Source organism: Anomaloglossus baeobatrachus, chromosome 3 (genome assembly GCF_048569485.1).
Source record: "Anomaloglossus baeobatrachus isolate aAnoBae1 chromosome 3, aAnoBae1.hap1, whole genome shotgun sequence".
Taxonomy (NCBI): domain Eukaryota; kingdom Metazoa; phylum Chordata; class Amphibia; order Anura; family Aromobatidae; genus Anomaloglossus; species Anomaloglossus baeobatrachus.
Genome location: NC_134355.1, coordinates 1,777,789 through 1,921,967, shown reverse-complemented (window position 1 = coordinate 1,921,967; position 144,179 = coordinate 1,777,789). Strand labels below are relative to the sequence as shown.

Sequence of the window (144,179 nt, the reverse complement as noted above, 5' to 3'; positions counted from 1 at the left end):
CCGGAGAGCAGCCCCCGAGCTACCGGAGCCGCCTGTCACCCCGGAGAGCAGCCCCCGAGCTACCGGAGCCGCCGGTCACCCCGGAGAGGAGCCCCCGAGCTAGCGGAGCCCCCTGTCACCCCGGAGAGCAGCCCCCGAGCTACCGGAGCCCCCGGTCACCCCGGAGAGGAGCCCCCGAGCTACCGGAGCCGCCTGTCACCCCGGAGAGCAGCCCCCGAGCTACCGGAGCCCCCTGTCACCCCGGAGAGCAGCCCCCGAGCTACCGGAGCCCCCTGTCACCCCGGAGAGCAGCCCCCGAGCTACCGGAGCCCCCTGTCACCCCGGAGAGCAGCCCCCGAGCTACCGGAGCCGCCTGTCACCCCGGAGAGCAGCCCCCGAGCTACCGGAGCCGCCTGTCACCCCGGAGAGGAGCCCCCGAGCTACCGGAGCCCCCTGTCACCCCGGAGAGCAGCCCCCGAGCTACCGGAGCCGCCTGTCACCCCGGAGAGGAGCCCCCGAGCTACCGGAGCCGCCTGTCACCCCGGAGAGGAGCCCCCGAGCTACCGGAGCCGCCGGTCACCCCGGAGAGCAGCCCCCGAGCTACCGGAGCCGCCGGTCACCCCGGAGAGCAGCCCACGAGCTACCGGAGCCGCCTGTCACCCCCGGAGGGGAGCCCCCGAGCTACCGGAGCCGCCGGTCACCCCGGAGAGCAGCCCCCGAGCTACCGGAGCCGCCGGTCACCCCGGAGAGCAGCCCCCGAGCTACCGGAGCCCCCTGTCACCCCTGGAGAGCAGCCCCCGAGCTACCGGAGCCCCCTGTCACCCCCGGAGAGCAGCCCCCGAGCTACCGGAGCCCCCTGTCACCCCCGGAGAGGAGCCCCCGAGCTACCGGAGCCGCCTGTCACCCCGGAGAGGAGCCCCCGAGCTACCGGAGCCGCCTGTCACCCCGGAGAGGAGCCCCCGAGCTACCGGAGCCCCCTGTCACCCCCGGAGAGGAGCCCCCGAGCTACCGGAGCCGCCTGTCACCCCGGAGAGGAGCCCCCGAGCTACCGGAGCCGCCGGTCACCACGGAGAGCAGCCCCCGAGCTACCGGAGCCCCCTGTCACCCCGGAGAGCAGCTCCCGAGCTACCGGAGCCCCCTGTCACCCCGGAGAGCAGCCCCCGAGCTACCGGAGCCCCCTGTCACCCCGGAGAGCAGCCCCCGAGCTACCGGAGCCGCCGGTCACCACGGAGAGGAGCCCCCGAGCTACCGGAGCCGCCTGTCACCCCGGAGAGGAGCCCCCGAGCTACCGGAGCCGCCGGTCACCCCGGAGAGCAGCCCCCGAGCTAGCGGAGTCCCCTGTCACCCCGGAGAGCAGCCCCCGAGCTAGCGGAGTCCCCTGTCACCCCGGAGAGGAGCCCCCGAGCTACCGGAGCCCCCGGTCACCCCGGAGAGGAGCCCCCGAGCTACCGGAGCCCCCTGTCACCCCGGAGAGCAGCCCCCGAGCTACCGGAGCCGCCGGTCACCCCGGAGAGCAGCCCCCGAGCTACCGGAGCCGCCGGTCACCCCGGAGAGCAGCCCCCGAGCTACCGGAGCCGCCTGTCACCCCCGGAGAGGAGCCCCCGAGCTACCGGAGCCGCCTGTCACCCCCGGAGAGGAGCCCCCGAGCTACCGGAGCTGCCTGTCACCCCCGGAGAGCAGCCCCCGAGCTACCGGAGCCGCCTGTCACCCCCGGAGAGCAGCCCCCGAGCTACCGGAGCCGCCGGTCACCTCCGGAGATCTGTCACTGTGGGCTGTGTGTGCTCTGGTGGGCTGTGTGTGCTCTGGTGGGCTGTGTGTGCTCTGGTGGGCTGTGTGTGCTCTGGTGGGCTGTGTGTGCTCTGGTGGGCTGTGTGTGCGTGCGCTCTGGTGGGCTGTGTGTGCGTGCGCTCTGGTGGGCTGTGTGTGCGCGCGCTCTGGTGGGCTGTGTGTGCGCGCGCGCTCTGGTGGGCTGTGTGTGCGCGCGCGCTCTGGTGGGCTGTGTGCGCGCTCGCTCTGGTGGGCTGTGTGTGCGCGCGCGCTCTGGTGGGCTGTGTGTGTGCGCTGTGGTGGGCTGTGTGCGCTAGTAGTGTAGTGTGCACCAGTGACTATGGAAGGGGAATACATGGAATAGCAGAAACTGCTGTGTGAATACTGACATGAAAAATTCAATAGCTATTTGTAAGAATGAAATGTGAAAAATGGAATCTGCATTACTGCCATGAATATATGAATAAAGAGAAATTTAGCTACTGAATTGATCAATGCAGAAGAGCCCCAACACTGCGCCAAAGTATTTCTCTACGTTGGGGTCCCTAGCTTGTGTGTGTCCTCTCATGCAGTTAAAAAACTTACCGTGTATGGGACGCTGAGACCCAGGCTATATATGCATATAATGTGGATTGGCAATAGGTGTGTATGGGGAGGGTTCACAAACGAAAAACTACTAACATTAAGGAATAACGTTTGGAACTCCATTCTATGTCTGAACTGGGTGCAAAAACCTAAAAAACATCACTATGGGGAGATAAGGTATGCACACCAGTGACTATGTAAGGGGAATACATGGAATAGCAGAAACTGCTGTGTGAATACTGACATGTGTGTGCGCGCGCTCTGGTGGGCTGTGTGTGCGCGCGCGCTCTGGTGGGCTGTGTGTGCGCGCGCGCTCTGGTGGGCTGTGTGTGCGCGCGCGCTCTGGTGGGCTGTGTGCGCGCGCGCTCTGGTGGGCTGTGTGTGCGCGCGCGCTCTGGTGGGCTGTGTGTGTGCGCTGTGGTGGGCTGTGTGCGCTAGTAGTGTAGTGTGCACTCCAAAAAATCCCCCCCCCCTTCCCCTTGCCCCCGCACGTGAGTTGTGTATGGCTGGCTGCATGTGGGTGGAGACACAAGCTGCCCAATCAGGAACTTCTATTGCGGTTCAGGTCAAGGCCAGAACAGACCTTTAGATCTAGTCGTGCTGATGCGGCCGTCCCGAACCTCCACGGGCAGCGCCTCCTCTACATATGAGAAGTTCTGTGAGCGGAGTCCTCCTGACCCCGGGAGGAGGAATCGGACGTCGGCTCCATTATTGCAGTCGTGTGTTTTACTCTGAATCTGACGCGTTTCGGATACAACATTTAATGTGTCCTGATGATGAGCCCCGGAGGCCGGTCCCCGGCGGCTTCTCCCTGCTCCGCTGTCCTAGACTGACCGGTGACACCCCTGTGCCCAACATTCTGTACATTGACCGGCCGGATCCCCAGGATGTGTAATATATACTGTTAGGATTTCACTTTCCTTATTCAGTGGTCATGTGATCGCTCACCAGTGATTTGCAGACTTTGGGTCGGCTGCTGAATGACGTCTCCTCCTGCTTCTCTCAGGCTTATATTGTCAGTTGAGAGAAACAGGAGGAGACATCAAGCAGATGACCCCAGTCTGCAAATCACTGGTGAGCGATCACATGACGACCACTCAGATCGGCAAGTGAAATCCTAACAGCGTGCAGATTACACACCTGTAGGATAAGGTAGGTCAATATTCAGAATTACAATCATGGATATTACACCAATGTAATATACACATTACACACTATACATGACAGACGCAGGGCAGCATGTCACCACCAATGTAATATACACATTACACACTATACATGACAGACGCAGGGCAGCATGTCACCACCAATGTAATATACACATTACACACTATACATGACAGACGCAGGGCAGCATGTCACCACCAATGTAATATACACATTACACACTATACATGACAGACGCAGGGCAGCATGTCACCGATGATGTCAGGGGTGACCGCTGCAGAGCAAGTGCGAAACGGAGCCAGTGACCACTCATCAATGGTGTTCAACCATGAATCCAAGGACATAGAGATGACCCCCATCACTCACAGGCTGCTGTGCCCCTGCATATATTACACCCTATACATGACATACATAGATGCTATATAAAGGGATAGATCGAGGGATATTATAGAAAGACATAGCTAGATAATGTACACTATACAGGACACATACAGCTTATACATAGCACATAATACATGATATACAGTACTGGCCAAAAGTATTGGTACCCCTGCAATTCTGTCAGAGAATACTCAGTTTCTTCCTGAAAATGATTGCAATCACAAATTATTTGGGATTATCTTCATTTAATTTGTCTTCAATGAAAAGAAAAAAAAAAATTGTCATAAAGCCAAATTGGATATAATTCCACACCAAACATAAAAAAGGGGGTGGACAGAAGTATTGTCATTGTGTGAATAATCCTGTGCTGCTTCTGTAATTTGTGTAATAACAGCCCCTGTAACTTACCTGTGGCACCTAACAGGTGCTGGCAATAATAAATCACACTTGCAGCAGGTGACATGGAGTAAAGTTGACACTACCTCTGTCCTGTGTCCTTGTGTGCACCACATTGAGCATGGAGAAAAGAAAGAAGACCAAAGAACTGTCTGAGGACTGGAGAATCCAAATTGTGAGGAAGCATGAGCAATCTCAAGCCTACAAGTCCATCTCCAAAGACCTGAAAGCTCCTGTGTCTACGGTGCGCAGTGTCATGAAGAAGTGTAAAGCCCATGGCACTGTGGTAACCTCCCTAGATGTGGAAGGAAAAGAAAAATTGCCGAGAGATTTCAACTCAAGATTGTGCGGATGGTGGATAAAGAACCTCGACTAACATCCAAACAAGTTTAAGCTGCCCTGCAGTCCGAGGGTACGACAGTGTCACCCCGTACTATCCGTCAGCGTCTGAATGAAAAGGGACTGTATGGTAGGATACCCAGGAAGACCCCACTTCTTACCCCGAGACATAAAAAAGCCAGGCTGGAGTTTGCCAAAACTTACCTGAGAAAGCCTAAAAACGTTTTGGAAGAATGTTCTCTGGTCAGATGAGACAAAGGTAGAGCTTTTTGGGAAAAGCCATCAACATAGAGTTTACAGGAAAAAAAAAAGAGGCATTCAAAGAAAAGAACACGGTCCCTATAGTCAATCATGGCGGAGGTTCCCTGATGTTTTGGGGTTGCTTTGCTGCCTATGGCACTGGACTGTTTGACCGTGTGCATGACATTATGAAGTCTGAAAACTACCAACAAATTTTGCAGCATAATGTAGGGCCCAGTGTGAGAAAGCTGGGTCTCCCTCAGAGGTCATGGGTCTTCCAGCAGGACAATGACCCAAAACACACTGCAAAAAGCACTAGAAAATGGTTTGAGAGAAAGCACTGGAGACTACTAAAGTGGCCAGCAATGAGTCCAGACCTGAACCCCATAGAAGACCTGTGGAGAGATCTCAAAATGGCAGTTTGGAGAAGGCACCCTTCAAATCTCAGGGACCTGGAGCAGTTTGCCAAAGGAGAATGGTCTAAAATTCCAGCAGAGCATTGTAAGAAACTCATTGATGGAACCGGAAGCGGTTGTGCGCAGTTATTTTGGCTAAAGGTTGTGCAACCAAGTATTAAGCTAAGGGTGCCAATACTTTTGTCTGGCCCATTTTTGGAGTTTTGTGTGAAATGATCAATGATTTGATTTTTGTTTCATTCTCTTTTGTGTTTTTTCATTGCAAGCAAAATAAATGAAGATAATAATACCAAAGAATTTGTGACTGCAATTATTTTCAGGAAGAAACAGAGTATTATCTGACAGAATTGCAGGGGTGCCAATACTTTTGGCCACCACTATATATGAACGCACATTATACTTGTCTACATAGAAGCCTTCTTCCTTTCTGGCCTCCAGGAGAGCAGTGGATGTTTTCAGCAGCTTCTCCGGCCGGAGCAGTGCAGGTGCCCCCTGTGTGGAGCCTGTGCACCACAGGAGCAGCAAGTGAAAGTGAACTGCTGTCCCTCTGTGGCACCCCCTCTGCATTCTGCCTGCCAGCGCCCTGTGCTACCAGACATCTCGTACATAGCTAAGGCCAGCCATGCATACAGAGCTCCAGATATTCCAGGTCACTCCATACAGATCTTCTCCAGATCTTCCAGGTCACTCCTCCATACAGATCTTCTCCAGATCTTCCAGGTCACTCCTTCATACAGATCTTTCAGGTCACTCCTCCATACTGATCTTCTCCAGATCTTCCAGGTCACTCCTCCATACAGATCTTCTCCAGATCTTCCAGGTCACTCCTCCATACAGATCTTCTCCAGATCTTCCAGGTCACTCCTTCATACAGATCTTTCAGGTCACTCCTCCATACTGATCTTCTCTGGATCTTTCAGGTCACTCCTGCATACAGATCTTTCAGGTCACTCCTCCATACAGATCTCTATATCTTTCAGGTCACTCCTTCATACGGATCTTCTCCAGATCTTCCAGGTCACTCCTCCATACATATCTTCTCCAGATCTTCCAGGTCACTCCTCCATACAGATCTCCAGACCTTTCAGGTCACTCCTCCAAACAGATCTTCTCTGGATTTCCAGGTCACTCCTCCATACAGATCTCCAGACCTTTCAGGTCACTCCTCCATACAGATCTTCTCTGGATCTTCCAGGTCACTCCTCCATACAGATCTTTCAGGTCACTCCTCCATACTGATCTTCTCTGGATCTTTCAGGTCACTCCTGCATACAGATCTTTCAGGTCACTCCTCCATACAGATCTCCAGATCTTTCAGGTCACTCCTCCATACGGATCTTCTCCAGATCTTTCAGGTCACTCCTCCATACATATCTTCTTCAGATCTTCCAGGTCACTCCTCCATACAGATCTCCAGACCTTTCAGGTCACTCCTCCATACTGATCTCCAACTTTTTCAGGTCACTCCTCCATACAGATCTCCAGATCTTTCAGGTCACTCCTCCATACTGTTCTTCTCCAGATCTTTCAGGTCACGCCTCCATACAGAGCTTTCTGGTCACTCCTCCATACTGATCTTCTCCAGATCTTTCAGGTCACTCCTCCATACTGATCTCCAGATCTTTCAAGTCACTCCGCCATACAGATCTTCTCCTGATCTTTCAGGTCACTCCTACATACAGATCTTCTACAGATCTTCCAGGTCACTCCTCCATACAGATCTCCAGATCTTTCAGGTCACTCCTCCATACAGATCTTCTCCAGATCTTTCTGGTCACTCTTTCATACAGATCTTCTCCAGCTCTTCCAGGTCACTCCTCCATACTGATCTCCAGATCTTTCAGGTCACTCCTCCATACAGCAGATGTTTCAGGTCACTCCTCCATACTTATCTTCTCCAGATCTTTAAGGTCACTCCTCCATACAGATCTCCAGATCTTTCAGGTTTTGGGGCTGTCACTGGGTAACATTGAGTTTAAGCTCCCTCCAAAGATTTTCTATTGGGTTTATGTCTGCAGTCTGGCTAGGCCACTCCAGGACCTTCAAATACTTCTTACGGAGCCCCTCAGTTGCCCTGGCTGTGTGTTTTGGGTCATTGTCATGCTGGAAGACCCAGCCACAACCCATCTTCCATGCTCTTACTGAGGAAGGATGTTGTTGGTCAAAATTTCATGATAGATGACCCATCCATTCTCCCTTTAGTACAGTGCAGTTGTCCTGTCTCCAAAGTATGATGTTTCTACCCCCTTGCTTAACGGGTGGGACAGTGATCTTGAGATTGTACTCATCCTTCCTCCAAACACATTGAGTGGAGTTGATGCCAAAAAGTTCTATTTTGGTCTCATCTGAAGACATGACCATGCCTCATCTGGATCATCCAGATGGTGATTAGTGAGCTACAAACAGGCCTGGTCATGTGTTGGCATGAGCAGGGGGGCCTTGCATACGCTGCAGGATTGTAATATATGACGGCATAGTGTGTTACGGTAATCTTAGAGACTGTGGTCCCAGCTCTTCAGGTCAGTGACAAGGTCCTCTCATGTAGTTCTGGGCTGATTACTGACCTTTCTCAGAATCATCCTTAACACACGAGGCGAGATCTTGCATGGAGCCCCAGACTGATTAAGACTGACAGTCCTCTTGTGTTTCTTTCATTTTGTAATAATTGTGCCAACAGTTGTTGCCATTTCACCAAGCTGCTTGCCTATTGTTCTATTGCCCATCCCGTGTGCAGGTCTACAGTTCTTGTGTCCTTAGACAGCTCTTTTGTGTTGTCCATGGTGGAGAAGCTGGAGAGTGATTGAGTGTGTGGACAGGTGTCTAGTATACGTGTAATGAGGTCCCACAGAGGCAAATAATCCAGGTAATGAGTGCAGAGTAGGAGAAAAAATACCAGCTCTGTGAGCGCAGAATTACTGCTGGTTGGTCGGTGATAAAATACTTATTTCATGCAATAAAATGCAAAGTATTTATAAATCAGACAATGGGATTTTCTGGCTGTTTTTTATTTTGTCACAGGTGAAGTTACCTACGATGAAAATTACAGATTTCTCCATTCTGTGTAGGGGAAAACTGCAAAATCCGCAGCGGATCCAATACTTATTTTCCCCTCTGTGTGTGTGTGTATATATATACACACTACAGTTCAAAAGTTTGGGGTCACCCAGACAATTTTGCTTTTCTATGAAAAATCACACTTCTTTTTACAAATGAGCTACATAATGAATAGAGAATCTCGTGCAGACAGTGACGAGGTTAGAAATAAGGATTTTTCCTTGAAATAATAATGTTCTCTTCACACTTGGCTTTCGGCACAGATCGCTCCTTTGCACAATTCCAGCTTTGCAGAGCTTTGGCATTCTAGCTGGTAATTTGCGGGGGTAATCTGGAGATATTTCACCCCATGCTTCCCCCCCACAAGTTGAATTGGTTGATGGACACTTTTTTGCACCATACGGTCAAGCTGCTCCCACAACAGCTCTATAGGGTTGAGATCTATTGACTGGGCCCCTCCATTACAGATAGATACCAGCTGCTGCTTCTTCCCTAAATAGTTCATGCGTAATTTGGAGGTGGCTTTGGGTCATTGTCCTGTTGTAGGATGAAATTGGCTCCAATCAAGCGCTGTATATAGGCCCATTTCCAACAACCACTACTCCAGTGTTCTGGATTGTGTTTGCTAACTGTGTTAGAAGGCTAATGGATGTTTAAAAATCCTTTGAAAACCCTTGTGCAAGTTTGTTAGCACAGCTGAAAACAGTTTTTCTGATTAGAGAAGCTATAAAACTGACCTTTGTTTGAGCTAGTTGAGAATCTGGAGCATTACATTTTGCTGGTTCCATTAAACTCTCAAAATGGACACTCTGCGTTCCACCGCCGCCCAGTTGGAAACCTCATCTCTCCAGAGGTAGGATCATGCAGCGCTACACCCACAGCATAAGGCTATGTGCGCACGTTGCGTACAGTCACTGCAGAAATTTCTGCAGCGATCTGAAGAGCACACGTGCGCTTTAAATCGCTGCAGAAATGTCCGTAGTGAAAAAAAAAAGCCGATTCCATGCGCTCTGCCTGCAGCTCCTCCCATAGACAGAGCAGGAGCTGCCGGCAAAGCGCACGGAAGAAGTGACATGTCACTTCTTAGAACGCAGCGCTTCGGCAGAAGCCGAAGCGCTGCGCTCTAAAACGCCACGTGCGCACGGCCCCTGCACAATCTCCATAGACTGTGCAGGGGACGCAGGACGCATGCAGTTACGCTGCGCTACAAAGCGCAGCGTAACTGCATGTATTTACGTAACGTGCGCACATAGCCTTAGTGTGTCACTGTGACTCCTCCACCCTGATGTCTCAAGAAGAAGCAGGGCGAAACGTGTGTCGGGGTGGAGGGACCTGGAACACTAGCACATATATGGAGGTGTCTATCCGCTTTAGGAGTTGTGCTTGGTTCTGGATGTCTGGCAATTCTGTTATCATTATTGCTATGAAATGTATTTCACTCCTATAACGAGAGCTTTTCTCTCATATATTCAGGTGCTCTCTAGTGGCCACATCTAATATTGCAACCTAGAATTGTGCTGGCACCAATCAGTAACACTGATGTGGACAGCGTCATCTCAATCATATGAGACTAGAACACACTTCATGAACTTTCACTTTCTACAACGTCCATCTCATGTCCGGATATTCACTGAGCGCTTGTCACGTGGACTCCAGTTATCTTATTCTTTATATGCAGCACTAATATATTGATATCTACAAAGTTTTAAGTTTTTATAGTGCAAAAGAATACATACCACAGGAAACTTATATGATGCTAGAATGGTGAAAACAAGTTCACATGTGTTGGCAAATGGACCTTAGTAATCAACCTGAGGTAAAGAACAGAGTCGTCTGAGAAAAATACATATACATATGCATGTGGCGGCAGGGGACCGATAGGTACAAAATGTGAAACGGGATATAAGTTAAAAGGTTTCTAGTGAAATTACCTTTGCTATTGTCTATATGTTACATCTCTTGTGGACACAACGTTCATTTGAATGCTGTAGCGTAAAGCCCACTGAATGGCATAAAATACAAAAAGAGCAGTAGCTGTTAAAATGAAATATCCACCGGGGGAAAGGCGGGCCCTCCCACAGAGATATCTAGCTCTTGTGACTCCATATGGAGTGACATATAGAGAGAGATATAGGTATATGTATGAAATTACCCAAATTACCTTTACTATTGTCTATGGAATGAGTCTCTCATGGACCTAATGTTCATTAGATTGCTTTAGTATGGAAGCCACTAGGTTGCATGAAACATAAAGAAAACAGAACGTATCAGCCTGAGACATCCATAAAGGGGGGGGGAACATAACCTTTGTCACTCACCACAGTACGTGTCAAGATCAATAATATGTAATACAAGAGTCCTTGAAACTATGATATACAGAAAAATGCATCAATATATCTGCAAGCTATGTTCTGACAGTGATCATTTCAACATATTGGGGGATATGTCACTGTCACAAACCACCGGGGGGGTCACTCAGAAATCCCCCGCGCTGGCTACCAGTACGTCACAATCGGGGGGTAACAAGTGGGGGTCACCCCTCCTTTATACCTCCCGACCGACAGACAGAGCACGTGACGCGCTCTCTAGCGCCCCTCTTATAGTCAGGCCAATTATGGAATTGCCCGACAATAAGCAAGGAGGCCGCTATACTACTTATGCCGATTATTGAAGGGTCCCCGGTGAGAGTAGGGTATATATTCCCCCGACCTCCGCGGGCGGAATATATAAAATCTCCCCGAATCTCACTGGCCTCCCCACAATAATCCTTGGCACAATTCGCTGCCACCAACCGATTTACGGTAACTATTAGCCGAACACACAGACGTGGGATTCAAGATCGAGATAACAGAACAGCCCAAGATTAATTATATAATTTAATCAGCCTAAAGCACACTAGAAACTACAATATATACAATAGGGAATCTACAGAATATACATATGTCAGAGTACAGTTACAATCAAAGCATGGGTTACAAACAGGCATACACAGTTCCAGCAGTTACCTTGTTGCGTCTGGCCACAGGGGGGCGCTGTAGACCAGGTTTCCAGGAACTCCCTCACAGGTCTTTCCCAACCAGGCCCCCGAGCAGAAGAACACTGGAAAATGGCCGAAGTAGGGTTATCAACCTGGGCAGATCCAGGTCCCCTCCTACCTTAGTGACCTCACAGGGAAGCACTGCCACTCCCCCTGCATGGATCAGAATTATCCAGCAAAGGGGATATTGGCCATAACTTTGCCTGGGAGCGTCGTAGGCGGACGCCAATGCTCTCATTGTGACAGTTATGAATTTAGCTACAGAACGAGGGGACTCATGACCTGTCTGCCAGTTCCCCATTGGCTGATATCACGCCTGGGGCATTTCCCAATGTCCTGCTCCCATAAAAAGGGGGTGCCGGCATCGTCCACATGCGGAGACACCATTTTTATGGTTGCCATATTTATCGGAAATATGGCTTGCGAGATATGAACCATTTTTTACTGGAGTCGTTCTGTCTGGCTATTTCCATAGCCTTGCTAACTAGCTAGCAGCTCCTACTACAGGGTGACGGCAGGGAGTCATCCTGTGTCCATTGTCCTAAAGCCACCTAACTTCCATATCACAGGACATGGCCATGGGATTTGTTGCTAAACCAGTTGTGTGAAGGAAAGGGGGGGTGACACCAGGAGAGGGCTTCCTGACATACTTGAATATCATGATTTATCGTCATATCTCCGGATTTACCTCACACCTCCCCCCTTTTGAGGGCGCTAGGGGGCAGCACACTCCGGTGTTCCCCCGTGCGCCCGTCCGCGACCTCTCCTTGTCGGGACAGCCCGTCTGCGTTACCGTGGTCACGGCCCCTTTTGTGGCGAATGGTGAAGTTGTATTGCTGGAGCGCAAGGCTCCATCGCAACAATCGCCCATTCGTCCCAGAGACGGTGTGCAACCAGCTGAGGGGATTGTGGTCCGTCTCCACGATGAAGTGGCGCCCGTATAGATAGGGTTGCAGACGCTGCAGGGCCCACACTATGGCCAGGCACTCCTTCTCCATCGTGGAATAGGCAACTTCCCTTGGTAACAGCTTCCTGCTCAGGTACAAGACTGGGTGCTCTTGGCTCGCAGAGTCCACCTGGCTGAGCACCGCACCGAGGCCGAAGTCACTGGCGTCGGTCTGTACTACAAACGGCCGCGTGAAGTCGGCTGCCTGTAGCACGGGCGGGCTGGACAGGGCGTCCTTTAGGGCCCGGAAGGCTGTCTCGCAGTCCATTGTCCAATCGACTGCAGAGTGCAGAGGGCAGCTTCTTCTTGGTGAGGTCCGTCAAGGGCTTTGCCAGGCTACTATAGCATGGAACAAACCTCCTATAGTACCCAGCGGTCCCCAAGAAGGACATCACCTGCTTCTTGGTCCTGGGGGTGGGCCAGGATGCGATGGCTTCCACTTTCTCAGGCTCGGGCTTCAGTGTTCTCCCACCTACCCGGTGACCGAGGTACTGGACCTCGCTCATGGCCAGCTGACACTTGCCCGGCTTGATGGTCAAACCTGCCCGGTGGATCCGCCTGAGCACCTGTGCTAGATGCTCTAGGTGATCTTCCCAGGTGGGACTGAAGACGGCAATGTCATCCAGGTACGCGGCCGCGTACCCTTCAAGTCCCTTGAGCAGGGTGTTGACCATCCGCTGGAAAGTGGCAGGGGCATTCCTCATCCCGAATGGCATCACCGTGGACTCGTACAGTCCAAATGGGGTAATAAAGGCAGAGCGTTCCCTGGCCTTGCGAGTCAGGGGGATCTGCCAATATCCCCGGCTCAGGTCCATGATGGTCAGGTACTGAGCCCCGGCCAACTGATCGAGCAGGTCATCGATGCGTGGCATTGGGTACGCATCGGCGACCGTGACAGCATTGAGCCCCCTGTAGTCCACGCAGAACCGAGTGGTTCGGTCCTTCTTAGGGACGAGGACTACAGGCGAGGCCCAAGCGCTGTTGGATGCCTGGATCACCCCCAGCTTCAGCATCTCGTCAATCTCCTGGCGCATGTGTTGCTGCACCTCCAGGGAGACCCGATATGCTGAACGCCGGATCGGGGGATGATCCCCAGTGTCCACGTGATGGACAGCCAAGTCAGTCCTTCCGGGCTGGTTGGTAAACAACCCCCGGAAGGGGTGTAGGGTGGCCCACAGCTGGGACCGTTGGTCCTCCAAGAGCTGGTGGCCAACCTCCACATCCTCAATGGATCCGCCTGCCCTAACCTGGGCTAGCATATCCAAGAGGGTTTCCGCTTCTCCCTCCTCGGGCAGGTTGCACACGGGGAGCGCACATGCCTCCCGCTCATGATGTGCCTTCATCATGTTCACATGGAAGGGCTTCCGCCTTCCACGGGCAGGGTCCAGGGTGACCAGGTACGTTACAGGGTTGAGCTGCTGGTACACGAGGTATGGGCCTTCCCAGGCTGCCTGAAGCTTGTCCTGTGGTACGGGGACCAGTACCCACACCTTTTGACCCACTTGGTAGGTCCTCTCACAAGCGTTCTGGTCGTACCAACGCTTCTGATCGGCCTGGGCTTGAGCCATATTGTCGTGTACCAGTTGCGTCAAGGCCTGCATTTTGTCCCGGAAGCGCATGACATACTCGATAACCGACACTCCAGGGGTGGCCAAATCCCCTTCCCAAGCCTCTTTCACCAGAGCCAGGGGGCCCCGCACACGTCGCCCGTACAGGAGCTCAAACGGTGAGAATCCTGTTGAGGCCTGTGGAACCTCCCGGTAAGCAAATAACAGGTGTGGGAGATACCGCTCCCAGTCACACCCATGGGAGTCGACCAACATCTTAAGCATCTGCTTTAAGGTGCCATTGAACCGCTCGCACAGGCCATTAGTCTGTGGATGGTACGGGCTGGCCACCAGATGTCGCACCTGGACTTGCTTACAGAGGGCCTCCATCAGCTGGGACATGAATTGGGTCCCCCGGTCAGTGAGCATTTCCTGGGGAAAACCCACTCGGGAGAAAATCTCCAGCAATGCGGTGGCCACCTTGTCAGCCCGAATGGACGACAAGGCCACTGCTTCTGGGTACCGGGTGGCATAGTCCACTACCGTCAGTAGGAAGCGTTTCCCGGAGCTGCTGGGGATGGCCAGCGGGCCGACCAGATCCACAGCCACCCTCCTGAAAGGCTCATCGATGATTGGCAGAGATACTAGTGGGGCTTTGGGGCGTGGCCCCGCCTTCCCCACTCTCTGACAGGTTTCACACGAACGGCAGTAGGCAGCCACATCGGCCCCCATTTTTGGCCAGTAGAAATGCTGGTTTAACCTGGCCTTGGTCTTAGCGATCCCTAGGTGTCCGGCCATCGGAATCTCATGTGCGATCCGCAACAACTCCGTCCGGAACGGATAGGGTACCACCAACTGTCGGTCCCTGGGCCACGCCTCCGGTGAACCCTGCTGGACCGTGGCCCGGTACAGCCGTCCTTGGTCCCAGACCACTCGCTCCGGGTCCGAGTCCGAGGGAGGCTGTGCCGCCTGCTCCTTAAGAGCTTTCAGGCTGTCGTCAGCTTCTAACGCTGCCTGAAACCCCTGACTAGATGTGGCCAGAATCGACGAGACTGTCACATCTTCAGTCAGTACCCCGGGACCTGTGTCCTGGCCTCCACCTGACTCGGCTGCCACTTGGTCAGAAGGGGAAGAGCTATCGGACCTCCGGGAGGCCCCTTGGCTTCCAGCACTCCCACTGCGGGTGACAGCGGCCACAGCCGCTGCGACCGTGGGTCGTGCCTGCTCCTCCTCCGTTCCTGACCAAGTCGCCGGTTCAGGCAGACCTACCTGGCTTCCTGACACCCCGGTTGTGGGGGAACCATGCACCGAGATCTTACCTGGGAGCACTTCCGCTCCTGGACCGGCCCCAATCTCACCTGCCTGTTCCCCTCCTGCAGCAACAGAACCCCGCTGTGAAATCTCTGGGGACCCCACATTTGCTGTGGTAGCCCCCACCCCACACACTGGTCCTCCCCCTGCAGCACCCTGCTCTCTGCTTATCCCTGCCGAGGGCAACAGATCCCAGCTCACAGGCTGATTACTTGTAGAGGCATTGTCACACCTTTCTCTGACCCCCTCCCCTGTCACAGCTGCAGCTGTGTGTGTGTCTATGGTGTCTGTGCAAGCAGAAATATCAGAGTTCACTCCCTCCTCCCTTACATCATTCATAGATAACACATTAACATTGTCCGGAGGCATGTCAGTACGGGCTGAAGGTTCAGCCCTTGGTTGGGGCCCAAACTGGGAGGTTATCTGCCCCAAATCTGTCCCAAGTAGCACGTTTGCAGGGATCCGATCAGTTACCCCCACCTCCCTCACCCCCCGCCCTGCGCCCCAGTCCACATAAATGTCAGCAACAGGCAGCGCCGGGTCAGTGCCTCCAATCCCGGAGACAGCGAGGGTTTTTCCAGGGATCAAGTCTTGGGGGGACACCATCTCAGGCCGCACCAGAGTCACCTCCGAGGCGCTGTCTCGCAGTCCTATGGTCACAGACCGGCCGACGGTGACAGGTTGGAAGCTGTCCAGGGACCTACCACCACCCCCACCCACACAATACACCTTGGGCGGCCCTTGGGACGGGGACGGAGCCGGGGCCTTGGGACGCTGAGGGCACATGGCCTTGAAGTGTCCAGGTAAGTTGCACTGGTGGCACCGTCTTGGTTCTGCCACGGGCCTGGAGAGGGGAGTTGAGGGGGACACCCCCTGCAGTCTAGGGGCAGGTGGGGCAGTCGCAGAATTCATCTTACCCCCTCTCCAGGTGCTGCTGGTGGCTGCTCTCCTGGCCTCAGGGGCCCGGTTGTTGGTGTAGTCATCGGCAAGGGCAGCTGTAGCCGTGGACCCCTTTGGCTTCTGGTCTCGGATGAACTGGCGGAGATCCTCAGGGCAGTTCCACAAGAGTTGCTCCGTGATGAACAAGTCCAGGATCTCCGGTCCGGTGGAAAGCTGCAGGCCTTGGGTCCAGTGGTCGGCAGCTCGGGCAAGTGCCCGCCGGTGGTCAGCCCAGGAGTCCTTTGGTCCCTTCTGTAGGCTCCGGAACTTCTTGCGGTAGGACTCTGGAGTGAGGTTGTACTGTTGGATCAGGGCCCGCTTGATGGTGTCGTAGCCCTGATCTGCCTCAGCAGGCAAGTCCCCAAGGATATCCAGGGCCTTACCCCTTAAACGGGGGGTCAGGTATTTGGCCCACTGGTCCTTGTTCAGATGGTGCTGCAAGCAAGTCCGTTCAAAAGCAGTCAAGAAAGAGTCCAAGTCTCCATCCTTCTCCAGCACTGGGAAGTCCTCAACATGGACCTTTGGAAGTTTGGTGTCTTGAAGGTCACGTGTGGCTGATGAGGGCCGGAGCTGAGCTAGCTGCAGCTGGTAGTCACGCTCTGCCTGGCGCTCTTCACGCGCTGCCTGCCGCTCCGCAGCCTCAGCCTCACGCGCTGCTTGCCGCTCTGCCCTGCGCTCTGCCAGGAGTCCCTTGTAGCCCTCCTGGTCTCCAGCCTGGAGAAGGGCCATAGCCATTTGAAGAAGGCTATCCGAGCCTCCCAGGCTCGGTGGAATGGCACGTGGTGATCTGCGGCCCGCTGCGGAGCCTGGTGGTTCACTGTCCATTGCAGAGCGGAGGGCTGGCATCTGGCTCGTTGAGGACCCTTGGGTGAGCTGCTCCTCATCTTGTCCATAATTGCCAGCTTGTGCGCTGTCCTCTGCAGAACGGTTTTCTGGCGTCGAGCTCCTGGAGGACTCGTGGGCAACCTCCTCATTACTGCCCACAGCACCGTCCTCCCTCTCTTCGGCTCCTGCTTTAGCATTGGCCAGTTGCATAGCTCTGCTCCTGGTGCCATCAGCCATTCTTGCAGACTTTTGGTCACTGACACAGAACTGACACCTGATGCCTCCACACACCTTACAGTATCTGCACTCTGACACTCTAGTGTTGAGCTAGTCTGAAGACCCCAGCAGCCACAGCTGCTGCAGGCAGTCTTTAGTGTCTGGGAGTATGGGTCTCACACTCACACACACTATTATCTCGATCCCACCGCTATGCCACCAATATGTCACAAACCACCGGGGGGGTCACTCAGAAATCCCCCGCGCTGGCTACCAGTACGTCACAATCGGGGGGTAACAAGTGGGGGTCACCCCTCCTTTATACCTCCCGACCGACAGACAGAGCACGTGACGCGCTCTCTAGCGCCCCTCTTATAGTCAGGCCAATTATGGAATTGCCCGACAATAAGCAAGGAGGCCGCTATACTACTTATGCCGATTATTGAAGGGTCCCCGGTGAGAGTAAGGTATATATTCCCCCGACCTCCGCGGGCGGAATATATAAAATCTCCCCGAATCTCACTGGCCTCCCCACAATAATCCTTGGCACAATTCGCTGCCACCAACCGATTTACGGTAACTATTAGCCGAACACACAGACGTGGGATTCAAGATCGAGATAACAGAACAGCCCAAGATTAATTATATAATTTAATCAGCCTAAAGCACACTAGAAACTACAATATATACAATAGGGAATCTACAGAATATACATATGTCAGAGTACAGTTACAATCAAAGCATGGGTTACAAACAGGCATACACAGTTCCAGCAGTTACCTTGTTGCGTCTGGCCACAGGGGGGCGCTGTAGACCAGGTTTCCAGGAACTCCCTCACAGGTCTTTCCCAACCAGGCCCCCGAGCAGAAGAACACTGGAAAATGGCCGAAGTAGGGTTATCAACCTGGGCAGATCCAGGTCCCCTCCTACCTTAGTGACCTCACAGGGAAGCACTGCCACTCCCCCTGCATGGATCAGAATTATCCAGCAAAGGGGATATTGGCCATAACTTTGCCTGGGAGCGTCGTAGGCGGACGCCAATGCTCTCATTGTGACAGTTATGAATTTAGCTACAGAACGAGGGGACTCATGACCTGTCTGCCAGTTCCCCATTGGCTGATATCACGCCTGGGGCATTTCCCAATGTCCTGCTCCCATAAAAAGGGGGTGCCGGCATCGTCCACATGCGGAGACACCATTTTTATGGTTGCCATATTTATCGGAAATATGGCTTGCGAGATATGAACCATTTTTTACTGGAGTCGTTCTGTCTGGCTATTTCCATAGCCTTGCTAACTAGCTAGCAGCTCCTACTACAGGGTGACGGCAGGGAGTCATCCTGTGTCCATTGTCCTAAAGCCACCTAACTTCCATATCACAGGACATGGCCATGGGATTTGTTGCTAAACCAGTTGTGTGAAGGAAAGGGGGGGTGACACCAGGAGAGGGCTTCCTGACATACTTGAATATCATGATTTATCGTCATATCTCCGGATTTACCTCACAGTCACCAACCTTATTCCATGGTCAAAGTTTCCATAAAGTATGAAGGCCCTGTGTCTACAGCCCCCCTGTAGGGATCTGTAAGATTATCAAAATCAGCTGCTGTTTGTATATACCATTAGGCAAAGCTAGGTCAAAGCCCCTATTCGTTACCTGAATGTGCAGAATGCAGTGGTGATTCCCGTGGGGATGAAAGGCTGTGTGTGGGGTGGGAGCCAGTGGAGTCCAAAGGTGCTGGTGCGTGTATGGCAGCTGCTGCATAGGCAGCAGGACATTGCATGATGAGGCGGTTTGTATTGACAATAAAAATTCAGCTTTTGTAACTCCTTGACGTGAGCCTCTTTACTGCGTGGATGAAAGGCCTGGCAATCATTATTATGCCAAGAAAACTTTATGGAGAATAAAGCTAAAGGAATTTGCTATAGTGCTGGAAGATGCCCCTAGGTTGGAAGTCACTCAACAAGCTACTGGGAAAGAGCCAATGGTCGTCCTGAGAATGATCACATCTTATATCGTTCCAGGATCAAAGCCGCAAGAATGTCTTGGTGCTGATATCACTTGGTCGAAAGAGAAGATCAAAAGCTGCAAATATATAATAAAGTTCGGAACAATGAATATACGAACCATAAACCAAGGCAAACTCGACATCGTCAAAGCCAAAATGGACAAAAGAAGACTACTTATTCGGAATTAGCGAACTAAGATGGACTTAAACTGGATATTTACAGGCAGATGTTCATCGGGACTACTATTCTGGCAATGAGACTGTAACTGAAGAAGAAACTGTGTCCCTTTTATTCTCAACTGAAGATTGTCCGGCACTGTCCTCAAGTACAATGCAGTCAGTGATGGAGTCATCTCGACACGACTACAAGGAGCGCCAATCCATGTCACAGTTATACAAGTCTTCGCACCAACAACATGCGGAGGAGGACAATGTTGAACTAATCAAGTTCAAGAAGAAACTGACAAGATGCCAAAACAAGAGTGTAAAAACATTAAAATTAATACATCTAGTTATCAAACATTTTATAGTAGGACATGTATGTTCACAGTTCTGTTTATGTTGGAGGGCATAGTTTATTGATAAAGTTTTTATAAGGAATAAATATTAAAATATCCATATTGAATATACATAAGTGCTGACATGGAAGGATATATATATCTAAAAGCTTCTAGAGATTACACCATGTGACATGCGTCCAGCAGTAATTTCCCTATATGGTTTGAACAGTTGTCATATAACACACGATGGAGGGGGCTATTGCTGCTCCTGCACGTCGCCTACTGCCAGAATGCTTACAGGCTGCAAGATGAACACATGCTGAGAGGCTACGGTATATCACCCCTGCCTTGCCATTCAGAATCCAAGGAGAGATGGATGAAGATTTTCTATTGATCAGTATGGACTAAATGAACTCTTTTCCGTAAGCTAATGAAGTATATTATTTTTCCTTTCTGTAACTGAACCCTGGCAACCATTTTTAAATAGATAAAATACATTTATTTTTTACATTTTTGAAGTTCTTTCTTTCATGCGCTTTTACGTATTTGAAGAAAAATATATTTAAGAGTATATTTTTAACATTTTGGCGAGCTCAGTCATTCGTGTTTTTTTCATTTTTGTACTTCTTCCTTCACTTTGCATAAGGGGGGACAGAGAGACATATGCCTCCTGCAAAGTGACAGGGAATCGACAATTTATAAAAATCACGCAGAACCTAGGAAATACGTATAAGTCAAGTTGCATGAATGTTTTTTTAAATGAACTTTAAAGACTTTATAAAGCCACAGAAGTTAACTTTTGACGTATTTTTGAGCAAGAAAGATAAAGTCAGTCCATAAGAAGTATTGGACGTGCTGAACAAGGTGAATCGAGTCTTAGAGGATCATCCATCAGATCATCTGATCATTTCAGGTAAGAAAATGGATTTTATCTCTTCATATGTTAAGCAAAGTAAAATTCAGTTCACTTATTCAGATATTTCTAATGTGGAAGAGCTTTGGTTACGCTTTTTTGGGGAGTGTGAACTTGAGAATTCACGTATAGAATGTGCAAGATCTTTTAATAGAGAGAAACAGAAAATCAGAAATGTCTGTCATTTAGTCTATGATTTTCACAAGTTAATCGTAGAAAAATGTAAAAATGGTGGAAATAGACAACCTGAATTGTCAGGAAAGTCAGTGATAGAGAAATCCAAAGACTGCTTAGACCCTGGAATGTCAGTCAGTGATATTGTGAATTCTGACTGTAATGTTGCAAATGAAAAGTCAGATTTAGACTGTAATTTTGCAAATCAGAATCTTGATAATGGCGGCAGACATGTGCTACGTAATCAAGGTGACTTTCAGGATACTGGGAAAGAAGCAGGAAATGACGTAGAGAAGCCAGAAGGGGGAGGAGCCAGAGTGGGACACGTGCAGAGAGAAAATGGCGACGATCAGTTTCTAAAAATAGAACAGACTAAGTTAGGAATTAAACTTAGAAAGAATCTATTGGACATATGCAAATTAATTCCCGCATATAATCCTAAACTACATGTTTGCAGAAATTCAGAGATATTTGAAAGCTCTGTTGAGAAATTAAATTTAACCAATAGTGAGAAGACTCAGGTATTTGATATGTGGATACCTCAGCATTTCTTTAGACAATTGGCATTAAAAAAGTCTTCTGACAATGAGACATTTGATTGTTCAAATGCTAACGATATCATAAGGTTGAAAAATCTCATTTTCTGTGCAAGGAATGAAGCGAATCCAGATTATGAGATGTTAAAGGAATTACAAATTGAAGAGAATAAAAGTACGTTCTCATTTATGTCCGTTTTTGAACGTTTATATAGGGCGGTCATTCCAAATGTCAGATTAAAATCTTTAATTTCCACATTCATAAGGAAATTTAATTTCCTTGATGATACAACCTGTACGGTGGCAATAAATAAAAAGTCCCTATTTGAATGTACGACATTTATCGATTTTGTTAGAAATCACCAAAGTCAATCAAAACAGAAATTAATTAATTCTGAAAAACCAACACGAAAAAGGGAGAGATTCTGTGAAAAGCCAACAGTGTCTCCCAGATCCAGATATTTTTGTGACAGAATGTATGAAATTCGCAGGAAATTGCATACGTGTTACAAACCATACAATCCATCCCAATTATTATCATCTAAAAATCTTTCCACAGGAAAAACCTTTGTTTCCCTTGTCTCCAGTGAAGGGATTGGTCACAGGGTCAGATATTGATGATCCCAGACAAATGATGAGTAAAAGCTTTGAAAGACAGAAACAGGTGTCTTGTGCAGATTCTCTCCCCGGGTTAGAATTTGACAGCCAGCAACAGCTGGGAGTCGTTCTTTCTCATTTAAGAACAAAACTTGAGTTACAAAATAATTTCAGAGATTCCTACAAGTTGAAAATGAATCTAATAGATTGAATCTTTGAAGAAAAATTTAGGTTTGGTCTTCAGCTAAATAAAGTGGATTTCTGGCTAAATTAATTTTATTATTTGATAAATATGATATACAGTGAATCTATGCATATATATATATATATATATATATATATATATATTAAAAGTAGTGATAGTAAATCAAGGTCATATTTTCATTTAGTTAAATGATAGTTTAATGTTATAAATTAATAATTTGATCTCTGTATATGAATAATAATATTTAAAATGTAATAATAAGAGAAAGTAACTGATTCTAAGTGTTTCATTTTTTATTATAAATATGATAATAATTTTATTCTTTTATTTCCCTCAGAATTTATCAGTAAAGCAGATTGTTGAAGTATTAACTTTTTATTTATACATTTGTTCTTGTCCTCAATCAGGTAACATATATCTTATTGTGTAAGGTTAATCGCGAAAGCATGATTAATAATAATTATTATTTTCTCAGGTACCAATTGCCAGAGAACCATTAGTTTAACGTTTCTTTTATGAATATATATCTTCTTTAGAGTTATTAGAAATGTAATCTGAGTTCTGGAATGAAGTAAAACTGCTTGCTGTTTTGGAATGGTGTTCTTTGCACGTGACCAAAGCATGTGACACTTGAATTACTAAAAGCTAATAATAATAAATGTCTGTCCTATGGTCAAATGTACAGTATGTGACTATCAAAGGTACCTATTTCTCATGAGTATATGTAATAAATTTATTCGTATACTTCAAGAAGTTTTGAGATGCGCATAGAGAAATTGAAAATCAAAAACAGGGATTTGTGTCTGTCAATGTTTCTATGTGGATTTATGTTAAAGAACCATGACAGTCTTGTGTGCATAGAGGTGTCTATGAATGATTGATTGTTTGAGCAGCTGCCGATGTCAAGTACTTGGATAAGAGGTCTTTGAAGCTTCCAAAGGAAAAAAAAAAAAAAAGGGGAATTTTTGTTTTAACTTTGAGGTTATAATATGTATGTATATTATTAGAATAAATAAGTGATAGTACATAAGTATAAATAATGAAGGTATTTATACCGAATGTATTTTATTCATAGACATATTTCTTTAGTATAGAGATGTTAGGATCTTTATTAAGGGTTTATTCTGAAGAATTACATTCTAGAATAAGGTTTTAACGTTTTGATTTTTATACGGGTATGTGTTAGTTACTCTTTTCACTGATACACAGATTGGTAATCATTTTTCTTTTTAAATATGAAAGTGATATTTATAATATGGTCTTGAAGATATACAACATAAATTTTAATTTAATCTTGACATATTAATTTTTATAACATCATATTTCATGATATTGAAAGGGAAAGGTTTGGTCTCAATCACACATTTATATTTGATAAATATATGTGTTTACAGGATACTTTAATAATTAATATTTCAAGTACAAAGGAAGAATTGGGAATAAAAAAATATATTTGAAGTATATCATAATGCATTTATATACTAAGAGAAGAGTATTATTTGCAAAGTTACATGACTTAATTATTTTTATAGGTTACTGATATGATAGGATTTCCATACCTATAAGATACTGGTAATATCAAGGTTATGTATTATTAAAGACATAGGTGTTATATACATAGAAGGCCTTATTTTTATTTTAATTTTTATTTTTATTCCGATTTTCATTTTTCCTTTTTATTCCTATTTTTTTGTATTAATTATTATTATTTAATATTCAAATTTGTAATCAAAATTTTAATTTTACAATTTTTATTTTTCCTTCAAATTTTAAATATCTCAATTGAGAAAACACTTCAATATTTAGTTAAGTAATATCCAATATAAGAATATTACTTTATTAAATATGAATCATATTAAAAGGGAAAGTTCCACTTTTTGGAAGGAAGGAACACTTCATTCATCAATGTATTCAATTATTTACTTCCTAGTAATACATTATTTTTATATTAGTATGTCAACACAATAAGGATGAAATATTACTTATAGTTACACATTTTCTTATATAGTAGGTTATTTAATAAATAATAGACAAATCAAATAAATTAAATTAGAGTAATAAAGATGGAAGATCGAGGTACATCTAGGTTTACCTTCCTATATTTACAAATAATATTTATATTATATTTTTAATCAATAATAATTCATAATGGGTATTATTGTGTTTTGATGGAATCATCCAGTCTTTCCTAAAAGGTTATTTGCTTTGGTTTATAATTTTACAAATGATCTAACTAAATAAGCTACATTGTTGCCTTTCATATTTATAATATGATACATGTTATAGGTACACATTATATTATTTCAGATTTTATATTACATTTTGGTTACATTCAACACATTGCCACCTATGGGTTTGGAAGGGTAATACACCAATGCTAAAAAAGGTCATTACATGAGAATACTATTGTCTATACCATTATGCAGTATTTTATCATTCTAAGTATCAATTATATTAATACTTCTACGATAATAATGACATGGTATTATAGTATTAGAGTTATGCTACGCTGTGACATTTATTAGTGATAGTCATTGCCATATTTGGTATTTAGATTAGGGAATGAATCAGTCTTCAATCAAGATTACAGAAGATAAAAAGACTTTATAATTTTTCTAAAGTTAAAAGGGATTCTACAAAAAGGTCACGTCTCAAATAAGACTGTTACATACAAAATACTTACCGTGTTTGCACCTCAGAAACACAGTGATCCTATGGTTCCAGGATGGACAATGACACATGGTCTGTGCCTTAAGACCTCACTACAGTTACTAGGAAGAGCAATGACGTGTTAAAGTTAACCCCTGTCGTGCTGACCAAGAACGTCTTAACATTTGTTCCAGGATTTGACAACAGGCAGCGCGGAGGATAAAGGTGACTAATGTAAATTACACTGCACAGACATCAAAGACCTATGCTATTCTTCTACACTCATGAACTGTGGTTTATCAACATTGGCTATGGACTTTGTAATAAAGAATAAAGTTTATGGACTTGATCTAACGATGATGAACGCAATACGGGACTGTATTAAATTGGTAACCATTCATCTTTTATCAAAGGATTTATTTCTAAGAGACTGTGTTTATGCCGGATTACATCGGAGATAAGAAGACATCAACTCAGAGGACATCATATGGTGACCGTATTTGTTTTTGCATTTCTTTTTAGGTCTAGCGAAGTATAATTATATATTTTTATATGATTAATCAGTCACGGCCTACCATAACATGAATCCACATTATTATATTTTTGAACTTACAACATGAATAATGCAAATTGATTATTATTCATCATTATTATTGATAATAATCCATTATCGCCAAATAAGGAAAGAAGATTTGTTATTTTAATGATGTATTAATTAATTTTCGGGGTTAATTCACCCGCTTCAAGGGGGAATTGTAAAAACGTTAAAATTAATACATCTAGTTATCAAACATTTTATAGTAGGACATGTATGTTCACAGTTCTGTTTATGTTGGAGGGCATAGTTTATTGATAAAGTTTTTATAAGGAATAAATATTAAAATATCCATATTGAATATACATAAGTGCTGACATGGAAGGATATATATATATATATATATATATATATATATATATATATCTAGAAGCTTCTAGAGATTTCACCATGTGACATGCGTCCAGCAGTAATTTCCCTATATGGTTTGAACAGTTGTCATATAACACACGATGGAGGGGGCTATTGCTGCTCCTGCATGTCGCCTACTGCCAGAATGCTTACAGGCTGCAAGATGAACACATGCTGAGAGGCTACGGTATATCACCCCTGCCTTGCCATTCAGAATCCAAGGAGAGATGGATGAAGATTTTCTATTGATCAGTATGGACTAAATGAACTCTTTTCCGTAAGCTAATGAAGTATATTATTTTTCCTTTCTGTAACTGAACCCTGGCAACCATTTTTAAATAGATAAAATACATTTATTTTTTACATTTTTGAAGTTCTTTCTTTCATGCGCTTTTACGTATTTGAAGAAAAATATATTTAAGAGTATATTTTTAACAAAGAGATAATCATTATCATGGGAGACTTAAATGCCAAAGTGGTCATGTCAGTCATGGAACCGTTGTTGGAAACTTTGGATTTGGTGAACGAAATGAGGCGGGAGGAAGATTCATTGACTTTTGCATGACAAATCAACAGTCCTTCATGAACACCTTCCAAAATCAAACACAGAGACTTTACACATGGATATCACCGAATAGGGCCAATCAGATTGACTGACTACATTTGTGTTCGACAAAGATGCAGGTGTTTGATTATTACCGCGAAAATATCAGCGAAACATCAGTACAAGAGTAAGACCCCTTTCACATTGCGTTTCTGCAGTCCGTTACACGTATATGTTTGAATCCACCCCAAACGTATACGTTAACGCTTCCATAGACTTTCATTAAGAAACGTATGTTATCGCATGCGAAAAATAACATACGTTTGGTAAATGTACGTTTTTTGAAACGTACTGGAAAACGTATACTACTACATTTTTCTGTACTTTGTAGAAAACGTACACTAAACGTTAACGTTTATGTTAACATTAGAGCCTATGGAAAAAGCATTGTACCGTGTGATCCATGATTGTGCATATTTATGGTATACGTTATTATTGCGTTTCAGAAACCTTGTCAATATAAACAAAGACATGTGACCCATCATGTGATGTTCTAACGTGACCGGAAGTGTTCAGGCGGCCATTTGCTAGCACATTGGAGAGATATCATTAATCCCAGCATCCTGAGGAATGGAACTACCAATGTGTATCTCACAAGCAAAGACACAATCATCTTGCTGCTATGCCTTGGAAAATGTACTGGAAAGAACACACATACACTGGATACACCCCCCAAAAAAAAAATGTCCACAGAAAACTTTATTGTACTTTAACAATGAACAAACGGATATGTTTTACTCCACACACAGAATTTGTCAAACGTATTGGGTTACGTTTAACGTATACGTTTTGACAGTACTAAAAAAAGGACAAATATGACTAGCACAGTCCGTTAAATGTATACATTTATAGTATACGTCTAACGGACTGCACAAACGCAATGTGAAAGAAGCCCAAAGAGAGACATTCGAGCAGATAAAAAAACCTTATTACCAAAAGATATGTACAGAGATAGAAAACGAACATCTGAAGGGCGAGACCAGGAGGCACCGAAATATCAAAGCGATACGACGAAAGCTTCAACCAAGAGTGGAAATGTTGAGACACCAACGAGAACAAACTAACTGAGGCAGAATAGCTCAAGGGAAGATGGAAAAAATACACGGAGCACCTCTACAAGAACGACTCAGTAATATGGGAAGAAACTAAGACTGGAAATGGTAGCGAGCCGAACATCCTGAAAAGTTGCTGCGCTAAAGCTACTGTCAAAAAACACCAAAAAACTGAGCTGTAACAAAAAAAACTGTAAACATGCAACATTACAAGCATGTAAAGAGCAGCCTCTAGACAAGAAAAAAACAAAGAGAAAAATTGTATGAAAAATACCCTGAATAATAATGAATAAAATGCAAGTGCTTAATAACAGGGTACTTAGCATATACATTTTTGCAAAAACGTAAGAAGCCATCCCACCTCGTCACGGTGTACCCATCTGGGACGGTCCATAACCAACTAAAGTTAAAACCATTCTACATACTACATACATATAATGAATAAATTGCAAGTGCTTAATAAGAGGGCACTTGCAATTTTTTCATTATTATTCAGGGTATTTTTCATACAATTTTTCTTTTTGTTTTTTTCTTGTCAAAAAACAAAGCATCTGGAAGTAAAAATATTCCAATAGAGCTAATAAAGTCTGAAGCAGCAGTTGATGTCATCAGATAAGGACAACTGGTAAATGGCCCAAGAGATGGACAAGATCGGTGTTTATTCGTATTTCGAAGACCATAGACGCTACCCACAGTTTCCACAATTGGACTATTGCACTCATGCCAGAAAATACTACTGAAGTTCCTTCACAGACAGCTACAGTCTTAACCCTAGAACGCATACCTGGGGCCTCGCAGGCCTGCTAGGTCATTTGTTTTCTATGGTAGATTGTTATGCTTGCGCGTTCTAGGTACCGTCACACTAAGCGACGCTCCAGCGATCCCACCAGCAACCTGACCTGGCAGGGATCGCTGGAGCGTCACTACACGGGTTGTTGGTGCGCTGTCACACAGGCAGATCTCACCAGCAACCAGTGACCAGCCCCCAGCAGCAGCGACGCATGGAAGCGATGCTGCGCTTGGTAACTAAGGTAAATATCGGGTAACCAACCCGATATTTACCTTGGTTACCAGCGCACACCGCTTAGCGCTGGCTCCCTGCACTCCTAGCCAGAGTACACATGGGGTTAGTTAATTACCCGATATGTACTCCGGCTACGTGTGCAGGGAGCCGGCACTGGCAGCGTGAGAGCGCCGGACGCTGGTAATGAAGGTAAATATTGGGTAACCAAGGGAAGGGATTCTTGGGTCTGCCCACCCCCTACATACCTCCCCTCTTAAAGCCTGAGCCTCCCGGCAAGGCTCCAATCTAAAATCACATTTTAAAACTAGGCAAAGTCATGTTTAATGAAATTGCGAACCTGTCCACAGGAGGGTACCCGCAAGAGGGTGCACCAGTCCAGCGCCCGGAGTTCCTCCTGGAAGCTCCCGGTCTTAGTCGTGCCCGGAGGCTTGGCAGCACTCCCGGTCTTAGTTGTTAAACGGCAGGAACACAAATCAAAAAAACTTCTTCTTCTCAGCGACGCGGAGGAGCCCCTGGCTCAGTCCAGCAGCAGGCTCTCTCTGGGCTCAACAACTTTAACGGATTCAACCAACACACCTTCTTCCGGCTCGGAACAACGCCGGTGTCTAACAAAAACAGGCCCGCCATCTTCCGGTCTTGAGTGCTCATTCCGGATGGTAGGCCCGTTGCCATTCAGCTCTCTGGGCTTGCACATATTCCGATAAAGACTGTCCGGGCAACCGGCGCAGCCTCCGGAAGGGCTCGTAGCTGATGGGTTGCTCCGCTGTCTCAGCCTCCGGCTTTGGCTCCTCAGTCCCCGACGGGGGGTGATGGGGTCGCCGCGCGGGATGGCGGAGGGCTGCCCAGAACAATTACTGGATGGGTGGTGATGCTTTGGTTAATCGCCAGCACCGGCGGGGTCCCTTTCTCGGGGTCAGCGCTCTGCCCGGACATGACTGCCGGGGGGTACAGCCAAGGTACTTCGCGGGTGGGAAGTTTCGGCTAATATCGGTCTTCGCTGTCCTCGCCGCCGGTTCTGACACTCCTCCCATTCCACTTCTTGCTGCCACTGAGCAGCCTCTTGGGCGGTGGGCATTCGGGTCACCCCAACCGCAAAAAGACCCCTGCATCCCACTTCCCTCAGGAACCGTACCTTCTCTCCTTGGTACAAGGTATGTAGTCGCTGTGGGAGGCCTTCCGTGTCCAGGTTTACTCTATTGTAAAAATAGTCGTCACCGGTCTCTCCGTCCCGGATGAAACCGTACCCCTCCTTCTGGTTGAATTTCACCACAACTCCGGTGGTGTACTGATGCTCAAACTCCTCACTCCGGGGACCAGCCATCATCTCCCGGGCGACGGTCTCGGCGAGCAGCCGCTCCTGTACTGGGTCCGGTTCTGGTGACGGGGACTTTCGTGTAGGTAGGGGTGACGGCTGGACTGGGTCCCAATAGAAGCCCCACTCGTCCTTCTCCAGTTTCCGAGCGTGTGATTCATCCGGAGCCAGGGCTTGGACAAGTGTCGCAGATCCCACCGCGGCTGGCGAGGGTATCTCCGGGCATGGGTATGGGGTTCCCAGGAGCCGGCTCCCCGACGGTAGTTGGGCGGTGTAGGTCGCCCGGACCTCTGTCGTGGTCTCTCCGGTCACAGCTTCCCACGTTGTCACCCAAGTCACTTTTGTGGCCCGCCCCGGTCCTCCGGGTACAGCCGGCAAGTAAGCTGGAAATCCCTCCGCAGACGCAGCCACAATCTGCTTCTGGCAGCTCCTCTCCAGACCAGGTGCAACCAATGCATCATGTTGTCCCTCGAGGTTCTCCATTTTGCCTGTAGCACAAGTCACTAGTAAGGGCGTCAGGGTCGGTGGAGATGCTGGAGGAAGTGGAGGCGGGCTTACTTTTCCCGCTCTTGGGTATACTCCACCCCCAGTCTCACACTTCAGGTCGACCCCTCCGCGGCGGTACTTCTTTTTCCTTGGAACACCGCCCATTTCACATATCTTCATCGGTGCCCTGGGACCGGCACCTCCCCTCTTTCGGCGGAGTACTCCGAACTTCTTTTTCGGCACCGGCCAGCCCCAGGCTCTTCTTTTGGCGCCAACTTTTCGCGCGCTTTCTGTATCTTCACAGACGACGGCCATCTTGCCGCCATCTTGTGCCCGGTCCAACGCCTTAGGCACTATTTCTTCTTCCCACCATGGGATCGGTACTCTTTTCCAATAATCCGGATCCAGGACCCTAGGCACCACTTGGTCTCCTTCTTCTTGGAGCGGGTCCCCTTGCATACGATCCGGATCCTGCCGACTACGCCACATGTAACGGGGCGCCAGGGGCACCTCGGGGCTTGTAGTCGGGGCTCCTTCTGTCAGGCTTACCCCTGGCTCCGCCGTCACTATAGGGACAGGAGATGTCGTGGTGGGGCAGATGTTGTCCGGCGCACAAACACTTTCCAGGCATGGTTCGATGCAAATAAAAGACATCCTTTATTTTTCACAAACCTTCACACGAGGCAGTAAAAGGTGATGCTACGCTTTCTTGAGCTGGGGAAAGCCTGTCCTAGCGTCCCCTCCAGTGGGGATGTGCCTGGCTACTCTTCTTCACCCGGCTCCCACTTCTGGCTACCCACAGCCCGGACCCACACCGGACTGCTTCACCCTAGGAGGTTCCGCCCGCTCCTGTTCTCTCCGGCTTCCCTGTTCTTCAGCTCCCACACTCTGCCCCGGCTCTGCTGTTCCGCTCCCGTCCCTAAGACAACTGTCCTCCTGTTCTTCACTTTCCTCCACAACACTTTCTCTTCCCTCCCCTTGCTTCTGCCGGCTCCTCCTCCCCACTGTGGTGACAGCCGTCCCACCCGGCCACTATGGGGTACCCTAACCCAATATACATACATATAAAACATTTTTATTAATAACATTTCCGGGTTAACTATGCTCCCTTTTGTAAGGGGTCTGCCCACCCCCTACAATACCACCGCCAGCCACCACGACCTGAGCAGTATGAGGTTCTGAGTGCAACTGATCCTGATGAATATGAACTGATGAGAGGATTACCACCACCTTCTTCCCCCCGAATAGTGTACACCAGCGTGGAACATTGCCATGAGGATAGCCAGGAGGATAGGGATAGGATCTGACTTCCTTATTTGCAAGTCTGTTAGGCAAGGGGTTCATCCACAAGGGATGGGTTATCTCCGAAGCAGTGAAGCAAGCATTAGCACAGATCGTTAGCATCAAAGGCTTTAGGGTAAGATTTTGATTATTCCCAAAGGGGAGACTGTTATGGACATGTAATACAAGAAAAGCCGGAACACTGTAAAATGGTATTGTGCTAGAGGAAAGGACTAAGGCAGGGCTTTACACGCTGTGACATCGGTAGCGTTATATCGTCGGGGTCACGTCGTTAGTGACGCACATCCGGAACCGTTACCGACATTGCAGTGTGTAAACCTTAGGAGTGATGATCACCGATCGCAAAAACGTCAAAAATAGTTGATCGGTGACACATCGCTCCTTTTCACAATATTGCTGCTGCTGCTGGTACAATGTTGTTTGTCGTTCCTGCAGCACCACACATCGCTGTGTGTGACACCGCAGGAACGACAAACATCTCCTTACCTGCGTGTCGCCAGCAATGCGGAAGGAAGGAGGTGGGCGGGATGTTATGTCGCGCTCATCTCCGCCCCTCCGCTTCTATTGGCCGGCCGCTTAGTGATGTCGCGGTGACGTCACTATGACGCCGAACGCACCGCCCCCTTGAAGGAGGGATTGTTCGGCGGTCACAGCGACGTCGCTGACCAGGTATGTGCGTGTGACGCTGCCATAGCGATAATGTTCGCTACGGCAGCAATCACCACATATCGCTGGTGCGATGGGGGCGGGTGCTATCGCGCTCGACATCGCTAGCAATTGCTAGCGATGTCGCAGCGTGTAAAGCCTGCCTAAGTCCCCAATAAAATAGAGAATAACCTCAGCACCAAATAATACCAATTAGATTCATAAATGCTGCAAAAACTGAAAATGTTTAATTCCAATTCAGCCCCACAAAAATATCCAAACCAATGTTTCGACCTTGTCTAGGTCTTAATAAGGATATCTGTGTATCGTGGGCCAGGCTGTAGAGATGTCCAGAGATGGCGCTGGGTGGGGTTTGGCAGCATACGATATACATCAACCTCATCCAAATCCTCTAAGCACTGAAAACGTTCATCTAGATCAAGTTAATCAAAATATTCTACTCTCAGTGAGCAGCTTATAAGAGCACGGCCTAAAGTGGAAATGACTAAGATACAAGCCACCTTTACGCAAAATAAGGCGGAGATGGATGCAGACGCTGCACGCATGAAAGCGGAAATAGAAGCTCTAGAGAAGGAATGTGAGCATGCGACAGCCATGGCAGAGTTACAGGTCCTGGAGCAAGCTATCAGTGAAAGTCAAAGAGACAGTGTCAGATTGTGTGAAATTGAGGCAGAAATCCCCCTTAAATGCACGAGAGACTATGTGCTAAGCCAAGGCGGTGAACCGCTGACCACCACTAACATTCCTGACAATGTTGATGCTTTTCCAGGGCATCGGGATGCCAATCCTTTTACAGCACCCTGCATTCAAGGTCAGTACATTGCTCCACCATCTACCAACCTTGAACTACCTTCATACCCTAGAATACGCCAGGACCCTGCATCTCACCAAATTCCACATGCTAATACCTACATGCAACCCAATATGCCAGAGGGTCACCATACTCTTGACAACCGGACAGTCCCACCTCTGCATGCTGTAGATACTATACCTACTAAACCAGTTGCTGGACTAAATGCCCATGCCATGTCATACTTCCCCATGTTTCTAGGACAAGATGCCACCAATCCTATGTACAGTACTGCCCAGCCCGCAATCGCGCTTCCAAAGTCAGAAAAAATAGATATGTGTTGTGAACACATTTGGACTGGTTCCAGGTTGGGGCTCCCTCTTGTGGCCAGTGCTGGTAGTAGAGTTGCTCTGCTTAACAGAAGCCAGACAGCTGATGATGATTGGAAATCAGGCTGCTCAGACTGGGCCTATATAACTGAGTAGTGTTCTCTTGGTCTCGGACGGTGATCAATGTTGTCTCCTGTGGTGCTGTGGACATTCTGGAGCCTGCCCTATCTTCTGTTTCCACCTGAACTCATTACAGATAAGTTTGGTCTTTGTAGCTTTTGCTGGATTGCTGGTCACGAAGAAGCCCTAGGCGAAACGGCCGTCAGGGTATTTGTCCTTCCATCTGCTCCTACTATGGTATTTGGCAGTCAGGCATTTGTCCCTTTGTGACTGCTTGTGTATTCCATTTTCCTCCTTACATTTATCTTTAGCTGGCACCTCTTCCATATACTTTCTCTAGCCAGTATTTCTTTCTGGACAGTACTAATTCTTTTTAACGAATTCTGTTGTCACTGCCCTCTTATTTGTACCCCTTTTGGGCATTTATATTTTTTGTCTGTATGGGCAAGTGAACTTCAATCTTCCTCTATAATATAATCTTCTGTCCAGAAGTAAGCCATTTTTGGCGATAAGGTTTGCAACATATATTTGCTTGCGATTTCTTTGCATTTATGGGAGAGTGCAATATCTATTTGTCATCTTGAGGTCCTATAAATCACTGTTTGTTCCCTTTCTCATTGTTTCCTGGGGCTGTGCAATAATTTTCCCTGGGACTGTGCAATATTTTTTAGGAGTTTTTCTTGCTTTCAGCATGTTATTAAAAAACTCCCCTTTTTTCTGCACTATAATCTGAAGTGAATATCAGTGTTTTTCTGGGTTACACACATATGTAAAGTGAAGCAGTGATTGGAAGGTTGTTTATTGGCAAACATCCCCCCTCTTCTATTTTTTCATAAAAATGTTGTTTTTATATAAAAAATGTCTTTTTTAATAATGTCTTCAATAAAATAATTTTATTTATTGCTATCTACTCTAGTCACTTTATTGGTATACCTACCAAACCAGTTGCTGGACTAAATGCCTATGCCATGTCATACTTCCCCACGTTTCTAGGCCAAGATGCCACCAATCCTATGTACAGCACTGCCCAGCCCGCAATCGTGCTTCCAAAGTCAGAAAAAATAGATATGTGTTGTGAACACATTTGGACTGGTTCCAGGTTGGGGCTCCCTCTTGTGGCCAGTGCTGGTAGTAGAGTTGCTCTGCTTAGCAGAAGCCAGACAGCTGATGATGATTGGAAATCAGGCTGCTCAGACTGGGCCTATATAACTGAGTAGTGTTCTCTTGGTCTCGGACGGTGATCAATGTTGTCTCCTGTGGTGCTGTGGACATTCTGGAGCCTGCCCTATCTTCTGTTTCCACCTGAACTCCTTACAGATAAGTTTGGTCTTTGTAGCTTTTGCTGGTTTGCTTCCATTTTCTTGTTGTTTATTTTTGTGGTACTAAGGCTTGTCTCCTGGTTTTGCTTGTGTGGAGTTGGATCATTCCCTGCTGGGATTGTCTGTGTACCCAGCTCCATATTCTGCAATGTATTTTTGTTTTGTCATGCTTGGTATTAATTTCAGTCCTTCCTCTATATTAGTGTTTTTCTTGGATTCCAGTAACACCAGAGTACTGATATAGTGGGAGAGAGGCCGTGTGGTCTCAGCTTTTTTCCTATCAGGTGTATTGTTTTTCTTAGGGTATTGCGCAGCTGCAGACAGTGTTCTTTTCTGTACTTTCCTATATAGATAGTTTGGGCTTCATCTTTGCTGAATCTGTTTTCTACCTGTGTACTGTTTTCATCTTGTCTCCCCAGCTTTATACATTTGGGAGCTGTCTATATCTTTGGGGGACTTTTCCGAGGCAGATTAGTTTTCCTTGTTTTTCTCTCTTTAGGAATAATTAGTTCTCCAGCTGTGTCGAGGCGACCAGGTCATCGTAGGCACGTCCCACAGCTACTTCTAGTTATGTTGTCAGTTACAGGTCTGCAGTCAGCTGAGTTTCCAGCCACTCTGGGGATTCTCTGGGTTTCCTAGTTTTTGCCCCTTTTGTTCCTCCTCAGTCACTGAATCATAACAGTATCACCAGCCATATTTAAAGATACTAGGGTACTCAATAGAAGGGGGAAAAAAAGTGTCAGAATTTTTTTTGTATTTTTCCTCTTTTTTTCTGGGTGTTGAGGAGGATCTTGTGCTGCAATGGATGTTACACAATTAGCTGATTGAGTTGATCATCTTGCTTTTCAGGTTAAGGCTATATCCGATTATCTTGCTCAGACATCTGCTGTAGAACCTAAGATCGCTGTCCCTGATTTGTTTTCTGGGGATCCGTCTAAATTTTTGAACTTTAAGAAAAATTGTAAGTTATTTTTTGCCTTGAAACCAAAGTCCTCAGGGTCCTCCATGCAGTGAGTCAAGATTGTTATCTCCCTGTTGCATGGTGACCCCCAGGATTGGGCTTTTTCCCTGGCGCCTGGAGATCCGATTCTTGCTGATGTGGATATTTTTTTCCAGACTCTGGGGTTGTTGTAAGATGAACTTGATGCTACTGATCAAGCCAAGAAGACATTATTGGCTTTGATCCAGGGTCAGGAACCCGCAGAGGTATATTGTCAGAAATTCCGAACGTGTGCGGTCCTTACTAAATGGAACGATACAGCTCTTGCGGCTCTTTTTCGGAAGGGGTTGGCAGAGCCTGTAAAGGATGTTATGGTGGGCTTTCCTGTCCCCTCTGGTCTCGATGCCTCTATGTCATTGACCATTCAGATTGACAGACATTTATGTGAACGTAACACAATGCGAGCAGAGGTGTCGCGCTCAGAGCAGTCTCCGGAGCCTATGCAGTGTAATAGGGTCCTTTCTAGGGCTGAACGGCACGGTTTTAGACGGCGTAATAAGCTATGTTTCTTCTGTGGTGATGCCTCTCATACTATTTCCGTCTGCCCTAAGCGCGAAAAACTATTTGCCCTTTTATTTACTTTGGGTAATGTACAGCCTAAGTTTCTTTTGTCAGTTTCTTTGATCTGTTCCCTGTCGTCATTTTCGGCTATGGCTTTTATTGATTCAGGGGCTGCCCTGAACTTGATAGATTTTGGGTTTTCTGAGCGTTGTGGTTTTCCTATGGTACCTTTGCAAACTCCTATTCCTTTGAGGGGTATTGATGCTACTCCTTTAGCTGAAAATAAGCCCCAGTTTTGGACCCAGGTGACGATGCGGGTCACACCAGACCACCAGGAAGATTGCAAGTTTTTGGTGTTGCATAATTTGCATGACATTTTGGTACTGGGATTCCCTTGGTTGCAAACCCATAATCCAGTTCTGAATCGGTTTACTAAACTCGATCTTCGGGGAGCATATAATCTCATTCGCATTAAACAGGGTGATGAATGGAAGACGGCGTTTAATACCCCTGAGGGGCATTTTGAGTACCTAGTGATGCCCTTTGGGCTCACTAATGCCCCTTCCGTCTTTCAATTTTTCATGAATGATATTTTCTGGGACTTTGTGGACAAGTTTTTGATTGTCTATTTGAATGACATTTTGATTTTTTCTGACCGGGATTCTCATGATGAACAGGTTCGGACAGTGTTTCAGGTTCTCAGGGACAATGCGTTATATGTCAAGGGATCGAAATGTCTGTTTGGCATACAAAAGATCTCTTTTCTGGGGTTTACTTTGTCCCCATCTTTTATTGAGATGGATCCGGTCAAGGTCCAGGCCATTCATGATTGGGTACAGCCTACTTCTTTGAAAAGCCTTCAGAAGTTTTTGGGTTTTGCTAATTTCTACCGTAACTTCATAGGCAATTTTTCAAGCCATTGACTGATTTGACCAAGAAGGGAGTTGATGTTGTGAATTGGTCTTTAGAGGCAGTTTTGGCTTTTCAGGAGCTTAAAAGGAGGTTTACTTCTGCTCCAGTCTTGCGGCAGCCTGATGTGTCTATTCCTTTTCAGGTGGAGATCGATCCGTCGGAGATCAGAGCTGGGGCTGTCTTGTCTCAAAGGGACCCTGTAACTTCTAAAATTAGACCCTGTGCTTTTTTTTTCCCGGAATGTTCACCACCGGAGCAAAATTATGATGTAGGGAATCGGGAATTATTGGCTAGGAATTGGGCTTTTGAAGAATGGCGACATTGGCTGGAGGAAGCGAGACATCAAATTGTAGTACTTACTGATCATAAGAATTTGATCTATCTTGAATCTGCCAGGAGGTTGAATCCTTGACAGGCTAGATGGGCCTTGTTTTTCACATGCTTTAATTTTGTGGTCTCTTATATTCCGTGCACTAATAATATTAAGGTGGATGCCCTTTCTAGGAGTTACTTTGCTGATTCTCTGGATGTTACCGAGCCTGCTACCATCCTGCATGAGGGAATTATTCTCTCCACGACTTCACCCGATTTGAGAATTGCTCTTGAGGAATTTCAGGAGAACAAACCTGAAAGATGTCCAGGAGGGAAATTGTATGTTCCTGACCAATGGAGGAGTAGAGTGATGTCTGAAGTTCATTGTTCTAGGTTGGCTGGTCATTCTGGGATTTTTGGCACCAGGGATTTGGTGAGTAGGTCCTTTTTGTGGCCTTCTCTTTCTCATGATGTGAGGAGTTTTGTGCACTCCTGTGAGATCTGTTCTAGATCCAAGTCTTCTTCTCGTTCTAGTGGACTATTATTGCCTTTGCCGGTGCCTAAGAGACCATGGACTCACATCTCTATGGATTTAATTTCTAATCTCCCTGTTTCTCAGGGGATGATGGTTATTTGGGTAATCTGTGATAGATTTTCCAAAATGATTCATTTGGTGCCACTGTCTAGGTTGCCATCAGCTTCGGAGTTGGTACCTTTGTTTCTTCGTCAGGTGGTTCATTTGCATGGTATTCCTGAGAATGTTGTGTCTGATAGGGGAGTCCAGTTTGTGTCTAGATTCTGGAGAGCTTTTTGTTCTAGGCTGGGAGTTGAGTTGTCCTTCTCCTCTGCGTTTCGTACTCAGACCAATGGACAGACAGAGGACAAATCAGACTTTGGAAACCTATTTGCGATGTTTTGTGTCGGCTGATCAGAACAACTGGGTTTCTTGTTTGTCTTTGGCTGAGTTTGCTCCTAATAATAGAGCTAGTTCAGACACTTTGATGTCTCCTTTTTTTGCAATTTCGGGTTTCATCCTCGGTTTTCTTCAGGGCAGATGGAGGCTTCCGCCTGCCCGGGTGTTGATTCCTTAGTGGAGAAAATGCAGCGTATTTGGGATCAAGTAGTGGATAAATTGTCCCACTCCCAGGAAAATGCCCAACGGTTTGCCAACTGACGTAAGACTGTGGGTCCCCGGTTTAAGGTAGGGGACTTGGTCTGGTTGTCTTCCAGACATGTTCCTATGAAAGTTTCTTCTCCGAAATTTAAGCCAAGGTTTATTGGACCTTAAAAAATTTCGAAGATCATTAATTCTGTTTCTTTCCGTTTGTCTCTTCCAGAGACTTTCAAGATTCACAATGTCTTTCATAAGTCTTTGTTGAAAATATATGTTGAACCAGTAGTGCCCATGGCTGCGCGCCTCCTGATCCTGTGTTGGTCGAAGGGGATCTGGAATATGTAATGGAAAAAAATTTGGATTCCCGACTTACTAGACGGAAGCTCCAGTATCTGGTCAAGTGGAAAGGTTATGGTCAGGAGGATAATTCTTGGGTGGTTGCTTCCGACATACATGCTGATCACTTGATCCGTGCTTTTCATCGAGCCCATCCTGACAAACCCGGGGGTTCCTGTGAGGGTTCGGTGACCCCTCCTCAAGGGCGGGGGGGGGGGTTACTGTTGTGAATACATTTTCCAGTTTGGGGCTCCCTCTTGCGGTCAGTGCTGGCGGTGCAGTTGACTTGTGGAATGAGAGCCATACACCTGTAGAGGACTGGCAGTCAGGCCTTTCAGATTAGGTCTATATAACTGAGTAGTTTTCTCTTGTTACTTACCGGTGCTCAATTGATTCCTGTGTGTTTAGGACATTCTGAAACCAGCCCTGCTCTCTACCAGAACTCCTCTCAAGATAAGTTGGTCTTTGTACCTCTGCTTATTGTTTCCACTTTTTTGTTGCTTTTTCTGTTTTGATACTATTGCTTGATTCCAATTTTGCCTGTGTGGAGTTCCTGGTGGAATTGGATCATTCCCTGCTGGGAGTGTCTGTATATTTAGCTCCATGATTCTGCAATGTATTGTGTTTTGTCATGCTTGGTATTTAATTCAGTCCCTCAACTATATCATTTTGGATTCCAGTAACATCAGAGTTCTGATATAGTTTTTCCATGTCAGGTATGTTGAGATTTTTTCGGGTTTTTACGGCAGCAGACAGTGTTATTTCCTATCCTTTCCTATAAAGATAGTTTGGGCCTCATCTTTGCTGAATCTGTTTTCTAGCTTTGTATTGTGTTTTCCTATATCACTGTAGTCTTTACATGTGGGGGGCTATTTACATCTTTGGGGATTGCTCCGAGGCAGATTAGCTTTTCTTATATTTCTATATGTAAAAATATTTAGTTCTCCGGCTGTGTCGAAACAACTAGGTCATTGTAGGCTCGTCCCACGGCTACTTCTAGTTGTGTGTCAGGATTAGGTCTGCAGTCTGTTAAGGTTCCAGCCACTCTGTTACTTTTTGGGTTTCCGCATTTTTTGATCCTCCTTGGTCCCGGAATCATAACAGTCAAGCCATTGACTTATTTGACCAAAAAGGGAGCTGATGTTGTGAATTGGTCTTCAGAGGCCGTCTTGGCTTCTCAGGAGCTTAAAAGGAGGTTTACTTCTGCTCCAGTCTTGCGGCAGCCTGATGTGTCTCTTCCGTTTCAGGTGGAGATCGATATGTCAGAGATCGGAGCAGCGGCTGTCTTGTCACAAAGAGATCCTGTGACTTCTAAAATGAAACCTTGTGCCTTCTTTTCCTGAAAATTTTCATCACCGGAACTAAATTATGATGTGGAAAATCGGGAATTATTGGCTATGAAGTGGGCCTTTGAAGAATGGAGACATTGGTTGGAGGGGACAAGACATCAAATTGTTGTACTCACCGATCATAAGAATCTGATCTATCTCGAATCAGCCAGGAGGTTGAATCCCAGGCAGGCTAGAAGGGCCTTGTTTTTCACGCGCTTTAATTTTGTGGTCTCTTATATTCCGGGCACTAATATTAAGGCGGATGTCCTCTCTAAGAGTTTCTTTGCTGATTCTCTTGATGTGACTGAGCCTTCTACCATCCTGTATGAGGGAGTGGTTCCCTCCGTTATTTCACCCAATTTGAGACTAGCTCTTGAGGAATTTCAGGACAAACCTGAAAGATGTCCTGGGGGAAAATTGTATGTTCCTGACCAGTGGATGAGTAAAGTGATGTCTGAAACTCATTGTTCTGCGTTGGCTGGTCATCCTGGGATTTTTGGCATCAGGGATTTGGTGAGTAGGTCTTTTTGGTGGCCTTCTTTATCTTGTGATGTGAGGAGTTTTGTGCAAATCTGTGGGGTCTGTTATAGATCCAAGCCTTGTTGTTCACGTTCTAGTGGACTATTATTGCCATTGCCGGTGCCTAAGAGACCATGGACTCACATCTCAATGGATTTTATTTCCGATCTCCCTGTTTCTCAGAGGATGACGGTTATTTGGGTAATCTGTGATAGATTTTCCAAAATGGTCCATTTGGTGCCACTCCCTAAGTTGCCATCGTCTTCGGAATTGGTGCCCTTGTTTCTCCGTCAGTTGGTTCGTTTGCAAGGCATCCCTGAAAACATTGTATCCGACAGAGGAGTCCAGTTTGTGTCTAGATTTTGGAGAGCTTTTTGTTCAAGGCTGGGAATTGAGTTATCCTTCTCCTCTGCATTTCATTTTCAGACCAATGGACAGACTGAGAGAACAAACCAGACGTTGGAAACCTATTTGAGATGTTTTGTGTCGGCTGATCAGGATGACTGGGTTTCTTTTTTGTCTTTGGCTGAGTTTGCTCTTAATAATTGGGCAAGTTCGGACACTTTGATGTCTCCTTTTTTTTGCAATTTCGGATTTGATTCTGTGGTAGAGAAAATGCAGCAAATTTGGGATCAAGTGGTGGACAAAATGTCCTACACCCAGGAAAATGCCCAACGGTTTTCCAACCGGTGTAGGACTGTGGGTCCCCGGTTTAACACTAGAAGTCCCAGGAATTTCGAACTCCATAGGGTTTCAATGGTAGAAATGTTAAATGACCCCTCTCTGGGACTCCTAGTGTTAAAGTGGGGGACATAGTCTGGTTGTCATCCAGACATGTTCCTATGAAAGTTTCTTCTCCGAATTTTAAGCCAAGGTTTATTGGGCCTTATAAGATTTTGGAGATAATTAATCCTGTTTCTTTCCGTTTGGCTCTTCCAGAGACTTTCAAGATTCATAATGCCTTTCATAAGTCTTTTTTGAAAATATATGTTGAACCGGTAGTGCACATGGCTGTGCCTCCTGATCCTGTGGTGGTCGAAGGGGATCTGGAATATGTAGTGGAGAATATTTTGGATTCCCGTCTTACTAGACGGAAGCTCCAGTACCTGGTCAAGTGGGAAGGTTATGGTCAGGAGGAAAATCCTTGGGTGTTTGCTTCTGACATATATGCTGATCGATTAGTCCGTGCTTTTCATCGGGCCCATCCTGACAAACCCGGGGGTTCCCGTGAGGGTTCGGTGACCCCTCCTCAAGGTAGGGGGTACTGTTGTGAACACATTTGGACTGGGTTCCAGGTTGGGGCTCCCTCTTGTGGCCAGTGCTGGTAGTAGAGTTGGTCTGCTTAACAGAAGCCAGACAGGTGATGATGATTGGAAATCAGGCTGCTCAGACTGGGCCTATATAACTGAGTAGTGTTCTCTTGGTCTGGGCCGGTGATCAATGTTGTCTCCTGTGGTGCTGTGGACATTCTGGAGCCTGCCCTATCTTCTGTTTCCACGTGAACTGCTTACAAATAAATTTCGTCTTTGTATCTTTTGCTGGTTTGTTTCCATGTTTTTGTTGTTTATTTTTGTGGTACTAAGGCTTGTCTCCTGGTTTTGCTTATGTGGAGTTTTGGGTGGAGTTGGATTATTCCCTTATGGGAATGTCTGTGTACCTAGCTCCATATTCTGCAATATATTTTTGTTTTGTCATGCTTGGTATTAATTTCAGTCCTTCTTCTATATTAGTGTTTTTCTTGGATTCCAGTAACACCAGAGTACTGATATAGTGGGGGAGAGGCCGTGTGGTGTGGTCTGTTTTTTTCCTATCAGGTGTGTTGGTTTTTTTAGGGTATTGTCCGGCTGCAGACAGTACTCTTTTCGGTCCTTTCCTATATAGTTTGGGCCTCATCTTTGCTGAATCTGTTTTCTACCTGTGTACTGTTTGGGGGCTATCTATATCTTTGGGTGACTGCTCCGAGGCAGATTAGTTTTCCTTGTTTTTCTCTCTTTAGGAATAATTAGCTCTCCGGCTGTGTCGAGGCGACAAACAAAGATAAAAATGTGAATGTTCTGGTGAAGAATCAACAAGTGAGACTCAATTGTGAAGTTGAACAAAATTTATTGCTTATTTTAAACTTTTGTAAAAAATAAATAACTGTAAATTGGGGCGTGCAATATTATTCATCCCCTGTAAGTTAATACTTTGTAGCGCCCCCTTTTGCTGCGATTACAGCTGCAGTCTCTTGGGGCATGTGTCTATCAGTTTTGCACATGGAGAGGCTGAAATTCTCGCCCATTCTTCCTTTGTAAACAACTGGAGCTGAGTGAGGTTGGATGGAGGCGTTAGTGAACAGCAGTTTTCAGCTCTTTCCACAGATTCTCGATTGGGTTCAGGTCTGGACTGTGACTTGGCCATTCTAACACCTGGATACGTTTGTGAACCATTCCATTGTAGATTCAGCACATCAGACTCTCCCCTACCGTAGAAAGCTTCAAGAGGAACCTCAAGACCCACCTCTGCCAACAAGCCTACAACCTACAATAGCCCTCAGTCCAGTAGACCACTGCGCAACCAGCTCTGTCCTCTCCTATCGTACCATCACCCATTCCCTGTAGACTGTGAGCCCTCGCGGGCAGGGTCCTCTCTCCTCCTGTACCAGTCTGTTATGTACTGTTAATGATTGTTGTACGTATACCCTTTCACTTGTAAAGCGCCATGGAATAAATGGCGCTATAATAATAAGTAATAATAATAATAATTTTGCTTTATGTTTGGGATCATTGTCTTGTTGGAAGACAAATCGCCATCCCAGTCTCAGGTATTTTGCAGACTCCAACAGGTTTTCTTCTTGAATGGTCCTGTATTTGGCTCCATCCATCTTCCCATCAATTTTAACAATCTTCCCTGTCCCTGCTGAAGAAAAGCAGGCCCAAACCATAATGCTGCCACCACCATGTTTGACAGTGGGGATGGTGTGTTCACGGTGATGAGCTGTGTTGCTTTTACGCCAAACATATCGTTTGTCATTGTGCCCACATAGTTGGATTTTGGTTTCCTCTGAGCAGAGCCCCTTCTTCCACATGTTTGGGGTCTCCAGGTGGCTTGTGGCAAACTATAAACAACACTTTTTATGGATATCTTTGAGAAATGTCTTTCTTTTTGCCACTCTTCCATAAAGGCCAGATTTGTGCAGTGTACGGCTGATTGCTGTCCTATGGACAGACTCTCCCACCTCAGCTGTAGATCTCTGCAGATCATCCAGAGGGATCATGGGCCTCTTGGCTGCATCTCTGATCAATCTTCTCCTTGTGTGAGATGACAGTTTGGATGGAGGCCGGGTCTTGGTAGATTTGCAGTGGTATGATCCTCCTTCCATTTTAATATGATCGCTTGCACAGTGCTTCTTGGGATGTTTAAAGTTGTGGAAATCTTTTTGTAACCAAATCCGGCTTTAAACGTCTCCACAACAGTATCACGGACCTGCCTGTTGTGTTCCTTGGTCTTCATGATGCTCTCTGCACTTTACACAGAACCCTGAGACTATCACAGAGCAGGGGCATTATACGGAGACTTGATTACACACAGGGGCTTATATTTACCATCATCAGTCATTTAGGACAACATTGCATCATTCAGAGACCCTCAATCACCTTCTGGAGGGAGTTTCCTGCACTGAAAGTAAAGGGGATGAATAATATTGCACGCCCCAATTTTCAGTTATTTTTTTTTGTTTAAAATAAGCAATAAATTTTGTTCAACTTCACAATTGTGTCACTTGTTGATTCTTCACCGGAACATTAACTTTGTTATCTTTATGTTTAAAGCCTGAAATGTGGGAAAAGGCTGAAAAATTCAAGGGGGCTGAATACTTTTGCAAGGCACTGTATATTCACTCACTATACTTCTATGACACCAAGGCTAAAATTGAAGTCTCATTGTTTCAAACACTTCTCAATTGCATGAAAGATCCTTGATTTTGCTGGACCATAAACTTCTTCTTTCCCCCATGAAGTTCTGGTCACTTTCCTTGCAGTAAACGCTAGGCCTTTAGTCCCAGAATCATCTGATCCTGATGCGCCAATGATTTTTTCTCCAGCTAGGCTTCTTACACAGAAGATTGGAGCTCCTACAGTTCCCACTGGGAATTTTTAAAACGGAGACATTTACAAATGTCAGTGGAAGCAAGTACTAATAATAAGATAGACCAGGCACTCCAAAATGGATGCAAAAAGAAAAACTTTATTCAAAATATAGAACAGTTCAAATATTGCAAGACGTTTCGGTCAGCGCAGTGACCTTCATCAGTGGGACTGGCTATATGTGGACAAATAGATGATCCGTGCAGAGGAGAAAAAGAGAGAATTCTGGGGGAAAGGAGCAGATTTATACGATGGACAAAATGTCACGTTTATGACGAGAGGGATAATCACAGGACAAAGATACGGAACCTGCAGGGCTAATTAGAATAAGAAAACGGGGAATATACTTGAAATAACTCCTCTTAATGGAGTCACAGGCATCAGGTGAACGCCGTCGCTTGTGTGAAGAATAAAGAGATGTAAGGAGGCACTGAGTAGGACGACAGGCTTCATTAAATTAGGGCAATGCATCAGAATAGACCTCCTGCAGAGAATCACACGGAGTCCACCGCTAGTGAAAGAACGACTTTGTCCTTTTAAAACACAAAGAGGCTCATCATAAGGACTGGCCAATGGGCCTTATCACTAAGGTCGTGGCCAGTAAAGATGGAGACTCGAAAGGTGGATGTTAAGGTGACAAAAAGGGGTTCAATCCAAATTTTCCTTCGTCACGTCACCGAACTTGTGCTGCTTCCGCCAAAGGAGGACATCACATGAACTGGACATTGCTGCTGGACATAGCCCGCGGCGAGGAGCATACCTCCTCATCTCCCTAGTAGTATTGGAACATTGACGTTTCCATTGCATTGAACTTTGGACATTGCCATTGGATTGCTGGGTTGGTGGAAGAGGTGGCATGTTGCCGCTTCCCCAATCCGAAGATGTGTTTTCCAATGGACTCGGATTCATCTTCCGCTGTGGTCTCCAAGTCGCCAACCACAAGATGGACTTTAGAAGTGTTTGAGGTTTATTATTGCATAGGTTTTCATTGTTGTCTATTGCTTGGCAAAAACTTTGACTTTCCTTGTTTTTTGTCCCTTCTTCCTCCCTGTGACCTTTGATGTCAGTATTCCCCGCCCTTCTTTTTCATATAGTGTTTCAGCCATCTTATGTAACATATTGGATGCTCGCTGAGAAAATCACTCTTTTACCTGCTGCTGTATCATCAATACAAGATTTTCAGTTAAAACATTCATCTTTTCCTGGAGTCTTCATGCAATGAGATTCTGGCTGAATTCAACTATCTGAGGAACCGAGCTTAATGTATAAATATGGGGATAGAGCCCAGCTTAGCCTATAAAGACAGTAATAGAGCCAAGCTTACTGTATAAATAAGGTAATAGAGCCAAGCTTACTGTATAAATACGAGAATAGAGCCAAGCTTACTGTATAAATACGGGGATAGAGCCAAGCTTACTGTATAAATACGAGAATAGAGCCAAGCTTACTGTATAAATACGAGAATAGAGCCAAGCTTACTGTATAAATACGAGAATAGAGCCAAGCTTACTGTATAAATACGGTAATAGAGCCAAGCTTACTGTATAGATACGAGAATAGAGCCAAGCTTACTGTATAAATACGAGAATAGAGCCAAGCTTACTGTATAAATATGGGGATAGCGCCAAGCTTACTGTATAAATACGGGGATAGAGCCAAGCTTACTGTATAAATACGGGGATAGAGCCAAGCTTACTGTATAGATACGAGAATAGAGCCAAGCTTACTGTATAAATACGAGAATAGAGCCAAGCTTACTGTATAAATATGGGGATAGAGCCAAGCTTACTGTATAAATACGAGAATAGAGCCAAGCTTACTGTATAAATATGGGGATAGAGGCAAGTTTACTGTATAAATACGAGAATAGAGCCAAGCTTACTGTATAAATATGGGGATAGCGCCAAGCTTACTGTATAAATATGGGGATAGAGGCAAGCTTACTGTATAAATATGGGGATAGAGGCAAGCTTACTGTATAAATACGAGAATAGAGCCAAGCTTACTGTATAAATACGAGAATAGAGCCAAGCTTACTGTATAAATATGGGGATAGAGCCAAGCTTACTGTATAAATATGGGGATAGAGCCAAGCTTACTGTATAAATATGGGGATAGAGGCAAGCTTACTGTATAAATACGAGAATAGAGCCAAGCTTACTGTATAAATACGAGAATAGAGCCAAGCTTACTGTATAAATACGAGAATAGAGCCAAGCTTACTGTATAAATACGAGAATAGAGCCAAGCTTACTGTATAAATACGGTAATAGAGCCAAGCTTACTGTATAGATACGAGAATAGAGCCAAGCTTACTGTATAAATACGAGAATAGAGCCAAGCTTACTGTATAAATATGGGGATAGCGCCAAGCTTACTGTATAAATACGGGGATAGAGCCAAGCTTACTGTATAAATACGGGGATAGAGCCAAGCTTACTGTATAGATACGAGAATAGAGCCAAGCTTACTGTATAAATATGGGGATAGAGCCAAGCTTACTGTATAAATACGAGAATAGAGCCAAGCTTACTGTATAAATATGGGGATAGAGCCAAGCTTACTGTATAAATACGAGAATAGAGCCAAGCTTACTGTATAAATATGGGGATAGAGGCAAGTTTACTGTATAAATACGAGAATAGAGCCAAGCTTACTGTATAAATATGGGGATAGCGCCAAGCTTACTGTATAAATATGGGGATAGAGGCAAGCTTACTGTATAAATATGGGGATAGAGGCAAGCTTACTGTATAAATACGAGAATAGAGCCAAGCTTACTGTATAAATACGAGAATAGAGCCAAGCTTACTGTATAAATATGGGGATAGAGCCAAGCTTACTGTATAAATATGGGGATAGAGGCAAGCTTACTGTATAAATACGAGAATAGAGCCAAGCTTACTGTATAGATACGGGAATAGAGACAAGCTTACTGTATAAATACGAGAATAGAGCCAAGCTTACTGTATAAATATGGGGATAGAGCCAAGCTTACTGTATAAATATGGGGATAGAGGCAAGCTTACTGTATAAATACGAGAATAGAGCCAAGCTTACTGTATAGATACGGGAATAGAGACAAGCTTACTGTATAAATACGGTAATAGAGCCAAGCTTACTGTATAAATATGGGGATAGAGCCAAGCTTACTGTATAAATATGGGGATAGAGGCAAGCTTACTGTATAAATATGGGGATAGAGCCAAGCTTACTGTATAAATATGGGGATAGAGGCAAGCTTACTGTATAAATAAGGTAATAGAGCCAAGCTTACTGTATAAATACGGTAATAGAGCCAAGCTTACTGTATAGATACGGGAATAGAGACAAGCTTACTGTATAGATACGGTCTTGCACATCTCCATCAGACGGTAATAATTAGGAAGCAATGAACAGGTTTCCAAGTATTTTATTTTCCTGAGATAAAATCCAAATTACGTCACATGAAAAGGAGGCAACAAACCCCCAGCATTACAGCAAGAGCAGCACTCGAGTGCCTCCTCTGGGAGAACATGAGACAGGGGCAGACACAAAGCAAAAGGAGCAGAGGCCTCAGTAATCAGAGAATTATTGCAGCGCAGGTCCAGGAGTGTGATCCGGACGTGCCTCCGAGAGGCAGAGAGGCTTGAGGTTTCATGCATGAACATGACAGGACCATGCACCATAATGGAAGTGCAGCAAAAGACCAGAAGTCAATGACAGGGCGGGAGAGGAGTATTTATTAATAAAGTGCTACTTATCCCAAAAGACTAGATCCCTGCACATATTCTCCATGACTAGGACCACACAACAATCCCTCCACCAGGTGAGTCTGGGGATTTATCCATCTTAATGACCCTTCCCGTAGTCTACAACCTTCCAATATTCTGAGGAGCTCTGCACTGGGACATGACCATGAAACCTACCCCTAATGTCCCCTTCCAATGGCGAGATGAAGAGCAAAGGGTGCACCAATGGTGGCTGTAGTATGGAAGGTCCTCCATGGCAAGGAAAAGGTGCTGACCTCTGGTTATGTAGGGTAGGATTACAGGAGCATGTAGTGTTACTCTGGTATAATAGGGCACAGTGATGGGGTAGTGTTATACTGTGATGATAGGGCACAGTGATGGGGTAGTGTTATACTGTGATGATAGGGCAGTGATGGGGTAGTGTTATTCTGTGATGATAGGGCACAGTGATGGGGTAGTGTTATTCTGTGATGATAGGGCACAGTGATGGGGTAGTGTTACTCTGGTATAATAGGGCACAGTGATGGGGTAGTGTTATACTGTGATGATAGGGCACAGTGATGGGGTAGTGTTATACTGTGATGATAGGGCACACTGATGCGGGTAATATTATTCTGATGATAGGGCACAGTGATGGGGTAGTGTTATACTGTGATGATAGGGCACAGTGATGGGGGTAGTGTTACTCTGGTATAATAGGGCACAGTGATGGGGTAGTGTTATACTGTGATGATAGGGCACACTGATGCGGTAGTGTTATTCTGTGATGATAGGGCACAGTGATGGGGTAGTGTTATACTGTGATGATAGGGCACAGTGATGGGGTAGTGTTATTCTGTGATGATAGGGCACAGTGATGGGGTAGTGTTATACTGTGATGATAGGGCACAGTGATGGGGTAGTGTTATACTGTGATGATAGGGCACAGTGATGGGGTAGTGTTATTCTGTGATGATAGGGCACAGTGATGGAGTAGTGTTATACTGTGATGATAGGGCACAGTGATGGGGGTAGTGTTATTCTGGTATAATAGGGCACAGTGATGGGGTAGTGTTATTCTGTGATGATAGGGCACAGTGATGGGGTAGTGTTATTCTGTGATGATAGGGCAGTGATGGGGTAGTGTTATTCTGTGATGATAGGGCACAGTGATGGGGTAGTGTTATACTGTGATGATAGGGCACAGTGATGGGGTAGTGTTATTCTGTGATGATAGGGCACAGTGATGGGGTAGTGTTATACTGTGATGATAGGGCACAGTGATGGGGTAGTGTTATACTGTGATGATAGGGCACAGTGATGGGGTAGTGTTATACTGTGATGATAGGGCACAGTGATGGGGTAGTGTTATTCTGTGATGATAGGGCACAGTGATGGGGTAGTGTTATTCTGTGATGATAGGGCACAGTGATGGGGTAGTGTTATTCTGTGATGATAGGGCACAGTGATGGGGTAGTGTTATACTGTGATGATAGGGCACACTGATGGGGTAGTGTTATACTGTGATGATAGGGCACAGTGATGGGGTAGTGTTATTCTGTGATGATAGGGCACAGTGATGGGGTAGTGTTATTCTGTGATGATAGGGCACAGTGATGGGGTAGTGTTATTCTGTGATGATAGGGCACACTGATGCGGGTAATATTATTCTCTGATGATAGGGCACAGTGATGGGGTAGTGTTATACTGTGATGATAGGGCACAGTGATGGGGTAGTGTTATACTGTGATGATAGGGCACAGTGATGGGGTAGTGTTATACTGTGATGATAGGGCACAGTGATGGGGTAGTGTTATACTGTGATGATAGGGCACAGTGATGGGGTAGTGTTATACTGTGATGATAGGGCACAGTGATGGGGTAGTGTTATTCTGTGATGATAGGGCACAGTGATGGGGTAGTGTTATACTGTGATGATAGGGCACAGTGATGGGGTAGTGTTATACTGTGATGATAGGGCACAGTGATGGGGTAGTGTTATACTGTGATGATAGGGCACAGTGATGGGGTAGTGTTATACTGTGATGATAGGGCACAGTGATGGGGTAGTGTTATACTGTGATGATAGGGCACAGTGATGGGGTAGTGTTATTCTGTGATGATAGGGCACAGTGATGGGGTAGTGTTATACTGTGATGATAGGGCACACTGATGCGGGTAATATTATTCTCTGATGATAGGGCACAGTGATGGGGTAGTGTTATACTGTGATGATAGGGCACAGTGATGGGGTAGTGTTATTCTGTGATGATAGGGCACAGTGATGGGGGTAGTGTTATTCTGTGATGATAGGGCACAGTGATGGGGTAGTGTTATTCTGTGATGATAGGGCACAGTGATGGGGTAGTGTTATTCTGTGATGATAGGGCACAGTGATGGGGTAGTGTTATTCTGTGATGATAGGGCACAGTGATGGGGTAGTGTTATTCTGTGATGATAGGGCACAGTGATGGGGGTAGTGTTATTCTGTGATAATAGGGCACAGTGATGGGGTAGTGTTATTCTGTGATGATAGGGCACAGTGATGGGGTAGTGTTATTCTGTGATGATAGGGCACAGTGATGGGGTAGTGTTATTCTGTGATGATAGGACACAGTGATGGGGTAGTGTTATACTGTGATGATAGGGTACACTGATGGGGGTAGTGTTATTCTGTGATGATAGGGCACACTGATGGGCTAGTGTTATTCTGTGATGATAGGGCACACTGATGGGCTAGTGTTATTCTGTGACGATAGGGTAGTGATGGGGTAGTGTTACTCTGGTATAATAGGGCACAGCGATGGGGGTAGTGTTACTCTGTGATGATAGGGCACCTGGGTGGGAGTCTCTGTGATGATAGGGCACCTGGGTGGGAGTCACTGTGATGATAGGGCACCTTGGTGGGAGTCTCTGTGATGATAGGGCACCTTGGTGGGAGTCTCTGTGATGATAGGGCACCTTGGTGGGAGTCTCTGTGATGATAGGGCACCTTGGTGGGAGTCTCTGTGATGATAGGGCACCTGGGTGGGAGTCTCTGTGATGATAGGGCACCTTGGTGGGAGTCTCTGTGATGATAGGGCACCTTGGTGGGAATCTCTGATAATAGGGCACCTTGGTGGGAGTCTCTGTGATGATAGGGCACCTTGGTGGGAGTCTCTGTGATGATAGGAGTCTCTGTGATGATAGGGCACCTTGGTGGGAGTCTCTGTGATGATAGGGCACCTTGGTGGGAGTCTCTGTGATGATAGGGCACCATTGTGGGAGTCTCTGTGATGATAGGGCACCTTGGTGGGAGTCTCTGTGATGATAGGGCACCTTGGTGGGAGTCTCTGTGATGATAGGGCACCTGGGTGGGAGTCTCTGTGATGATAGGGCACCTTGGTGGGAATCTCTGATAATAGGGCACCTTGGTGGGAGTCTCTGTGATGATAGGGCACCTTGGTGGGAGTCTCTGTGATGATAGGAGTCTCTGTGATGATAGGGCACCTTGGTGGGAGTCTCTGTGATGATAGGGCACCATTGTGGGAGTCTCTGTGATGATAGGGCACCTTGGTGGGAGTCTCTGTGATGATAGGGCACCTTGGTGGGAGTCTCTGTGATGATAGGGCACCTGGGTGGGAGTCTCTGTGATGATAGGGCACCATTGTGGGAGTCCCTGTGATGATAGGGCACCTTGGTGGGAGTCTCTGTGATGATAGGGCACCAATGTGGGAGTCCCTGTGATAATAGGGCACCTTGGTGGGAGTCTCTGTGATGATAGGGCACCTGGGTGGGAGTCTCTGTGATGATAGGGCACCTGGGTGGGAGTCTCTGTGATGATAGGGCACCTTGGTGGGAGTCCCTGTGATGATAGGGCACCTTGGTGGGAGTCTCTGTGATGATAGGGCACCTTGGTGGCAGTCTCTGTGATGATAGGGCACCTTGGTGGGAGTCTCTGTGATGATAGGGCACCTTGGTGGGAGTCTCTGTGATGATAGGGCACCTTGGTGGGAGTCTCTGTGATGATAGGGCACCTTGGTGGGAGTCTCTGTGATGATAGGGCACCTTGGTGGGAGTCTCTGTGATGATAGGGCACCTTGGTGGGAGTCTCTGTGATGATAGGGCACCTTGGTGGGAGTCTCTGTGATGATAGGGCACCTTGGTGGGAGTCTCTGTGATGATAGGGCACCTTGGTGGGAATCTCTGATGATAGGGAACCTTGGTGGGAATCTCTGATGATAGGGCACCGTGGTGGGAATCTCTGATGATAGGGCACCGTGGTGGGAATCTCTGATGATAGGGCACCTTAGTGGGAGTCTCTGTGATGATAGGGCACCTTGGTGAAAGTCTCTGTGATGATAGGGCACCTTGGTGGGAGTCTCTGTGATGATAGGGCACCTTGGTGGGAGTCTCTGTGATGATAGGGCACCTTGGTGGGAGTCTCTGTGATGATAGGGCACCTGGGTGGGAGTCTCTGTGATGATAGGGCACCTTGGTGGGAGTCTCTGTAATGATAGGGCACCTTGGTGGGAGTCTCTGTGATGATAGGGCACCTTGGTGGGAGTCTCTGTGATGATAGGGCACCATTGTGGGAGTCCCTGTGATGATAGGGCACCTTGGTGGGAATCTCTGATGATAGGGCACCTGGGTGGGAGTCTCTGTGATGATAGGGCACCTTGGTGGGAGTCTCTGTGATGATAGGGCACCTTGGTGGGAGTCTCTGTGATGATAGGGCACCTTGGTGGGAGTCTCTGTGATGATAGGGCACCTGGGTGGGAATCTCTGATAATAGGGCACCTTGGTGGGAGTCTCTGTGATGATAGGGCACCTGGGTGGGAATCTCTGATGATAGGGAACCTTGGTGGGAATCTCTGATGATAGGGCACCTTGGTGGGAATCTCTGATGATAGGGAACCTTGGTGGGAGTCTCTGTGATGATAGGGCACCTTGGTGGGAGTCTCTGTGATGATAGGGCACCTTGGTGGGAGTCTCTGTGATGATAGGGCACCTTGGTGGGAGTCTCTGTGATGATAGGGCACCTTGGTGGGAGTCTCTGTGATGATAGGGCACCTTGGTGGGAATCTCTGATGATAGGGAACCTTGGTGGGAATCTCTGATGATAGGGCACCGTGGTGGGAATCTCTGATGATAGGGCACCGTGGTGGGAATCTCTGATGATAGGGCACCTTAGTGGGAGTCTCTGTGATGATAGGGCACCTTGGTGAAAGTCTCTGTGATGATAGGGCACCTTGGTGGGAGTCTCTGTGATGATAGGGCACCTTGGTGGGAGTCTCTGTGATGATAGGGCACCTTGGTGGGAGTCTCTGTGATGATAGGGCACCTGGGTGGGAGTCTCTGTGATAATAGGGCACCTTGGTGAAAGTCTCTGTGATGATAGGGCACCTTGGTGGGAGTCTCTGTGATGATAGGGCACCTTGGTGGGAGTCTCTGTGATGATAGGGCACCTTGGTGGGAGTCTCTGTGATGATAGGGCACCTTGGTGGCAGTCTCTGTGATGATAGGGCACCTTGGTGGGAGTCTCTGTGATGATAGGGCACCTTGGTGGGAGTCTCTGTGATGATAGGGCACCTTGGTGGGAGTCTCTGTGATGATAGGGCACCTTGGTGGGAGTCTCTGTGATGATAGGGCACCTTGGTGGGAGTCTCTGTGATGATAGGGCACCTTGGTGGGAGTCTCTGTGATGATAGGGCACCTTGGTGGGAGTCTCTGTGATGATAGGGCACCTTGGTGGGAGTCTCTGTGATGATAGGGCACCTTGGTGGGAATCTCTGATGATAGGGAACCTTGGTGGGAATCTCTGATGATAGGGCACCGTGGTGGGAATCTCTGATGATAGGGCACCGTGGTGGGAATCTCTGATGATAGGGCACCTTAGTGGGAGTCTCTGTGATGATAGGGCACCTTGGTGAAAGTCTCTGTGATGATAGGGCACCTTGGTGGGAGTCTCTGTGATGATAGGGCACCTTGGTGGGAGTCTCTGTGATGATAGGGCACCTGGGTGGGAGTCTCTGTGATGATAGGGCACCTTGGTGGGAGTCTCTGTGATGATAGGGCACCTTGGTGGGAGTCTCTGTGATGATAGGGCACCTTGGTGGGAGTCTCTGTGATGATAGGGCACCATTGTGGGAGTCCCTGTGATGATAGGGCACCTTGGTGGGAATCTCTGATGATAGGGCACCTGGGTGGGAGTCTCTGTGATGATAGGGCACCTTGGTGGGAGTCTCTGTGATGATAGGGCACCTTGGTGGGAGTCTCTGTGATGATAGGGCACCTTGGTGGGAGTCTCTGTGATGATAGGGCACCTTGGTGGGAGTCTCTGTGATGATAGGGCACCTGGGTGGGAATCTCTGATAATAGGGCACCTTGGTGGGAGTCTCTGTGATGATAGGGCACCTGGGTGGGAATCTCTGATGATAGGGAACCTTGGTGGGAATCTCTGATGATAGGGCACCTTGGTGGGAATCTCTGATGATAGGGAACCTTGGTGGGAGTCTCTGTGATGATAGGGCACCTTGGTGGGAGTCTCTGTGATGATAGGGCACCTTGGTGGGAGTCTCTGTGATGATAGGGCACCTTGGTGGGAGTCTCTGTGATGATAGGGCACCTTGGTGGGAGTCTCTGTGATGATAGGGCACCTTGGTGGGAATCTCTGATGATAGGGAACCTTGGTGGGAATCTCTGATGATAGGGCACCGTGGTGGGAATCTCTGATGATAGGGCACCGTGGTGGGAATCTCTGATGATAGGGCACCTTAGTGGGAGTCTCTGTGATGATAGGGCACCTTGGTGAAAGTCTCTGTGATGATAGGGCACCTTGGTGGGAGTCTCTGTGATGATAGGGCACCTTGGTGGGAGTCTCTGTGATGATAGGGCACCTTGGTGGGAGTCTCTGTGATGATAGGGCACCTGGGTGGGAGTCTCTGTGATAATAGGGCACCTTGGTGAAAGTCTCTGTGATGATAGGGCACCTTGGTGGGAGTCTCTGTGATGATAGGGCACCTTGGTGGGAGTCTCTGTGATGATAGGGCACCTTGGTGGGAGTCTCTGTGATGATAGGGCACCTGGGTGGGAATCTCTGATAATAGGGCACCTTGGTGGGAGTCTCTGTGATGATAGGGCACCTGGGTGGGAGTCTCTGTGATGATAGGGCACCTTGGTGGGAGTCTCTGTGATGATAGGGCACCTTGGTGGGAGTCTCTGTGATGATAGGGCACCATTGTGGGAGTCCCTGTGATGATAGGGCACCTTGGTGGGAATCTCTGATGATAGGGCACCTGGGTGGGAGTCTCTGTGATGATAGGGCACCTTGGTGGGAGTCTCTGTGATGATAGGGCACCTTGGTGGGAGTCTCTGTGATGATAGGGCACCTTGGTGGGAGTCTCTGTGATGATAGGGCACCATTGTGGGAGTCCCTGTGATGATAGGGCACCTTGGTGGGAATCTCTGATGATAGGGCACCTGGGTGGGAGTCTCTGTGATGATAGGGCACCTTGGTGGGAGTCTCTGTGATGATAGGGCACCTTGGTGGGAGTCTCTGTGATGATAGGGCACCTTGGTGGGAGTCTCTGTGATGATAGGGCACCTTGGTGGGAGTCTCTGTGATGATAGGGCACCTTGGTGGGAATCTCTGATAATAGGGCACCTTGGTGGGAGTCTCTGTGATGATAGGGCACCTGGGTGGGAGTCTCTGTGATGATAGGGCACCTTGGTGGGAGTCTCTGTGATGATAGGGCACCTTGGTGGGAATCTCTGATAATAGGGCACCTTGGTGGGAATCTCTGATGATAGGGTGATGGTGGCAGTTGTTATTCTGTGATAATCGGGGATAGAGGCAGTGGGGTCTCTTCTTTATTAGAAGGCTGCAGTGTAGAGCTGTGCTGTATTATAGAGGACATGTCCATTAGGCCAGCTATGTTAGGTTATTACATTGGGGCAGGATAATGAGAATTGTAGTGTTCTGGTTCTTTGCATGAGCTGGAGTGATTCTGGGGTCACTGGGTATTGAGGTCTTTGTCTTTAGGGGTTATAAATCTCCGCAGTCAGCTGACTCCTATAATCAGATCTGTATTCATCCACGTCATTGGGGCTTTTATTATAGGACTATATTACAGGCTGGGTGAGAGCGATGAGTTCTTTATTCTGGGGGTACAGGGTACCCATCATTCAGCACTCAGTATTAGCTGTGTGATGACAAATCTATGTTACTGGCACTCAGTCCTCGGGTTTCAGAGAGAAGATTCTGAGAGACCTGAAAATAAAGAGAGGTTTATGAAGTCTCTGACAAAGAAAAGTCCAGGAAACAAATATGTTGGGCCCTCCAGAGCCAGACATTATGGGACACGGAGAGGACACGGAGAGGACACTTCTTACCCGGAAGGTTTCGTCGCTGGATTTGTTAAGATAGTTCAGGGAAGCCGCGCGCTTCATACTGCAAGAGAAGAATATGGAGTGAATATACCAAGGCCAAGCTTTAACAGGGCCTCCCTCCCGTCTACAATCCCTGATACACCTAGGTGTGATACAGAGCATGTGGTCATAAGTGACCTCTGTGTGTGGTACTGAGCGAGCGGTACTGATCCCTCAATGTGTGGTACAGAGTATGCGGTGCACGTGGCACTAAGTGCATGATACTGATCCCTCAATGTGTGGTATAGAGTATGCGGTGCACGTGGCACTAAGTGCATGGTACTGATCCCTCAATGTGTGGTATAGAGTATGCGGTGCACGTGGCACTAAGTGCATGGTACTGATCCCTCAGTGTGTGGTATAGAGTATGCGGTGCACGTGGCACTAAGTGCACGGTACTGATCCCTCAGTGTGTGGTTTAGAGTATGCGGTGCACGTGGCACTAAGTGCACGGTACTGATCCCTCAGTGTGTGGTTTAGAGTATGCGGTGCACGTGGCACTAAGTGCACGGTACTGATCCCTCAGTGTGTGGTATAGAGTATGCGGTGCACGTGGCACTAAGTGCACGGTACTGATCCCTCAGTGTGTGGTTTAGAGTATGCGGTGCACGTGGCACTAAGTGCACGGTACTGATCCCTCAGTGTGTGGTTTAGAGTATGCGGTGCACGTGGCACTAAGTGCACGGTACTGATCCCTCAGTGTGTGGTATAGAGTATGCGGTGCACGTGGCACTAAGTGCACGGTACTGATCCCTCAGTGTGTGGTATAGAGTATGCGGCGCACGTGGCACTAAGTGCACGGTACTGATCCCTCAGTGTGTGGTATAGAGTATGCGGTGCATGTGGCACTAAGTGCATGGTACTGATCCCTCAGTGTGTGGTATAGAGTATGTGGTGCACGTGGCACTAAGTACATGGTACTGATCCCTCAGTGTGTGGTACAGAGTATGCAGTGCACGTGGCACTAAGTGCATGGTACTGATCCCTCAGTGTGTAGTATAGAGTATGCGGTGCATGTGGCACTAAGTGCATGATACTGATCCCTCAGTGTGTGGTACAGAGTATGTGGTGCACGTGGCACTAAGTACATGGTACTGATCCCTCAGTGTGTGGTACAGATTATGCAGTGCATGTGGCACTAAGTGCATGGTACTGATCCCTCAGTGTGTGGTACTGAGCTTGCGGTGCATCTGGCACTAAGGGCATGATACTGATCCCTCAGTGTGTGGTATAGAGTATGCGGTGCATGTGGCACTAAGTGCATGGTACTGATCCCTCAGTGTGTAGTATAGAGTATGCGGTGCACGTGGCACTAAGTGCATGATACTGATCCCTCAGTGTGTGGTATAGAGTATGCGGTGCACGTGGCACTAAGTACATGGTACTGATCCCTCAGTGTGTGGTACAGATTATGCAGTGCATGTGGCACTAAGTGCATGGTACTGATCCCTCAGTGTGTGGTACTGAGCTTGCGGTGCATCTGGCACTAAGTGCATGATACTGATCCCTCAGTGTGTGGTACAGAGTATGTGGTGCACGTGGCACTAAGTACATGGTACTGATCCCTCAGTGTGTGGTACTGAGCTTGCGGTGCATCTGGCACTAAGTGCATGGTACTGATCCCTCAGTGTGTGGTACAGAGTAAGCGGTGCATGTGGCACTAAGTGCATGGTACTGATCCCTCAGTGTGTGGTATAGAGTATGCGGTGCATGTGGCACTAAGTGCATGGTACTGATCCCTCAGTGTGTGGTATAGAGTATGCGGTGCATGTGGCACTAAGTGCATGATACTGATCCCTCAGTGTGTAGTATAGAGTATGCGGTGCATGTGGCACTAAGTGCATGATACTGATCCCTCAGTGTGTAGTATAGAGTATGCGGTGCATGTGGCACTAAGTGCATGGTACTGATCCCTCAGTGTGTGGTACAGAGTATGTGCTGCACGTGGCACTAAGTACATGGTACTGATCCCTCAGTGTGTGGTACTGAGCTTGCGGTGCATCTGGCACTAAGTGCATGGTACTGATCCCATTGCATTGTGCATAGCACTTGGTACTGAACCCTTGGTGTGGTTCTGAGCATGTACTGCATGGGGTACTAAATATGTGGGTGCTACCGAGTGCTCAGTGTCACCCACGACGTGTTCCGTCCTGAACATGTCCCTTTATATGTAATATGGTAATTACTTTGAGTTTCTTGGTTCGGGAGGAGTTGTGCCTTGAAGCTTCTTCACCAACATTTCACTGCTCCTCCGCAAGACATCACGGATTTTACCCAGAGACCCAGAACGTCTAAGTGTTCCACTGCCGTCCTGTAACACAAAACACACCTGACACCGAGCACATCACTGCCGTCCTGTAACACAAAACACACCCGACACCGAGCACATCGCTACCGTCCTGTAACACAAAACACACCTGACACCAAGCACATCACTGCCATCCTGTAACACAAAACACACCCAACACCAAGCACATCGCTGCCATCCTGTAACACAAAATACACCCGACACCGAGCACATCGCTGCCATCGTGTAACACAAAACACACCTGACACCGAGCACATCGCTGCCGTCCTGTAACAGAAAACACACCCGACACCGAGCACATCGCTGCCGTCCTGTAACACAAAACACACCCGACACCGAGCACATCACTGCCGTCCTGTAACACAAAACACACCCAACACCAAGCACATCACTGCCATCCTGTAACACAAAACACACCCGACACCAAGCACATCACTGCCATCCTGTAACACAAAACACACCCGACACCGAGCACATCACTGCCGTCCTGTAACACAAAACACACCCGACACCAAGCACATCACTGCCGTCCTGTAACACAAAACACACCCGACACCAAGCACATCACTGCCGTCCTGTAACACAAAACACACCTGACACCGAGCACATCACTGCCGTCCTGTAACACAAAACACACCTGACACCGAGCACATCACTGCCGTCCTGTAACACAAAACACACCCGACACCAAGCACATCGCTGCCATCCTGTAACACAAAACACACCCGACACCGAGCACATCACTGCCGTCCTGTAACACAAAACACACCCGACACCGAGCACATCACTGCCGTCCTGTAACACAAAACACACCTGACACCGAGCACATCACTGCCGTCCTGTAACACAAAACACACCCGACACCAAGCACATCACTGCCGTCCTGTAACACAAAACACACCTGACACCGAGCACATCACTGCCGTCCTGTAACACAAAACACACCTGACACCGAGCACATCACTGCCGTCCTGTAACACAAAACACACCCGACACCAAGCACATCGCTGCCATCCTGTAACACAAAACACACCCGACACCGAGCACATCACTGCCGTCCTGTAACACAAAACACACCCGACACCGAGCACATCACTGCCGTCCTGTAACACAAAACACACCCGACACCGAGCACATCACTGCCATCCTGTAACACAAAACACACCCGACACCGAGCACATCACTGCCATCCTGTAACACAAAACACACCTCATACAGAGCACATCGCTGCCATCCTGTAACACAAAACACACCTCATACAGAGCACATCGCTGCCATCGTGTAACACAAAACACACCTCATACAGAGCACATCACTGCCGTCCTGTAACACAAAACACACCCGACACCGAGCACATCACTGCCGTCCTGTAACACAAAACACACCCGACACCGAGCACATCGCTGCCGTCCTGTAACACAAAACACACCCGACACCGAGCACATCGCTGCCATCGTGTAACACAAAACACACCTCATACAGAGCACATCACTGCCGTCCTGTAACACAAAACACACCCGACACCGAGCACATCACTGCCGTCCTGTAACACAAAACACACCCGACACCGAGCACATCACTGCCATCCTGTAACACAAAACACACCTCATACAGAGCACATCGCTGCCATCCTGTAACACAAAACACACCTCATACAGAGCACATCGCTGCCATCGTGTAACACAAAACACACCTCATACAGAGCACATCACTGCCGTCCTGTAACACAAAACACACCCGACACCGAGCACATCACTGCCGTCCTGTAACACAAAACACACCCGACACCGAGCACATCGCTGCCGTCCTGTAACACAAAACACACTCGACACCGAGCACATCGCTGCCGTCCTGTAACACAAAACACACCCGACACCGAGCACATCGCTGCCGTCCTGTAACACAAAACACACCCGACACCGAGCACATCACTGCCGTCCTGTAACACAAAACACACCCGACACCGAGCACATCGCTGCCGTCCTGTAACACAAAACACACTTCATACAGAGCACATCACTGCCGTCCTGTAACACAAAACACACCCGACACCGAGCACATCACTGCCGTCCTGTAACACAAAACACACCCGACACCGAGCACATCACTGCCGTCCTGTAACACAAAACACACCCGACACCGAGCACATCACTGCCGTCCTGTAACACAAAACACACCCGACACAGAGCACATCGCTGCCATGTAACACAAAACACACCCGACACCGAGCACATCACTGCCGTCCTGTAACACAAAACACACCGGACACCGAGCACATCGCTGCCATCCTGTAACACAAAACACACCCGACACCGAGCACATCACTGCCGTCCTGTAACACAAAACACACCCGACACCGAGCACATCACTGCCGTCCTGTAACACAAAACACACCCGACACCGAGCACATCACTGCCATCGTGTAGCATCACACACCTGACACCAAGCACATCGCTGCCATCGTGTAACACAAAACACACCCGACACCGAGCACATCGCTGCCGTCCTGTAACACAAAACACACCCGACACCGAGCACATCGCTGCCATCGTGTAACACAAAACACACCCGACACCGAGCACATCGCTGCCGTCCTGTAACACAAAACACACCGGACACCGAGCACATCGCTGCCATCCTGTAACACAAAACACACCCGACACCGAGCACATCACTGCCGTCCTGTAACACAAAACACACCCGACACCGAGCACATCACTGCCGTCCTGTAACACAAAACACACCCGACACCGAGCACATCACTGCCATCGTGTAGCATCACACACCTGACACCAAGCACATCGCTGCCATCCTGTAACACAAAACACACCCGACACCGAGCACATCACTGCCGTCCTGTAACACAAAACACACCCGACAACGAGCACATCGCTGCCGTCCTGTAACACAAAACACACCCGACACCGAGCACATCGCTGCCATCATGTAACACAAAACACACCCGACACCGAGCACATCGCTGCCGTCCTGTAACACAAAACACACCCGACACCGAGCACATCGCTGCCGTCCTGTAACAGAAAACACACCCGACACCGAGCACATCGCTGCCGTCCTGTAACACAAAACACACCCGACACCGAGCACATCACTGCCGTCCTGTAACACAAAATACACCCGACACCGAGCACATCGCTGCCATCGTGTAGCATCACACACCTGACACCGAGCACATCACTGCCATCCTGTAACACAAAACACACCCGACACCGAGCACATCGCTGCCATCCTGTAACACAAAACACACCCGACACCGAGCACATCGCTGCCATCCTGTAACACAAAACACACCCGACACCGAGCACATCACTGCGGTCCTGTAACACAAAACACACCCGACACCGAGCACATCGCTGCCATCGTGTAGCATCACACACCTGACACCGAGCACATCACTGCCATCCTGTAACACAAAACACACCCGACACCGAGCACATCGCTGCGGTCCTGTAACACAAAACACACCTGACACCGAGCACATCGCTGCCATCGTGTAACACAAAACACACCTGACACCGAGCACATCGCTGCCATCCTGTAACACAAAACACACCCGACACCGAGCACATCACTGCCGTCCTGTAACACAAAACACACCCGACACCGAGCACATCACTGCCGTCCTGTAACACAAAACACACCCGACACCGAGCACATCACTGCCGTCCTGTAACACAAAACACACCCGACACCGAGCACATCGCTGCCATCCTGTAACACAAAACACACCCGACACCGAGCACATCGCTGCCATCGTGTAGCATCACACACCTGACAGAGCATCGTTATCGTCGTGTAGCATCACACACCAGACACTGAGCGCATCGTTGCTGTCATGTAACTCTGCCGCTTCTCACTTTTGTTGAAATGCCCCTTGGGCCGATCACAGATGAAGCACTAAAACCCTGGATATTTCTAGCCTTTATTATTTGTGTAGATGACCCTGACGTCACAAAATTAGTGCCTTTATCAATTCTTACACAAATTTCTGCAAAGGAATCCTGCAGTTTCCACACTCTCTCTTTTGGAAAGATTACAATGTCTGACAGTGACCCACTACAAAATCTGAGGAGTCTCCACCAGAGCCGGTGACGGCACCAGGCCTTTGATCCTACATGGATACAGAATCTGAGGAGTCTGCTCCAGAAATAGTGAGAGCAGCAGAGTTCTGATCCTACATGGATACAGAATATGAGAAGTCTGCTCCAGAGACAGTGAGGGCACCAGGCCTCTGATCCTACATGGATACAGAATCTGAGGAGTCTGCTCCAGAGACAGTGAGGGCACCAGGCCTCTAATCCTACATGGATACACAATCTTAGGAGTCTGCTCCAGAGACGGTGAGAGCACCAGGCCTCTGATCCTACATGGATACAGAATCTGAGGAGTCTGCTCTAGAGACGGTGAGGGCACTAGGCCTCTGATCCCACATGGATACAGAATCTGAGGAGTCTGCTCCAGAGACGGTGAGAGCACCAGGCTTCTGATCTTACATGGATACAGAATCTGAGGAGTCTGCTCTAGAGACGGTGAGGGCACTAGGCCTCTGATCCTACATGGATACAGAATCTGAGGAGTCTGCTCTAGAGACGGTGAGGGCACCAGACCTCTGATCCTACATGGATACAGAATCTGAGGAGTCTGCTCCAGAGACAGTGAGGGCACCAGACCTCTGATCTTACATGGATACAGAATCTGAGGAGTCCGCTCCAGAGACGGTGAGGGCACCAGACCTCTGATCCTACATGGATACAGAATCTGAGGAGTCTGCTCCAGAGACAGTGAGGGCACCAGACCTCTGATCTTACATGGATACAGAATCTGAGGAGTCTGCTCTAGAGACGGTGAGGGCACTAGGCCTCTGATCCTACATGGATACAGAATCTGAGGAGTCTGCTCCAGAGATGGTGAGAGCACCAGACCTCTGATCTTACATGGATACAGAATCTGAGGAGTCTGCTCCAGAGACAGTGAGGGCACCAGAGCTTTGATCCTACATGGATACAGAATCTGAGGAGTCTGCTCCACAGACAGTGAGGGCCCCAGACCTCTGATCCTACATGGATACAGAATCTGAGGAGTCCGCTCCAGAGACAGTGAGGGCACCAGGCCTCTAATCCTACATGGATACACAATCTTAGGAGTCTGCTCTAGAGACGGTGAGGGCACCAGGCCTCTGATCCTACATGGATACAGAATCTGAGGAGTCTGCTCTAGAGACGGTGAGGGCACTAGGCCTCTGATCCTACATGGATACAGAATCTGAGGACTCTGCTCCAGAGACGGTGAGGGCACTAGGCCTCTGATCCTACATGGATACAGAATCTGAGGAGTCTGCTCTAGAGACGGTGAGGGCACTAGGCCTCTGATCCTACATGGATACAGAATCTGAGGACTCTGCTCCAGAGACGGTGAGGGCACTAGGCCTCTGATCCTACATGGATACAGAATCTGAGGAGTCTGCTCCAGAGATGGTGAGGGCACCAGGCCTCTGATACTACATGGATATTGGGACAATAAAAAAACTTTCACACCACTAATCAAAGCTAATTAAGGATTCACTCTCCAAGCCCAGTGTTTGTTTATTTAAATGTCTTTTTATACTGCCTCTGCTCTGTTTGTGCATATATTTGTGTTTCTTCAGATACTATGTTATACCATGCCTGATGAAGGGACCTGAGAAGTCTGGAAAGCTTGCTCTGTAACATTTATTTTAGTTAGGTATTTAAAGGTATCAGAACTACAAGATTATAATTTTGTTTCCCTCACTGAGAGCGATCAATGTCTGACAGCATACAGGTTTCGCCATTACAATATATGGTGGACAGAACTCCCCTCTGCCCTCCCCATATAGTGATCTCTGCACAGTGACAGTGCAGGCCCACAACACTCCCTTCAATGTGATGGACACCGCCCACTTTCTTCCCTTTCTACTCATTAACCTCTGCACAGGTCAGAGTATGTTCAATCCATGGGTGAATACGTGATAAGCCCCCTGCACAGTGACAGCGCATGCACACAACACTCTCCCTTCAATGTGATGGACACTGCCCAGTTTCTTCCCTTTCTACTCAACCTCTGCACAGGTCAGAGTATGTTCAGTCCATGGGTGAATATGTGATAAGCCCCCTGCACAGTGACAGCGCATGCCCACAAAACTCTCTTCAATGTGAGGGACACTGCCCAGTTTCTTCCATTTCTACTCATTAACCTCTGCACAGGGCAGAGTATGTTCAGTCCATGGGTGAATTCACGATGAGGCCCCTGCACAGTGACAGCGCATGCCCATAACATTCTGCCACTGAAGTTAACAGGCTATAGTCCCAGCTAACCTCTACGTGATCCTATAAAAGTCGGTAGATGATGGTCACTGCTCACATCTTTCCTTGCAAAGTGACATACAAAATGCAAATCACTTCCTCATGAAAGTCAAATTAGCCATTTTCTGACTTTGGCACATAACGCAAGATGGCCGTCCCGATAATCATCCACAGAAATATAATACAACTAGATCCTATTAGATTTCTCATATTCTCTGCAGTTTTAACCCCTTCACGACTCTTGACGTAACTGTACGTCATGGAAGTCGGTGCATTCCTGACCTATGACGTACAGTTAAGTCATGGCGATCACGGGGGTTCCTGCACTGTACCCCTATGATCGCCGCAAGACCACCGGCTGATCTTACAGCTGGAACCCGGCTCTCACTAGCAGGAGCGGTGACAGCGCCACTTCCAACAGTTTAACCCTCTACATTGTGATAAGTGCGATTGAAGAATTCAGGATGCAGGGATCATTTACCTCTCCCTGGAGATTGGGTCCCTGTAATGGGATCACAGGGACCCAATTACTGCCATGGTAACCAGGGGTCGTCATCATGACGACCCTGGGTTACTGAGCTACGCATCAACCTCACAGATTATGCCGAATTTATGGTGTGTGAGGCGAACTGTCCCTGCAGGGAATTATATCAGTGATCAGATCACTAAAAGTTAGCGTCCCATAAAGGGACAAAAAAAAAAAAAGTTTTAAAATTTAGTAAAAAAAATAAATAAATCTGAAAATAAAAAAAATATTCCAATAAATATATTATTGTATGTAAAAAAACAAAACTATCAAAAAATAAATAAATACACATTTGGTATTGCCGCGTTCGTAACACCCCGATCTATAGAAACTGTAACTGTCACTGGTTCACCCCTTCAGTCAACACGTTAAAATGTAAAAATAAAAAAACATGGCAAAAACTACCTTTTCATCATAGAGCTAAGAAAAAGGTGGGGAAAAAAAAGGCTATCAAAAAGTCATGAATAAGAATGGCACCGCTGAAAACGCCATCTTGTCCTGCAAAAAACAAGCCACCATAAAAAAGTTATAGCTCTCAGAATACAGCAATGCAAAAACGTTTTTTTTTTATGGTGTACATGCGGCAAAACATAAAAAAACCCTCCATAAATGAGGTATTGCTATAATTGTACTGACCTGAAGAATAAAACTGTCTTATCACTTTTGTGGCAAGGTAAACTGTGTAAGAAAAATAAAAAATAAAAAAAGCAAACAGCTATTACTGAGTTGCTGTTTCTTCATGATTTTGTCTCAGAATAAAATGGAATAGAAAGCGATCAAAAATATTAGGTGGCCAAAAACGGTACCAATAAAAAAACTCCAACTCATCCCAAAAAAAAAAAAAAAAAAAGCGTTGACATGACTGTCAGCAGAAAAATATTTTGTAAAAAGCGTTCATTCTGCCTCTCAGACATCGCAGTACGGCGTGGCTCATATTTATCCTGCGCTCTGTGCTGAGTGCTTACACCGTGATTATGTGTAAAGGTGCATGCCCACGACAAAAAATAGCAGCGTTTTGGATACAGTGTGTTTTCACAAACCACTGCGCTGTGCGGTCATCAACAGTTTTATTTGCCTTTGAAAGGACGGACACCACTGAGCAGAGGCCAAATAGAGTCCAGAGTAACTCTGTTGCCTCATTAGTGAACAGATCCGTCGTGGGTGTCACCTGAAACACGCATTTCAGAGATGTAGATGGAAACTCCGATGTAAGCGCTCAGCATAGAGCACAGGATAAATGTGAACTGATCCAAAATGTTCTGTATCAAAATCACCACCAAATAGCATTCAACTCAACCCACAAACACACAAGTCCCCACGCAGGTCCGTCTTCAGTTAATGGAAATATAGGGGGCTTCCACATTACTGGTAGCCCAAAGGCTCTCGAAAGACGCTTTGGCTCTCCACGTCAAAAGAAATCCAGCAAAATCTGCACTCCCAAAGCCAAATGCCCCCTCTCTTCTCAGCCCCACAATGTGCCTATACCACAGTTACGGTAGCATCCACATGTCTGGCATTGTTATACTGAGGAGAGCCCGATAAAATGTAAGGGGTTCAGGTTTCCAGAAGCACGAGCTGGTTACAATATACGGGGCACTACAATGCACTGGGCACAACAAGAACTTATTCACAATTTTTTATTGTGCAACATTCACTGTGTTTGACACCATGGCTGTTTTCCAGAGATTAAATGGTCACTACACATATAGATGAATTCCCAGAGGGGTGCAATTTCCATAATTTGGCTACTTGAGGGGGATTTCTTCTGTTCTGGCACTTAGGGGCTCTGCAAAGGGAGTCCGCAAACTATTCTTGGTAAACCTGTGTTCCAAAAATCAAATGGCGCTCCTTCCCTCTTGATCCCTGTGGTGCAGCCAAACAGCACTGTACAGTCACATGTGGGGTATTGCCAAATTCAAGAGAAATTGTGTAACCCAGTATGGGGCCTTTGTTACCTAGTCCCCTTGTGAAAATTGGAAATCTGGGATTAAAACATTTTAGTGGTAAAAATTAATTATTTTTTCTTCACCACCCAATAGTATAAAATTTTGTGATTCACCTGTAGTGTTAATATTCTCACTGCACCCCTGGATGAATTTGCAGTTTCGGTGCAGTTTGTAAAATGGGGACACTTGTGGGGGGTTTCTGCTGTTCTGGCACCTCAGGGGCTCTGCCAATGTGACATGGCGCCCGCAAACCATTCCAACTAAATCTGCACTCCAATATGGTGCTCCTTCCCTTCTTCTCTTTGTAGTATGCCTTAAATGTAGTTTTCGACCACATATGGGGTACTGGCGCACTTAGGAGACATTGTACAACAAATTGTACAGTTCATTATCTCCTGGGATCCTAGTGAATTTGACAAATTTGGCGTTAATGCAACAATTTTGAGGTTAAAAATGTATTTTTTTTTTATTTTTAAGGCTCAACATTATAAAATACTGTGAAGCCCCCGGGACTTCCAGGTGCTCACCAACCAACTAAATTCCTTGAGGGGTTTAGTTTCCAAAATAGGGTCACTTGTGGGGGAGAAACGAAAGCAAATCCAGCGCCTTGGCAGGGAGACTCGAGTGATAAAACTCCAAACCTTATTGTATCAAAATTAAAATACAAAAATACAGACAGCTATGTGGGGGGACAAGAAAAAGTAATCCACGGACAGAGGAGAAATTCCTACATGTTTCGACCAGTAAAGGTCTTAGTCATGGAATGAAGGAAGGTCTCCAGTGGAGGTGATTTAAAACCACATGCACACCACGTCATCAGAGCAGGTGCTCTAATTAAGGAATATGTATTACCAGTCCATTCAAAGTAAATATGTGCAAACATATGTAACAAGACATAATAGAGGCAAAAAATAAAAAACTACACAATATAGCAGTCTGTGAGAAAAATTAAAATAAAAATGAATACAGAGGAGAAAGATCCAGAAAAAACAAATGCAAAAAACTATATATGCAAAAAATGTAATCAGGAGGATGTAATCACATGATGCATGAGGAGAAAAACAAACAAAAAAAATATAAAACATTTTTCTTTTTTTTTTTTTTCTTCCTTCTCTCTCCTCTTTTTTCCTCTCCCCAAAAACATCCCTATCTCACCTTCTTCTCACTATCTATTATTATATCAAATACTAGGTTGACAAAAACTGGATATAATTTATGTTTTTTTGTTTTTTTTTTTTAGAATTATTTTATTATTAGATCCAAGAGAGAAGGAGAAGGGGGGGGGAGAGAAACAAAAACAAAAATACCCGAAGGGGGAGGGGAGAGGAATAACTCCTTATGAATACTGTATGATGAGGTCTTTTCTAAAATTCATACCATGTGGAACCCGAGTACCCAATTTAAAAATCCAAAAAGACTCCCTGTTGAATTTTTTTTTCCTATTCCATCAATGTCCAAGATTACATTGTCTCAGGGATTAATTTTTTACTAACCCATAACTATTTCACCTTTGACAATAGTTTTTATCTGCAGAAATGTGGAGTTCGCATGGGGGGGAAATTTCCCCCTCTTTAGCTAATATTGTAGTGGCAATCTTTGAAGAACTTTGTTTTCAATGACAACTTTTTTTCTGACAAAATCGCATTCTGCACTCGCTACATCGATGATTTACTGCTGATTTGGAAAGGTGATACAAAGGAGGTACCCTCTTTTGTTCAACATCTAAATCAAAATTCATTTAATCTACAATTCACCTACCATACACATCCTACCAGCATTAATTATCTCGATGGAACGTTAGTGGGAAATGGAAACAAAATTGACATATATCCTTTCAAAAAAGACACTGATTCCAACTCTATTCTACAAGCCCACTCATGCCATCCTCCCCAAACCATCAAAAATATTCCCCTAGAATTGATTAGGGCTAAGCGAAATTGTTCCAGATCTGACATATTTTTGGAGGAATTTTCAAGGATATGTACACGTCTGAAACAAAGGGGTTACCCGGACTGGTGTCTCAATCGAGCACAATCTATAGTAAAGGATCTCAGTAGAACAGACCTTTTCAAATACAAAAAAATTGCCAGTAAGAAACATCTTGACAAAATAACATTTGCTACGGCTTATTCCCCGCAATTTAATGATATTGTAAAAATCATCAGAAAATACTTACCTCTTTTACATCAAGATAACAACTTAAGTCAAATCCTCACTAGTTATTCCATCAATTTTGTTGCTAAACGGGCTCTCAATTTATCAAATCTGTTGGCTCCCAGTTTTGTTGCCAGTAAAGACTCACAGATTATTAATAAAAACAACAAAAAATGGCTCTCATGTACTGGGTTCAACGGCTGTGGTCACAACCAGTGTATTTCTTGCAAGCATGTCAAAAAAAGTAAAACGTTTACTTCTATCACCACTGGTCTATCCTATGACATAAAAGATTTCATTAATTGTAACACCAAACGTCATCTATCTGATTGAATGCACAGCCTGCAGAATCCAGTATGTGGGACGCACTAGTGGCCCATTGAAAAAATGCATCAGACGGCACATGTCCGATGCGTCAAATCTAACGGCTGTTAATGTATCTGCGGTCACTAGACATTTTGTTTCTATACACAATAGGAACCTTGATTCTCTTATCTTTTCTGGTATTGAGAAAGTCTACAAACCGTTGAGAGGGGGCGACCATCGTAGAAAAATTTTCAACAGGGAGTCTTTTTGGATTTTTAAATTGGGTACTCAGGTTCCACATGGTATGAATTTTAGAAAATACCTCATCATACAGTATTCATAAGGAGTTATTCCTCTCCCCTCCCCCTTCGGGGCTTTTTGTTTTTGTTTCCCCCCCCCCCCCCCTTCTCCTTCTCTCTTGGATCTAATAATAAAATAATTATAAAAAAAAAAAAAAAAAAAGAAGACAAGACAAAAAATTATATCCAGTTTGTCAACCTAGTATTTGATCCAATAATAGTGAGAAGGTGGTGAGATAGGGATGCTTTTGGGGAGAGGGAAAAAGAGAAAAAAAAGGAAGGAAGGAAGAAAGAAAAAAAAAAAAATATGTCGCCGGGGGCCGGGATAGCACGTGGGGACCAACGTCCCTACGTACTATCCCGGCCCCCGGCGACATATTCTCCTGGTAGGTGCTCTGCCTTTGGCTATACTTGTTATGTCTTGGTCTCTTTGGCCGCATTTATCCTTCTGAGCTCATTTCTACCTGTGAGTCACTATTTTTGATATGTCTGCCGTTACTCAGTAGAGACTTGTTCTCCTGAACTAATGCCTGGGACATGTGGGGTTTTCCCCTCCAGCACCAATTCCCTTGGTCCTATATTTATGTATGTACGCCTATAATCTAATTCCCCTACAGCATTAATAATAAAACAACTTTATATTTTCATAACTATGGCTTGTGTGGGTAATTTTGTTAGTTGCAAGTTTAAAGACTCTGGTTACAATTTTGTGGTAAAAATGTATTTTTTCTATTTTTTACGGCTCAACATTATAAACGTCTGTGAAGTTCCCGGGGATTTAAGGATCTCACCAAACATTTAGATAAATTGCTTGAGGGGTCTAGTTTCCAAAGTGGGGTCACTTGTGGGGGAGTTCCACTGTTTAGGCACCTCAGGGGGTCTCCAAACGCAACATGATGTCCGCTAATGATTCCAGCTAATTTTGGTTTCAAAAATTCAAATGGCGCTCCTTCCCTTCTGAGCCCTGCCGTTCGCCCAAACAGCTGATTTCCACCACATATGAGGTATCAGCATACTCAGGAGAAATTGCACAATAAATACTATACTGTATTTTTTTCCTGATACCCTTGTGAAAATGCTAAATTTTATGGCTAAAGTAACATTTTTTGTGGGAAAAAGTAATATTTTCATTTTTTTCCCCATCAGTATCGCTTTCGTTCCTGTGAAGCACCTAAAGGGTTAATAAACTTCTTGCATGTGGTTTTCAGCAGTGTAAGGGGTGCATATTTTAGAATGGGATCACTTGTGTATTTTTTGTCACCTCGGCCTCTCAAAGTCACGTCAAATGTGTAGCAGCCCCTCAAAAAATTGGCTTTGTAAATCTTGTTGGAAAAATTCTAAATTGCTGATGAACTTTGACCCCTTCTAATTTCCTAACAAAAAAATTATGTTTCAAAAATTGTCCTGATGTAAAGTGACGAGTGGGAAATGTGATTTATTAACTATTGTGTGACAGAACGCTCCGATTTATGGGCAGAAAGAAGGGAATTTTGTTAATTACCGTAAATTCCTTTTCTTCTAGCTCCTATTGGGAGACCCAGACGATTGGGTGTATAGCACTGCCTCCGGAGGCCACACAAAGCATTACACTAAAAAGTGTAAGGCCCCTCCCCTTCTGGCTATACACCCCCAGTGGGATCACTGGCTCACCAGTTTTAGTGCTAAAGCAAGAAGGAGGAAAGCCAATAACTGGTTTAAACAAATTCACTCCGAAGTAACATCGGAGAACTGAAAACCGTTCAACATGAACAACATGTGTACCCGAAAAAAACCAACAATCCCGAAGGACAACAGGGCGGGTGCTGGGTCTCCCAATAGGAGCTAGAAGAAAAGGAATTTACGGTAAGTAACAAAATTCCCTTCTTCTTCGGCGCTCCATTGGGAGACCCAGACGATTGGGACGTCCAAAAGCAGTCCCTGGGTGGGTAAAGAAATACCTCATGTTAGAGCTGCGAAGACAGCCTTCCCCTACGGGGAGGTAACTGCCGCCTGCAGGACTCTTCTACCTAGGCTGGCGTCCGCCGAAGCATAGGTATGCACCTGATAATGTTTGGTGAAAGTGTGCAGACTCGACCAGGTAGCTGCCTGGCACCCCTGTTGAGCCGTAGCCTGGTGTCGTAATGCCCAGGACGCACCCACGGCTCTGGTAGAGTGGGCCTTCAGCCCTGATGGAACCGGAAGCCCAGCAGAACGGTAGGCTTCAAGAATTGGTTCTTTGATCCATCGAGCCAGGGTGGCTTTTGAAGCCTGCGACCCTTTGCGCTTACCAGCGACAAGGACAAAGAGTGCATCCGAGCGGCGCAGGGGCGCCGTGCGGGAAATGTAGATTCTGAGTGCTCTCACCAGATCTAACAAATGTAAATCCTTTTCATACCGAAGAACTGGATGAGGACAAAAGGAAGGCAAGGAGATATCCTGATTAAGATGAAAAGAGGATACCACCTTAGGGAGAAACTCCTGAATGGGGCGCAGCACTACCTTGTCCTGGTGGAACACCAGGAAGGGAGCCTTGGATGACAGCGCTGCTAGCTCAGACACTCTCCGAAGAGACGTGACCGCCACTAGAAAGACCACTTTCTGTGAGAGACGAGAAAGTGAAACATCCCTCAGAGGCTCGAAGGGCGGCTTCTGGAGAGCAACTAGTACCCTGTTTAGATCCCATGGATCTAACGGCCGCCTGTACGGAGGGACGATATGACAAACCCCCTGCAGGAACGTGCGCACCTGAGAAAGTCGTGCTAGACGCTTCTGAAAAAACACGGATAGTGCCGAGACTTGCCCTTTAAGGGAGCCGAGCGACAAGCCCTTTTCCAACCCAGATTGCAGGAAGGAAAGAAAAGTAGGTAACGCGAATGGCCAGGGGGATACTCCTTGTGCAGAGCACCAGGATAAGAAAATCCTCCACGTTCTGTGGTAGATCTTAGCAGAAGTGGACTTCCTAGCCTGTCTCATGGTGGCAACGACTCCTTGGGATAATCCTGAAGACGCTAGGATCCAGGACTCAATGGCCACACAGTCAGGTTCAGGGCCGCAGAATTCCGATGGAAAAGCGGCCCTTGGGACAGTAAGTCTGGTCGGTCTGGTAGTGCCCACGGTTGGCCGACCGTGAGATGCCACAGATCCGGGTACCACGACCTCCTCGGCCAGTCTGGGGCGACAAGTATGACGCGGCTGCAATCGGATCTGATCTTGCGTAGCACTCTGGGCAAGAGTGCCAGAGGTGGGAACACATAAGGGAGCCGGAACTGCGACCAATCTTGCACTAAGGCGTCTGCCGCCAGAGCTCTTTGATCGCGAGACCGCGCCATGAACGTCGGGACCTTGTGGTTGTGCCGCGACGCCATTAGGTCGACGTCCGGCACCCCCCAACGGCGACAGATTTCCTGAAACACGTCCGGGTGAAGGGACCATTCCCCTGCGTCCATACCCTGGCGACTGAGGAAGTCTGCTTCCCAGTTTTCTACGCCCGGGATGTGAACCGCTGATATGGTGGATGCTCTGTCCTCCACCCACAGCAGAATCCGCCGGACTTCCTGGAAGGCTTGCCGACTGCGTGTCCCTCCCTGGTGGTTGATGTATGCCACCGCTGTGGAGTTGTCCGACTGAATTCGGATCTGCTTTCCTTCCAGCCACTGCTGGAAGGCTAGTAGGGCTAGATACACTGCCCTGATTTCCAGAACATTGATCTGAAGGGTGGACTCCTGCTGAGTCCACGTCCCTTGAGCCCTGTGGTGGAGAAAAACTGCTCCCCACCCTGACAGACTTGCGTCTGTCGTGACCACTGCCCAGGATGGGGGCAGGAATGATCTTCCCTGTGATAATGAGGTGGGAAGAAGCCACCATTGCAGAGAGTCCTTGGCCGTCTGGGAAAGGGAGACTTTCCTGTCCAGGGAAGTTGACTTCCCGTCCCATTGGCGGAGAATGTCCCATTGAAGTGGGCGCAGATGAAACTGTGCAAACGGGACTGCTTCCATTGCTGCCACCATCTTCCCTAGGAAGTGCATGAGGCGCCTTAAGGAGTGCGACTGACCGTGAAGGAGAGACTGTACCCCTGTCTGTAGTGACCGCTGCTTGTCCAGCGGAAGCTTCACTATCGCTGGCAGAGTATGAAACTCCATGCCAAGATACGTTAGTGATTGAGTCGGTGACAGATTTGACTTTGAAAAGTTGATGATCCACCCGAAAGTCTGGAGAGTCTCCAGCGCAACATTCAGGCTGTGTTGGCACGCCTCTTGAGAGGGTGCTTTGACAAGTAGATCGTCCAAGTAAGGGATCACCGAGTGTCCCTGGGAGTGCAAGACTGCTACCACTGTCGCCATGACCTTGGTGAAAACCCGTGGGGCTGTCGCCAGACCAAATGGCAGAGCTACGAACTGGAGATGTTCGTGACCTATCACAAAACGTAGAAAACGTTGGTGCTCTGTAGCAATCGGCACGTGGAGATAAGCATCTTTGATGTCTATTGATGCAAGGAAATCTCCTTGAGACATTGAGGCAATGACGGAGCGGAGGGATTCCATCCGGAACCGCCTGGCGTTCACATGCTTGTTGAGCAGCTTTAGGTCCAGAACAGGACGGAACGAGCCGTCCTTTTTTGGAACCACGAAGAGATTGGAGTAAAAACCTTGCCCTTGTTCCTGAAGAGGAACAGGGATCACCACTCCTTCTGCTCTTAGTGAGCCCACCGCCTGCAGAAGAGCCTCTGCTCGGTCGGGATGTGGGGAAGTTCTGAAGAACCGAGGCGGAGGACGAGAACTGAACTCTATCCTGTACCCGTGAGACAAAATGTCTGTTACCCACCGGTCCTTGACCTGTGGCAGCCAAATGTCGCAAAAGCGGGAGAGCCTGCCACCGACCGAGGATGCGGAGGGAGGAGGCCGAAAGTCATGAGGCAGCCGCCTTGGAAGCGGTTCCTCCGGTTGCTTTCTTGGGGCGTGAGTGAGCCCGCCAGGAATCTGAGCCCTTTTGCTCTTTCTGAGTCCCTTTGGACGAGGAGAATTGGGCCTTGCCAGAGCCTCGAAAGGACCGAAACCTTGACTGCCACCTCCTTTGTTGAGGTTTGCTTGATCTGGGCTGGGGTAAGGAGGAGTCTTTACCCTTGGACTGTTTAATGATTTCAGCCAATTGCTCACCAAACAGTCTGTCTACAGATAGTGGCAAGCTGGTTAAACATTTTTTGGAAGCAGAATCCGCTTTCCATTCTTTTAACCACAAGGCTCTGCGCAAAACCACCGAGTTGGCAGACGCCATTGAGGTACGGCTCGTAGAGTCCAGGACAGCGTTGATAGCATAGGTCGCAAACGCAGACATTTGCGAAGTTAAGGACTTCACTTGCGGCACTGCTGGACGTATGATAGAGTCCACCTGTGCCAGACCAGCTGAAATAGCTTGGAGTGCCCACACGGCCGCGAATGCTGGAGCAAATGACGCGCCAATCGCTTCATAGACAGATTTCAACCAAAGGTCCATCTGTCTGTCATTGGCATCTTTAAGTGAAGCCCCATCCTCCACTGCAACTATGGATCTAGCCGCAAGCCTGGAGATTGGGGGATCCACCTTTGGACACTGGGTCCAGCGTTTGACCACGTCAGGGGGAAAGGGATAACGTGTATCCTTAAGACGTTTGGAGAAACGCTTGTCTGGATAAGCCTGGTGTTTCTGGACTGATTCTCTGAAGTCAGCGTGGTCCAGAAAAGTACTCAGTTTTCGCTTGGGATACCTGAAATGGAACTTCTCCTGCTGTGCAGCTGCCTCTTCTGCTGAAGGGGCTGGGGGAGAAATATCCAACAGTCTATTGATGGCCGCTATAAGGTCATTTACCATGGCGTCACCATCAGGAGTATCCAGATTGAGAGCGGTGTCAGGATTAGACTCCTGATCACCCTCCTCTGTCTCATCACGCAGAGACTCTTCTCGCTGAGACCCTGATCCGCGTGATGACGTGGAGGGCCTCTCCCAGCGAGCTCGCTTAGGCTGCCTGGGACTGTCATCTGAGTCAGAGCCTTCAGCCTGAGATGCCTGGGACCCCCTTGAAGCACGGATTAACTCCAACTGAGGGGGACCGGGGAACATTGACGCAGCAGTGTCCATGGTCTGAGTGACCGGCCTGGCCTGCAAGGTCTCTAGGATTTTTGTCATAGTGACAGACATCTTGTCAGCAAAAACTGCAAACTCTGTCCCCGTCACCGGGACAGGGTTCACCGGTGACTCTGCCTGGGCCACTACCACCATAGGCTCCGGCTGACGAAGTGGCACAGGGACCGAACATTGCACACAATGGGGGTCTTTGGAACCTGCCGGTAGATCAGCCCCACAAGCGGCACAAGCAGCGTATACAGCCTGTGTCTTGGCACCCTTGCGTTTTGCGGATGACATGTTGTCGTCTCCTCAGAGCAATATAGGGTATACAGCCAAGAAGCGACCTTACAGTGCAATATATATATATATATATATATATATATATATATATATATATATATATATATATATATATATATATGGTATAGAGAAAAAAATACACCAATATAACACTGTGGCACTAGTGGGACCAGCACTAATGTGCTGCTTACCGCCCGCTTAACGCGGGTGTGTGGTCGCCAGAAATCCCTTGTCTGGGTCTCCCAGAGCCTGTGTCCGTTCTCCAGCCAGACTGCATGTAGGAATGGCTGCCGGCGTCCTGTGGAGAGGGGCGGGCCCTGGGCGTGCTGCCGACAAAGAGCGGGAACTGGCGTCCCACTGTGCCCAGTGAGAGGGCTGGAGTATGTAAATCAGACTCCAGCCCTCGGCGCTGACTAGCGTACAGCGTCTCTCCCTTGCCCTGATTGACAGGGTGGGGGCGGGAACGAAGCGGAGCTAGGCCGCAAAAGCCGGGGACTAGATTTATAAGCGCCGCCGTCGTAAAAGCACGGTCGGCGCTAAGTCCCCGGCGCACCACAAGTCTCAGCCGCGCCGCCGCTCCAGGGGCGGCCGGCGCGGCAGTCCCCAACACATAAAGTCCCTCAGAGAAACTGCAGTGACTAACCCCAGCGCGCAGCGCTACTGTCCCCGGCGCACTAGTACACCCAGCAAGTCTGGAGTGTGCGCGGCCTGTCCCTGCGGGGACACAGAGTACCTGAAAGTCGCAGGGCCTTGTCCCTGAACGGTACCCAGCTCCGTATCCAGCAGGTTCTACGGGTCTGTGGATGGAGCCCGGCCTCAGGGCTTGGGGGCCGGTAAGATCCCACTTCCTCAGAGCCCTCAGGGGGATGGGGAAGGAAAGCAGCATGTGGGCTCCAGCCTCCGTACCCACAATGGGTACCTCAACCTTAACAAACACCGCCAATAGGAATGGGGTGAGAAGGGAGCATGCTGGGGGCCCTAGTATGGGCCCTCTTTTCTTCCATCCGATATAGTCAGCAGCTACTGCTGACTAAACAGTGGAGCTATGCGTGGATGTCTGACCTCCTTCGCACAAAGCTTGAAAACTGAGCAGCCAGTGATCCCACTGGGGGTGTATAGCCAGAAGGGGAGGGGCCTTACACTTTTTAGTGTAATGCTTTGTGTGGCCTCCGGAGGCAGTGCTATACACCCAATCGTCTGGGTCTCCCAATGGAGCGCCGAAGAAATTGCAACGTTTGAAAATTGCGACATTTTTGCCAAATTTCTGATTTTTTCACAAATAAAAAAATCTAGGTCAAAATTTACAACTAGAATGAAGTACAATATGTCACGAAAAAAAACAATGTCAGAATCACCGGGATCCGCTGACGTTCCAGAGTTACAACCTCATAAAGTGACACTGGTCAGAATGGCAAAAAATGGCCGGTCAGTAAGGCCCGGGGGTGAAGGGGTTAAACACTCACTGCTGGTAAAGAGCAGGGTGATCAGGACCCTCGTCATATAAAGGTGTCCCATAGCCACAGGTAATCAGAGGCGCCACAGTCCCGGCTCCTTACGGATGAGGCCTTGTAATGTCCGATCACCTTCACGCTCCTGGAGATGAGCGCCTCCATTGCTGCACTCCACTTATCCGTCTGAGCTTTGCAGGACTTCTCCCATCTTAACAACTAGGGTCAATTGACTTGGAGGGGTTTCTGGCAAATATGAGCAGAGGGCTACACGAACGCCACCATTCTTAGAATCAGTGGACCTCCCAGATGGCAGGCCACCACCGGTTAGAAGTGAAGACAAAATCCTAGTGCTACGTCTGCCAGACCGTTAAGAATCCTTATCATTTTTTACATGTTTATGGTCCATATTGTGGCGGCATCTTCACAATCAGGTTTTCTGTGTCCTGAACTCAATCAAAAATCATAATAAATAACATGTGTCTGCTCCATCATTCAAAGGATTATCGAGGAGACCCCATGTGGACTGTGTGCTGGGTCCGTGCTCCTGACGGGTCACCAGCCCATTGGGAATGTAAGCAGATCCGGAAAATCAGGGCGTGAAATGCTCAAGTAACGAAAATCCAAAGTGAAGACATATTCCTCACCAAAGAGCAAACTCCGACCACCCGGGAAGGGTGTAAGTGTGACGGAATCATTCGTAGCATCTTTCCTGCTTAGACTCCACTTAATGTAGAAAAGCACGGCACTTCTGACCATGGCTGCTCCAGTAGGATCCATTCCCGGAATTCAAGAACAAGGCACTGCGATACAGTGGATTACTACTCATTTATAAGAGGCAGCAGCAATTCAGATCAGGCAACGTTGTCCTAGTCTAATCCTTCATCCCTAACCCTAACCTTCCTATGGACGCTAATAGACTAAGCCCACGGTAGGTGGCAGTACCGGGTTTTCTTTTTGGCCAGGAGAGGCCTGTTATGTTTAATGTTTGCCGTTTATGACAAGTGATTTAATAAACAGCTGGAATTTTTTATAAAGATATTGTATTGTGTCTTCCAGTGACCGTGCCTATGCCTCTGAATAATACAGAGCTACATAACAGAAGTGTGAAAATAAAGGAGACCGAGAGAACAAGGAAAATACACACTAAGCTCACCTGCACCATTGTGACCGGTCACATGGCGAGCCAACATGCCCAACGCTGGACACTACATACAGGGACATGACGTCTGGGCACCCCTGCTCAAAATTATCGTTATTGTGAACAGCTAAACAAATCGAAGATTAACTGATCTCTGCGGCATAAAGTTAAAGAGGACACCTTTTTGCCTAAAAAACAAATGAAAAATGTCAATCTTTTACATTTTAAAATTAAACACAAAAATAAAAAACGGTTCGATGCAAACGTTTGGGCACCCTGCATAATTGCTACCTTGTAGCGCCCCCTTTGGAGAGTATCACAGCTTGTAAACGTTTTTAGGGCAGCCAAGAGTCTTTCAATTCTTGTTTGAGGGATTTTTATCCATTCTCCCTTGAAGACATCTTCCGGTTCTGTGAGATTTCTGGCTGGTCTTGTATGCACTGCTCTTCCTTAGACACGTCTTCCGGTTCTGTGAGATTCCTGGCTGGTCTTGCATGCACGGCTTTTCCTTGGAGAAGTCTTCCAGTTCTGAGATTTCTAGGTTGTCCATCAGATCTGTGAGATGCCGGTTTATTCTTGCATGCTCTGCTCTTCCTTGGAAACATCTTCCAGTTCTGTGAGGTTCCTGGTTCTTGTATGCACGTCTCTTCTGAGGTCTAGCCTTAGGCTATGTGCCCACGCTGCGGATTTTGCCGCGGATTTGCCGCGGATTTTCCGAAAATCTGCAGCAGCGGCACTTCCAAGCCATTTCAATGGCATTTTGGAAATGCTGTGTCCATGCAGCGGATTTTTCCGCGGCGGATTTTGATCCGGAGAAATCTGCAGCATGTCAATTATTGTTGTGGATTTTGGGTATAGAATGGGGGGAAAAAAAAAAATCCGCGGCAATTTCGCGGTAAATCCGCGGCAAAAATAAGGTGCGGATTTGCCGCGAAAGTCGCGGATTTTCATGCAGAAAAATCCGCAGGTACATTCTACCGTGGACACATAGCCTTAGAGTTTCAATGTTCAGATCAGGGGACTGTGAGCGCCATTGTAAAAACATTCAGCTTTCGCCTTCTGAGGTTGTCTTGTGGATTTTGACGTGTGTTTTGGATCATTATCCATTTGTAGAAGCCATCCTCTTTTCTCCTCCTTTCATGTTCGCTCCTCTTTTCAGCTTCTTTTACAGATGGTATTAGGTTTGCATCAAGAATTTGTTTACATTTCATTGACCCCCATTCTTCCCTCTACCTGTGAAATGTTCCCCATGCCATTGGCTGCAACACAACCCCAAAGCAGAATTGATCCCCCCACATACTTAATGGATGGCGAGATGTTCTTTTCCTGAATCTCTGTGCCCTTTTTTGTCCACATATACCTTTGCTCATTGTGGCCAAAGAGTTCTATTTTAAACTCATCGCTCCACAGGACTTGTCTCCAAAATGCATCAGTCTTATTTAAATGTTCTTTTGCTACTTCTGATATTGAATTTTATGGTGAGGACACAGGTGAGGTTTCTTCTGATGACTCTTCCATGAAGGCCATATTTGTGCAGGTGTCTCTGAACAGTAGACAATGTATTACAACTCCAGAGAATGCTAATTCTTCATGAAGGTCTTTTGCAGTCACACAGGTGTTCTGATTTGCCTCTAGCAATTCTAAGAGCAGCTCTCAAAGAAATTTTGCTTGGTCTTCTAGACCTTATCTTCACCTCCACTGTTCCTGGTAACTCCCCAGTTAGAAATGTAATTTATAAATTACAAAGGGAATCGTAAAAACACTTTGCTATCTTTTTATAGCCTTACCCTGCTTTGTGGACCTCTGCCATTTTATTTTCAGAGTGCTAGGCAGCTGCTTAGAAAAATCCATGGCTGCAGTTTTCTGACACAAGGTTACAGGAGGCTGGGTTGTTATAAAGCTGTGACATTTGCATCACCTGGCCTTTCCTAAAGGACCAAACAGGCCAAATAAGGTCTGAAACCTTGGTCAAAGTCATTGGGGCACAAAAATCTCCAAAGGTGCCCAAACTTTTGCATCAACCCATTTTTCTATTTTCTAATTTTTAAAATGTAACAGATGAAAACAATTTTTTTTGTCTAAAATATATATGAAATGTGTCATCAGGGAATGTGTCATCTGTAACTTTCTGCTTTTTAGAGATCACTTAATCTTCATCTTACTCTGCTGTTCACAATATCAGTTGTTCTGACCAGGGGTGCCTAAACTTTTACATGGCACTTTACATGCACAGGATCACTTTATTCAGTTTATTTTACAATTTCACCTCAACATAAATACATTGAATGCTTCATGACTGTCAGAAGTAGAGCGCCACAGCTCTTATACAGATCCTTTTTTGAACCTCATTCTTCTTTTGTATAATTATTTTCTCTTCTTTCCTTTTCTTCTTTTCCCAAACTTCCTCCGGTTCTTCTGAATGCTTCGTATTTATGGCTCTTCATCTTCTTACCTTGTTGTTACCTGGCCTATACCATCTTTTATTTTTTCTTCATACCTCTGCACACACATGCTCCATCTTATCGAGTCCTAGGAACGCCTTGTACTGTTGACGCGCTTTTTTTCCCTCCTTCCTTCTTTCTGGGTTTCCATTGTTATTATCACACTTGTTATGGAGATCTGTATTATTCAGACATTTTTACTTCTGTACATACTTCCAGTGAAGGTCGAACTTATTAGAACAAAACATCTCAATCTGGATTGCTGCTGCATCTCGATAAACCACAACTAATCCACTGTATCGCAGTGCCCGGTTACATCTCGGGCCCGGCTACATCTCGGGCCCGGCTACATCTTTTCTTAGATTCTACTTTAGGACTCTCAGAATTGCTGGATTCTGACAGATTCTCGCGTTCATCAAATCCAGTCTGTGACGCCGTCTGATGAGCTATTGTACTTTATTGATGCAAATACAAGCACACCATCAAGGAAAACAAAATCGCTAATAACTCAAATCATCCTCCTCCTACTAGAAAAATTCTACTGCTGGAGACACATTGATATCAAGTATAGAGATTCTAGAGTAGAAGAAGGGCAGTGAGTAGAGTATAAAGGAGAGGGGGCAGAGCAACCGGGAGGAGGGGAGGCAGAGCGAGCAGGAGGAGGGGGGACGGCAGAGGGAGCGGGAGGAGGGGGGGACGCCAGAGGGAGCGGAAGGAGGGGGGCAGAGCAAACGGGAGGAGGGGGGGCAGCAGAGCAAAACGGGAGGAGGGGGGGCGGCAGAGCAAAACGGGAGGAGGGGGGGCGGCAGAGCAAAACGGGAGGAGGGGGGGCGGCAGAGCAAAACGGGAGGAGGGGGGGCGGCAGAGCAAACGGGAGGCGAGGGGGGGGGGGGGGGAGAGCAAACGGGAGGAGAGAGGGGGAAGAATATACAGGGAAGAAATACGTAACGTACAAAGATCAGGAGCCAAATCAAGACCTTATAGGTAGCAGAAGACGAGCACAGAAGGTACAGGAAGCAGAAGAGGTATCTAAAACGAATGAGGAGGTAAGATCAGCATAGAGAACATGCAAGGATAGGAGGCGAGTCTCTAATATAGAGGGCGCACTCAAAACATTTATAACATACAGGGCGGAGACAAGTGTAGTGGAGCATAACTTAACCATGACCAATAATAGAGAGGACAAGTTAGGTACCAGGGATAGCAGAACAACATACATAGTGCATGAGGCACCGAACAATGAGTGAGGCACTGAGGTGAAGGAGGAGAGCTAAGGAGCTGGAGGACCGGAAGGCATATGACAATGGTGGACACAGCCCAGAACCTGGGAGCAGGAGAACGGAGGACACGGCCCAGAGCCCACACGGCTCATAACCTAGGAGCAGGAGAACAGTGGACACAGCCTCGAGCCTGGAAGCAGGAGAACGGTGGACACGGCTCATAGCGTGGGAGCAGGATAATGGTGGATACGGCTCATAGCCTGGGAGCAGGAGAATGGTGGATACGGCTCATAGCCTGGCAGCAGGACAATTAATTTTGGTCACTTGATCTAATACTTGCATGTTATGCTTGGGTCATATAGAGCAGTTTGTTTTTTTTCCAGTCTTTTTTCTTGTAGTCAGGAAAGACCAGACGTGGACGATGAAGCTGCACAGTGTGAACACTGCCTAGAGACTCGTTCATACAGTGATGTCTCGAATGTGTCCTACTCTACCACAGAAACTTCTGACGTGCAGTGATCACTTACATATTCATGGATCACACCTAATTATCCAAATCCTCACCTCTGTGTCTCACATGCATGAGCGCTCATTACTGGCAGGCCTAAAACTGTCCATATACCTTCTTCTTAAGATGCTCCCTTACTGCTGAACCTTGTAAGGCATGAGGTTATAGCAGCTGCTGCCCCAAACGACAGCCAGGAAAGAAAGGGTGAAAAGATAGCGGGTCCACTTAATCTAGCCTACATCCATGGAAGACGTGAAAAAACATGGACACAAAGCCGACCCCAAGCCACCATGGCTCTCTGACAGTGAAAACTCATAAGAAAGCCAACGCTCCACACTGAAAATCAAGCAGCACCCCCTGGCGAAACATATCAGAGAACCTGTTTTCTGGAATTAAGGCTTACGAATGTTGAGAACGGCACATTACAAAGTAACACACTGATGCCCCCGTTATACCCATGAGTGGCATGGACTGGTGTGGTCTTTGAGGCTACCCATATTTATCGATTGGCCCATAAATACACGAGTCCCAATGTGGAAGAACCAGACACACCCGGATAATTGTCTCTGTGGTCAGGGAAGGATTGTCCATGTGGATTATAGCCAGATGATGAGGACCATTGGGTTGGTTCTGGCCTCGCAGCTTCGCTATTACAAGGTTAGTGACGTTTCTCAGGTCGAGATTGTATCTCGAGGTGATGAGGGAGATGCAGACAAAGCCTGGTTCTGTCCTCTCAGCGTATGATTGCGGCCCGTCTGCTGGGGATGGGATAAGGGTGCATATGTTCCAATAATTAAGCCTAAAAAGTACAGAAAACAAAAGATCTTACAGTAACTGTGCAGGACCACCCCCACCCCGGACAGAGGGAAGGACGGGCCAGTATATGGGGGAAATTATAGCTATATGGGTGACTAATCTACACCTGACCTGATGAGCAGATTCCTTACCCAACACATCAGGAATCTGGGAGGGTCAGAACTTGATACCCATTACTCTAATGACTCGAAGGAGAATCTACAAATGGTCTAGGTTTAATGAACAGATGATGAAAGTGGGGAAGAGGCTGAAAGACCCCAAACACATGAAGTGGCTGAAGCACAATCCACCATCATGCCAGGAATGAGCGGAACAGAAGAGGGTGATACGTCCTGGCTGTAGAGAACCGCATGGTCCCACACACTGGCAGATGATGGTCAGGAGGAAACATGGGTGGAAATTAGAAAAGTGCAACTGGGAGAGCAAACAAGAGGAAAAAAAGGAGGGGCGAGGCGGGGGTTGACGACACATGTCAGCAGGGCAGGACGGAGGTCGACAGCGAGTGCCAGATGTGTTGGGCGGGATGGGGGTTGACAGTAGACACCGGAGGTGCAAGGCAGGGGTTGACAGCAAGCACCGGAGGGGCAAGGGTTGACTGAGTACCGGAGGGGTGGGACGGGATGGGGAATGACGAAGAGTGCAGGAGGGGCGAGGCAGGCATCGACGGCGAGACTAAAGTTGATAGCGAGCACCAGAGGGGCGGGATACGGGGCAATTGTGAATTCCAGAGCAGTGGGGAGACGACGGGCGCTGTAGGGGTGAGACAGGGGTTGACGGCAAGCGCGGGAGTCAACAGTGAGCGCTGGGGTCGACAACACGTGGCAGCAAGGCGGGACGAAGGCCAAAGACATGTGGCAGCACGGTGGGACAGGGGGGTGGGGTGTCAACGATACGTGGCAGCATGGCGGGAAGAGGGGGGTTGACGACACGTGACAGCATGGCGGGCAGAGGGGGTTGACGACACGTGGCAGCATGGCGGGACGAGGGGTGGGGTCGACGACATGTGGCAGCATGGTGGGACGGGGGGGGGGGGGGTCAACGACACGTGGCAGCATGGCGGGAAGAGGGGGTCAACGACACGTTGCAGCATGGCGGGAAGAGGGGGGGGGTCAACGACACGTGGCAGCAAGGTGCGATGAGGGGGGGGGGGGTCGATGACATGTGGCAGCATGGCGGGATGTGGGGGGCCACGGCACATGGCCGCATGGCAGAAATTGGGTGGGGGGGTTGGGTGTCGACGACACGTGAGAGCATGGCGGGACGGGTCGGTATGGTGGTGGTGGTGGTGGTGGTGGTGGGGGGGGGGGGGGGGGTCGACAACATGTGGCAGCATGGCAGGTCAGTGGGGGTTGCTGACACGCGGAGGGACGGGGGTCGACGATGCGCACCGGTGGAGCGAGGCAGGGGTTGACGGTGAGCGCTGGAGGGGAGGGACAGAGGTAGACAGCAAGCGCTGGGGTCGACAACACTTGACAGCATTGAGGGATGGGGTTGACGACACGTGGCAGCATGACCGGGAGGGCGTCGGCGACATGTGGCAGCATGGCAGGAAAGTGGGTTCGACGACACGTGGCGGGATGGGGGGGCTGTGTCGACGACGCGCCAGGGGTTGACTGAGCATCAGGAAGGGTCAATGGAGAGTGCCGGAAGGCCGGGGGTCGACGTGGGGCAGGGTTAACAAGACATATTAAAAGGGGGTAGGGCGAATGAAGAGACATTAGAGGGAAGGGGACACTCGATACACGTCAGAGAGGATGAGACAATTCAGAGGTAAGAAACATGCGACAGCTTAGAGCCAATACTCAGAAGGAAAGGTGATGTCCGGGAGGCAGGGAGTGGTAGGTTACAAGGAAGAGGCTCCAAACAGCAGGATTAGGCTAAACATGAGGAGGGTCAGGAAAGGTTAAGGGTCTCCAAAGCTACAAATTAATATGTATACACATCACCACCACATCATTAAAACATTCAACCAATGGACTCTCAACCACAGACCAATAGGAGAAAAAAAAAAAAATACATATCCTCATCTTAAATGGTTTCTCATCTTGGACATTTATAACATGCCATAATTATTATGTAGACAGGGTCCCATCAAGCTTCCCCATCCACCTCTCCAGTAACAGTAGAGCATATCGGCGTTCCCTCCAGGGTCGGATGCTGTTTATCATTAATCACGCGTCTATATAGCTATAAGGATAGCACACGAGCTGAAGCATCAGACCCTGCAGAAGACTTTCTCTACCATTCATGCCTTTCTCTGGTGCCCACCAACTCTTCCCCTGCGATAGCCGCACCCCTCCCATTGCCTAATCTTACACAGGCTATACCCTGCTCATAATACTCTGAATACAGCCTGTGGTATAGAAGTCAAACATGTCAGGTTTCCAGATGGCAAAAACTTCATCCATGGTTAACATCCAAAACGGACCCTCGGGCTTCTGCTGCAGAAGAGGAGCCAGTGAAGCTAATGAGCTTTTCCATGTACCATAACAGCAAATATTTAACATGCTACAACTTTCTTCTTTTCTTGCCGGCAGCCTAGCTGCCACAGTGAGGCGAGAGAGACAGACCCGTCAGTCAGGTGATCCCCGCAAGAGACACTACCGTCAGTCAGGTGACCCCCGCGAGACATAGTCGAGAGACGCCCCCGTCAGTCAGGCGACGCCCGGGAGAGACGCCCCCGTTAGTCAGGCGACGCCCGGGAGAGACGCCCCCGTCGGTCAGGCGACGCCCGGGAGAGACGCCCCCGTCGGTCAGGCGACGCCCGGGAGAGACGCCCCCGTCAGTCAGGCGACGCCCGGGAGAGACGCCCCCGTCAGTCAGGCGACGCCCGGGAGAGACGCCCCCGTCAGTCAGGCGACGCCCGGGAGAGACGCCCCCGTCAGTCAGGCGACGCCCGGGAGAGACGCCCCCGTCAGTCAGGCGACGCCCGGGAGAGACGCCCCCGTCAGTCAGGCGACGCCCGGGAGAGACGCCCCCGTCGGTCAGGCGACGCCCGGGAGAGACGCCCCCGTCGGTCAGGCGACGCCCGGGAGAGACGCCCCCGTCGGTCAGGCGACGCCCGGGAGAGACGCCCCCGTCGGTCAGGCGACGCCTACGTCAGTCAGGTGACCCCCGCGAGACATCTTTCTCTGTCCACTTTCAGGTGTCTAACTGAGAAGTTTCTGAAGGCTGCAATGGGCATTTCTGTCAAAGCATCCTGAACACAAGAGCCCAGGCGGTGAAATCTTTCAGCCAGGGACAAATCTCTACTGGCCAATTTGCGGAGGTTCCGCTGCGGCTGATCTAGGAAGTTTTGGAGATGCTCTTGGAAAAGAGACACGAAGAGCCAGAGTTTTCCCTAGATAATAGAGCCTCACAATTCTCAGATTTTTTTGTATAAAATATGTAGAAAACCAGGAATCATTTCCTTTACACGTCACAAATATTTGTACCTCGTGCTGGTGCCATATAAGATCCCCCAAAGATACATTTAAGTTTTTGGGTGTAACATGAAAATATGTGGAAAAGTTTACAGGGTGAGAATTTTTGGAGACGCTATAGTATATTCAAGGATGAGAAAACAACAAATTCTGGAAATATTTTTGAACTGGAGGTGGCAGGAGGAGCGGGAGGTTGGATGTGCGAAGTGAAGGACAGAGTCCAGGGGCCTCAGAGGCCGGGGACATCCGGTACAGGGAATGCGTGAGATCAGGAGGGGAGCCAGGCGAGAGCGAGGAAAAATGAGGACCTCAGTTTTGTCAACCCTGAACTTTAAGCAGGTGATGAGAAGGAGGATATGGGGGATATATCTGGGATTCTAGACAGCAGAGACCTAAGGTCAGCAGTGTATTGGCAGCACTACAAGCCATGGGACTGGAGCACAAGAGATCAAGGATGGAGGAACTGTCTACAATTCCTCCAAGCTGATGTGCCTTCACAGCCGGTGGTCCCTCCACCACAGCTGGTGGTCCCCTCCACCACAGCAGGCTCTCACGACTGAAAGACAGTCCTGTGGTGTCGGGCTATAGAAGGTAACAGCATTTGGCTGCGCAAACTGCTCCCTGACCTATTTCTTTTCCCTTTTTGACCCTGCGCAGTTCCTCAGCCTTTCAATTGCTTTTCATCAGCACTTTCCTTGGTGTCTTTACCTTCACTTCCTATTACTTGGTGCTGGTGATAGCTCTTATACCCTTACAAGTTTCGGTGCAAGCAGTTGGCTTATATACATCTGGAGAATCTTTGAGATTGTTGCAGTTCGTCTCCATGACTCAACTCGAGATTAGTTATTAGTTTACTTCCCCCTGAGTGCTCTCCTTGTGTGTTCTTTAGTCCTTAGTGGGGTTCAATAAGCGCTCCTCCCATCCACTCCCCACCTAAGGCCTACGTCAGGGTCAGGTATCCTACTTGGCACATAGGTACGGAACCTATCTAGGGTGGTGAGGGAAGCCAAGGCTCAGCGGTAGGTTTAGTCAGAGGTCACCATCTTCCCCTTTCCTAGACAGTTTCCCTTTCGCCATTCACTTGGTACTTCCCTGTACCTAGCGTGACAGCGGCATCCCCTATACAGCTGGCGTCCCCTCCACCGACCGGCGTCACCTTAAGTCTACACGCCACTCAGATAGGAAATCTGGGACTTTGCTAAAACTGGTTTCATGCTTCTAGACTGATCATTTAATGATATCTGCGATTGACGAGAAAAGATTTTCTCCAGTACTGGGAGATTCGTATTGAATTGATGACGCCCTCAACTTTGTAATTCACTTTTTTCCCCCTCTATCTCGTTCCGTTTGAGATAAAAATGCTAACTCCGTTGTTTTCCACCAGGTGGCACTGTAGGTGGTTTCATTGCATAGCGCATGGCTACTTTACTATACCTAGACACCACTTCTATGCCTATAGCTAATAATAATATTCATAATAATCATAATAATAATAATAATCTTTATTTCTATAGCGCCAACATATTCCGCAGCGCTTTACAATTCAGGAGGATCATATACAAACAAGTAACAGTTATAGAAAATACAATATTTAGAGGGGGGGGAAAAAAAAAAAAAAAAAAAAAAAAAAAGACAACCCTGCTCGTGAGAGCTTACAATCTACAATGTGATGGGGGGAGGGACAAGGTACAAGTGCTTATTTACAATGACAATCCAGCCATCTCAAGAAAATGGGGGATAGATAATGGCTTCCTGGACCAGTTGGCCAGAGCCTTGAGATGCATTTGGGTGCCATGGAGTTTGACGTGGGGTAAGTTTCTGAGAAGTTGGAGGGATTAGGTGAAATTAGTTTGGCTAGGGATTGTTATAGGCCACCCTAAAAAGATGCGTTTTTAGGGTGCGTCTGAAGCCGAGTAAGTTGTGATTCGTCCTAACTTCTTGGGGTAGAGCGTTCCAAAGGTTTGGTGCAGCTCGGAAGAAGTCTTGGATTCGGGAGTGGGAGCTTCGAATTAGTGTGGATGTTAGTCGAAAGTCATTTGAAGAGCGTAGAGAACGGGTGGGGTGATAGACAGAGGCGGGTGGAGATGTAGGGGGTGCCGCACTGTGGAGAGCTTTGTGATGATAGACAGAGATGAGGGTGGAGATGTAGGGGGTGCCGCACTGTGGAGAGCTTTGTGGGTGAGAACAAGCAGTTTGAATTGAATAGCTGCAGCCGTTCTCAAGTTAATAGCGGTGGACAGGATATGGGTGGACACACGGTATATAGGTGCGGTGTATACAGGATATGGGGGGGGGGCACTGTATATGTGATGGGGTAGATTCAATTAGTGCCCTCTGAAAACAATGACAGTGGGTGGGGGCACAATGTCTGCAGTATACACTGGAGATCAAAATGAGAGAACAATGTCTGATGAGTTGTCTTTTAAATAACGTAATCTAATCTACATTGATGACCATGCTCCGGTTTTATGGTCAGAGGCGCACCATGATCCTAGAACAACAGGGTAAAGAGTGCCCTGTACCGCTAAAACAACAGCGTAAGGGGCGCACCATGCCACTAGAACAACAGCGTAAGGGGCGCACCATGCCACTAGAACAACAGCGTAAGGGGCGCACCATGCCACTAGAACAACAGCGTAAGGGGCGCACCATGCCACTAGAACAACAGCGTAAGGGGCGCACCATGCCACTAGAACAACAGCGTAAGGGGCGCACCATGCCACTAGAACAACAGCGTAAGGGGCGCACCATGCCACTAGAACAACAGCGTAAGGGGCGCACCATGCCACTAGAACAACAGCGTAAGGGGCGCACCATGCCACTAGAACAACAGCGTAAGGGGCGCACCATGCCACTAGAACAACAGCGTAAGGGGCGCACCATGCCACTAGAACAACAGCGTAAGGGGCGCACCATGCCACTAGAACAACAGCGTAAGGGGCGCACCATACCACTAGAACAACAGCGTAAGGGGCGCACCATGCCACTAGAACAACAGCGTAAGGGGCGCACCATGCCACTAGAACAACAGCGTAAGGGGCGCACCATGCCACTAGAACAACAGCGTAAGGGGCGCACCCTGCCACTAGAACAACAGCGTAAGGGGCGCACCCTGCCACTAGAACAACAGCGTAAGGGGTGCACCATGCCACTAGAACAACAGCGTAAGGGGCGCACTGTGATGCTAGAACAAGGCAAGGGGTGCGCCTTTACGCTAGAACAGGGTAAGGGACGCACCGTGACGCTAGAACAGGGTAAGGGGCGCACCGTGATGCTAGAACAACAGGGTAAGGGACGCACCATGCCACTAGGACAGGGTTTACAAAAGATCCAAAGTTTATCACTATAAAACCTTTAATTTTGTCCAAAACGTGATGCTGATAATTAGAGAGCAGCAATCACTGTAGAGAGATGATCAGTAAATGTTCTGCAGGTAACAGTCACAATCAGTAGGATGTCACCGGCCGTCGCTGGGAATGACTGCAGCACATCTGCAGCCACAGAACATCACTGGTCTCTCACACTGCTCTGGGGGGTGTATGGTCCACTCTTCTTCCAGTCTCTTCCACAGGACATCACTAGTCCCTCACACTGCTCTGGGGGATTTTGGTCCACTCTTCTTCCAGTCTCTTCCACAGGACATCACTGGTCTCTCACACTGCTCTGGGGGGATTTTGGCCCACTCTTCTTCCAGTCTCTTCCACAGGACATCACTAGTCTCTCACTGCTCTGGGGGGATTTTGGCCCACTCTTCTTCCAGTCTCTTCCACAGGACATCACTAGTCTCTCACACTGCTCTGGGGGGATTTTGGCCCACTCTTCTTCCAGTCTCTTCCACAGGACATCACTAGTCTCTCACACTGCTCTGGGGGGATTTTGGCCCACTCTTCTTCCAGTCTCTTCCACAGGACATCACTAGTCTCTCACACTGCTCTGGGGGGATTTTGGCCCACTCTTCTTCCAGTCTCTCCACAGGACATCACTGGTCTCTCACACTGCTCTGGGGGGATTTTGGCCCACTCTTCTTCCAGTCTCTTCCACAGGACATCACTAGTCTCTCACACTGCTCTGGGGGGATTTTGGTCCACTCTTCTTCCAGTCTCTTCCACAGGACATCACTAGTCTCTCACACTGCTCTGTGGGATTTTGGTCCACTCTTCTTCCAGTCTCTTCCACAGGACATCACTAGTCTCTCACACTGCTCTGGGGGGTGTATGGTCCACTCTTCTTCCAGTCTCTTCCACAGGACATCACTAGTCTCTCACACTGCTCTGGGGGGATTTTGGTCTACTCTTCTTCCAGTCTCTTCCACAGGACATCACTAGTCCCTCACACTGCTCTGGTGGGATTTTGGTCCACTCTTCTTCCTGTCTCTTGCACAGGACATCACTAGTCCCTCACACTGCTCTGGTGGGATTTTGGTCCACTCTTCTTCCTGTCTCTTCCACAGGACATCACTGGTCCCTTACAGTGCTCTGGGGGGATTTTGGTCCACTCTTCTTCCAGTCTCTTCCACATTTATTTGACTGTTGTGGGTTTCTTGGCCATAACTTTGTCACCAAGGATTTTCCAGAGGTTTTTATTGGGTTTAGATCAGGACTCTGGCCATTTCATGGTTTCCAAAATCTGCTTTCCCTGCTTTGCAGTGTGACAGGGGGCATTGTCCTGCATGAAAATTGCTGCTGATTGAGTGATGGACACAAGTAAGGAGCCGTGCGTTGTGAAGAAGGTTCTGATCCACACTTTTATTCACTCTGCCATGTACAGTTGTGCTCAAAAGTTTACATACCCCAGCAGATTTTTTGCTTTCTTGGCCTTTTTTCAGAGAATATGAATGATAAACACACAATCTTTTTTCCACTCATTGTTAGTGATCGGGTGAAGCCATTTATTGTCATCTACTGTGTATTCTCTTTTTAAAATCATAACAACCAAAAACATCCAAATGACCCTGATGAAAAGTTCCCATCCCCCAGTTATTAATACAGTGTATTGCCCCCTCTAACATCATTAACAGCTTGAAGTCTTTTGTGGTAGTTGTGGATGAGGCTCTTTATTTTTTCAGATGATAAAGCTGCCCATTCTTCTTGGCGCATCCAGTTCCTGTAAATTCCTGGGCTTTCTTGCATGAACTGCGCTTTGCTTGAGTGCTCCCCAGACCCAGAGTGGCTCAATGATATTGAGGTCAGGAGACTGAGGTGGCCACTCCAGAACCTTCACTTTGTTCTGTGGTAGCCAACGACAGGTCAACTTGGCCTTGTGTTTTGGATCGTTGTCATGTTGGAACGTCCAAGTACGTCCCATGCACAGCTTCCAAGCTGATGAGTGCAAATTTGACCCCAGTATTTGCGGATAACATGCTGCATTAATCTTTCCTTCAACTTTGACCAAGTTTTGTGTGCCTTTGTAGCTCACACATCCCCACATTATCAGTGATCCACCTCCGTGCTTTACAGTAGGAATAGTGTTCCTTTCATCATAGGCCTTGTTGACACCTCTCCAAGTGTAACATTTATGGTTGTGGCCAAAAGTTTGATTTTGGTCTCATCACTCAAAATGACCTTGTCCAAGAAGTTTGGAAGCTCGTCTTTGGGCTGTTTGGAGGCTCGTCTCTGGGCTGTTTGGAGGCTCGTCTCTGGGCTGTTTGGAGGCTCGTCACTGGGCTGTTTGGAGGCTCGTCTCTGGGCTGTTTGGAGGCTCGTCTCTGGGCTGTTTGGCATATTGTAGGTGAGATAGTTTGTGGCATTTGCGCAGTAATGGCTTTCTTCAGGCGACTCAACCATGCAGACCATTTTTCTTCACGTGCCTCCTCATTGTGCATCTTATGATAAATCTGTTTTTGTTGAAATTTTTTCATCAAAATATGATTACATAAAGAAAGCAACGAAGGGAATTTTGTTACTTACCGTAAATTCCTTTTCTTCTAGCTCCTATTGGGAGACCCAGACGATTGGGTGTATAGCTACTGCCTCCGGAGGCCACACAAAGCATTACACTAAAAAGTGTAAGGCCCCTCCCCTTCTGGCTATACACCCCCCGTGGGATCACGGGCTGATCAGTTTTAGTGCTAAAGCAAGAAGGAGGAAAGCCAATAACTGGTTTAAACAAATTCACTCCGAAGTAACATCGGAGAACTGAAAACCGTTCAACATGAACAACATGTGTACCCGAAGAACAACATGTGTACCCGAAAAACAACCCAAAAAAATCCCGAAGGACAACAGGGCGGGTGCTGGGTCTCCCAATAGGAGCTAGAAGAAAAGGAATTTACGGTAAGTAACAAAATTCCCTTCTTCTTCGGCGCTCCATTGGGAGACCCAGACGATTGGGACGTCCAAAAGCAGTCCCTGGGTGGGTACAGTAATACCTCATGTTAGCGCTGCAAAGACAGCCCTCCCCTACGGGGAGGCAACTGCCGCCTGCAGGACTCGTCTACCTAGGCTGGCGTCCGCCGCAGCATAGGTATGCACCTGATAATGTTTGGTGAAAGTGTGCAGACTCGACCAGGTAGCTAATACAACGTTTTTTTATTGATGGTATATTAAAAACATAAACACAAACATAAGTTAAAAATCAAGGCAGAGGGAGCAGTACTAACCCACAGTGGGAACCATATACATTAAATAACCTTAGTCCCAGCAGGTCACATGCAGCTATACAACAAGAGCATTAATTAGGCAGCTGAAATCATCTCCATATAATAATAACAATAGTCTCCATTAGATCGCTGCCCATTAAAGTACTCAATTCAAAATAATACCAGACCTGCTGTCATAGCAATAGTACAAAGACCTGCTCCCCTGCCAGCCACTCCAACACGTGTTTCACACCGCTTCCTGAGGAAGCGGTGTGAAACACGTGTTGGAGTGGCTGGCAGGGGAGCAGGTCTTTGTACTATTGCTATGACAGCAGGTCTGGTATTATTTTGAATTGAGTACTTTAATGGGCAGCGATCTAATGGAGACTATTGTTATTATTATATGGAGATGATTTCAGCTGCCTAATTAATGCTCTTGTTGTATAGCTGCATGTGACCTGCTGGGACTAAGGTTATTTAATGTATATGGTTCCCACTGTGGGTTAGTACTGCTCCCTCTGCCTTGATTTTTAACTTATGTTTGTGTTTATGTTTTTAATATACCATCAATAAAAAAAACGTTGTATTAACTTATTATCTTTATTGGGATAATTTGGTTTAAATAGCTGTTGGTTTATCCCAGTTGAATCTTGAATATTTGTGATTTATGGTCAACTCTTCTAATTTTGGGTTTATTTATCGACCAGGTAGCTGCCTGGCACACCTGTTGAGCCGTAACCTGGTGTCGTAATGCCCAGGACGCACCCACGGCTCTGGTTGAATGGGCCTTCAGCCCTGATGGAACCGGAAGCCCAGCAGAACGGTAGGCTTCAAGAATTGGTTCTTTGATCCATCGAGCCAGGGTGGCTTTGGAAGTCTGCGACCCTTTGCGCTTACCAGCGACAAGGACAAAGAGTGCATCCGAGCGGCGCAAAGGCGCCGTGCGGGAGATGTAGATCCTGAGTGCTCTCACCAGATCTAACAAATGTAAATCCTTTTCATACCGATGAACTGGATGAGGACAAAAAGAAGGCAAGGAGATATCCTGATTAAGACGAAAAGAGGATACCACCTTAGGGAGAAACTCCTGAATGGGGCGCAGTACTACCTTGTCCTGGTGGCACACCAGGAAGGGAGCCTTGGATGACAGCGCTGCTAGCTCAGACACTCTCCGAAGAGACGTGACCGCTACTAGAAAAGTCACTTTCTGTGAGAGTGGAGAAAGTGAAACCTCCCTCAGAGGCTCGAAGGGCGGCTTCTGGAGAGCAACTAGTACCCTGTTTAGATCCCATGGATCTAACGGCCGCCTGTACGGAGGAACGATATGACAAACCCCCTGAAGGAACGTGCGCACCTGAGGAAGTCGTGCTAGACGCTTCTGAAAAAACACGGATAGTGCCGAGACCTGCCCTTTAAGGGAGCCAAGCGACAAGCCCTTTTCCAACCCAGATTGCAGGAAGGAAAGAAAAGTAGGCAATGCGAATGGCCAGGGGGAAACTCCTTGTGCAGAGCACCAGGATAAGAAAATCCTCCACGTTCTGTGGTAGATCTTAGCAGAAGTGGACTTCCTAGCCTGTCTCATGGTGGCGACGACCCCCTGGGATAATCCTGAAGACGCTAGTATCCAGGACTCAATGGCCACAGTCAGGTTCAGGGCCGCAGAATTCCGATGGAAAAACGGCCCTTGGGACAGTAAGTCTGGTCGGTCTGGTAGTGCCCACGGTTGGCCGACCGTGAGATGCCACAGATCCGGGTACCACGACCTCCTCGGCCAGTCTGGGGCGACGAGTATGACGCGGCTGCAATCGGATCTGATCTTGCGTAGCACTCTGGGCAAGAGTGTCAGAGGGGGAAACACATAAGGGAGCCGGAACTGCGACCGATCCTGCACTAAGGCGTCTGCCGCCAGAGCTCTTTGATCGCGAGACCGCGCCATGAAGGTCGGAACCTTGTTGTTGTGCCGAGACGCCATTAGGTCGACGTCCGGCACCCCCCAACGGCGACAGATTTCCTGAAAACACGTCCGAGTGAAGGGACCATTCCCCTGCGTCCATCCCTTGGCGACTGAGGAAGTCTGCTTCCCAGTTTTCTACGCCCGGGATGTGAACCGCGGATATGGTGGATGCTCCGTCCTCCACCCACATCAGAATCCGCCGGACTTCCTGGAAGGCTTGCCGACTGCGTGTCCCTCCTTGGTGGTTGATATATGCCACCGCTGTGGAGTTGTCCGACTGAATTCGGATTTGCTTTCCTTCCAGCCACTGCTGGAGGGCTAGTAGGGCAAGATACACTGCTCTGATTTCCAGAACATTGATCTGAAGGGTGGACTCCTGCTGAGTCCACGTACCCTGAGCCCTGTGGTGGAGAAACACTGCTCCCCACCCTGACAGACTCGCGTCTGTCGTGACCACCGCCCAGGATGGTGGTAGGAAGGATCTTCCCTGTGATAATGAGTTGGGAAGAAGCCACCACTGCAGAGAGTCCTTGGCCGTCTAGGAAAGGGGGACCTTCCTGTCCAGGGATGTTGACTTCCCGTCCCATTGGCGGAGAATGTCCCATTGAAGTGGACGCAGATGAAACTGCGCAAACGGGACTGCCTCCATTGCTGCCCCCATCTTCTCTAGGAAGTGCATGAGGCGCCTTAAGGGGTGCGACTGACCCTGAAGGAGAGACTGCACCCGTCTGTAGTGAACGCTGCTTGTCCAGCGGAATCTTCACTATCGCTGAGAGAGTATGAAACTCCATGCCAAGATACGTCAGTGACTGGGTCGGGGACAGATTTGACTTGGAAAAGTTGATGATCCACCCGAAAGCCTGGAGAGTCTCCAGCGCAACCGTCAGGCTGAGTTGGCATGCCTCTTGAGAGGGTGCCTTGACAAGGAGATCGTCCAAGTAAGGGATCACCGAGTGTCCCTGAGAGTGCAAGACCGCTACCACTGCCGCCATGACCTTGGTGAAAACCCGTGGGGCTGTCGCCAGACCAAAAGGCAGCGCTACGAACTGAAGATGGTCGTCTCCTATCACGAAGCGTAGAAAACGCTGGTGCTCTGGAGCAATCGGCACGTGGAGATAAGCATCTTTGATATCTATTGATGCTAGGTAATCTCCTTGAGACATTGAGGCAATGACGGAGCGGAGGGATTCCATCCGGAACCGCCTGGTTTTCACATGCTTGTTGAGCAGTTTTAGGTCCAGAACAGGACGGAACGAGCCGTCCTTTTTTGGCACCCCAAACAGATTGGAGTAAAAACCTTGACCTTGTTCCTGAAGAGGAACAGGAATCACCACTCCTTCTGCTCTTAGAGAGCCTACCGCCTGCAGAAGGGCATCGAATCGGTCGGGATGTGGGGAAGTTCTGAAGAACCGAGGCGGAGGACGAGAATTGAACTCTATCCTGTACCCGTGAGACAAAACGTCTGTTACCCACCGGTCTTTGACCAGTGGCGGCCAAATGTCGCAAAAGCGGGAGAGCCTGCCACCGACCGAGGATGCGGAGAGAGGAGGCCGAAAGTCATGAGGAAGCCGGCTTGGAAGCGGTTCCTCCTGTTGCTTTCTTTGGGCGTGAGTGAGCCCGCCAGGAGTCTGAGCTCCTTTGCTCCTTCTGAGTCCGTTTGGACGAGGAGAATGGGGCCTTGCCCGAGCCTCGAAAGGACCGAAACCTCGACTGTCCCCTCCTCTGTGGAGGTTTGCTTGATCTGGGCTGGGGTAAAGAAGAGTCCTTACCCTTGGACTGTTTAATGATTTCAGCCAATTGCTCACCAAACAGTCTGTCTCCAGATAATGGCAAGCTGGTTAAACATTTTTTGGAAGCAGAATCTGCTTTCCATTCCTTTAACCACAATGCTCTGCGCAAAACCACAGAATTGGCGGACGCCATTGAGGTACGGCTCGTAGAGAGACAGCATTGATAGCGTAGGTCGCAAACGCAGACATTTGCGAAGTTAAGGACGCCACTTGCGGCACTGCTGGACGTATGATAGAGTCCACCTGTGCCAGACCAGCTGAAATAGCTTGGAGTGCCCACACGGCCGCGAATGCTGGAGCAAACGACGCGCCGATAGCTTCATAGACAGATTTCAACCAAAGGTCCATCTGTCTGTCATTGGCATCTTTAAGTGAAGCCCCATCTTCCAGCCGCAAGCCTGGAGATTGGGGGGTCCACCTTTGGACACTGGGTCCAGCGTTTGACCACGTCAGGGGGAAAGGGATAACGTGTATCCTTAAGACGTTTGGAGAAACGCTTGTCTGGATAAGCGTGATGTTTCTGGACTGATTCTCTGAAGTCAGCGTGGTCCAGAAACGTACTGAATTTAGACTTGGGATACCTGAAATGGAACTTCTCCTGCTGTGCAGCTGCCTCCTCTGCTGAAGGAGCTGGGGGAGAAATATCCAACAGCCTATTGATGGCCGCTATAAGGTCATTTACCATGGCGTCACCATCAGGAGTATCCAGATTGAGAGCGGTCTCAGGAGTAGACTCCTGATCCTCTATCTCTGCCTCATCATACAGAGACTCTTGTCGCTGAGACCCTGACCAGCGTGATGACGTGGAGGGTCTCTCCCAGCGAGCTCGCTTAGGCTGCCTGGGACTGTCATCCGAGTCAGAGCCATCAGCCTGTGATGCTTGGGACCCCCTTGGAGCACGGATTAGTTCCAACTGAGGGGGACCGGGGAGCATTGACTCAGCAGTGACCATGGTCTGAGTGACTGGCCTGGACTGCAATGTGTCTAGGAGTTTTGTCATAGTCACAGACATCTTATCAGCAAAAAGTGCAAACTCTGTCCCCGTCACCGGGACAGGGTTCACCGGTGTCTCTGCCTGGGACACTACTACCATAGACTCCGGCTGCCGAAGTGGCACAGGGACCGAACATTGCACACAATGGGGGTCAGTGGAACCTGCCGGTAGATCAGCCCCACATGCGGTACAGGCAGCATATGAAGCCCGTGCTTTGGCACCCTTGCGTTTTGCGGATGACATGTTGCTGTCTCCTTAGAGCAGTATAGGGTATAAGCCAAGAAGCGACCGTACAGTGCAATATATCTATGGTACAGTGACAAAAAGTACACCAAATAACACTGTGGCACTAGTGGGGCCAGCACTTATGTGCTGCTTACCGCCCGCTAAAGAGCGGGTGTGTGGTCGCCAAATCCCTAGTCTGGGTCTCCCAGAGCCTGTGTCCGTTCTCCAGCCAGACTGCATGCAGGAATGGCTGCCGGCGTCCTGTGGAGAGGGGCGGGCCCTGGGCGTATACAGACAAAGAGAGGGAAGCTTGCGTCCCACTGTGCCCAGTGAGAGGGCTGGAGCATGTAAATAAGGCTCCAGCCCTCGGCGCTGCCTATTGTACAGCGTCTCTCCCTTTCCCTGATTGACAGGGAGGGGGCGGGAACGAAGCGGAGCTAGGCCGCAAAAGCCGGGGACTAAATTTATAAGCGCCGCCGTCGTAAAAGCACGGTCGGCGCGAAGTCCCCGGCGCACCACAAGTCCCAGCCGCGCCGCCGCTCCCGGGGCGGCCGGCGCGGTAGTTCCCAACACATAACGTCACTCAGCTAAGCTGCAGTGACCTGACCCCAGCGCGCAGCGCTACTGTCCCCGGCGCACTAGCACACCCAGCAAGCCTGGAGTGTGCCTGTGCCTGCCTAAACGGGGACACAGAGTACCTGAATGATGCAGGGCCTTGTCCCTGAATGGTACCCAGCTCCGTATCCAGCAGGTTCTCTGGGTCTGTGGATGGAGCCCGGCCTCAGGGCTTGGGGGCCGGTAAGATCCCACTTCCACAGAGCCCTTCAAGGGGATGTGGAAGGAAAAACAGCATGTGGGCTCCAGCCTCCGTACCCGCAATGGGTACCTCAACCTTAACAAACCACAAGTGGGGAGAGAAGGGAGCATGCTGGGGGCCCTATATGGGCTCTCTTTTCTTCCATCCGATATAGTCAGCAGCTACTGCTGACTAAACAGTGGAGCTATGCGTGGATGTCAGCCTCCTTCGCACAAAGCTTGAAAACTGATCAGCCCGTGATCCCACGGGGGGTGTATAGCCAGAAGGGGAGGGGCCTTACACTTTTTAGTGTAATGCTTTGTGTGGCCTCCGGAGGCAGTAGCTATACACCCAATCGTCTGGGTCTCCCAATGGAGCGCCGAAGAAAAAGAGTATGAATAAAGAAGGGAATTTTGTTACTTACCGTAAATTCCTTTTCTTCTAGCTCCTATTGGGAGACCCAGACGATTGGGTGTATAGCACTGCCTCCGGAGGCCACACAAAGCAATTACACTAAAAAGTGTAAGGCCCCTCCCCTTCTGGCTATACACCCCCAGTGGGATCACTGGCTCACCAGTTTTAGTGCAAAAGCAAGAAGGAGGAAAGCCAATAACTGGTTTAAACAAATTCACTCCGAAGTAACGTCGGAGAACTGAAAACCGTTCAACATGAACAACATGTGTACCCGAAAAACAACCAAAAGTCCCGAAGAACAACAGGGCGGGTGCTGGGTCTCCCAATAGGAGCTAGAAGAAAAGGAATTTACGGTAAGTAACAAAATTCCCTTCTTCTTCGGCGCTCCATTGGGAGACCCAGACGATTGGGACGTCCAAAAGCTGTCCCTGGGTGGGTAAAGAAATACCTCATGTTAGAGCTGCGAAGACAGCCCTCCCCTACGGGGAGGCAACTGCCGCCTGCAGGACTCTTCTACCTAGGCTGGCGTCCGCCGAAGCATAGGTATGCACCTGATAATGTTTGGTGAAAGTGTGCAGACTCGACCAGGTAGCTGCCTGGCACACCTGTTGAGCCGTAGCCTGGTGTCGCAATGCCCAGGACGCACCCACGGCTCTGGTAGAATGGGCCTTCAGCCCTGATGGAACCGGAAGCCCAAAAGAACGGTAGGCTTCAAGAATTGGTTCTTTGATCCATCGAGCCAGGGTGGCCTTAGAAGCCTGCGACCCTTTGCGCTTACCAGCGACAAGGACAAAGAGTGCATCCGAACGGCGCAGGGGCGCCGTGCGGGAAATGTAGATTCTGAGTGCTCTCACCAGATCTAACAAATGTAAATCCTTCTCATACCGATGAACTGCATGAGGACAAAACGAAGGCAAAGAGATATCCTGATTAAGATGAAAAGAGGATACCACCTTCGGGAGAAACTCCTGAATGGGGCGCAGCACTACCTTGTCCTGGTGGAAGACCAGGAAGGGAGCCTTGGAAGACAGCGCTGCCAGCTCAGACACTCTCCGAAGAGATGTGATCGCTACCAGAAAAACCACTTTCTGTGATAGTCTAGAAAGTGAAACCTCCCTCAGAGGCTCGAAGGGCGGCTTCTGGAGGGCAACTAGTACCCTGTTCAGATCCCATGGATCTAACGGCCGTTTGTACGGGGGAACGATATGGCAAACCCCCTGTAGGAACGTGCGCACCTTAGAAAGTCGTGCTAGACGCTTTTGAAAAAAGACGGATAGCGCCGAGACTTGTCCTTTAAGGGAGCCGAGCGACAAACCTTTTTCTAACCCAGATTGCAGGAAAGAAAGAAAGGTAGGCAATGCAAATGGCCAGGGAGACACTCCCTGAGCAGAGCACCAGGATAAGAATATCCTCCACGTTCTGTGGTAGATCTTAGCAGACGTGGGCTTCCTAGCCTGTCTCATGGTGGCAACGACCCCTTGGGATAAGCCTGAAGACGCTAGGATCCAGGACTCAATGGCCACACAGTCAGGTTCAGGGCCGCAGAATTCCGATGGAAAAAAGGCCCTTGGGACAGTAAGTCTGGTCGGTCTGGTAGTGCCCACGGATGGCCGACCGTGAGATGCCACAGATCCGGATACCACGCCCTCCTCGGCCAGTCTGGAGCGACGAGTATGACGCGGCTGCAGTCGGATCTGATCTTGCGTAGCACTCTGGGCAAGAGTGCCAGAGGTGGAAACACATAAGGGAGCCGGAACTGCGACCAATCTTGCACTAGGGCGTCTGCTGCTAGAGCTCTTTGATCGCGAGACCGTGCCATGAAGGTTGGGACCTTGTTGTTGTGCCGGGACGCCATTAAGTCGACGTCCGGCCTTCCCCATCGGCGACAGATTTCCTGAAACACGTCCGGGTGAAGGGACCATTCCCCTGCGTCCATGCCCTGGCGACTGAGGAAGTCTGCTTCCCAGTTTTCTACGCCGGGGATGTGAACCGCGGATATGGTGGAGGCCGTGGCTTCCACCCACATCATAATCCGCCGGACTTCCTGGAAGGCTTGCCGACTGCGTGTCCCCCCTTGGTGATTGATGTATGCCACCGCTGTGGAGTTGTCCGATTGAATTCGGATCTGTTTCCCTTCCAGCCACTGTTGGAAGGCTAGTAGGGCAAGATACACTGCTCTGATTTCCAGAACATTGATCTGAAGGGTGGACTCCTGCTGAGTCCACGTACCCTGAGCCCTGTGGTGGAGAAACACTGCTCCCCACCCTGACAGACTCGCGTCTGTCGTGACCACCGCCCAGGACGGTGGTAGGAAGGATCTTCCCTGTGATAATGAGGTGGAAAGGAGCCACCACTGCAGAGAGTCCTTGGCCGTCTGGGAAAGGGAGACTTTCCTGTCCAGGGATGTTGACTTCCCGTCCCATTGGCGGAGAATGTCCCATTGAAGTGGACGCAGATGAAACTGCGCAAACGGAACCGCCTCTATTGCCGCCACCATCTTCCCGAGGAAGTGCATGAGGCGTCTTAAGGAGTGCGACTGACTTTGAAGGAGAGCCTGCACCCCAGTCTGTAGAGACCGCTGCTTGTCCAGCGGAAGCTTCACTATCGCTGAGAGAGTATGAAACTCCATGCCAAGATACGTTAGTGATTGGGTCGGTGACAGATTTGACTTTGGGAAGTTGATGATCCACCCGAACGCCTGGAGAGTCTCCAGTGCAACATTCAGGCTGAGTTGGCATGCCTCTTGAGAGGGTGCCTTGACCAGTAGATCGTCCAAGTAAGGGATCACAGAGTGTCCGTGAGAGTGCAAGACTGCTACCACTGCCGCCATGATCTTGGTGAACACCCGAGGGGCTGTCGCCAGACCAAATGGCAGAGCTACGAACTGAAGATGGTCGTCTCCTATCACGAAGCGTAGAAAGCGTTGGTGCTCTGTAGCAATCGGCACGTGGAGATAAGCATCTTTGATGTCTATTGATGCTAGGAAATCTCCTTGAGACATTGAGGCAATGACTGAGCGGAGGGATTCCATCCGGAACCGCCTGGCGTTCACATGCTTGTTGAGCAGTTTTAGGTCCAGAACAGGACGGAAGGAGCCGTCCTTTTTTGGAACCACAAAGAGATTGGAGTAAAATCCTCGCCCCCGTTCCTGAGGGGGGACAGGGATCACGACTCCTTCTGCTCTTAGAGAGTCCACCGCCTGCAGCAGGGCATCTGCTCGGTTGGGGTGTGGGGAGGTTCTGAAGAACCGAAGTGGAGGCCGAGAACTGAACTCGATTCTGTACCCGCGAGACAAAATGTCTGTTACCCACCGGTCTTTGACCTGTGACAGCCAAATGTCGCAAAAGCGGGAGAGCCTGCCACCGACCGAGGATGCGGAGGGAGGAGGCCGAAAGTCATGAGGTAGCCGCTTTGGAAGCGGTTCCTCCATTTGCTTTCCTGGGGCGTGAGTGAGCCCGCCAGGAATCTGAGCTCCCTTGTTCTTTCTGAGTCCTTTTGGACGAGGAGAATTGGGCCTTGCCCGAGCCTCGAAAGGACCGAAACCTCGACTGCCACTTTTTCTGTTGAGGTTTACTTGCTCTGGGCTGTGGTAAGGAAGAGTCCTTACCCTTGGACTGTTTTATGATTTCAGCCAATGGCTCACCAAACAGTCTGTCTCTAGATAATGGCAAGCTGGTTAAGCATTTTTTGGAACCAGCATCTGCTTTCCAGTCCTTTAACCACAAGGCTCTGCGCAAAACCACAGAATTGGCGGACGCCATAGCGGTATGGCTCGTAGATTCTAGGACAGCATTGATAGCATAGGTCGCAAACGCAGACATTTGCGAAGTTAGGGACGCCACCTGCGGTACTGCTGGATGTATGATAGCATCCACCTGTGCTAAACCAGCTGAAATAGCTTGGAGTGCAAACACGGCCGCGAATGCTGGAGCAAACGACGCGCCGATAGCTTCATAGACAGATTTCAACCAAAGGTCCATCTGTCTGTCGTTGGCATCTTTAAGTGAAGCGCCATCCTCTACTGCGACTATGGATCTAGCCGCAAGCTTGGAAATTGGGGGATCCACCTTTGGACAGTGGGTCCAGCGTTTGGCCACCTCAGAGGGAAAAGGATAACGGGTATCCTTAGAACGTTTAGAGAAACGCTTGTCTGGATGAGCGTCGTGTTTCTGGATCGATTCTCTGAAGTCAGAGTGGTCCAAAAAAGCACTTAATTTACGCTTGGGATACAGGAAATGGAACTTCTCCTGCTGTGCAGCTGCCTCCTCTGCTGAAGGAGCTGGGGGAGAAATATCCAACAGTCTATTAATTGCCGATATAAGGTCATTAACCATGGCGTCACCATCAGGGGCATCCAGATTGAGAGGGGCCTCAGGATTAGAATCCTGATCACCGTCCTCAGTCTCATCACAGAGAGACTCTTCTCGCTGAGACCCTGAGCAGTGTGATGACGTGGAGGGTCTTTCCCAGCGAGCTCGCTTAGGCTGCCTGGGACTGTCATCTGAGTCAGAGACTTCAGCCTGTGATGCTTGAGACCCCCTTGAAGTACGGATTAGTTCCAACTGAGGGGGACCGGAGAGCATAGACACAGCAGTGTCCATGGTCTGAGTAACTGGCCTGGACTGCAAGGTCTCCAGGATTTTTGTCATAGTCACAGACATTTTATCAGCAAAAACTGCAAAGTCTGTCCCCGTCACCGGGGCAGGGTTCACAGGCGTCTCTGCCTGGGCCACTACCACCATAGGCTCTGGCTGACGAAGTGCCACTGGGACTGAACATTGCACACAATGTGAGTCATTGGAGCCTGCCGGTAGATCAGCCCCACATGCAGTACAAACAGTGTACACAGCCTGTGCCTTGGCACCCTTGCGTTTTGCTTATGACATGTTGCTGCCTCCTCAGAGCAGTACAGGGTGTCCAGCCAAGAAGCGACCTTACAGTGCAACTATATATATATATATATATATATATGGTACCAAGAAAAAAGTACACTAATATAACACTGAGGCACTAGTGGGGCCAGCACTAAAGTGCTGCTTACCGCCCGCTTAGGAGCGGGTGTGTGGTCGCCGAAATCCCTTTAGTCTGGGTCTCCCAGAGCCTGCTGCCTTTCCCCAGCCAGACTGCATGTGTAATGGCTGCCGGCGTCCTTGTGGAGAGGGGGGGCGGGCCCTGGGCGTATACAGACGAAGAGCGGGAAGCCTGCTTCCCACTGTGCCTAGTGAGAGGGCTGGAGCATGTAAATAAAGCTCCAGCCCTCGGCGCTGCCAATTGAGCAGCGTCTCTCCCCTACCCTGATTGACAGGGTGGGGGCGGGAACGAAGCGGCGCTAGGCCGCAGAAGCCGGGGGCTAAAGTTAGAAGCGCCGCCGCCGTAAAAGCGCGGTCGGCGCAAAGTCCCCGGCGCACCACAAGTCGCAGCTGCGCCGCCGCTCCAGGAGCGGTCGGCGCAGTAGTTCCCAACATGTAACGTCACTCAGCAAAGCTGCAGTGACCTAACCCCAGCGCACAGCGCTACTGTCCCCGGCGCACTATAACGCTCAGCAAGCCTTGAGAGTGTCCGTGCCTGCCGGGGACACCGAGTACCTGAATGATGCAGGGCCTTGTTCCTGGCTGTACTCAATCTCCAAATCCAGCAGGTTCTCTGGGTCTGTGGATGGAGCCCGGCCTCAGGGCTTGGGGGCCGGCAAGATCCCACTTCCACAGAGCCCTCCAGGGGATGTGGAAGGAAAACAGCATGTGGGCTCCAGCCTCTGTACCAGCAATAGGTACCTCAACCTTACAAGCACCACCGCGGGTGAGAAGGGAGCATGCTGGGGGCCCCATATGGGCCCTCTTTTCTTCCATCCGATATAGCCAGCAGCTACTGCTGACTACAAACAGTGGAGCTATGCGTGGATGTCTGACCTCCTTCGCACAAAGCAGAAAACTGGTGAGCCAGTGATCCCACTGGGGGTGTATAGCCAGAAGGGGAGGGGCCTTACACTTTTTAGTGTAATTGCTTTGTGTGGCCTCCGGAGGCAGTGCTATACACCCAATCGTCTGGGTCTCCCAATGGAGCGCCGAAGAAAAACTGAATAATACATTAGCCACATCCTTCTTATATTATCGACCTGATGACTGAATATGCCGGTCGCAACGGTTTATCTCTATCATATCGTAAAACCACATATTACTTATGAGAAGCCTCCGGGTCGGTTTGATATTTTCCAACCTAACCTGAATCTCCTCAAGATATGGCTAACTAGACTTCAAACAACAAAGAAAAAAGTATTCCAAGAGTATTAAAAAAAAGAAGAAAAGAGGGGGGGGGGGGGGGGGGGAGAAGGACAGAGGAAAATAAGAGACCAAGAGGGATTGGACAAAGGGTTGGAGGGGAAGGTAAGGAGAGTGTGTGGGTATGTGCCGTTACCGAAACAAGGCTTGGAAGTCCGAGGACTCCTTGAACAACATGCAGTGTTGCCAGACCTTAATAAATTTTTCATTACTTCCCATCACCATTGTTGAAAGTTCCTCCTCATTGTGCATCTTGAAGCAGCCGCACCGCTAGTTTTCAGTGAGTCCTGTATTTCAGCTGATGTTATTTGTGTTTTTTTCTTTGATTCCCGAACAATTTTCCTGGCGGTTGTGGCTGATATTTCTGTTGGTCATACTGATCGTGGTTTGGTTTTCACAGAGCTCCGATTTTCCATTTGTTAATCAGTCTGAACACTGCTGACTGGCATTATCAATTCCTTGGATATCTTTCTGTATCGCCGAGACCTGTGACTTATTATCCAGTTAGTCTGGACCTGTCACCAGGGCTGCATCTCTTGTATCAGAGCCATTTCTCTGGTTCAAGCCAAGGTTGAAAAAGCCACAGAAATGGTTCCTGAGCACAAAGTCACAGATAACATGAGATTTATGGTGTCCTCAGTTAGGTACAATCAGACAATGTGACTTTCTTCTGCTCCAAATGTAGAACTCAACAGGCACACAGGTATAAATGCAGTTATACTTTAGATACTGGATTCAAAAAAAGAAGGGAATTTTGTTACTTACCGTAAATTCCTTTTCTTCTAGCTCTTATTGGGAGACCCAGACGATTGGGGTATAGCTACTGCCCTCTGGAGGCCACACAAAGCACTACATCAAAAGTGCAAGGCCCCTCCCCCTCTGGCTATACCCCCCCCGTGATATCACGGGTTCTCCAGTTTTAGTGCCAAAGCAAGAAGGAGGAAGCCAATAACTGGTTTAAACAAATTAACTCCGAATAACATCGGAGAACTGAAAAACCGTTCAACATGAACAACATGTGTACCCGCAAACAACAAAAAAACATCCCGAAGGACAACAGGGCGGGTGCTGGGTCTCCCAATAAGAGCTAGAAGAAAAGGAATTTACGGTAAGTAACAAAATTCCCTTCTTCTTCAGCGCTCTATTGGGAGACCCAGACGATTGGGACGTCCAAAAGCTGTCCCTGGGTGGGTAAAGAAATACCTCATGTTAGAGCTGCAAAACAGCCCTCCCCTACGGGGGTGTCACTGCCGCCTGCAGGACTCTTCTACCTAAGCTGGCATCCGCCGAAGCATAGGTATGCACCTGATAATGCTTGGTGAAAGTGTGCAGACTGGACCAGGTAGCTGCCTGGCACACCTGTTGAGCCGAAGCCTGGTGACGAAATGCCCAGGACGCACCCACGGCTCTGGTTGAGTGGGCTTTTAGCCCTGAAGGAACCGGAAGCCCCGCAGAACGGTAGGCCTCTAGAATTGGTTCTTTGATCCATCGAGCCAGGGTGGCTTTAGAAGCCTGCAACCCCTTGCGCGGACCAGCGACAAGGACAAAAAGTGCATCGGCACGGCGCATGGGCGCCGTGCGGGAAATGTAGATTCTGAGTGCTCTCACCAGATCTAGCAAACGTAAGTCCTTTTCATACCGGTGAACCGGATGAGGACAAAAGGAAGGCAAGGATATATCCTGATTAAGATGAAACGAGGATACGACCTTAGGAAGAAACTCCGGAATGGGGCGCAGCACTACCTTGTCCTGGTGGAACACCAGGAAGGGAGCCTTGGATGACAGAGCTGCCAGCTCCGACACTCGCCGAAGCGATGTGATCGCAACAAGAAACGCCACTTTCTGTGACAGGCGAGAAAAGGAAACTTCCTTCAGAGGCTCGAAAGGCGGCTTCTGGAGAGCAACTAGTACCCTGTTCAGATCCCATGGATCTAACGGCCGCCTGTACGGGGGCACAATATGACAGACCCCCTGCAGGAACGTGCGCACCTTAGGAAGACGTGCTAGACGCTTCTGAAAAAACACGGATAGTGCCGAAACTTGCCCTTTAAGGGAGCTGAGCGACAAGCCCTTTTCTAACCCCGATTGCAGGAAGGAAAGAAACTTGGGCAATGCAAATGGCCAGGGAGACACTCCCTGAGCAGAGCACCAGGATAAGAAAATCTTCCACGTTCTGTGGTAGATCTTAGCCGAATTCGACTTTCTAGCTTGTCTCATTGTGGCAACGACTCCTTGAGATAATCCTGCAGATGCTAGGATCCAGGACTCAATGGCCACACAGTCAGGTTCAGGGCCGCAGAATTCTGATGGAAAAACGGCCCTTGGGACAGTAAGTCTGGTCGGTCTGGCAGTGACCACGGTCGACCGATCGTGAGATGCCACAGATCCGGATACCACGACCTCCTCGGCCAGTCTGGAGCGACGAGTATGATGCGGCTGCACTCGGATCTGATCTTGCGTAGCACTCTGGGCAAGAGCGCCAGAGGCGGAAACACGTATGGGAGCTGAAACTGCGACCAATCTTGAACCAAGGCGTCTGCCGCCAGAGCTCTTTGATCGCGCGACCTCGCCATGAATGCCGGGACCTTGTTGTTGTGCCGGGATGCCATTAGGTCGACGTCCGGCACTCCCCAGCGGCGACAGATTTCCTGAAACACGTCCGGGTGAAGGGACCATTCCCCTGCGTCCATGCCCTGGCGACTGAGGAAGTCTGCTTCCCAGTTTTCTACGCCTGGGATGTGAACCGCGGATATGGTGGATGCTGTGTCCTCCACCCACATTAGAATGCGCCGGACTTCTTGGAAGGCTTGCCGACTGCGCGTCCCTCCTTGGTGGTTGATGTATGCCACCGCTGTGGAGTTGTCCGATTGGATTCGGATCTGCTTCCCTTCCAGCCACTGTTGGAAGGCCAGTAGAGCAAGATACACTGCTCTGATCTCCAGAACATTGATCTGAAGGGTGGACTCCTGCGGAGTCCACGTCCCCTGAGCCCTGTGGTGGAGAAATACCGCTCCCCACCCTGACAGACTCGCATCTGTCGTGACTACTGCCCAGGATGGGGGCAGGAAGGATCTTCCCTGAGACAATGAGGTGGGAAGGAGCCACCATTGTAGGGAGTCCTTGGCCGTCTGGGAAAGCGAGACTTTCCTGTCCAGTGACGTTGACTTCCCGTCCCATTGGCGGAGAATGTCCCATTGAAGTGGGCGCAGATGAAATTGCGCAAAGGGAACTGCTTCCATGGCTGCCACCATCTTCCCTAGGAAATGCATGAGGCGCCGCAAGGGATGCAACTGGCCCTGCAGAAGAGATTGCACTCCTGTCTGTAGTGACCGCTGCTTGTTCAGCGGAAGCTTCACTATCGCTGCTAGAGTATGAAACTCCATGCCAAGATACGTTAGTGATTGAGTCGGTGATAGGATCGACTTTGGAAAGTTGATGATCCATCCGAAAGACTGTAGGGTCTCCAGCGTAGCATTCAGGCTGTGCTGACATGCCTCTTGAGAGGGAGCTTTGACCAATAAATCGTCTAGGTAAGGGATCACCGAGTGTCCCTGAGAGTGCAAGACTGCTACCACCGCCGCCATGACCTTGGTGAAGACCCGTGGGGCTGTCGCCAGACCAAATGGCAGAGCTACGAACTGAAAATGGTCGTCTTCTATCACAAAACGTAGAAAACGTTGATGTTCTGTAGCAATTGGCACGTGGAGATAAGCATCTTTGATGTCTATTGAGGCAAGGAAGTCTCCTCTGGACATTGAGGCAATGACAGAACGCAGGGTTTCCATCCGGAACTTCCTGGCGTGCACATGTTTGTTGAGCCGTTTTAGGTCCAGAACAGGACGGAACGAGCCGTCCTTTTTTGGAACCACAAAGAGATTGGAGTAAAACCCTTGCCCTTGTTCCTGAGGAGGGACTGGGATCACCACTCCTTCCGCTCTTAGGGAGTCCACCGCCCGCAGCAGAGCATCTGCTCGGTCTGGATGTGGGGAGGTTCTGAAGAACCGAGCTGGAGGACGAGAATTGAACTCGATTCTGTACCCGCGAGACAAAATGTCCGTCACCCACCGGTCTTTGACCTGTGACATCCAAATGCCGGAAAAGCGGGAGAGCCTGCCCCCGACCGGCGATGCGTAGGGAGGGGGCTGGAAGTCATGAGGTAGCCGCTTTGGAAGCGGTACCTCCATTTGCTTTCTTGGGGCGCGTGTGAGCCCGCCACGAATCTGAGTTTCTTTGCGTCCTCTGAGTCCCTTTGGACGAGGTAAATGGTGTCTTGCCCGAACCTCGAAAGGACTGAAACCTCTGCTGCCACTTTTTCTGCTGAGGTTTGGTTGTTCTGGGTTGTGGTAAAGAGGAGTCTTTACCCTTGGACTGCTTAATGATATCAGCCAATGGCTCGCCAAACAGTCTATCTCTAGACAAAGGCAAACTGGTTAAACATTTTTTGGAACCAGCATCTGCTTTCCAGTCCTTTAACCACAAGGCTCTGCGCAAAACTACCGAATTGGCGGACGCCATTGAGGTGCGACTGGTAGATTCTAGGACCGCATTGATAGCGTAAGACGCAAACGCCGACATCTGCGTGGTAAGATGCGCCACTTGCGGCACTGCTGGATGTATGATAGCATCCACTTTTGCTAAGCCAGCTGAAATAGCCTGGAGTGCCCATACGGCTGCGAATGCCGGAGCAAACGACGCGCCGATAGCTTCATAGACAGATTTTAACCAAAGGTCCATCTGTCTGTCATTGGCATCTTTAAGTGAAGCGCCATCCTCCACTGCAACTATGGACCTAGCTGCGAGTTTGGAAATCGGGGGGTCTACCTTTGGACACTGTGTCCAGCGCTTGACCACCTCAGGGGGGAAAGGGAAACGCGTATCTTTAGATCGTTTAGAGAAACGCCTTTCTGGGTGAGCGTCGTGCTTCTGGATTGATTCTCTGAAGTCAGAGTGATCCAAGAAAGCACTCAATTTACGCTTGGGATAAAGGAAACGAAACTTCTCCTGATCTGCCGCTGCCTCTTCTGCTGAAGGGGCTGGGGGAGAAATATCCAACAGCCTATTGATGGCTGAGATAAGGTCGTTTACCATGGCGTCCCCATCCGGGGTATCCAGATTGAGAGGGGTTCCAGGAGTGGATTCCTGATCACTCTCATCAGACACATCACCGGGAGACTGATTGCGCTGAGACCCTGAGCAATGTGATGACGTCGAGGGTCTTTCCCAGCGAGCTCGCTTAGGGTGGCTGGGGCTATCATCTGAGTCATAATCCTCGGCCTGTGAAGCCGGGGACCCCCCTGTGGGCTGGATTAATTCCAAGTGAGGGGGACCTGAGGACAGAGGCCTCGCCGTGCCCAAAGACTGAGCCCCATGCATAGATTGCAAGGTTTCAAGGATTTTTGCCATAGACAGAGACATATTATCAGCAAAAACTGCAAAGTCTGTCCCTGTCACCGGGGCAGAACTTACAAGCGTCTCAGCCTGGGTCACTACCTCTCCTGACTCCGGCTGGCGAAGCAGCACCGGGTCGGAGCATTGCACACAATGGGAGCCTGCTGGTAGATTAGCCCCACATGCAGCACACGCAGTACACACAGCCCTGGCCTTGGCAGCCTTGCGTTTTGAGGATGGCATGTTGCTGCTTCCACAGAGTGATCTGGGAGAGCAGCCAGAAGCGACCTCACAGTGCAAGAAAAACAATATCTATATATCTGTACACAGTACACCGATACACCGTGAGGCACTAGAGGGACCAGCACAGAAAAATCGCTTACCGCCCGCTTAAAAGGCGGGTGTGTGGTCGCCAGATAGCCCCTAGTCCAGGTCTCCCAGAGCCTTGCGTCCTTCCTCCAGCCAGACTGCATGTAATGGCTGCCGGCGTCCTGAGAGGAAGGGGGGCGGGCCCTGGGCGTTCCTGGCTAAGAGCGGGAAGCCTGCTTCCCTCTGTGCCTAGTGTGAGGGCTGGAGCATGTAAATCAGGCTCCAGCCCTCGTCGCTGCTAGCGAACAGCGTCTCTCCCCTACCCTGAATGACAGGGTGGGGGCGGGAACGAATCGGAGCTGCCGGCGTCCTAGGCCCAAAAAGCCGGGGACTCAATTTATAACCGCCGCCGCCGTAAAAGCGCGGACGGCGGATCCCCGGCGCACCACAAGTCACAGCAGCGCCGCCCGGTCCAGAGGGGGTCGGCGCTGCGTTCCCATACACAAAAAATCCCCCAGTAATCTGTAGGGACACTAACTCCAACGTTGCGGTCCCCGGCGCACTACAACACCCAGCCAGCCCGGAGTGTGTCTGTGCCTGCCGGGGACACAGAGTACCTGTATGATGCAGGGCCTGTCCCTGATCGTACTCCTGCTCCGAATCCATCAGGTTCTAATGGGTCTGTGGATGGAGCCCGGCGTCAGAGCTGAGAGGCCGGCAGGATCCCACTTCCACAGAGCCCTACAAGGGGATGTGGAAGGAAAACAGCATGTCAGGCTCCAGCCCTGTACCAGCAATAGGTACCTCAACCTTACAACACCATCCAGGGGTGAGAAGGGAGCATGCTGGGGACACTATATGTGTCCTCTTTTCTTCCATCCGAAATAGTCAGCAGCTACTGCTGACTAAAATCTGTGGAGCTATGCATGGAATGTCTGACCTCCTTCGCACACAAAGCTAAAACTGGAGAACCCGTGATATCACGGGGGGGTATAGCCAGAGGGGGAGGGGCCTTGCACTTTTGATGTAGTGCTTTGTGTGGCCTCCAGAGGGCAGTAGCTATACCCCAATCGTCTGGGTCTCCCAATAGAGCGCTGAAGAAAAGGGGGAAATATGTGGAAAGTCATCCATTTTAAGTTTTTAATTTCGTCACCGATTTTAAGTTTTCTTCCTATTTTTATCTGTAATGGAGGACACAGCAGACGTACATGTATCTCATGATTGCTCTGATGCAAAAAGAATTTGTACATGTACAGGGTTTGTACATATCTCGGATGAACCCATTGCTAATACAAATTTTGAGAGTTTTTCCATAGATGGATCCAGATACCAAGATGTTGGTTGATTCTGCCCTGGATATGCTGAGGTTACACAACATGAGGTAATAAAAATCGAACCACTCGCTCCCCTCCTATCTGTATAGGAAGCAGAGATGAAGATGTGCAATCACTGTAACGTGTAGAGCGGCAAAGGGTAAGATTATCAAATATGTGTATAGGGACTTCCGGTTCCGGTCCTGGCCGCGGTGGAGGCATAAAGGAGAAGCTCCTGCCCCCCCCCGAGAAAAGCAGTCAGACAGCAGCCCCCCCGCATCGGAGTCCGGGACGGGAGGGACCCAGCCTGAAAGCGGAGATCTGCAGCTATGGACAGATACCTGCTGAGGAGCGCCAGCGGCGGTGAAGGGCCCGGGAGAGGCGGCGACGCTGTGGACATGAGGGGAATGGAGGAGAGGAACATGGCGCCGACGAGCGTGCCGGGGGCGGAGCCAGAGGTGCGGGGAAGAGACGCGATGGAGCCGGGTCGGAGCGAGGGATTAGCAGAGGACGCGGCTGCAGAGACAGAGGAATGTGGAGCTGGAGACAGGTGGCTGCAGGGGTCGGAGGAGGGCAGCTCGCAGTGGGAGGATGAGGGGGAGGTGGGGGGAGAGACTGGAGAGGAGGACGCTGGCGTTATGGAGGGGAGCTATGGAGGAGTAGGAGGGCTGGAGGAAAATGAAACCCAGCAAAGTAGAGGGCCCAGAGGGAGACAGCCGCAATACAGGAGGAGATCAACCTCAGGCACCCCCTGTAAAGGAGGAAAAAAAAAACAACAACAGGATCCACTGACATCTCAATTTTACAAGACATCTGAGGGAGGCAGAGATTCAATGCAAATAAGCAGATCTAAGAAAACAGCTCCACCTGCTGACCAAAACAAGCAAGTGCAAGAGTTTCATATGGATTATAAAAAACTGGCAGTAGAAGTAGCATCTCACTTGTCCAAAGACATAAAAATAGCCATTGAAGTAGCCGTACAAACTTCACTAGCCGCCATGCAGAAGCAATTGACTGATCATTCAAAGAGACTCACAGAAGCAGAGCAAAGAATCTCTAACTCTGAGGAGACAATCTTGACCATGCAAGCACAGATAGCAACTCTTGTAAAATCTAATGATTACCTGAGAGACAAGGCAGAGGACCTAGAAAACAGATCGAGACGAAACAATCTTCGCATTGTGGGGCTGCCAGAATCGGTAACACCGGGACAGCTGGACAATATTTGTGAGGCGGAACTACCACAGGCGCTGGGCATAAAGGCGAAATTTAGAGTGGAGAGAGCCCACAGAGTGGGACCATTGAGGCAGCAAGAGGCGAAGGAGGGAGAAGGGCAAAATTCAAGCAATAAACCGCCCTCAAGAGCCAGACAGGTGATAGTCAAATACCTTGACTACAAGCACAAAGAGGAAATTCTGAAAGCCTTTAGAGAACGAAAGCGACCTTTACAATACCAAGGAAATAGACTGCTGATTTTTGGGGATTATTCCGTTGATGTGTCCAAACGGAGGAAGGACTTCAGTAAACTGTGCACATTTCTGTACAATAAAAGAATAAAATGCCAACTACTCTACCCGGCAGTGCTGAAGGTCAGGAACTCCAATGGTTCGTTCTCATACTATAAAGATCACAAGGAGGCGGAGAATATTCTCATGTCAGAACATAAAGGGAACCGGACGGAGGGGCAGGAGAGGAGACCCAGTGGAGGAGAAAACTTCAGAAAAGGTTCCCCGGCGGGTTCGAGAGGGGAAGGTGGACAACGCGGAAGGCAAACACAACCCGAGGCCAGTGGAGAGGGGAGACGCAGTCCAGCCCAGCAGTTTAGCCCAGGGATGGGACCCAGGGAACAGCGTTCTTGAAAGACACCAAGACACAAGATGACTCTTGAACTGATCTCTACTAGCCCTTATCGATCTACCCCCCTGAGTGAGGAAGGTGGCCGAGCCGAGGGGGACGAGCCAGCGTGAAGGGGACGGAGGGGAGACTGATCAAGTCACCTACTCTCCCTCCCCTCCTCCCCCCTTTTTTTTTTTTTTTTTTTTCTCTCCTTTTTCTCCTCTCCCCCTCTCTTCTTCCTCTCCCTCTCTCTGTTCTTCCCTACCTCCTCCCTTCTCTCCCCTAATTTGTCTCTGGTGTGTTCTCCCTTCTTTTCTCTTTCTCCCTTCCCCTCTTTTCCCCCCTCTCTCTCTCTATGCCCTCCCCGGTTCTACCTCTCTTGCCTTTTTTCCAATACTACTCCTCGCTTCTTTCTTCTCTTCTCCTCTGCGCTGTTTCTTCCCCTCTCGTGCTTCTTGGCTATGATATCCTTTATCTATTTCTATGCTGGGCTCTTTTATCTCTTTGTCTCTGCTCCGTTGTTCTTCTCTCTTTGTGGATTGCTTTGCAGGTCCAAATACAGTGGGCACGAATGGGTCGGCAGGAAGGTCCCACGAAACTAGGACTAACCCAGTAGATGAACTCTCTTTAAGGTCCTACCACTTATAACATAATGTTTTAATCTATGTATATTACTTCAGATCGTTATGTTTTACGCGGGGGATAGAGCTCTGAATCTGTCTATTGGGGGGGGACTAGGGAGACTCATATTTTGGCCAGGAAAAAGGGAAGCCACTAGCATGGCAAAAAGTGCCGAAAGTCCCACCAAAGGGACAACTTGTTATACTGTTGTAGGATTTATACTTTGCTTATGTTGTTTAAGAGTTTACACACAGGTTGGGGAAAAGAAATGCCATTCTGGGGAAACCACGTGTGAAGGATATAATGATAGTCGTGTCTCTCCTACAGCTGGGGACCTGGGGGGTGGTATTGATAAGAGCAAATTACCCAGACAAACATGGTGCAACTAACGACATGGAATGTTAAGGGCCTAAGATCACCTAACAAACGAGCAATGGTACTAAGACACTTGAAAAGATTAAAAACAGACATTGCTCTATTACAAGAAACTCACTTGGGGAGGGAAGATTTCTTTCGCATGAAAAAGTACTGGGTGGGCTCAGTATATGGGGCAGCGGCGCAAGGAAGGAAGGCGGGCACAATGATTTTGATAAACAAGCAACTTAGACATGAAATAGTGGCTCAGGAAGAGGATGACCAGGGAAGATGGCAGCACATAATAATTAATAGCCCAGCGGGGAAACTCAGCATATATAATATTTATGGCCCAAACTCGAAGCAGAATCAGTTTCACGACACCATAAAAGCCATAATTCTCTTGGACAAGGAGCCTAACATCATAGTGGCGGGGGACTTCAATGCAGTGCCAGACTCGGTGGAGGATAGAAGCAAGGGAGAGGGGGAGCCAGGATCCGGGGATAAGGGAACAAATCACAGAGATGTATCACTGGAGGATGTAGGCCTAAAAGACATCTGGAGACTAACTCACCCGCACGATAGAGAATATACGCACTTCTCTCACCCACACAACAGTTGGTCTCGCATAGACCAGATCTGGTTATCTATGGAACTTGCGAATGGTGTGCAAAACTGTATGATTGAGAATATGGTAATCTCAGACCACAGCCCGGTGAGAGTGGACCTTAGAGAAAAATTCAAAAGGGGATCAGATATTATTTGGAGATTCCCGACGTTTCTCCTTAGACAGGACAATTTTCGCAGGATAATAAAAGAATGGTGGGAGGAGTTCTCAGAGGATAACAAGGATCACAGGGTGACCCCGATTTTGTTCTGGGAAACTGCAAAGGCGGTCTTGAGAGGACGCTTGATGGGGTATGCTGCCATGGTCAAACGGAAGACGAATGCGAATTACAACTTGCACAGTGAGGCAGTACGTCTAGCGTATACTAATTATCTGTCAGACAGGTCTAGCAGGGCAAAGGAGAGGTGGCTGGCAACCAAGAGAGATTTTGACGAGTGGGCAAAAAAAAAGGAGCAATTATTTTGGTCACATAAAGAGGCAGATCTTCATAGATTTGGTAACAAGGCGGGGAGGATGTTGGCAAATCTAGCAAGAGGCAACAGAAAAATGACAGTAATCTCTTCATTGAAAACGAAGGATGGGGGGATGACTTCGGATCCTAAAGAAATTAACAAGGTGCTGGGAGAATATTATAGAAAGTTGTACGGGCCAGGACAGAATGACATGACTGACGAATCGGAGTGGCTACGACAAGCCCAACTACCTAGCTTAACGGAGGAGGAAAGGGAGGCCCTAAATACAAACATCACGGAGGAGGAGGTCTCAAGAACAATTGGGGAACTTAGCACCAACAAGGCGCCAGGGCCCGATGGTTTTAATAGTGAATTTTATAAAGCCCTCAAGGACCAGATTTCGCCGGATTTAACCTCAGTCTTTAATGCGATACTGGGAGGAGCAGAAATCCCTAAAAATGCAAATATAGCGTACATTAAATTAATTCCTAAGGGAGCCAAGGACCTGGACGACCCCTCGAGTTATAGACCCATTTCGCTCATCAACCAGGACTTAAAAATAATGTCTAAAATCATGGCTGACAGATTGGCAGCAGTCTTACCTAGATTAATTTCAGAACACCAGGTAGGGTTTATAAAAGGAAGAAATGCAGTGACCAATATTAGAAAGACGATTTTAGTGGTTGATGCGGTTAGACTGGGGCGTACAGAGGGAAAGGCAAGCCCTGCTTTAGTCACGCTTGATGCTGAGAAAGCGTTCGACAATGTTAACTGGAACTGGTTGGACAAGGTGATGGAGGCCGCAGGGATAGTGGGTAGGATGAGACTTTACATTAACAATTTGTATGCCAACTCGGGAGCAAGGATCCACACACCGGGATTTTTGTCTGACGTGTTCCCCCTGATGAAAGGGACGAGACAGGGATGCCCGCTATCCCCCCTACTTTTTAACCTTGCAATAGAACCCCTATCAAGAGTGCTGCAGGGTCACAATAGTTTTAAAGGGATCAAAATAAGGGGAAAAGAGATGAAGTTAGCGCTGTTCGCCGATGACGTGATTTTGTATATGGGGGACCCTGTTGCGGACCTACCCTGGACACTTGATATGATTGGAAAATTTGGTGCCTTTTCAGGCTTTAAGTTAAACAAAAAAAAATGCGAGCTCTTATTCCTGGGCGGAGGCAAAGGACCAACTGTGGGAAACCCAAGTGAGGGTCATGTGAATGGGATCCCTATAGCGCACTCATCAGTAAAGTACCTGGGAGTGCATATAGGGAGGACGACGGAATTAATTTATAAATTGAATTATGGTCCATTGATTAGAAAAATCATTAACCAGTTGAGGGGCTGGAAGGGGCTGCCCCTGCCACTATTGGCACGATGTCACCTCATAAAAATGATGAGCTTCCCTAGGCTGCTGTACCCCTTTCAGACGATCCCGCTATTGATAACACTGAAAGATGTCAACAGACTTAATTCAGCGTATGCAGACTTTGTTTGGAGGGGAAGGAAACCCAGAATAAAGCTGCGCACGCTGATGAAGTCAGTGGAGGAGGGTGGGATAAATTTTCCGGATGTCAGAGGGTATAACATTGTATGCATTATGAGACATGTGATTGACTGGCTGAGAGGAACGAGCAGGCACTCAGATTATGGAACGGAACTCAAGTATGCAGAACCATGGGACCTGACGTCCATTTTACACTCCCCAATGTCTAAGGTTGAAGGTCATATAAGAAACTCGGTTATATTTCGAGACACCATGTTGGCCTGGAGATTGGTTAGACGGAAATTGGGACTCTCCTGGAAGGTATCAAAATACCTAAATCCTTGGGCGTCACCAAACTTTCCCCAGGGGAGAGAGAATAAATTATTCCTCAAATGGAAAGAGAGAGGCATTAGGAGTCTGATAGATGTCATGAATGTGGAAGAGAGAAGATGGATGACAGGTCGGGAGGTGCTTGATAAGTACAATCTCAACGGCTCCCACATTATGCAGTACGAACAATTGAAACATGGAGTACTGAAAGAGCTTGGTGAGATTGGAAGGGAATTGAACAAGAGCATGATTGATGAGCTCATGGGATGTAGCGTAACAAATATAAATGTTTCCCGAATATACCAAACATTTAGAGGTGTGCTAATATCCAGGGAAGATAGTCGAACACTTCTAGCATGGGAAAAACAACTGAAAGGACAGGAAGTAGTGGAGGTCATACTGAAAGGATGGGTTCAGATGAGGAAACAAGTCACTAACGAGAGCTGGAGGGACACCCAATTTAGGATATTACACAGGGCTGTTTTGGGCTTCAACATCCCGGGCAGGGAGGCACGGTGTCCTAAGTGCCACAAAGAAAAAACAGACATGCTGCACGGTTTGTGGGAATGCAGTCCAATAAAGAGGTTTTGGAACCAAGTCAGAGCGTTAGTTCAAACAACATGGAAAATTTCCTGCAAACTAGAACTAATGGTGTGGATCTTCCACTTTTTGGAGGGTGGAGTTAGAGGGGGATTGAACGCTCGGGACAAAAAAACATTTGTAATCATACATGACATAGCCATGATAGCTAAAAGATGCATCCTAAGGCACTGGATACAGGAGGAGGCCCCAGCCATAGGGGAAGTCATCAGTGAACTGCACAACCTTTTGAGGCTGGAGAAATTAGAAGCAGAAAGGGACAAGGATAATTTGACAACCAAGTTTTTTAGGAGGTGGAAAACTTTTATAGAAGTTCATTACAAACAGGAGGACATAAGCCATTTAGTGGCACCCTTCAGACATACGGAGTGGTACCTCATAAATGAAATCCAGGATAGTCTGGGAAAGCTGAGGACTAATTAGCAGGGACCCAGGTGAGGGACAAAGGCGAGACAACATGACGTCATCAAGACATGACATTGGCACTAGAACTATTAGAGAATGGCACAGGGGTTCAGGGGTTTGTTTCATTTATGTTATGTTTGGATTTTTTAACTCTGATTCATTATCTGTCAATGCAATCTGAAGCGGGATTGGAGATAGAGAGGGGATTCTACCCCTTCCAATGATACTTATCGACAGCTGCAATCTTGTCTTTTGTAAATCATACTACTTTTGATACGATATTGAAATAAGTTTGTAAAATCAATAAAAATTGTTTTGAAAAATATGTGTATAGGCAGCAGATCTTTTCTAGTGTGACGTGATAACCCTATAAAGGCCGCAGAGTGCGTATGAGCCCGAATAGAGGCTCTTCTGTTATCAAATGAGCCTGGCATAGTGAATATAAAGCTCACATCTGAGCTGACACTGATGGAGCCAGAAGCTCACACAGATGTGGCCAATAAAGAAGCAGCAAACAGGCCAAGAGTGGAGTCTTTTACCAATGCAGACCAGTACCATACCTCAGTGGCACCTGTCACTTCTCGTGTTCTTAAATCCCTACAGAAACAAGCGACTCAGCAAGGAATGGAGTGTGAGACGCAGGGAGCCAGTGACTGCGAAAGGTCTGTGGATAAAAGGCGGTAAGCTTTCTCTGCTATGAGCTCTCTACTCCGTGACGGCGCTGGTACCTCATGGATTAATACATCTGACAAAGACCGTTATAAGTGTGATTGTGGACAAGGTTCAGTACCCAAAGTGGCCAGACACACCCAGTCTTGTAAGACGTGTGTCTAATACAAGGTAGAGAAACTGTAAAGACCTCGCAGAATCACCCCCCTCATCCGCTCTACTGCTGCAGAGATTGCAGATTTATCATATACATCTACCATGAGTAGGTTTATATGCGTTTGTGCGTGTTGTGTGAATTTCTTTTCAGGATTGATTGGAGGCATATCCAGTGAAGAATACGATGTTACTGCTGAAAACCTCATGTGGAGGTGGTCTGTAAAAAACTGGGGTTCCTGAAGTGGTAATAGTGCATATTCTATAGCAGAGGTCATTATAGAGATCTCACAGAATCTGGGGATTAGCGGCTTTCCACACTCCTCACCCTCCACAGAGCAGAGGGAAGGGGGAAAGGCTGAATGGGGCATTACCATGTAACAACCCAGAAGGTAAAGGTGGAGACTGGCAAGTCATGGAATGAATGCTAGCTTTTCTTTTCTTAATGAATAGGTCTCTATATAGCACCGAGAACATGATTATATTTCCCACAGATATGTCAGAATCAGCAGGATATAGTGACCAGGGATGTGCGAGTCTTATATAGTTGTCTATATAGTGTGATATACAGGTGTATTCTAAAATTCCAGACCGTAAATCAGTGTCAGGAGCACGTGGTCTCCAGCCAGGAGCCTGGGTGACCCTAAAAAGACGAGAGCCATGAGCCGAGATTAGACGGGCCGATCCAGCCAAGGAAGGCGCTCCTATATACCTCCCGATATATACCCAGAATCTGAGGACGCAGGGAGCGCGCTCCTATACACCTTCCGATATATACCCAGAATCTGAGGACGCGGGGAGCGCACTCCTATATACCTCCCGATATATACCCAGAATCTGAGGACGCGGGGAGCGCGCTCCTATATACCTCCCGATATACCCAGAATCTGAGGATGCGGGGAGCGTGCTCCTATATACCTCCCGATATATACCCAGAATCTGAGGACGCGGGGAGCGCGCTCCTATATACCTCCCCATATACCCAGAATCTGAGGACGCGGGGAGCGCGCTCCTATATACCTCCCGATATACCCAGAATCTGAGGACGCAGGGAGCGTGCGCCTATATACCTCCCGATATATACCCAGAATCTGAGGACGCAGGGAGCACGCTCCTATATACCTCCTGATATACCCAGAATCTGAGGACGTGGGGAGCGCGCTCCTATATACCTCCCGATGTACCCAGAATCTGAGGACGTGGGGAGCGCGCTCCTATATACCTCCCGATATATACCCAGAATCTGAGGACGTGGGGAGCGCGCTCCTATATACCTCCCCATATACCCAGAATCTGAGGACGTGGGGAGCGCGCTCCTATATACCTCCCGATATACCCAGAATCTGAGGACGCAGGGAGCGTGCGCCTATATACCTCCCGATATATACCCAGAATCTGAGGACGCAGGGAGCACGCTCCTATATACCTCCCGATATATACCCAGAATCTGAGGACGCAGGGAGCACGCTCCTATATACCTCCCGATATATACCCAGAATCTGAGGACGCAGGGAGCACGCTCCTATATACCTCCTGATATACCCAGAATCTGAGGACGCAGGGAGCACGCTCCTATATACCTCCCGATATATACCCAGAATCTGAGGACGCGGGGAGCGCGCTCCTATATACCTCCCGATATATACCCAGAATCTGAGGACGCAGGGAGCACGCTCCTATATACCTCCCCATATACCCAGAATCTGAGGACGCGGGGAGCGCGCTCCTATATACCTCTCGATATACCCAGAATCTGAGGACGCGGGGAGCGCGCTCCTATATACCTCCCCATATATCCAGAATCTGAGGACACGGGGAGCGCGCTCCTATACACCTCCCGATGTACCCAGAATCTGAGGACGTGGGGAGCGCTCCTATATACCTCCCGATATACCCAGAATCTGAGGACGCGGGGAGCGCGCTCCTATATACCTCCCCATATACCCAGAATCTGAGGACGCGGGGAGCGCGCTCCTATATACCTCCCGATGTACCCAGAATCTGAGGACGCAGGGAGAGCGCTCCTATATACCTCCCGATATACCCAGAATCTGAGGATGCGGGGAGCGCGCTCCTATATACCTCCCGATATACCCAGAATCTGAGGACGCAGGGAGCGTGCGCCTATATACCTCCCGATACACCCAGCATCTGAGGACGCAGGGAGAGCGCTCCTATATACCTCCCCATATACCCAGAATCTGAGGACGCAGGGAGCACGCTCCTATATACCTCCTGATATACCCAGAATCTGAGGACGCGGGGAGCGCGCTCCTATATACCTCCCCATATACCCAGAATCTGAGGACGCGGGGAGCGCGCTCCTATATACCTCCCGATGTACCCAGAATCTGAGGACGTGGGGAGTGCCTCCTATATACCTCCCGATACACCCAGCATCTGAGGACGCAGGGAGAGCGCTCCTATATACCTCCCGATATACCCAGCATCTGAGGACGCAGGGAGAGCGCTCCTATATACCTCCCGATATACCCAGAATCTGAGGATGCGGGGAACGCGCTCCTATATACCTCCCGATATATACCCAGAATCTGAGGACGTGGGGAGTGCCTCCTATATACCTCCCGATATACCCAGCATCTGAGGACGCGGGGAGCGCACTCCTATATACCTCCCGATATACCCAGCATCTGAGGACGCAGGGAGAGCGCTCCTATATACCTCCCGATGTACCCAGAATTGGTCACAAATGGGGGGAATGTGAGAGAACAAGAGCCATTTTGTTCTTATAGTGTCCATCTTGTCCTATAACTGATGTCAAAGGGCTCCGCTAACACTGATGAGGACGTCTCACATTTCCGCTCACGCCCTTACTGCTGTTATTGGTGCACAGTTCAGAGGGGACGTTTCCTTTGGGACGATATATAAACTGGTCACACGCACTAATAAACCAGAATTCTCTGAGGACGCCGCCACACCAGACAAGTGGACACCATAGTATACGTGCTCTGTATTGATTTCCCGGGCGCTCGTAAAACTAATCTTATTAAGTTGTAATTCAAGAGGAAAAGAAGAAGTGTGCTTCACTCACAATATACAGGGGGTGCACTCGCTTATCCCGAGCACTCTATATACAGGGGGTGCACTCGCTTATCCCGAGCACTCTATATACAGGGGGTGCACTCGCTTATCCCGAGCACTCTATATACAGGGGGTGCACTCGCTTATCCCGAGCACTCTATATACAGGGGGTGCACTCGCTTATCCCGAGCACTGTATATACAGGGGGTGCACTCGCTTATCCCGAGCACTGTATATACAGAAGGTGCACTCACTTATGGCAGTGCTGTAGATCCCGGCAGGGTCAGGACGGCGTTGTATAGCGTGGCGGTCATCACCACCATCCGCAGGTATACAGACGACACCTCTTTCTCGGCCACTCACGAGTTACTGACAGGCTGACGACACCGGCGGCAGCTGGTGAAGACCTCGGCTCCTCCAATCACTCAGACACTCGACCCCAGACGGTCACACTCACACCTAATGCACAAGATTAATGCCGCTATGCAGAGCGCAGGCAGGTGGTGTTATGACAGATGGGGGACATGCAGGAGGGGTTATGGACTCAGGAGAGATGCATGCAATCATGAGAGGCGACCACCAACTGCCAAGAGGGAAGGACAATGGTAGCCTGAACATGTGACAAGGAGCACGCTGCTGCCCCCTACAGGAGACCCACACAGGGTGGATGGTGGATGCCCGGCCATGTGCCAGCTCTCGTTACCCGCCTGTGACTTTCCAGGGAGTAAAGTGTAACCACCATGTACTGACTGCAGGGGGAAAGTTCACAGGGGGGAACAAGTCCAGGGAACCCCCCACCCCTGTAACGGGGGGGGGGGGGGGCGGCAAGTCCAGCGACCGCCCCCCCCCCCCCCCGCTCCTGTAACGAAGGGGGGGTGCCAAGTCCAGGGACCCCCCCCCCCCCGCAACAGGGGGGGGAAGGGGGCAAGTCCAGGGAACCCCCCCCGCCCCTGTAACAGGGGGGAAGGGGGCAAGTCCAGGGACCCCCCCGCTCCTGTAACATGGGGGGGGAACAAGTCCAGGGACCCCCCCGCTCCTGTAACAGGGGGGGGGAACAAGTCCAGGGACCCCCCCCGCTCCTGTAACAGGGCGGGGCAAGTCCAGGGACCCCCCCCCCCCGCTCCTGTAACAGGGGGCAGCAGGGCCTCCTCTGTGATGGCCGCGCTCCAGGAAGTCATGATGGCAGATATGTACTTACCCCACTCCACTCCACGCCGCCCATACTCACTTCTTCTGTGCCCTCTGTGCCACTCTCATACTTGACACTACTCCGGGCACCGTCCCGTCCCTTCTTCCTCGGATCCTGGCTCTCTCCGTCTTTTAGAAGTTGGGCAACTTTTGTCTGGTTGACGGGATCTAGTCCCTAAAAGAAAAAGCATGGCAAAGAGGATAGAGCCGAGCCGTACAACGGGATGAAGGGAGACGCCCCGGCACCCAACGGGGGGGGGGGGTGAAGGGAGACGCCCCGGCATCCAACCGGGGGTGGGGGTGGGGGGGGGGGGGTGGGGGGAATTAAGAACCCAACCGGGGGGAGAAGGGAGACGCCCCGGCACCCAACCGGGGGGGGGAAGGGGGAGACGCCCCGGCACCCAACCGGGGGGGGGGGGGGGGGGGGGGAAGAAGGGAGACGCCCCGGCACCCAACCGGGGGTGGGGGGGGGGGGTTAAGAAGGGAGACTCCCAGGCACCCAACCGGGGGGGGAAGAAGGGAGACGCCCCGGCACCCAACCGGGGGGGGGAAGAAGGGAGACGCCCCGGCACCCAACCGGGGGGGGGGAAGAAGGGAGACGCCCCGGCACCCAACCGGGGGGGGAAGAAGGGAGACGCCCCGGCACCCAACCGGGGGGGGGGGGAAGAAGGGAGACGCCCCGGCACCCAACCGGGGGGGGGGGGGAAGAAGGGAGACGCCCCGGCACCCAACCGGGGGGGGGGGGGGGAAGAAGGGAGACGCCCCGGCACCCAACCGGGGGGGAAGAAGGGAGACGCCCCGGCACCCAACCGGGGGGGAAGAAGGGAGACGCCCCGGCACCCAACCGGGGGGGAAGAAGGGAGACGCCCCGGCACCCAACCGGGGGGGAAGAAGGGAGACGCCCCGGCACCCAACCGGGGGGGGAAGAAGGGAGACGCCCCGGCACCCAACCGGGGGGGGGGGGGAGGGGGAAGAAGGGAGACGCCCCGGCACCCAACCAGGGGGGGGGAGAAGGGAGACGCCCCGGCACCCAACCGGGGGGGAAGAAGGGAGACGCCCCGGCACCCAACCGGGGGGGGAAGAAGGGAGACGCCCAGGCACCCAACCGGGGGGGAAGAAGGGAGACGCCCAGGCACCCAACCGGGGGGGGGAAGAAGGGAGACGCCCAGGCACCCAACCGGGGGGGGAAGAAGGGAGACGCCCAGGCACCCAACCGGGGGGGGGAAGAAGGGAGACGCCCAGGCACCCAACCGGGGGGGAAGAAGGGAGACGCCCAGGCACCCAACCGGGGGGGGGGGGGGGGGGGAAGAAGGGAGACGCCCAGGCACCCAACCGGGGGGGGAAGAAGGGAGACGCCCAGGCACCCAACCGGGGGGGGGAAGAAGGGAGACGCCCAGGCACCCAACCGGGGGGGGAAGAAGGGAGACGCCCCGGCACCCAACCGGGGGGGGGGGGGGGAAGAAGGGAGACGCCCCGGCACCCAACCAGGGGGGGGGGGGAAGAAGGGAGACGCCCAGGCACCCAACCGGGGGAAGAAGGGAGACGCCCCGGCACCCAACCGGGGGGGGGGGGGGGGAAGAAGGGAGACGCCCCGGCACCCAACCGGGGGGGGGGGGGGGGAAGAAGGGAGACGCCCCGGCACCCCAACCAGGGGGGGGGGGAAGAAGGGAGACGCCCCGGCACCCAACCGGGGGGGGGGAAGAAGGGAGACGCCCAGGCACCCAACCGGGGGGGGAAGAAGGGAGACGCCCAGGCACCCAACCGGGGGGGGAAGAAGGGAGACGCCCAGGCACCCAACCGGGGGGGGAAGAAGGGAGACGCCCAGGCATCCAACCGGGGGGGAAGAAGGGAGACGCCCAGGCACCCAACCGGGGGGGGGGAAGAAGGGAGACGCCCAGGCACCCAACCGGGGGGGGAAGAAGGGAGACGCCCAGGCATCCAACCGGGGGGGGGAAGAAGGGAGACGCCCAGGCACCCAACCGGGGGGGAAGAAGGGAGACGCCCCCAGGCACCCAACGGGGGGGGAAGAAGGGAGACGCCCCCAGGCACCCAACCGGGGGGGGAAGAAGGGAGACGCCCAGGCACCCAACCGGGGGGGGGGAAGAAGGGAGACGCCCAGGCACCCAACCGGGGGGGGGGAAGAAGGGAGACGCCCAGGCACCCAACCGGGGGGGGGGAAGAAGGGAGACGCCCAGGCACCCAACCGGGGGGAAGAAGGGAGACGCCCAGGCACCCAACCGGGGGGGAAGAAGGGAGACGCCCAGGCACCCAACCGGGGGGAGAAGGGAGGTGGCTCGTTTCTTGATTTTGATTGGGAGTTGCCCAATTCCTGCGTATACTTTAGGGGGGGGGGGGGGGGGTGTTCTGGTTTGATTTGGAAGGAGCCGCCCAGTCCCTGCATACACGGGGAGAATGAGCAGAGGGTGGAGCAGTGTAACCCCCCCACAATCAGTTAATGCTGGTGTAACACCAGTTTGTGGCTCTCACCTGTTTACGTGATCGGATGGCGCACTCCTCCAAGGTCTCGGCCGCCTCCAGTTTGCCCTGTCTTCTATACAGGGCGCCCAAATTTCGTAGCGTGGTGTTCACTGTGGGGCTGAATGTTACAGATCAATCAGTGTGAAGTCACCCACAAGACCCCACAACACTTAATCAGGGGACAGAAGGGGGCACTAACCTGTTCACCCGGCAGGCCTTGTACCAGCCCCCATACTCTGAGTACGGAGTCCCGTCATTGTTAGGAGTCTGCAGAAAGAAAAAAGGAGTTCAGGATGCAAAAAAAACCGCCAGCAGCAACGAGCAGTCAGTGCCCACTGGTGCAGGCTCCGCGCTCGGCTCGCTCCTCCTCTGAACTGGGCTCCGCGCTCGGCTCCCTCTCTCCCTTTGGACCAGGCTCCACACTCGGCTCGCTCCTCCTCTGGACCAGGTTCCGCTCGCTCCTCACCCCTCTCCCTCTGGACCAGGCTCCGCGCTCGGCTTGTTCCCCCTCCCTCCCTCTGGACCAGGCTCCGCTCACTCCCCCCTTCTCCCTCTGGGCCAGGCTCCGTGCTCGGCTTGCTCCCCTCTGGACCAGGCTCCGTGCTAGTCTCGCTCTCCCTCTGGACCAGGCTCCGCGCTCGGCTCGCTCCCCCTCCTGCCCATCTGGGCTTCAAGCTCCAGGTTCCGTGCTTGGCTGCCCCTCACTCTGGTCCAGGCTCAGAGCTCCGCTCACCTCCCGTCGATCCAGGCCCCATGGTCAACACTTGGCTGCCCCCTCGCTCTTTGGTCCAAGCCCCATAGTATTGCTCAGAACACCCAAACCTCGCAGCCTAAAGAAGATGTATGCCCTAACCTTGCTCATCTCCTCCCGCTCTTCGGCATGCATCCAGATGGGCTTGTGGTCATCTATGGACACAAAATGGAACATAGTGAGATGTGGGAGAAACATTCTGACCATCAGATGCACAAGTGCAGAACTCACCATCCACGGAGCCAAACTCCTTGACGTGGGCCTGTGTCAGGATGTCCTTGTACAACTGCTCCGCTGCTTTGTATTTACCTTGCTTCAGGTAACACGAGGCCTGAAGAGGAGCGGAGACTGGATCACAAAACCGCCGAGCCCAGGCTCTTCCATTAAACCAGAGACTGCCTATACTCCTCCACCTGCAGGGGGTGGGTGTGTGTGTGTGTGTGTGTGTGTGTGTGTGACCCCCAACTCTTGTAGGGCAGCTTGCATCGCCAGCCCAACACACCCACACTCCTGTAAGTCCACATGTGTAAAACAACCAGCACACCCACCCCCCTCCTGCCCTGCCTCGCACCTCACGCACATTGACAGAAGTCACAAGGCCTCGGGCCTCATCCATACCAGGTTGTTTTTGGTTTGGCAACGTTGGGGTCATCAGGTCCGAGCCGGGCTTGGTAGATTTCAAGAGCTCGGCAGTAGTAATATTCTACTTCATCATATTTTCCCTGGTTCTGGCAGAGAAGTGCCAAATTATTCAGCTGCTTCGCCACGTCCGGATGATCTTCCCCAGGACCTGAGCAGAAGGATGAGAGCATCATTACCAAAAACATGGGAGGCAAAAAGGGACAACCGAGGGAATTGGATGGAAAGATGAGGGACAAGCATGGGGAAGAAGAGGGGATACGAGAATGTAGACAGGAGGACGGACACATGAGGTAAAAGGTGGGCCGTGCAGTCAATCCTCGCAGTATGGGGTGGCACACACTGGGGAACACTTACTTTTTCCCGGATCTCCAGCGCTCTCTTGCACAGAGGTTCGGCCTCGCGATATTTCCCCCTTTTGCCGTACAGGACTGCCAGGTTATTGAGTGTGGCTGCTACCTGTGAACACAACACAGTCAGCTCTGCAAACCACAAGTGTGTCATGGTTCTTCCACACTTACTGCTGGGTGGTCTTTGCCCAGGGTCTTCTCTCTGATGGACAGAGCATCATTTAGAAGATGAGCGGCTTCCTTGTACTTGTTCTGGTCTCTGTACACAAGTGCAAGGATATTTAACATGGTGGCCACGTCAGGATGGTCGTGTCCAGAGGTTTTCTCCAGATCCTCCAGCGCTTGTTTGCAGAGTGGCACGCCACCTCGTACCGGCCTTGAGATGCATACTGGATGACGAGATTATGCAATGTGCGGAGTCGTGCCGGGATCTCGTATCCACCCTGTTGGGCAGCTGCAGCCGCAGCGCTGTGCTGGTGTGACACTAAGCAAATGGAAGACAACATCTGAGAGTCCTACACAGATCAAAGACAGGTGACGTCCTAAACGTCCATGGCCTCCACCGAGCTTGTCCATCCACTGATCATAGAGGAGAAAGGTCCTCTCCAGAGGGTAGACGAGGGAGGTCCTATCCGTCCACATGTCCTCCTCCATACACTGATCATAGAGGAAGAAGGTCCTCCCCAGAGGGTAGATGAGGGAGGTCCTAACCGTCCACATGTCCTCCCCATACACTGATCATAGAGGAAGAAGGTCCTCCCCAGAGGGTAGATGAGGGAGGTCCTAACCGTCCACATGTCCTCCCCATACACTGATCATAGAGAAGGGAGGTCCTAACTGTCCACATGTCCTCCCCATACACTGATCATACAGAAGGAAGGTCCTAACTGTCCACATGTCCTCCCCATCCACTGATCATACAGAAGGGAGGTCCTAACTGTCCACATGTCCTCCCCCATCCACTGATCATACAGAAGGGAGGTCCTAACCATCCACATGTCCTCCCCATACACTGATCATACAGAAGGGAGGTCCTAACTGTCCACATGTCCTCCCCATACACTGATCATACAGAAGGGAGGTCCTAACTGTCCACATGTCCTCCCCATACACCGATCATACAGAAGGGAGGTCCTAACTGTCCACATGTCCTCCCCATACACCGATCATACAGAAGGGAGGTCCTAACCATCCACTGATCATAGAGAAGGGCAGGTCCTAATTGTCCACATGTCCTCCCATACACCGATCATAGAGAAGGGAGGTCCTAACTGTCCACATGTCCTCCCCATACACTGATCATACAGAAGGGAGGTCCTAACTGTCCACATGTCCTCCCCATACACTGATCATACAGAAGGGAGGTCCTAACTGTCCACATGTCCTCCCCATACACTGATCATACAGAAGGGAGGTCCTAACTGTCCACATGTCCTCCAGCGTGAGGGAGTCTTATACTCACTGCCTTGTCCGGATTCTTCCTCCTCGTTAGGGAAAAGCTCGTCCAGATTTTCTTTGTTGGAGTCTCCTTCTTTCTCCTCCTGCAGACAGATCAGGAGACATTAGGTGGGCGCCTGCATAGGGGGATCTGTGCATCTTCAGAACACAGATTTCATTAGGTCCCACCCCCCTTGGCTAGCAGTATGTGGTGTTGCTGGCATGCCCCCCCCCCCCCAGGCTGGTGACTGGACCCTCTCACCGTGGGTGACACATCCTCATCGTATTTCTTGAGCTGGTTCATGAACTCCAGGTGTTTCTTCTCCTCCTCCAGCTGTGCCACGTTCTGCTCACTATGCTGCAGCTTCTGCTGGGTATTCGCCAGCTCGTCCCGCAGCCACTGGTTCTCCTGGCAAAGCCGCCTCACCTGTGCCCGCAGCTTCTGCTTCTCCGACTCCACTGCAGTCAGGTGATTGGATAAGGCCATCATCAGCTATAGAACAGTAGAGTGTGAGCTCATCAGTCCCCACCATCACCTCTCAGCCCACAGGGCTGGAGCCTACAGCCAGCCACGCCGATCACCGGGGCCGGAGCTGACAGCCTGCCACACCGATCACCGGGGCCTACAGCCAGCCACGCCGCACACCGGGGCCTACAGCCAGCCACGCCACCAAGAGGCGGCTGACCAGTGTCAGGAAGAGACAATTGGCAGATAATTCCACCCACCCCCCCTCAAGGATCCCTCCCACTTCCTTTCCCTTCCCCTTATTTTCACTCCCAGAGCTCCCTCCCGTTCTCCTAATTCCCCCAGGCTCTCTCCAGTTCTCCCAATGCCCCAAACCTCCCTTTCATGGCTCCCTCTCGTTCTCTCAATTTCCCAAAGCCTCCCTCCTTCCCGCAACCCCCACCCCCCTCCCCCTCTCCGGGGCTCCCTTTCACTCAAACCCAACCTCCAGGGCTCCATCCAGTTACCTCAATGCCAACCCCCTGCCATTCGCTCAACCTCTCTGGCTACCTCCCTCTGTGTCACCACTCCCCTCCAATATGCTCCCTCCTTCTCCTCCCCCCAGGGCTCCCTGCTCTTGTCACCACTCCCCTCTCCAGTTCTCCTTCCACTGGGTCACCCAGCCAGGAATCCCTCCCACTATCACCTCTGTCCTCCCCACACTCCATCCCTCCCCCGCGATTCAACCCTCTCCCCCCCACAGCATGGTTCTCTCCCGCTGTAACCTCTGTGCTCCCGCCCACTCCCCCAGTTCAACCCCCCCCAGAACTCCCTCCCACTCACCCAAAGGCTCCCTCCAGCAGTCAGCACTCCTCCCCTCCCCCAGTGCTGCCTCCCACTCCCCCCCAGGCTGCTTGTCTCACCTGTGCCTCGCCCAGGCCCAGCTCTATCATCTCCACGGACTTGCGCAGCAGGCCAGACTTCTCATGGACCAGGTTGGCCTCCTCATCTTTCTTGAGACACTTTATGGTCTCCAGGAGGCTGTGGAGGATGGAGTTGTGTTCATTGCGCAGAGCCTCCAGCCCCTGCATCACCAGCTTCGTGTTCGAGATGATCTCCTCCTGGGACAACTTGTCCAACTTCTCCTCCCGGGGGTACATCATCACTGACATGTCCTGAAAGCACAGAAACAAGGGGAGGGGGGGGGGGGGGGGGTACATCATCACTGACATGTCCTGAAAGCACAGAAACAAGGGGAGGGGGGGGGGGGTACATCATCACTGACATGTCCTGAAAAGCACAGAAACAAGGGGGGGGGGGGGGGGACCATCATCACTGACATGTCCTGAAAGCACAGAAACAAGGGGGGGGGGGGGGGGACATCATCACTGACATGTCCTGAAAGCACAGAAACAAGGGGGGGGGGGGACATCATCACTGACATGTCCTGAAACCACAGAAACAAGGGGGGGGGTACATCATCACTGACATGTCCTGAAAGCACAGAAACAAGGGGGGGGGGGGGACATCATCACTGACATGTCCTGAAACCACAGAAACAAGGGGGGGGGGGGGACATCATCACTGACATGTCCTGAAAGAACAGAAACAAGGGGGGGGGGGGGTACATCATCACTGGCATGTCTGAAGGCACAGAAACAAGGGGGGGGGGGGGGACATCATCACTGACATGTCCTGAAAGAACAGAAACAAGGGGGGGGGTACATCATCACTGGCATGTCCTGAAGGCACAGAAACAAGGGGGGGGGGGTACATCACTGACATGTCCTGAAACCACAGAAACAAGGGGGGGGGGGTACATCATCCCTGACATGTCCTGAAAGCACAGAAACAAGGGGGGGGGGGTACATCATCACTGACATGTCCTGAAACCACAGAAACAAGGGGGGGGGGGTACATCATCACTGACATGTCCTGAAACCACAGAAACAAGGGGGGGGGGGGTACATCATCACTGACATGTCCTGAAACCACAGAAACAAGGGGGGGTACATCATCACTGACATGTCCTGAAACCACAGAAACAAGGGGGGGGGGGGGGTACATCATCACTGCCGTGTCCTGAAACCACAGAAACAAGGGGGGGGGGTGTACATCATCACTGACATGTCCTGAAACCACAGAAACAAGGGGGGGGTACATCATCACTGACATGTCCTGAAACCACAGAAACAAGGGGGGGGGGGGTGTTACATCCTCACTGACATGTCCTGAAAGCACAGAAACAAAGGGGGGGGGGGGGGGGAGTATCATCACTGACATGTCCGGAAACACAGAAACAAGGGGGGGGGGGGGGGGGGAGGAGTATCATCGCTGACATGTCCTGAAACCACAGAAACAAGGGGGGGGGGGGGACATCATCACTGACATGTCCTGAAACCACAGAAACAAGGGGGTGGGGGTGGGGGGGACATCATCACTGACATGTCCTGAAACACAGAAACAAGGGGAGGGGGGGGGGGGGCACATCATCACTGACATGTCCTGAAACCACAGAAACAAGGGGGGGGGACGGGGGACATCATCACTGACATGTCCTGAAACACAGAAACAAGGGGGGGGGGGAATACATCATCACTGCCATGTCCTGAAACCACAGAAAAAAGGGGGGGGGTACATCATCACTGACATGTCCGGAAACACAGAAACAAGGGGGGTGGGGGGGGGGGGGGGGTGGGGGGTATCATCACTGACATGTCCTGAAACCACAGAAAAAAAGGGGGGGGGGTACATCATCACTGACATGTCCTGAAACCACAGAAAAAAAGGGGGGGGGTACATCATCACTGCCATGTCCTGAAACCACAGAAAAAAAAGGGGGGGGGGGTACATCATCCCTGACATGTCCTGAAACACAGAAACAAGGGGGGGGGGACATCATCACTGACATGTCCTGAAACCACAGAAACAAGGTGGGGGGTACATCATCACTGACATGTCCTGAAACCACAGAAACAAGGGGGGGGGGGAGGGACGGGGGGTACATCATCACTGACATGTCCTGAAACCACAGAAACAAGGTGGGGGGTACATCATCACTGACATGTCCTGAAACCACAGAAACAAGGTGGGGGGTACATCATCACTGACATGTCCTGAAACCACAGAAACAAGGGGGGGGGGGGGTTACATCATCACTGACATGTCCTGAAACCACAGAAACAAGGGGGGGGGGGGGTACATCATCACTGACATGTCCTGAAACCACAGAAACAAGGGGGGGGGTACATCATCACTGACGTGTCCTGAAACCACAGAAACAAGGGGGGGGGTACATCATCACTGACATGTCCTGAAACACAGAAACATGGGGGACGAACATGGGGCAGAGACAGACATTGTTCCTGGTGGGCTAGGGTGGAGCCCGTCACTCTGCTCACACAGATTTGGGGTACAGAACATAGGACAGCCCACCACCACCTCACCCCACAGCCACCCCTCCCCAGCACTATCCCCCAATGTGCCCACCACCACCTCACCCCACAGCCACCCTCCCCAGCACTATCCCCCAATGTGCCCACCACCACCTCACCCCGCAGCCACCCCTCCCCAGCACTATCCCCCAATGTGCCCACCACCACCCCACCCCGCAGCCACCCCTCCCCAGCACTATCCCCCAATGTGCCCACCACCCACCTCACCCCGCAGCCACCCCCTCCCAGCACTATCCCCCAATGTGCCCACCACCACCTCACCCCGCAGCCACCCTCCCCAGCACTATCCCCCAATGTGCCCACCACCACCTCACCCCGCAGCCACCCCTCCCCAGCACTATCCCCCAATGTGCCCACCACCACCTCACCCCGCAGCCACCCCTCCCCAGCACTATCCCCCAATGTGCCCACCACCACCTCACCCCACAGCCACCCCTCCCCAGCACTATCCCCCAATGTGCCCACCACCACCTCACCCCGCAGCCACCCCTCCCCAGCACTATCCCCCAATGTGCCCACCACCACCCCACCCCGCAGCCACCCCTCCCCAGCACTATCCCCCAATGTGCCCACCACCACCTCACCCCGCAGCCACCCCTCCCCAGCACTATCCCCCAATGTGCCCACCACCACCTCACCCCGCAGCCACCCCTCCCCAGCACTATCCCCCAATGTGCCCACCACCACCTCACCCCCGCAGCCACCCCTCCCCAGCACTATCCCCCAATTGCCACCACCACCTCACCCCGCAGCCACCCCTCCCCAGCACTATCCCCCAATGTGCCCACCGACCAACCTCACCCGCAGCCACCCCTCCCCAGCACTATCCCCCAATGTGCCCACCACCACCTCACCCCGCAGCCACCCCTCCCAGCACTATCCCCCAATGTGCCCACCACCACCTCACCCCGCAGCCACCCCTCCCCCAGCACTATCCCCCAATGTGCCCACCACCACCTCACCCCGCAGCCACCCCTCCCCAGCACTATCCCCCAATGTGCCCACCATCACCTCACCCCGCAGCCACCCCTCCCCAGCACTATCCCCCAATGTGACCCACCACCACCTCACCCCGCAGCCACCCCTCCCCAGCACTATCCCCCAATGTACCCACCACCACCTCACCCCGCAGCCACCCCTCCCCAGCACTATCCCCCAATGTACCCACCACCACCTCACCCCGCAGCCACCCCTCCCAGCACTATCCCCCAATGTACCCACCACCACCTCACCCCGCAGCCACCCTCCCCAGCACTATCCCCCAATGTGCCCACCATCACCTCACCCCGCAGCCACCCCTCCCCAGCACTATCCCCCAATGTACCCACCACCACCTCACCCCGCAGCCACCCCTCCCCAGCACTATCCCCCAATGTACCCACCACCACCTCACCCCGCAGCCACCCCTCCCCAGCACTATCCCCCAATGTGCCCACCACCACCTCACCCCGCAGCCACCCCTCCCCAGCACTATCCCCAATGTGCCCACCACCACCCCACAGCCCCTGCAGTCAGGATTACACCCTCATTAACCCTGCAGCCAGTCACAGCCGTCATTAACCCCTGCAGTCAGGATTACACGGTCATTAACCCCTGCAGCCAGTCACAGCCGTCATTAACCCCTGCAGTCAGGATTACACTGTCATTAACCCCTGCAGCCAGTCACAGCCGTCATTAACCCCTGCAGTCAGGATTACACTGTCATTAACCCCTGCAGCCAGTCACAGCCGTCATTAACCCCTGCAGTCAGGATTACACTGTCATTAACCCCTGCAGCCAGTCACAGCTGTCAGTCCTCTGGTCATTAACCCTTGCTGCCCTCCATCATAACATCCCCTCAGTGCAGACTGCAGGAGCTGCAGCGGCCCCCTCCTCCCTCACACGTGTCACTGCCTGCAGTCACTCACCGCACACCAGGACTGTGGGGGCTGCACAGGTGAGCTCCAGGAACAGGGGGCCCAACCTCACTGCAGAGACCACCTGAGCAGTGAGGGGATGAGCACTGCAGGACAGACCCTTCCTCCTCCACAGCTTCCTGTGCACTCACCGCCCCTCCCCTCCAAACCAGAGACCGCCCTCCACAGCAACACACTGCAGCCGGCAAGAGAGCACGCTCCCAGCCCAGGGCAGCCGGCAAGAGAGCACGGGCCCAGCCCAGCCCAGGGCAGCCGGCAAGAGAGCACGCCTCCCAGCCCAGCCCAGGGCAGCCGGCAAGAGAGCACGCTCCCAGCCCAGCCCAGGGCAGCAGGCAAGAGAGCACGGGCCCAGCCCAGGGCAGCCGGCAAGAGAGCACGGGCCCAGCCCAGGGCAGCCGGCAAGAGAGCACGGGCCCAGCCCAGCCCAGGGCAGCCGGCAAGAGAGCACGCTCCCAGCCCAGCCCAGGGCAGCCGGCAAGAGAGCACGCTCCCGGCCCAGGGCAGCCGGCAAGAGAGCACGCTCCCAGCCCAGCCCAGGGCAGCCGGCAAGAGAGCACGCTCCCAGCCCAGGGCAGCCGGCAAGAGAGCACGCTCCCAGCCCAGCCCAGGGCAGCAGGCAAGAGAGCACGGGCCCAGCCCAGGGCAGCCGGCAAGAGAGCACGCTCCCAGCCCAGGGCAGCCGGCAAGAGAGCACGCTCCCAGCCCAGCCCAGGGCAGCAGGCAAGAGAGCACGGGCCCAGCCCAGGGCAGCCGGCAAGAGAGCACGGGCCCAGCCCAGGGCAGCCGGCAAGAGAGCACGGGCCCAGCCCAGGGCAGCCGGCAAGAGAGCACCGGGCCCAGCCCAGCCCAGGGCAGCCGGCAAGAGAGCACGCTCCCAGCCCAGCCCAGGGCAGCCGGCAAGAGAGCACGCTCCCGGCCCAGGGCAGCCGGCAAGAGAGCACGCTCCCAGCCCAGCCCAGGGCAGCCGGCAAGAGAGCACGCTCCCAGCCCAGGGCAGCCGGCAAGAGAGCACGCTCCCAGCCCAGCCCAGGGCAGCCGGCAAGAGAGCACGCTCCCAGCCCAGCCCAGGGCAGCCGGCAAGAGAGCACGGGCCCAGCCCAGGGCAGCCGGCAAAGAGAGCACGGGCCCAGCCCAGGGCAGCCGGCAAGAGAGCACGGGCCCAGCCCAGCCCAGGGCAGCCGGCAAGAGAGCACGCTCCCAGCCCAGCCCAGGGCAGCCGGCAAGAGAGCACGCTCCCGGCCCAGCCCAGGGCAGCGGCAAGAGAGCACGCTCCCAGCCCAGCCCACGGCAGCCGGCAAGAGAGCACGCTCCCGGCCCAGCCCAGGGCAGCCGGCAAGAGAGCACGCTCCCGGCCCAGCCCAGGGCAGCCGGCAAGAGAGCACGCTCCCAGCCCAGCCCAGGGCAGCCGGCAAGAGAGCACGGGCCCAGCCCAGCCCAGGGCAGCCGGCAAGAGAGCACGCTCCCAGCCCAGCCCAGCCCAGGGCAGCCGGCAAGAGAGCACGCTCCCGGCCCAGCCCAGGGCAGCCGGCAAGAGAGCACGGGCCCAGCCCAGGGCAGCCGGCAAGAGAGCACGCTCCCGGCCCAGCCCAGGGCAGCAGGCAAGAGAGCACGGGCCCAGCTCAGGGCAGCCGGCAAAGAGAGCACGCTCCCAGCCCAGCCCAGGGCAGCCGGCAAGAGAGCACGCTCCCAGCCCAGCCCAGGGCAGCCGGCAAGAGAGCACGCTCCCAGCCCAGCCCAGGGCAGCAGGCAAGAGAGCACGCTCCCAGCCCAGCCCAGGGCAGCCGGCAAGAGAGCACGCTCCCGGCCCAGCCCACGGCAGCCGGCAAGAGAGCACGCTCCCGGCCCAGCCCACGGCAGCCGGCAAGAGAGCACGCTCCCGGCCCAGCCCACGGCAGCCGGCAAGAGAGCACGCTCCCGGCCCAGCCCACGGCAGCCGGCAAGAGAGCACGCTCCCAGCCCAGGGCAGCCGGCAAGAGAGCACGCTCCCAGCCCAGGGCAGCCGGCAAGAGAGCACGCTCCCAGCCCAGCCCACGGCAGCAGGCAAGAGAGCACGCTCCCAGCCCAGCCCACGGCAGCAGGCAAGAGAGCACGCTCCCAGCCCAGCCCAGGGCAGCCGGCAAGAGAGCACGGGCCCAGCCCAGGGCAGCCGGCAAGAGAGCACGCTCCCAGCCCAGCCCAGGGCAGCCGGCAAGAGAGCACGCTCCCAGCCCAGCCCAGGGCAGCCGGCAAGAGAGCACGCTCCCAGCCCAGGGCAGCCGGCAAGAGAGCACGCTCCCAGCCCAGGGCAGCCGGCAAGAGAGCACGCTCCCAGCCCAGGGCAGCCGGCAAGAGAGCACGGGCCCAGCCCAGGGCAGCCGGCAAGAGAGCACGGGCCCAGCCCAGGGCAGCCGGCAAGAGAGCACGGGCCCAGCCCAGCCCAGCCCAGGGCAGCCGGCAAGAGAGCACGCTCCCAGCCCAGGGCAGCCGGCAAGAGAGCACGCTCCCAGCCCACGGCAGCAGGCAAGAGAGCACGCTCCCAGCCCAGCCCAGGGCAGCCGGCAAGAGAGCACGCTCCCAGCCCAGGGCAGCCGGCAAGAGAGCACGCTCCCAGCCCAGCCCAGGGCAGCCGGCAAGAGAGCACGCTCCCAGCCCAGCCCAGGGCAGCCGGCAAGAGAGCACGCTCCCAGCCCAGCCCAGGGCAGCCGGCAAGAGAGCACGCTCCCAGCCCAGGGCAGCCGGCAAGAGAGCACGCTCCCAGCCCACGGCAGCAGGCAAGAGAGCACGCTCCCAGCCCAGCCAGGGCAGCCGGCAAGAGAGCACGCTCCCAGCCCAGGGCCAGCCGGCAAGAGAGCACGCTCCCAGCCCAGGGCAGCCGGCAAGAGAGCACGCTCCCAGCCCAGCCCAGGGCAGCCGGCAAGAGAGCACGCTCCCAGCCCAGCCCACGGCAGCAGGCAAGAGAGCACGCTCCCAGCCCAGCCCACGGCAGCAGGCAAGAGAGCACGCTCCCAGCCCAGCCCAGGGCAGCCGGCAAGAGAGCACGCTCCCAAGCCCAGGGCAGCCGGCAAGAGAGCACGCTCCCAGCCCAGCCCAGGGCAGCCGGCAAGAGAGCACGCTCCCAGCCCAGGCAGCCGGCAAGAGAGCACGCTCCCAGCCCAGCCCAGGGCAGCCGGCAAGAGAGCACGCTCCCAGCCCAGCCCACGGCAGCAGGCAAGAGAGCACGCTCCCAGCCCAGCCCACGGCAGCAGGCAAGAGAGCACGCTCCCAGCCCAGCCCACGGCAGCCGGCAAGAGAGCACGCTCCCAGCCCAGCCCACGGCAGCCGGCAAGAGAGCACGCTCCCGGCCCAGCCCACGGCAGCAGGCAAGAGAGCACGCTCCCGGCCCAGCCCAGGGCAGCCGGCAAGAGAGCACGCTCCCGGCCCAGCCCACGGCAGCCGGCAAGAGAGCACGCTCCCGGCCCAGCCCAGGGCAGCCGGCAAGAGAGCACGCTCCCGGCCCAGCCCACGGCAGCCGGCAGAGAGCACGCTCCCGGCCCAGTGTACAAATGTTTTGACCCCGCAGGAATGCTACCACCTCCCCCATTATTTTGATGTAAACCCGAGGTGCAGATGAGAAACCGAACGGGAGGGCGTTGAACTGATAATGCCGAAGATGCCCCTTGTGGAAAACTGTGAAGCCAAAAAATTGTGTGCGAGTGTGAAAGAGCGGGAGATGATAGTACGCATCTTTTACATTTATAGTGGCCATAAAAAATCCTGGACCGACAAGGGGAGTGGTGGACCTGACAGACTCCATTTTGAAACGCCGGCAGATGACGTGGAGATTTAAGGGTTCGAGGTCAATGATTAACCGAGGGGTGCCGTTGGGTTTTTAATCAGGAAGAGACGGAGTAATGGCCGGAACCCGCCTCTGACTTTGGCACTACCCCTATTTTTTGGAGGTTTTGAATGCAGCCCACGAGAGTGACATGACTTCCCCGGGAGGGAGAGGAAGTGACCAGAGTACAGTGAGGAGGACAAGTGGAGAACTCCACCTTGAGACCTTCTTTGATGGTGCTTAAGACCCATGGGATTGATGATACCTCCTGCCACTGACTTAGGAATGCTGACAGCCGACCTCCTATCCTGATGGAGTCATTGCTCGTCTTGCTGCTGATCTTCAAACCTATGGGACTGAAAGAGGTTACTTCCTCTGCCCCCTTTCGGGTAACTCCAACGGCCTTTTACACTTTCCTTTGTAATGGGTAGATAGATTGGGGGGACGGACAAAATTTTCTTATGTGGTCTTTCTTCTGGTAACAGTTTTTTCTTCTCCGTAGCCTTCTCCAGAATCTCTTCTAGGGCTGGACCGAAGACATGCCCCTCTCTAAACGGGAGAGAGCAGAGCTTCACTTTGGAGGCCGCATCACTGCTCCAAAGCTTAGGCCAGAGAGCTCTTTGTACTGCCTTAGAAAGGTACCCATTTCTTGCCGCTACGGAGTTGGGGAACATTGCCTGAGGAGAAGGAAGCAGCTGTTTTTCCACAATAACCTTGTATGCGGCTTGAGTCATACGTCCTTCACAAAGAGGTTTGTTTAATTTCCTTTACCCATTGTTTAGCTTTGCCCAAAACCTGGTTGTCTAATGGTTAGATGGAGGCGTACAAGCCACAGTGTCTTGTACCTACTGTGAAGTTTGGTGGAGGATCAGTGACGATCTGGGAGACTTTAGCAAGGCTGGAATTGGGCGAATTAACTTTGGGAAGGACGAATGAATCAAGCCACATACAAGGTTATCCTGGAAAAACAGCTTCCTTCTCCTCGGGCAATGTTCCCCAACTCTGAGGACTGGTTTTTCAAGCAACACAATGCGCCATGCCACACAGCTAGGTCAATCAATGTGTGGATGAAGGACCACAGTTTCAAAACCCTGTCATGGCCAGCCCAATCTCCAGACCTGAACCCCATTGAAAACCTCTGGAATGTAATCAAGAGGAAGATGGATAGTCACAAGCCATGAAAGAAGACCGGTTTACATTTCTGCACCAGGAGTGCATAAGGTCACCCAAAAGCCGTGTGAAGACTGGTGGAAAGCGGCCAAGACGCAGGAAAGCTGGGATTAAACATGGTTATTCCACAAAATACTGATTTCTGAGAGTTCCGGAGGTAACACATTATTACATTGTGTGTAAATGATGAGGACTTGTTTTCTTTGCGGTGAAAGCGCTGCGCATTCTGTGCATTGTGCTGTTATCGCCATTTCTCATTTTCAGAAAATACAAAAATGTATTGCTTGGAAAGGCTTTTTATTTTCAATGTACGTATTTCACGATTACACCATAGTGTGGTCCGTGGGACATCAGTGATGACAGAAAACAGACATGTCTCCGTGTGAAGCACAGACAGCGCACGGAGACACGGTTAGTGACAAATCACTGATGTGTGCGCAGACCCATTTATTATAAGCAGTCTGCGCATGTCAGTGATTCTGGTACGTATAAAAGCTAGCATATGAGAAAGAATCACCGACGTCTGAAATAGGCCTTAAGCAGAGCCTGACCCGTGTGATGAGCGGTGAGGTCACTCAGGTTGTGGCCACAGCTGGAGGTTTCCACGGCACTGCCCCGTGACCACAGGTAACCCGACCTCAGGAAACCTACTGAACTCCCCTCACCTCAGGTGACCACACACCTGCACCTCCAGGCAGAAAAACCAGGTGTGGTTTGTTTGTTTTTTTGGCCAAGAGATGCAGATTTGGTGCTGAAATTTATACACCATATTCCTGCAGTGAATCTGCATCTCTGCAAAAACAAAAACAAAAACAAAAAAAAAACCCAAACATTGTTTTTCTGCCACGAGATACAGGTTTGAACTCCGTTAACTGGAGGTGAGGTGACTGAGTTCAATGATGTCACGTTACCTGCGGTGACAGGTGGGGGGGCCATGGCAACCTCCAGCTGTGACCGCAAATAACCTGAGTGACATCACTGCTTATCACCTGGGTCAGGCTCTGCTGAAGCTCACAGCTGGTGGACATGTAGAGAAGAATACAAGCCCCCAGATGTCTGCTTTATCATGACCGGGTGACACAGCAGTGATATCTCATCTGTGCAGCACAATCACCGCACATATAATGTAGTAATGTGCCCATCTTTGCTGGAGCGATGAGAGGTCAGTGCTGGGGCAGAATACTGGCAGCCAATGGCCAGGCAGGGGGCGGAGCTGGACAGTGAGGCTGGGCGGTGCCAGCTCTGACTGAGGTTCGGCATAGGAAGATTTCATGTTTGGTTGAGCTGCAGGTAAACAATGTGTCTGCAGAGAATAAAGGGATAATTCAAGAGGAACAAAAGTTAGAAAAAAAAAAAAAAAAATGTAGGGTTGTTTTATATGACAATACTGCAGAGATTAGCTTACAAGAAATGTTGGAGTTTATGTCGGACAACTCCTTTCAGTCTATCCCTAACCGTGTAGTGTTCACTTATATCCTTGCCCTTATTTGTTGGGGCTTTATCTATCTCTTTGGGGCGGCTCCGAGGCAAGTTAGGATTCCTTTCTTCTTCTTTGAGGCTAGCTAGTTTCTTAGGCGGTGACGAGGCGTCTAGGTAGAGTAGGCGCGCTCCACCGCTATTTCTCGTTGTGTATATGTAGTCAGGGGGTGCTGCTTGTTCGTTTCCAATCATGCTTGTGCTCCTTTTTCTGGGATCTTAGTTTTGGAAACTCCGTGTTCTCCTGACCCCAATTTACATCCGCTCC

At 50.1% G+C, this 144,179-nt stretch overlaps 2 protein-coding genes across 4 annotated transcripts; both read right to left on the bottom strand.

Moving 5' to 3' along the window:
* Window positions 1–52,733: 52,733 nt before the first annotated feature.
* LOC142295851 (uncharacterized) lies at window positions 52,734–56,025 on the bottom strand. 3 transcript variants are annotated; one of them, XM_075338935.1, is made up of 3 exons: window positions 55,814–56,025; window positions 54,718–55,691; window positions 52,734–54,564 (listed from the first exon to the last, which is right to left on the bottom strand). In XM_075338935.1, the coding sequence occupies exons 1-3, from the start codon at window positions 55,938–55,940 to the stop codon at window positions 52,825–52,827; spliced, it is 2,841 nt and encodes a 946-aa protein (XP_075195050.1). In that variant the 5' UTR covers window positions 55,941–56,025; the 3' UTR covers window positions 52,734–52,824. The 3 variants fall into 3 exon arrangements, with proteins under 3 accessions (XP_075195050.1, XP_075195051.1, XP_075195052.1); XM_075338936.1 differs by having other exon boundaries at window positions 54,320–55,600; window positions 55,661–56,025; XM_075338937.1 differs by having other exon boundaries at window positions 54,320–55,600.
* Window positions 56,026–56,249: 224 nt separating this feature from the next.
* On the bottom strand, window positions 56,250–137,608 carry KLC4 (kinesin light chain 4). Its single transcript, XM_075338938.1, is given in 17 exon segments — window positions 56,250–56,787; window positions 56,910–56,967; window positions 59,132–59,256; window positions 126,012–126,176; window positions 128,489–128,597; window positions 128,679–128,746; window positions 129,333–129,385; window positions 129,462–129,561; window positions 129,849–129,865; window positions 129,868–130,020; window positions 130,223–130,328; window positions 130,391–130,581; window positions 130,584–130,703; window positions 131,682–131,760; window positions 131,919–132,149; window positions 133,025–133,276; window positions 137,464–137,608. Coding segments are annotated over 16 exon segments (1,896 nt in total). The 5' UTR covers window positions 133,274–133,276; window positions 137,464–137,608; the 3' UTR covers window positions 56,250–56,715.
* Between the last annotated feature and the right edge of the window lie 6,571 nt (window positions 137,609–144,179).

Coding starts and splice junctions, on each gene's coding strand:
- LOC142295851 (XM_075338935.1), bottom strand. CDS start 55,940: ATGGTGCCCTATCATCACAGAGACTCCCACCAAGGTGCCCTATCATCA. Junction 55,692..55,813: donor TCACAGAGACTCCCACCCAG/GTGCCCTATCAT, acceptor ACTCCCACCAAG/GTGCCCTATCATCACAGAGA. Junction 54,565..54,717: donor TCACAGAGACTCCCACCCAG/GTGCCCTATCAT, acceptor ACTCCCACCAAG/GTGCCCTATCATCACAGAGA.